Raw genomic sequence first — 131,490 nt, forward strand, 5'->3', positions numbered from 1 at the left:
CAGACACTTAACGCTTACTAGCTATGTGACCCTGGGCAAATTACTTAATCCTCTTTGCCCCACAAAAAAAAAAAAATTATCAAGCACTCTAATAATGACAACCAACAGATTAACTGCTTATTGATCTATTATTTGATTAATTAACTAAAGATTTCTATATGGGAGCCCTTCCTAATGAAGCTGCTGTGTACTTGAAAAGAATACTCAATTCAATCAACATTTATTTATTACATACTTTGTGCTGGCACTAGGTAAGGAGCTGGAGATATAAAGATGATTCACTCATTCCTTTTGATAATACCTATCCTCAAGGGGCTTACAATCTAATGGGTTGTGTGTGTGTGGATGTGCCAGTGCATCCACACTTGTAGGTTATGGCAAGTACATAAATATGACAAGATAAAATGTGACTGGAACAAAGGAGAGATCAAGACAGGAATATCTAAGAATATCTTTGGAGGTCAGAGATCACTTTCATGGTAGAATTAGGAACAGCTCCAAAGAGAAGCAATTCTTAAAATGACTGTTTTTTATGCTTGCACCTGATTCTGACAGCCTCACCTTTATTGGTATGATTCAGTGACATTTACTATGTAGTACTGATAAGTTTCACCCTCTGTGCTTTTACTTGCTACGTATCAATTCCCATCTATCCTTGTCTCACTCTCTACCTTTGGTTTTCCTTTCCATTCCAATTTATATTCCTCATGTTTCTCCTCTCCTGAAAGTTTTCCTTTTTACTCTTCTGACCCACTTAAATAACATAATAATGTGTAAGATGTTCATTAACTCTCATATTTTTCCATCTCTGTTCTCATTTTATTTTCCACTGAAGTTTGAGGCCTCCTCACAGGATGTAGCTGACCCAACATTCTCGAAGATGACATGGATGAAGCCTCAGCTGTTGTGGGGTCAAACAAATGGAAAGGCTTTGAGAATAGTCCTCATGATAAACTGCATGTCTTTAGTTTGAGGACAAGCCAAACTAATTTAGAAAGGCTCATTTTTACCAAGTTGCTAAAGGGTGAGGGGCAAAGGGCAGGGGAGCTACAGTAATTCTCAAAATCATCTCAATTGTAGAGCAGTAGTGATTGGTTCTGGTGAAGGATATACACTGAAAAAAAAAATCACAGATCCTTTAGGTATAAAGGATCCCTTAAAAACAAACAAACAAACCTCTCAAAACAAAACCCTGTAAGGTTAATGAAACAAGTATTATTATCCACAACTTATGGATTTGCAAACTGAGGCCAAACAAGCCCAAATTGCTTGCCACAAATTGGTAATAGATTTGGGACTTGAATACAGGTATCCTGAAGCCAAGTCTTTAGGAACCACTGGCTACTATTTCCACAAGACCATACTGCTGATAGTGCCCTTTCCCCTCTCATTTCCCTCCAAATTGTAAGTTACCAAGTCCTATGGGAGATATTGGACAGATATTGGACAGATATGATATTTCTGATGGAGAATAAAGGATAAACTCTAAGTTAAAACTTTCATACAATCATCCCATTTATCAAACGAAACAAAAACTATTTATTAAGAGTCTCTGTGTTTCTATAAATGAGCAAGATGCTTTAGACAGACAGGTTCTGTCTTCGAGTGATTTAGAATTTTTATGAGGTTGTAATAACATGTGAATTTACTGGTGAATTTACCAAACTATAAGTCTGACTAAAGCTTTCTATCTCATTCATTACATTCACAGGATTATTTTCTAGTATGAATTCTCTGATGTTGAAGAAGTCCTGATCGCTGGTTAAAGGCTTTCCCACATGCATTACACACATAAGGTTTTTCTCCAGTATGAATTCTCTGATGCTCAATAAGGGATGAGCTCCGGCTGAAGGCTTTGCCACATTCATTACATTTATAGGGTTTCTCTCCAGTGTGAATTCTCTGGTGTTGAATTAATGTTGAGCTATGACTAAAAACTTTTCCACAATCATGACATTCATGTGGCTTCTCTCCAGTGTGAATTCTCTGATGATCTATAAGGTTTGAGCTCCGGCTGAAGGTTTTGCCACATTCTATACATTCATAAGGTTTTTCTTTGGTGTGAGTTTTATGATGTTCAATAAGGTTTGAACTCCGACTAAAGGCTTTTCCACATTCATTACACTCATAAGGTTTCTCTCCAGTGTGAATTCTCTGATGCTGAATCAGGGTAGAGCTATGACTGAAAGCTTTCCCACACTGACTACACTCATAAGGCTTCTCTCCTGTATGAATGCTGTGATGTTCCAGGAGAGTTGCGCTCCGGCTAAAAGTTTTCCCACATTCTATACATTCATAAGGTTTCCATACAGCATTAGCTTTCTGATATTCAAGAACTGAGCTCTTTTTGAGTGACTTTCCACATTCATTACTTTTTAAAAGTTTCTTCGATGCATGGATTTTCTGATGTTTAATTAAATCTGAATTCTGTTTAAAGCTTTGGCCACATGTATCACCCTGATGAGACTTTTCTCCTATTGGAATTCTTGGATGTGGAACAAGGTTGGAGTCAGGACTGAAGCTTTTCCCAAATTCATTATATTCTTGGGCTTTGCCTCCTAAAGTAGATGGATTGTGGATAACTGTTACTTGTCTACAATTGTTCTCTTGGGAAAAGGTCTTACTTGGTTTCTCCAGTAATTCAGTATTTCTCGACTGTTTCTCTAGCCTGCCTTCAAATTCACTGCCTTCTTCAAACTCAGGTCCCTGAGGGACATCTCCTGTGAGTTTTTCGAATTTCATTTCCTTTAATTGCATGTCTTTAAAAATGTCCTGTTTTGGAGTCAACACCTTGTTCTCAGTTCTTGGCTCACAATCTGAAACAATTGACACAAAATGTAAATGTCAGTTTCTTATACTTGGAGGAAGTGCCAGGGCAAGAACAGGATACTCCCAAAGAAGCAGACTGCTCTCATGAGCAGATGGTGCTGACAGATCTCAAAATTATCCTCATAGTCTGGGGGAGAGGATGAAAGAGAAGAACAAGGGAAAACAGCCAAGGGAGGGGTAGTTGGCACACAGGGTAGGGGAGTCCAGAGACTGATAAGAATTCACGAAAATGGGGTAGAGGGTACCAGGGGACCAAGGTAGATTATAGAGAAAGTAATGTTGGGCACAGATAACAAAGGGAATCCATAGAGGAGGATGAGAAGGGGAAGGAGAAGGAAGAGGAAAGAAAGGAGGAGACCAAAGGGAAGTCAAGACTGGTGGGCACAGAGGGCAGGCAAGAATGCAAAAAATGGAGAAAGCCTAATAAGGAGGGTGGGATGACTGAGGAGAAGAAAGCATGGAGCTGAATCCAAAGAGGAATATTAGGAATGAGCAGACAAGAAGAGGAGTCAGCTGGGAATGGAAAGATGAGCTCTCAGTGGGGAATGGTTTTTAGGAGATATTGTGGGGAGAGGAGGAAGGGGAAGAAATGATATGATGACAGAAGTTGAGAGTCTGCAAACATGACTCTCAGCACCAAGTGAGCCTGGGGATGAAAATGAGAATTCCCCATCTGAAAAGATACTACCCTATTAACAATAGCACTGAGAGGAAGTATATGAACAAATAAGATACATTACCTGCCTCCATGACATAATTTACATAGTACTTTACAAAGCACCTTTTTGATGGAATTTACAGCCCAGTAGAGGTGACCTCTTTTACACATACAACCACCAGGATGCTATCCTATCCCCTCTTTAAGCTCAGTCCATCATGTGAAACTGAGGCATCTCTTAGGAGCTTCTCTCCACCCCATCTCCCAGCTCCCTGCATTTTCAAGACCTGAAGACAGGAAGAACACTGCACATAGATTAACCAGCAAACATTTACTAAGTGCTTACCCTGTGCCAGATACTATTCTAAGTCCTGGGGCTACAAAGACAAAAACAAAACAGCGTCTGCTCTGGAGGAACTTCTACTGTATCAGGGAGTGCTACAGTATGTAAGTGCTATGGACAGAAGTGTGGTGGATAGAAGGCAGTGGATTTGTACCTTCTTCCAATCTTATCTCAGATACTTACTAGATATGGGACTTTGGGTACTAGATATGGGACTTAACCTCTCTGTGCCTCAGTTATTTAATCTAAAAAATGGGGGGGGGAGGGGAAGCCCACGGAGGCAGACTCATTGGTCTCTAAGGTCTTTTCCAGTTCTAAATCTATCTTAAATATATACAAAAGAAATACAATGTAATTTTGAGGATAGGGTACTAGCAGCTGGGAGGATCGAGAAAGGTTTCATGAGGAAAGTAGCCCCTGAGCTGAGTTCTGAAAGAAACAAAGCATTTGAAGAGATGGTAATAAGGAAGGAAGGAGTGCACTCTGTGTGTGGGAGAGCCCGTGCACAGGCACAAACCAGCAGCTGGAGTGTCCTGTGTGATAAACAGTTATAAAGACAGCCTGACAGGACCAAAGAATGTGGGAGAAGCCTTATGTAACAAAGCTGGACGGGAATGCTGGGGCCAGGTTAGGAAGAGCTTTCTAGGTCCAACAGAGGATTCTGTTTTTGATCCTAAAGGTGTGGAGTTTACTGAGTGGTGGAGAGACGTGGTCAAACCTGCACTTTAGTAGCTGTATGGAGGACAGAATGGAGTAGGAAGAAGCATGATGAGGGAAATCAATTAGAAGGCTACTGCAATATCCCATGAGAGAGGTGATAAGAACCTGAACTAGGGTGGTGGCTGTATGATGTATGTATGAAATGTGGAGAAGTTAGAAACAACAAAATCTTGCAACCAACAGGATAAGTGGGGTGAGTGACACTGAGGGGTCAAGGATAACACTGAGGTTGTGAGGAGAACCTGGGTGAATGGGAGAATGTAGGTGCCCTGGATAGAAATGGGAAAGAAAAGAATAGGTAGGTTTTCAGGGAAAGACAATGAGTTCTGCTTTGGAAAAGTCTTAGAGATAAACATATACTTATGCGAGAAAACCCAGGAACCAGAGAGGAAAAGCATGTTAGAGAGCATCTGAGAGAAGATCAATGGAAGCAGAAACAGAAGTAATATATGATAGACTTCTTGGACAGAAGAAAAAAATAGACAAGATGTTCAGGAAATAGATCACAAACCTGGCACAGATGGGGAATTTCCATTATATGGACTGCTGGAGTTCTCTCTCTCCCAAAAGCTGATCAGTTAATAATTTCTCAACTTGTCTTAATGACAAATTTATTCTTCAAAAAGTAGAGGAACCAGCAAAGGGCATTTCTATTCTAGACTTGATTTTCACCAAGGAGGAACCAGTCCCTGGAGTGTGACTGAGGGAAAAAAAAATGGTAAAAATGGTGTGACACAGAATGTTTTTGGAGTTTATTGAGTTGGGGGTGGGGGGAGAAACATGATCAGACCTTGTTTTAGGAAAATCACTTTAATAGCTGAATGGAGGGTGTATTAGAGTGGGCAGAGACTGCTTGAGGCAGATAGATCCACCTATTCTAATAATCCAAGTATGAGGTGAAGAGGGCCTTCCCTAGAGGAGTGGCAGTGTCAGAGGAGAGAAGGGGGTATATCTGAGAGATGTTACAAAAGTGAAATTGGCAGCAACAGCTTGGATATGGGGAGTGACAGTGAAAATTCCAGGATGATTCCTGGTTTGTGAGCCTGAGGGACTGGGAAGGTGTTGCCTTTTAAGGAAGGGATTGGGGGGGGGGGTTAGGGGAAAGATAATGAGTTTCATTTTGGACATACTGAGTTTAAAAAGTCTACTAGACAGCCAATCTGAGATGTATGAAAGGCAGTTGGAGATCTCAGATTGGAGATCAATAGAGAGGATGGGACAGGACATAAAAGGTAGATTAAAGAATTATCAACTGTGTAATTTAAATTTCTAAATGTAGGTTCTAATCTGTCCCCTCAAGTTTGGGGGGAAACTGACTAAAATCACTGATAAACAAGTCTAGGTTTTTAAGGATTTATTGAAAGATAGTAAAAGAAAGAGAAAGATTGAGAACAGAATTCCTATAATCTGGCAATCCTAACTTTCCTTTATCACTTTAAATTTATGGGAGTTGATGAGATCACCAAGTGAAAGTAGTAAAGAGGGAGAAGAGAAGAGGACCTAGGACAGAACCCTATGGTTCACCTAAGATTAGAGGGCGGAATCTGGAGGAAGATCCAGCAAAGACTGAGGAGCTGACAGGAGGAAAACTAGGAGAGAGTGGTATTCCAAAAATCTAGAGAAAAGAGTATATCAAGGAGAAGAGGTTGATCAATAGTATTAAGGGCTCCAGAGAGGTGAAGAAGACTGAGGACTGAGAAAAGACTACTGGGAATTTGGCAACTGAGATATCATTAGTAATTTTGGAAAGAGTAGATTTAGTAGAATGATGAGGTCAGAAACTGCATTTTAAGGAGTTAAGAAGAAAGTGAGAGAATAGAAAGTGGAGGCACCTATGGTAGATGGTATTTTAGCCACAAAGGGCAGAAGAGATAAAGGATAATAGTTAGTAGGGGTGGAAGGATCAATTTAGGGTTTTTGAAGGATGGGGGAAGACATGGACATGTTTGTGGGCAGTAGGAAGAGCCAATAAGACAGGAAAAGACTGAAAATAAGTGACAGAGTGTGGTTGACACAGGCGACAATCTGCTGAAGGAGACAGAAAGGGATGGGATAGCTTGAGAAGGTAGAAGGGTTAGCCTTGGTAAGGAGTAAGGCCACTTCCTCATGTAATACAGGGGTGAAGGATGAGAGAGTGGCAGAAATCATCTGAGTGATAGGAGATGAGAATGAAGGGAAAAGAGGAAACTTATGGTGAATTTTTTTCTATAAAATAAGGCAAGGTTCTTATATTATGGGGTGTTGGGGGAGGTGTTGAGTAAGGATGAAAAGATTTTGAAGAGCTGCTGCTGCAGAAAGTGAGATAACAAGTTGATAAGGGAGGTATAGCAGGATAGACTAGTAGCAGTGAGGGCCTGGTTAAGGTTATATAACATAAAATTGTAGTGGAGCCAGTCAAAATGGTTTTCTCCACCTTCATCCAGCAGTACCTGTTTAAAAGCAAAGGTGGTGGGGGCAGCTAGGTAGCGCAGTAGATAAAGCACTGGCTCTGGATTCAGAAGGACCTGAGTTCAAATCTGGCCTCAGACACTTGACACCTACTAGCTGTGACCCTGGGCAAGTCACTTAACTCTCATTGCCCCACAATAATTAAATTAAGTTAAAAATAAATAAAAGCAAAGGTGGCAAAAGATGACTTGCCCAGAGTTACATGACTAGGAAGTGTCTGAGGTAGGATTTGAATTCAGGTCTTCCTGAGCACAAGTCCAGCACTTTATCCACTTTGCCACCTAGCTACCAATGATCTTTGAACTTTTGATGGAATAAAAACAGCTAGGGAGACACAAGAGAATGTTTCAAATTAATGGGCCCAGATGACAATCCATGATACTGAAAGAAATGCCAGATATAACTGCTAAGATATTATCAGTGAAAGATCTCAGAGAATGTGATAGATTGAAGAAGGGAAAATAATGGACTGATTTTCAAAAAAAGGAAAAAAAAGGAATGGAGTATAGCCTGCAAACTCTAGGCCTCTGAGCTGGACTTTGATTTCTGGCAAAACTCTAGAAGGTATTATTGAAAGGAAGATTAACATTTAGAAAAGGAAGCACTGATCACAAAAGTACAATGTAACCACCAAAAAGCAGGTCATACTTTTTGACTGAGCACAGTTCCTTTTGTGAGAGCATTACCAGACTGGTAGATAAGGGGAATGCTATAAAGTTAATCTAAGTTTCAGCCAAGTACTTGACAAAGTTTTTCATGCCCCAGAGGGAGCAGTGGTTGAGAATGAGAGAGAGAGAGAGAGAGAGAGAAAAGAAAATTACAAAGAGGCAGATTTAATTTGGTGAACAGAAAAATTTGTGACATGCCCAAGGATACACAGGTAGTGGGTGTCCAGGATAGGATTTGGATGGTGCATATCTTATATCTGTTCAGTTCTTCCCTGATTTCTGTCAAACTCATTTTGTCTTTGTAAAGTTGTCTTGTGAGTCACTGAGTCCATGTCCAAACATGTGATCCACTGTCATTACTATGAAGGGCATTTCTCTAAGGGTTTCCTTTGGTTCTTGGTGGAGGTATATGGAAATGCAGAGTTTGCCAGGTGAGGACACAACAGGGAGGGATTTTATATCCAAAGTCATTCTTACCTCTGTTAATTTTTTTTGATTGGCTGTTTAGAGTTTTCAAGGCACACTATCTATAAGCAAATATACCATAACTTCTTCACTGCTGATGTTTATACATTCACTTTCTTTTTCATCACTTATTGTTCTTGATAATATTTCTAAATCTATGTTAAATAGAAATAGGGAGAGTGGACATCTCTGTTTAACATCAGTTTTATAATGGGGATGCTGCTAGTCTTTCTCCATTGCATATAATATGAGCTTATAGATTCAGAGACATATTTTTGTCATATGCTGGACTCTTCTATTCATAAATTTGTAAATGTTTCTAACATAAATGAATTATGTTTTATAAAAAGTCTTTGTAATAATATGATTGAATTTTTTTCTTTTGTTGATAAGATTTATTGCCCTGATTTGTTTTCCCAGTATCAAATTACCTCTTCATTCCATGTGTAAAATCCTCTTCAATCACCAAAAAAAAAAGGCAAAGAAAAACTTCCAAACGATTAGAGCTATCCAAAGTACAATGGGATGCAATAGGATGCTCAGAAGGTAGCAGGCTCTGAGCATTTGTATGTGTGCTTCAGACTGCTCTGGACTTCTACCCCTTTGTATCTCCCATGCTGAAAATGCACATACCCAATGCTTATGAAACCAGAGCCTAGGCACAGAAGAAGAGTACCTCCACACTCACTAAAATTAATCCCTCTTCCTGGGCCCTTCATTCCTTTCCCTCTCTCATCCTCTAGCAGCCACCTCCTCCAACTAATCTAGCTTCAGTCTCATCTTCTTTCCTAGATCTTTCTCATCTACCTACAAACATGCATAGATCTCCCCAGTCCTAAGAAGTAAAAAGCTTGCTTTTGACCCTTTTAGATCTTCCAGGTACTGTTTCATTTTTCTCCTTCCTTCACTGCTGAGTTCTTTTCAAATCGATCTACAGTCCAGTTGTCAAATCCACTAGCCTCTTTTCAGGGCTTATCTATCCTCTTTGTCCTCTACAACTTCTGGCACTGCTGAATATTCCTTCCTACTGGATCCTTTCTCTTCCCTTGGCTTCACAGAAACCATACTTTTCTTGTTTCCTCTACCCTACTTCTCTAAAAGCTCTCTATCTGACCCTAGCTCCTCCCTGTCTGATAATGTGGTTGTGCCTCAAGGATCTGTCCTTGGCTCTTTTCTCTCTTCTTTAGTAATTACACTGGCTCTCAAAGTTTAACTCCCAAATCTATACCTTTAACCTTGATTTCCAAATGTCTATAGAGCATCTCCACGTGGATGGCCCACTGGCACCTCAAACTCCACACGCCCCCCTATTCTGATCCCACTGTTTGTATCACAATTCACCTTTGTCTTGCACATTCAAAACCTCTGTCATCTCTTCCTTAACTCTTACATCCTCTAGGTTGCCAGGACCCTATCAATTCTATAGCCACAACACCTCTGTCATCCATCACTTCCACTCTAGTTCTACCAGCACCCCCTTACTTACAGGTCCTCATTACCACCTGCCTAGACTATTGCAATAGTATTCTAAAAGGTCTCTATTTTCACTCTACCTCTCCATTTTCAATCCTCGCATCACACATCCATCTTGTAATGTTGCTCCTTTGCTCAAAAAATGTTAGTGCCTCCCAAGTAAAGTTCAAATTCTTCTGTCTGGAGTTCAAGGACCTTCAATATCTGGTGCCATTTTACCTTTCCAGCCTTATTTCATATTACTCCCTTTTATGCTTCCTGGGGTCCAGCTAAATTGGATAACTGTCTCCAGAACAAATACTAGACTTTCACATTTTGTTTTGGCTCATCTTCTTTCTTATACGTACTCTTATAGGATAATTCCTATAAAGTTATCCCTTCCACAACTTGAGAGTTAGGGATATGGCACCCCCTTAAGCTGGAAAATCTATGTAAAATGTTCTGGCTCTCCCTCAGTACCAGAGAAGAAGCCTGTTGATATTATATAATACTATTTATATATTTTACACATTTCTAAGTTTCTAAACCTTTTCTGTGTCATCTGCTGGCCTCCGTGTGTCATCTTTAACTTCTGCAAAACTCCCCCAAAATTCCCATTTACTTTCTTTCTTTCTTTCTGTTTTTGGTGGGCAATGGGGGTTAAGTGACTTGCCCAGGGTCACACAGCTAGTAAGTGTCAAGTGTCAGAGGCTGGATTTGAACTCAGGTACTCACTCCTGAATCCAGGGCCGGTGCTTTATCCACTGCACCACCTAGCTGCCCCCCATTTACTTTCTTATGCCAACTCACAAGATATTGAAGCCATGATGGGGAAAGTCAAGACATAGAAGGTATAGCTGTACATACTTTTTGCTCCACACCAATCTCAATTCAAATGCCACCTCATCTCTGATGCTTTCCTTCATTCCCCCCACACATCCATTCCCTATTCCTTGTCATTAATGACTTCCTCCCTCTGACATCACCTAACACTTTTCTGTACTTTTCTAGTATACTTATAAAATGCTGTGGAATCCAGTTATTTGATTACATCATGAACACAGGGGTCATGTTATCTCAACTTTGTTACTTTCCCAATGTTACTGGTATATAACACAGTACACCAGAGTCCTTAATAATTGCCTTTTGGATGAATGCATGACTATTCCTGGGCTTTATGAACTTAGGGGCAGTCTGGAACCAGAAGGCGTAAGTGATTACGATGGTGAAGAATACCATGTTGGGGATCATGGAAAGGGAGCAGGACCTTGTGATGACCATGTTGAGGCTGTGTTCCAAGGGAGGAGGTGCTGATATGGGGCAGAGCTGGTAGAGACTCCGATGCTAGTCCAAGGGTTGTCATCGCCATCTGCTGTTGCTGTGCACAGTCTGGGACCTGAGGACCATTAGGTACATGAAGAAGCAAGGGGGAAAGGAGGCAAGTTTGGAACAAAGAACACAGGATTTCTATTCCCCAAAGGCTTCAGGGAGGAGGCAGTGCTCCTGGCACCAGCTACAGCTCCATCCAGGACAAGCCCCCTCCCTGCTTCTGCTCTCAGGAAATAGGTCTCACAGGAAAGATTGTTCTCATAGACAACAGACCACAGCTCCAGGAGAGAAAGCTGCCAAGCCCTGTGGAGATGAACAATACTCAAAGTATAAAGCCAGAAGGTATCAAAAAGGAGCCAAAAGAAAGTTCATCAGGGGAAGATCCAGGCTACCTGTGGCTGCTTCTTTCAAACGATCCTCACAGGGTACTTAGAGTAGAAAAACCATCCTAACAAGGAGGGCCATGCAGAAGCAGAATGGGCTATTGATTTAGTAGCTTGTGGGTTTCTTCCACTAGATGCTTTCAAGCACAGGCTGGATATCTGCTTGTCAGATATGCTGTAGAGGGGATTTCTGTTGAGGTAAAAGTTGGACAAGACGGTCTCTGAGATCCCTCTGAACTAGCTGTGAAATACTGCCTGCTTCCTCAATGGGTGAGGGAGAGGCTGAAGGAAAGGAGAACAATTGGAATTCAAAATTGTAAAAAATGAATGTTAAAAAAACAAACCTATGATCCAAAAAAAGAAGAGTGCTATGACATATGTACATACATAGCTATAGAATGAAACACAATGTAATAAGGCACAGGAAAGGTCCAGGCAAAAATGCAAGGATAGTTTGAGGAAGAAAGGATCACTTTCAGGAGAGGAACCTGAGGGACCACTTGAGAAGATTCAGGTGGCTAACACAATTCTGGACAGTTGCTAAGTGAAGATTGGGGTGGCCATAATGTAATTATTGTTGACTGAGAACAAAAAAAGGGGGTATAGTCCTAGGGCTCACACAGAAAGGACCTTACTTCCTCAGGGACCAGGACTACTGAGAGAAACAGCTCTGGCAGTGGTGGGAAGGGGTGGAGTTTGTACAAGTGTGAACTTGAAAGTGGAAGTGGTACAAAGTCGCAACCAGAGATGTTCATACAGTACAGTAAATCCTTGCCACTAGCTGATTTCATATACTGTGGTGCAGAGGATGCCATGAGGAAGGGGAAATAACTCCCTCTCCCCCCAAAAAAGGAAGGGTAAAGGCCCTTTTCCAGGAGTGCAGGCTCTGAAAGATGAGCCAGGATCCCCTAAGTGGTATTAATAAAAAGTTACCTAGGGAGTACAAAGAGCTGGAGAAACTTCAGCTTGGGGATGACTCCAAGCAAATCTATCCCAATGTCCAGGAGTTAATTTAGTCACTATATTAATATGTATGAATGTTGGCTGAATACTTTCAGGTTATATGGCAATGAAGGTTTCCTTTCGACATTTTTTCCTTCCCAAAAAAACACAGAATTTCAGATTTAGAAGAGAGTTCAGAGCTCATCAATTAACCCCTAACAAAATCAGGAATCATCCTCTACACTGCTAAGTGGTCATCTAGGATCCATGCAAATACTTCCAGTGACAGGGAACTTACTACCATATGAAGCAGTCAATTCTACTTTGGGGTAACAATAATTATTAGGAAATTTGTCCTTACACTGAACTAAGACCTGCTTCTCTTTAACTCTTCCCTCCCCACCTTCCCTCCAGTCATGCTCACTGCCCCTGGTTATGCTTTCTGTGGTTATGCAGAACAAGTGTAATCCTTCTCTACGACAGTCCAGTACATACCATAAGAAAGGTCTTATTTCCCAAATCTTCTCTCTACTTTGGGCTAAACATCCTATTCCTCCAAAAAATCCTCACATCATCCTGGTCATCTCACTATGAACTCACTTGTTAACACCCTTTCTAAAATGTGATGCTCCTAACTGGACTCAGTACTGTATATAAGGTCTGACTGGGGCTGAGTACAGCAGACCTGCCCTTTCTCTTGCTCTGTGCATGGTACTTCTATTAATGTAGTCTAAGACCATGTTCATTTTGCAGGCATGTTGAGCTTGTAGTCCATGAGAAGGCCCAGGAGTGTTTCATATGAAGTGCTTTCTAGCAAGAATACAAGTTAAGTGCATCTTAAACTTATGCAGTGGGGCAGCTATGTGGCACAGTGGATAGAGCACCGGCCCTGGAGTCAAGAGTACCTGAGATCAAATCCAGCCTCAGACACTTGACACTTACTAGCTGTGTGACCCTGGGCAAGTCACTTGACCCTCATTGCCCCACCAAAAAAAAGAATCCATCCAAACTTATGCAGGAGATATTTTTAATTAAAGTTCACATATACACATGAACGTATATACACATACACTCAGATACATTTTGTCCCTCCAGACCTGTGATTTTGTTGATATAGGGAGCGGGAACTCCAAGTTTCTCTCAAAACACAGATCAATAAATCACCGGGAGGTGCCTATTACACTAAAAGGATAAGAGACCTGTTCAGGGTCAGTCACATAGTATGTATTAGAGGCAAGATTTGAATCTAGGTCTTTTTGACTAAGGCCAGCTCTCTATGATGTCACATAGCCTCTCACTTTTATTTATCCTTACTTCATTTTGTCAGCTTCAGCACACTATTCTAGCTTGTGAGCATCTTTCAGAACCTTAATTTAAAAACAATAATGTATTAGCAATTTGTCTTAGTTTGGGGCCAATTTCAAATTCAACAGACTTGTCACCCAAGACTACATCCCTAGTGACTGTTGACAATGTGGAACTGAACAGAACCAAGGAGAAATCCCTGGAGCACTGTGCTAGAAACCTCACTCTAGGTGGATAATGTCATTGGGTCTAGTCAGTTACTCAGTTTCAAAACCACCTAACTTTCCTATCATCTACCCCATCTCTCTCTATCTTATTCATAAGGACTGTGAAAGATTATCTAATGCCTTATTAAAATAAAGGTATGCTATTTACAGTTATCCATCAGTATGACTGAATTTGCATTTGAATTCACCAAAATGGTTGAAATGTCATCAACTGCAATTTTCAAAACCAAGTGACTGCATTCCTTAGACATCTGATTTTTATTCCTTATGCCTCTCCCCTACTCCAGTCCTTCCCCAAAACAGCTGCCAAAGTGACTGGCCTAAAGTACAGGTCTAACTAGACACCTCCCTACCTAATAAACTCTTGTAGCTCCCTATTATCCCCTAGGAGCAAGTATATCTGGTCCCTTCCTACCTTTCCAGTCTTCTTACACTTAACTCCCCTCCACTTATTCTATGACCTAGTGACAAAGGACTCCTTCCCGTTCTCACATACACAACACTCTGCTTCCTGAATCTATGTTTGACTGTTGCCAATGACTAAAAAGAATGATCTCCTAATTCCTTCACTGACCCCCACCCCCCAGTGTTTTCCCCTCTAAGATTAACTCCCATTTACACTGTGTATATTTTATATCAATGAACATTTATTAAGCACCTACTATGTGCCAAGCACTGTACAAAGCACTGGGCATACAAAAAAAAGTAAAAGACAGCTCTTCTCAAGGAGCTTATAATCTAATGGGGGAGACAATTTACAAACAAATATGTCATTTTAGTGGCTGAATGGAGGAGGGATTGAGGTAGGGACAGACTTGAGGCAGGTAAACTCACCAGCAGACTATTACAATAATCCAGGAGTAAAGTGATAGGGGGCCTGTTTTGCATGTTGTCTCCTCTATCAGAATATGAGCTCCTTGAAGGTAGGGACCACAAGGGGTTTGTTTTGTTTTTGGCCTTTCTTTGCACAGCACATAGTAAGAGTTTAATAAATGCTTGTTAACTGACTGATACCTGAGCTAGAGGATTGCTAGGCCCTTGAGAATCCCTTAAAATATTGTAAGAAACTAGAAGACCTGAAGAAAAACTGAATCTTGGATTCACTGAATTTTAGCTTGGGGAACAAGTTGAAAAATTAGTTGCATACCATGACAAAGTATGGGATTTTGATTGAAATCTCAGGCTAAAGTGGGAGTATGACAGTGAACTGAAAACTGAAATTTGGGTTCAAAGTCTCCCCTCTGACACACACCAGCCCTATGACGATAATGCTGAACCAAAGAGAAGATGCCAACCTGCATTGGTAGACAGAGATGCCTCACCTGGAATTTCCCTATACCAATGAAATCATAGATCCCGACCCTATTCCTATCCTATGATCAGACTATTTTGAGCAAGAAATTTTATAAAAATTAAGCATCTGTTCTTAAAATGAGATATTCTTTAAAAAATAAGTAACTGGCAAAGAAATGGAAACTGAGGGGATGTCCATCAATTGGGGAACAGCTGATGAAGCCGTGATATATGAATGTAATGGAATACAGTTGTGCTGTAAGAAATGATGAGCAGGCAGATTTCAGGAAAACCTGGAAAGACTTACATGAACTGATGATAAGTGAAATGAGCAGAACCAAAAGACCACTGTACACAGTAACAGCTACATTATGTGATGATCAGTTGTGATAGACTTAGCTCTTCTCAGCAATCCAATAATCCAAGACAATTCCAAAAGACTCATGATAGAAAGTGCTCTCCCCATCCAGATACTCTTTTCACTTTTTTTTCCTTTTTCTTCTTTCTTGTGGGTTTTCCCTTTTGTTCTGATTCTTCTCTCACAACATGACTAATGTGGAAATATGTTTTACATGATTGTACTGTATAACCTATATCAGATTGCTTGCTGACTTGGGGAGGGGGAAGGAAGGAGAAAAATTTGGAACTCAAAATCTTACAAAAATGAATGTTGAAAACTATCTTTATATGTAATTGGAAAAAATAAAACACTATTTAAAAAGTTACAAAGGAAATTTTAAATTACTTTGTGTACATGGTATTGTTAAAGAAAAGGTTTATAAGAAACTGCAGTTTCTGGGTGAGTAGAGGCTCTACATGGCTACAATACATCTAAATCTAAAGATTTTTTAAAAATGTAATAAACATTTTTATTTATAGTTTTGAGTTCCAATTTTTATCCCTCCTTCCTTCCCTCCCCTCCTCCCTCACTGAGGTGGCAAGCAATCAGATATGGGTTATACATGTATAATTATGTAAAACATTACCATATTTGTCATTTTGTACAAGAAAACTTGATTAAAAGAAAAAAATAAAAGAAAGTGAAAAAATAGCATGCTTCAGCCTGTTCCATCAATATCAGTTCTTTCTTTGGAGGTGGATAATATGTTTCATCAATAGTCTTTTGGGATTGTCTTGGATCATTGTGATGTTGAGAATAGTCAAGTCATTCACAGTTCTTCATCAAACAATATTACTGTCTCTGTGTACAATGTTCTCTTGGTTTTGCTCACTTCACTATACACCATTTCATATATGTCTTTCCAGGTTTTTCTGAAAATTATTTTCTGTATAGACTGTATCTATTTTTGTGTGAAGGTGCTGTATTCTTCTCAGTAGAATGAAAATTCCTTGAAGGACTATCTGGCTTTTGTCTTTGCATTCCCAGAGTCTATGCATGTCACCCCCTTGTGCAGTGCAGTGCAGTGTCTGGTGCACACGGAAAAGATACTTAGAATGTTTGCAGAGCAACTGAGTAGGCAGTGTGACCTGGGGCAAATCACTCCACCTCTTTTGGTGCCAATTTTCTCAACAGCAAAATGAGGGGTTGGGACAAATTATCTCCAAAGCCTCTTTTAGCTCTAAAGCTGAGATCCTACAAATAATTAAACAAGATATCATTGCAAAAAACTTTATGGGGAAAGTCTACAGCAGATAGTCAACTTCTGGAACTTATCCTCTAGATAGCACAGGCCAAAATAAGGAAATAGCCTCAAAAAGGGTCTAGAAAATTCAGCAAACTTTTTATTAAATACTTATTCTGAGCAGAACATTGGGCTGGGTGCTAAGATGTCCCTGTCTCTATGGAGTTTACAGTACATAGTGAAGAAAGGCATGGGGGGATGGCACATTCATCGTTATCATACAAAACTGTACAAGGGAAGTACCCAAGAATGGCAGCAAGCAAACTGTTTTGTGAGATTTGGGGAAAAAAACTTGGAGGAAGCAACATTTGAGCTTAGCTTTAAAGTATGGGTTGGAATTCAACAGGCAGAGGACGGAGCATTTCAGGCAAAAAAATACCTTTTAAGCAATGGCATGTTTGAGAGACAGAGCAAAGTCCAGTTTGACTGCACCATGGAATGCATGGGGGAGAATACTATTCAATAAGGTTAGAGAGGCAGGTACTCAATTATAGAGGGTTTTCAATGTTAGAATAATGAATTTGAAATTTCAGTAGGTAATAGGGAGTCATTCATAGTTTTGAACAGCAGTTGTCACAGGATTAGATCTATGCTTAAGAAATATTAACAAGCTACTAATAAGGGAAGATGTTTGGAGATGCTCTTAAAATTTGAAGTTATCAAGCTGTATATCCATAGTCCCCCTTGGTATCTCTGACTATAGAAAAGGGTTCAGAGTAAGCTGAGAAAAGATGGCAAGAGACCCTAAAGAGGAAAAGGGTCCCTCTCCTTGACTTTTTTTTCAGTCAATGGTACCACTACCTTTGCAATGTCTCTTGAAATTACCCCCCATGGTACCCCATTAGCACCCGTATAGTATCCTATTACCTCATTGGGACTTTTGTACCGTAAGTCTCTGACCTGGTTTCGGACTCTAGGTTCTTCCTGTCCAAACCATCGCAGCTCCATCAATCTCTCTAAAAATGTCTTCTGATTCTGTCTCGTTTCTTAAGATCCCGTAACCACTGCCCTCTGCCTGCAGGTAAAGTCAGATAAACCTGTCTGGCATGCCAAGTGAAGTCAACATACATTTATTAAGTGCCAATCTCATATAGGGTTTATACTGTTCTCAGGATTAGGGCTATGAATAGAAAAGATCCTTTCCCTTAAGTACATAACCCATAGGAAAATAAATATAAGGAAAATTGAGTAAAAGCCCCACTAAAGACGGAGGGAGAAGGGAAGCCCTCACAGAAGAGGAGACACTTGATATTCTATGACATGAGGCTTGGCTCTCAGTCAGTTAATAAACATTTATTAAGCACTATGTGCCAGGTACTATAGCTAGAAAAAAGACACAAAGAAGTTCATACCCTTAAGGAGCTCATAATCTAATGGAGGAGAGAGCAGGCAAACAATTAAGTACACACAACTCAAATACACAATAAACAGAAAATAATCGATCAGAATTAAGAGAGACTGGAAAGGCTTTCTGTAAAAGATGCGATTTTAGCTGGGCCTTGGAGAAAGCCAGGGATGCCAGTCGGTGTAGATGAGGAGGGAGAGCATTTCAGGGATGGGGGTGGGGGCAGCCAGAGAAAATGCCCAAAGCCAAGAGGAGTGTCTTTTTCAAAGAACAAAAAAGGAATTCAGCATTACTGTGTTGAAGAGTGTATGTGGAGCAAGAAAGGGGTGGGAAGAGTATGAGGATTTTGTATTGGATTTTAGGAGTTGATAGGAAGTCACTGGAATTTAATTAAGTGGGAAGGTGACATGATGGACCTGTGCTTTAGAAAACTCATTTTGGCAGCTTACTGGAGAATGGGTTGGAGTAGGGAGAGGCTTAAGGCAGGTAGATCCATCAGGCGGCCATTGCAATCATCAAGGCATAAGGTGATGAGAGTCTGCACCTGAATGGTGGAAGTGTTGGAGGAGAGAAGGGGGGGCATATTCCTAAGGTGCTGCAAAGGTGAAACTGACAGGCCTTGGCAACAGCTTGGATCTGAGGGGTGAGAAACAGTGAGGAGTCAAGAGTGACTCCTCAGTTGTTAGCCCAAGGGACTGAGAAGATGGTTTGCCTTCTACAGCAGTAATCCTGAGGTGTGTCTTCAGAGAGGGTTAGGGTTTCTATATAAGGGGGAAGCAGTGAAAGGAGTACAAAATTCTCCACAAAGTGGCCCCAACCTACCTGTTACCAGTCTTATTTCCTGATACCCATTAGTAAAAGGAATATGAACTTGCTTTTGTTTGTGTGGGGTTTTTTGCAGGACAATGAGGGTTAAGTGACTTGCCCAGAGTCACACAGCCAGTAGGTCAAGTGTCTGAGGCCAGATTTGAACTCAGGTCCTCCTGAATCCAGGGCCAGTGCTTTATCCACTGCACCACCTAGCTGCCCCAGGAACATAAACTTGCAGTCAGGAGACTGAATATTATCAGACATTTACTGAGTGACCAAGGGCAAGTCCCTTCACCTCTGCTCCTGTAAAAAGGAGATAACAGTACTTATACTATCTATCGGAGCATGTAAATAGTTGTGAATTAACCAATTAACTAGCATTTTTTTTTTGTATCTACTATGTGCCTAGCAGTATGCTTGGTGCTGAGAAGAAAATTTTTTAAAAATTAAATAAGACCTCCCCCTCAAGAAGCCTATATTCTATGAAGGGAGAAAACATGTCTATGTACATAGATATCTATATACAGGATAAACACAAGGTAGTTGGGAGGGAAGGGCCTAGTAATTGGGGGAAGAGAAATTGACAAGCTTCATGGGGAAGGCAGTGCTTGGGTTAAGTCTTGAAGAGGAGAGGAATTCTATGAGACAGATATAAGGGTGGGTATTTCAGGCATGGGGTACAGTAAATGAAAAGGCAGAGAGACTGGATGACTAATGATACTTTTTTTTTTTAGTGAGGCAATTGGGATTAAGTGACTTGCCCAGAGTCACACAGCTAGTAAGTGTTAAGTGTCTGAGGCCGGGTTTGAAGTCAGGTACTCCTGACTCCAGGGCCGGTGCTCTATCCACTGCGCCATCTAGCTGCCCCGACTAATGATACTTTTATAGAAATAGGGAAGTTTGGAATAGGTATACGTCTGGGGAGGAAAAAAATGAGTTTTGTTTTGTACATGTTAAGTTTGAGGTATCTGTAAAAAATGAGATAATATTTGTAAAGCACTTTGCAAACTCTAAAGCATTAGATAAATGCTAGCTATAATTATGATGTCTCCAGGACTTCCAGTTTGAAATGTCCTACCAGATGCTGGCACTTGGTGCTGAACTGAATTTCAGGAAAGATGTAGGAGTTGATCTTGTTCAGAGCATTGGGAGACACATGCAGTTAGTAATCAAGATATTCGTGATGGGCTAGCTAAAGAGACAGAAACATTTCTTATCAAGTTAAGTGAATAGAAGCAAAACAGCTAAATTTTCACACATACTCCAAAAAAGATAAAACAAAAGAGAGCCAATTCAAATAATAATTAAGGAAGAGATACTTTTATGAAGCTATCATAGGCAAAAGGGGCATCCAGAAACCTACATGTAGGCTAAAGAAGGGGCCCAGTGAACCTGGTGAGGAGGGTTTAGGGAGCTTTAACCAAGAAAAGCAGGGGAAGTCCAGCATATCCCAGAAGTGAAGGAGAAGGGTGCTTCAGCAAGGATGCTCCAGAGCAAAGTGGCAAAGCTCAGAGAAGACAGTGATTAGTTCACATACATGAATGTCTCTAAAAGATTGCAGCACTGACAAAAACAGCACCCACCCCCACCCCCCACAGAGCCTTGAAGAGATTAGAGCTCTATACTTAGAGAATACTGGTGAGCTTGGGACCTTCCAGCACTTCCCAGAGGAAAGGAACAATTGGAAAGGAATGTAAAATGAAGAAGTGTTTATATTCTAACAGGAGACCTGAGTGAAATCCTAATGTCTTCAAAGGGCACAGGGAAGAGAGTTAGTCAAAAAGAAGGCCCAGGATGGCTTTATTCTGGCTTGATGATATTAACTGGAAAAAAATAAAAAATAAAGGATAGAAAGGAGAAGGAAAGGATTAGAGAGGCAACAGAATGCTGTGTGTAGAACAGAGAACAAGCCAGTTTGACTGGACAGTACTGAATGTAAGAAGGAGAATAATTTTTAACGAAGGTTTAAAGCTAGCTTGGGGACACTTGGTGAAAAGCTTTTAAAGTTAGAAAGGAATTTATCTATACACTTGAAACATAAAGACACCTACAAGGTTGAAATAAGGGACGGGGGCAGAATTTAGGGTAACAATCATGATCTCAAAGTGACAGTAAAAATAGATATGATTAAAAGAGATAAACAGGGAAAATACATTATGCTTAAAGGCATTATAGAAAATGAATCAATACTTAATCTATATGCACTGGACAACATATATCAAGGAACTTAAAGGAAAAGTTAATCCATTTACATGGAGAAAGAGACAGTAAAATTATAATTGGGGATGTCAATGTACCTCTTTTAGACTTAGGAAAGTATGACAAAAAGATAAACAAGAAAGGAGTCAAGGACTTAAGTAGAATTACAGACAAATTAGACAGGAAGGCTCTCTGCCAATTGCTATATGTGAATAGAAAGGAGTATACATATTTCTTAGATGGCAATGGCTGTTTTTCAAAAATCAAGCTTGTATTAGGGTAGAAAATCCTCACAATAAAATGCAAAAAGGCAGAAATACCAAATATATCCTTTAATGACCACAATGCAATAAAAACAAAGGGCCTATGAAATAAAGATTAGAAATTGGAGATATTAACTTAATCCTAAAAATTTGTGGCTTGAAGAATGAATCATAGACCCAATAGATATTTTTACTAAAGAAATGATGATTTACTTATTCAGTGTCATACTAATCAAACTACCCCAAAATTATTTTATAGAGGCAGAAAAAATAACAAAAATTCTTCTGGAAAAAAGGTCAAGAATATCAAGGGAATCAATGAAAAAATGTGAAGGAAGTGGCCTATCTGTATCAGATCTCAAATTATATTATAAAACAGTAATCACTGAAACAATCTGATATTAAGAAACAGAGTGGTCAGTGGCATAGATACACTGGACTAAGTTACCAAAGTAATCTAGTGTTTGGTAAACACAAAGGATCCAAATTTTTGGGACAAGAATTCACTATGTGACAAAAACTTCTGGGAAAACTGAAAAGCAGTTTGGCCAAAACTAGGTATAGACCAATATCTCACATTTACCAAGATAAAGTAAAAATGAGTATATGATTTAAACATAATGGATGATACCATAAGTAAATTAGGGGAAAGCATAAAATAATCTTGTCAGATGTTTGGATAAGGGAAGAATTTATGACAAGAGATAGAGAGCATTATGGGATATAAAATGGATAATTTTGAGTACATTAAATTTAAAAGTTTTTTGTGAAAAGAAACCTAATGCAGCCATCATTAGAAGAAAAGCAGAAAACTGGGGGGAAAGTTTTACAGCAAGTTTCTCTGATAAAGGCCTCATTACTCAAACATATAGAGAACTAAGTGACATTTATAAGAATACAAGTCATTCCCCAATTGATAAATGCTCAAAGGATATGAACAGGTAGTTTTCAGAAGAAATCAAAGCTATCTATGGTCAAGAAAAGTCTGGGGACTGATTTGGAACTATGTCTGTATATATCCTTTTACCCAGCAATAGCACTACTAAGTCTATATCTCAGAGATTTAAGGGGGGAAATGGGGAAAGGATAATTACAGCAGCTTTTTGTGGTGGCAAAGAATTAGAAATTGTGGGGATGCCCATCAATTAGAGAATGACTAAACAAGTTGTGGTACATGATTGTAATGGAATACTATTGTGCTGTAAGAAATGAAGAGCAGGATGCTTTCAGAAAAACCTAGAATTACACAAAAACTGATACAAAGTGAAGTGAGTAGAACCAGAACATTGTACACAGTTATAACAATACTGTATGATGACCACCTGTAAATGACTTAGCTATTTTCAACAATATAATGATCTAAGACAATTCTGAAGGACTTATGATAAAATACTCTATTTACCTCCAAAGAAAGAACTGATGAAATCTGAATGCAAATCAAAACATACTTTAAACAATTTTTCTTTTTCTTGTTTTGCTTTTTTTTTTTTGAGGGGGGAGAGGGGGAATTTATATTTTCTTTCACAACATGACTAATATGGAAATATGCTTTATATCACTATACATGTATAATCTATATTAAATCACGTGCCTTCTCAATGGGGGGAGGGGGAGAAAGGAAAAATTTGGAACTCACTTTTTAAAAAAAATCAATCTTAAGAGGGCAGCTAGGTGGCCCAGTGGGTAAAGCACCAGCCCTAGATTCAGGAGCACCTGAGTTCAAATCTGACCTCAGTCACTTGATACTTACTAACTGTGTGACCCTGGGCAAGTCACTTAACCCTCACTGCCCCCCACAAAAAACAAAAACAAAAACAAAAGAATCTTAATCTTATAATTTACATGTAATTGGGAAAAAGAAAAAGAAAATTATGAGACAACATATAAAAACTTTAGGGATGCAGCCAAAGTAGTCCTGAGGGGAAAATTAAAGTCACTAAATACTTTCACTAATAAAGAAGTGAAAAGAGATTGAGAATGTAACTGAAATAACTAGAAAAGAATAAATTTTTAGACCCAATAAACACCAAAACATAAATGTTGAAAATCAAAGGCATTAACAAGATCAAAAGCAAAAGTACAAATGAACTGTCCAAAAAGAGGCAGAAAACCTAAAATAGCTAAGCAGTTAGCTAAATTGATTTAAAAGAGGAAAACCAAATTACTAATATCAAAAACAAAAAGGAGAACTCACAACAAATGGAAGAGAAATAAAGGATATTGTAAGAAATTATTTATTTTGCTGAATTATATGCCAACAAAGATGAAATAGACGAGGATTTAAAAAATATAAAATGCCCAGATTAACAGATAAAGAAATATAGAATTTAAAGAACTCAATTTCATAAAAAGAAACTGAACAAACCATAAATAAAACCCAAAGAAGAAAGCCCCAAGTCCAGCCAGGTTTACAAGTAAATTATATCAAATATTTAAAGAACAATTAATTACAATATTACATAAACTGTTTCTAAAATAGGAAAAAAGGGTCCTACCTAACTCCTTCAATGATACAAACATGATTTTGATACCTAACCCAATGAGAGACAAAGCAAAGCAAATGCTGTTGTTTAACAGTTTCAGTCATGTCCCCCATTTAGGGTTTTCTTGGCAAAGATACTGGAGTAGTTTGCCATTTCCTTTTTCAGCTCATTTGACATATGAGGAACTGCGGCAAATGGGGTTAAGTGACTTGCCCAGTGTCGCATAGATGGTATGTCTGAGATCAGTTTTGAACTCAGGAAGATGAGTCTTCCTGACTCCAGGCCAGGAACTCTATCTGCTGTATCAACTAACTACCACTGGTAAATACTGCCACAGAAATGTGAAATAAAATATAAGCAAATAGGTTACAACATATTAAAAAATCTTAAACAATGAGGTTGGTTTTATACCAGGAATGCAGGCTACTTTAATATTAAGAAAATTATAAACATAACTAATCATGTTAGTAAGTATAACAAAAATTACTTATCAGTACTTGCTACAAAACATTTTTTGGACAAAATGCAACATTCCAGTTCTGTTAAAAACATTGAAGAGTTTAGGAAGAAACTGACCTTTCCTTAATATGGTAAACAGTGTCTATCTAAAACCAATATTCCAAATAATTAATAAAGATGCAAAAATTAAAACATCTCTGAGGTTCCCACACCTATCAGATTGGCAAAAATTGCAAATGTAGTTTATTGGAAAGGCTGTGGGAAGATAGATACAATGATGCACTGCTGGTGAAGTTGTGAATTTGTCCAAGTCTTTCTGAAAAGTAATTTGGAACTAGATCCCAAAAGTCAATTAACTGAATACTTTTAAACTCGGCAAAACCATAAGTAGGCCAACCCCAAAGCTATTAAAAAGGGAAAAGATCTATTATGCATAAAATAATCACAGAAGCTCTATTTATTATAGCAAAGTACCATAAACTATGTCATTGTTCAGTTGTATCCGATTCTTTGTGACCCCATTTGGAATTTTCTTGCCATTTCCTTCTCTAGCTCATTTTACAGACCAGAAAACAGACAAAGTAAAGTGACTTGCTCAGGATCTCATAGCTAGTGTCTCAGGTCTTCCTAACATCAGGCCCAGTGCTCCATCAACTTCACCACCTAGCTGCTCAAATATAAATAAAGGGGTTGTCTATAACTGGGGAATGGTTGAACAAATATATGAATGTGGGGAGCAGCTAGGTGGCATAGTGGATAAAGCACTGGCCCTGGATTCTGGAGGATCTGAGTTCAAATTTGGCCTCAGATACTTGACACTTACTAGCTGTGTGACACTGGGCAAGTCACTTAACCCTCACTGCCCTGCCAAAAAAAAAAAAGAAGAAGAAACAAATATATGAATGTGGTGGAATCGTACTACCAGTAAAAATGATGAGAGAGATGGTTTCAGGGAAAACTGGGCAGACTTGTATGAAATGATGCAGTAAAGGGAGAAGAACTAGCAGAACTACTTATATAATGATAACATAGTAAAGAAAAACATTTAAAGATTTAAGAAATTTGATCAATGAAATGACCAACCCCCAGCCCTTCCAGAAAACTGTTGATAGTATACTATCCATCTCCTGACCGAGTGGTGATAGTCTCAGGGTGCAGAATTAGTATATTTTAAAACAAGGCCATTCTATTTGTTTTCCTTGTATAAGTGTATACACACATATATATAAACACATATTTATTACAAGGATTTTGGTTTTCCTTTGTTTTCAATTAGGGAGTTGCAGGAAGAGGGAGACTAGCAATTAAAGGGAAAAAAAGGAGGGTCACTGAATCTTTTAAAATGAACAGAAGGAAACAAAAGTTCAGGAGGAAAGGAGCACTACAGCTTCTGAAAATAAAGTGAATTTATTATATACTTAAAAGGAAAAGCAGTCTGTCTGTGTCCTAGATTTGTGGTGTCATATAGAATCCTCATTATCTGTTCTACTTTCTATGTGGAAATGCTCAGTCTATTTGGTGTTTAAATTCAGAATTTTAAAAACAAAATTAAAAACAAATACTGAGTAGTCAATTAAGAGGAGAACCAAGAAAGAGTATTGTCACAAAAATCCAGAGAAGAAAACAATCAGGTGAAAGTAGTCAGTCAATCAATATACAATTATTAAGCACTTACTATATGATTAGAGAAATGCAAATTAAAACTGAAATACTATCTTCATACTTATCAGAGTGGCTAAAATGAAAGAAGGGGAAAATGACAAATGTTGGAGGGGAGATGGAAAAACTGGGACATTAGTACATTGTTAGTAGAACGGTGAACTAATACAACCATTTTGGAGAGCAATCTGGAATTATGCCAAAGAATTATAAAACCGTGTATACCCTTTCACTCAGCAATACTTCTATTAGGCCTGTTTTCCAAGATGATCAAGGAAAAAGCAAAAATACACATATCTTCTAAAATATTTATAGCAACTCCCTTTATGGTGGCAAAGAAATGAAAATTGAGGGGATGCCCTTCATTTGGGGAATGGCTAAACAAGTTGTGGCATATAATTGGGATGAAATACTATGCTGTAAGAAATGATGAGCTAGTTGATTTCAGAAAAACATGAAACATGCATGAAATAATGAAGAATGAAATGAGCAGAACCAAGAGAATATTGTATATAGTAACAATATTGTTTGAAGAATAACTGTGAATGATAAAACTATTCTGAGTACTATACTCAAATCAACTACAAAGGACCCTATGAAAGAAGATGCTATCTACCTGCAGAGAAGGAACTAATAAATATAAGTATGCATAGTATGGTTTTACATCTATATCAAACTTCTCTAGTGTAGGGTGGGGAGGGAAGGAGGGAGACCGTTTAGAACATAAAATGTTTAAAAAAAAAAAAAAGAGCAGGCGGAGCCAAGATGGCAGAGGAAAGGCAGTGAGCTCCCGAACTCATGACATGATCGCTCCAAAAAACATCCAAATAAGGTCATAGGAAAATGCCCGGAGCAGCAAAACTCACAGAAGAATGTGCTGAAATCATCTTCTAACCAAGAACAGCTTGGAAGGTCAGAAGGAGGGAGCTGCTGTGCTGATACAGGAGTTGGGCCCAACCCCACAGTCACCCTGACACAGATCCAGTCTTAGGAAGTCCTCACCAGAGAAGGAGACCCCCAGAGCCTCTGAATCAGTTGAAGCACCAGTGTCATCTGGAACTAAGCTCACAGTCTGATGAGTGGGCTGAACCCTGGGCAGGGGAGAGACTACAGGGGTCTATGCTGGTGCTAAGGCAGAACTTGGATTTTACACCCCTACTGAGAACCAGGTGGTAGGCTCGAGTAGAAGTGGCCCAGGTTGGGGAGGGGCACAGGCTCCTCGGAGCTAACAACCACAACACACAAAGCTGATTGATTGGCAAATTGGTCTGGGGTCATCTAGGACGAGGAAACAGGCTGGGCGAGGGAAGAACCTGATTCTCCTTAAATCATACCACCTGGGACTTCTTAAGCTTGGGATACTGCAGCCTGGAAACAGTGCCCCACTTTAAGGAGCTAAAAGTCTAGTAAAAGAAAGGCAAGGGGCAGCTAGGTGGCGCAGTGGATAGAGCACCGGCCCTGGAGTCAGGAGTACCTGAGTTCAAATCTGGCCTCAGACACTTAACACTTACTAGCTGTGTGACCCTGGGCAAGTCACTTAACCCCAATTGCCTCACTTAAAAAAACAACAACACACACACACACACACAAAAAGAAAGGCAAGATGAGCCAACAGAGAAAGGTGAGGACCATAGAAAGTTTCTTCAGTAACAAGGAAGACCAAGGGGCACCCTCAGAGGAAGATGTCAACATCAGGGCCCCTATATCTAAAGCTTCCAAGAAAAATATGAATTGGTCTCAGGCCATAGAGGTGCTCAAAAAGGACTTTGAAGATAAAGTTAGAGAGGTAGAAGAAAAAATGGAAAGAGAAATGAGGGTGATGCAGGAAAGACATGAGAAAAAAGTCAACAGCTTGAAAAGTCAAATTGGCCAAATGGAAAAGGAGGTACAAAAGCTCTCTGATGAAAATAATTGCCTAAGAATTAGGATTGAACAAATGGAAGCCAGTGACTTTATGAGAAACCAAGACACAATAAAGCAAATCCAAATGAATAAAAAAATAGAGGGCAATGTGAAATATCTTCTGGGAAAAACTGCCGACCTGGAAAATAGGTCCAGGAGAGATAATCTGAAAATTATTGGTCTACCTGAAAACCATGATCAAGGAAAGAGTTTAGACACCATCTTCCAAGATATTCTCAGGGAAAATTGCCCTGAAATTCTAGAAGAAGAAACTAAAATAGAAATTGAAAGAATCCACCCTCACCTCCAGAAAGAGATCCCCAAAAGAAAACTCCTAGGACTATTATAGCCAAATTCCAGAGCTCTCAGGTCAAGGAGAAAATATTGCAAGCTGCCAAAAAGAAAGAATTCAAGTACTGTGGAGCCCCAGTCAGGATAGCACAAGATCTAGCAACTTCTACATTAAAGGACCGGAGGGCATGGAATATGATATTCCAAAGGGTAAAGGAAATGGGATTACAACCAAGAATCATCTACCCAGCAAAACTCAGCCTTATCTTTCAGTGGAAAAAATGGGACTTTAATGAAAAAGAAGACTTTCAGATATTTGTGATGAAAAGACCTGAACTGAATAACAAATTTGACTTTCAAATACAAGACCCTAGAGAACCATAAAAAAAAAAAGTTGAAGTTGGAGGACATACCTGGAGTCATATAGGGGGCGACTGTCTTGTGTCTGAGGCCAGGTTTGGGCTGGGATCCCCCTGGGTCCAGGGGTGATGATTTGTCCACTGTGTCACTTAGCTAGATGATAACATCTTTAGGGCCAAATTGAGGAGTGAAGGGAATTCATTGGGGGGAGGGAGAAGGGCAGAAGCGAAATCCTACATGAAAGTAACAGGAGAAGGCTTATGGAATTGGGGAAGAGATGGGAGAGGAGCAGGGCAGTAAATTAATTTTTACACTCATCAGAAAAGGCTCAAAGATCTTAAACTCATCAGAGCTGCCTCAAGGAGGGACTAATAGACACACCCAACTGGGTGGAGTAATGTATTTAATCTGGGCAGTAAATGAGCCTAATACTCATCAAAATTGGCTCCAAGACCTCAATCTCATTAGAATTGGCTCAAGGAGGGAATAATGTACACACTCAACTGGGTGGAGTAATCTCTATAACCCTGCAGGGAAATAGGAGGGGAAAGGGATAAAGAGGGGCAAAAGAAGGAAGGGCAGAGTGGGGGAGGGGACAGACAGAAGCAAATAGCTTTTGAAGAGTGATAGGATGAAAGAAGATGAATAATAGAATAAATATCATGGGGAAGGGAAACAATTAACAATAGTAATCATGAAAAAGAGAAAAGGGGGAAAAATTGTACAAAAATATTTATAGCAACTCTTGGTGGAGGCTAAGAATTGAGAATCAAGGGAATGTCCATCAATTGAGGAATAATGGAAAAAGCTGTGTTACATGATTGTAGTGGAATGGACTTGTGCTACAGGAAATGACAAACAGGATGATCCCCGAAAAACCTTGACAGGCTAATGAACATTGATGTATAGTGAAGTGAGCAGAACTGAGAGGACCTTGTGAATAGTGACTGCAGTATTGTTCAATGAGTAATTGTGAATGACTTAACTACTCTCAGCAGTGCAATGATCCAAGCCAATCCCAAGGAATGAATGAGGAAGCATACTATGCACACCTATAGAAAGAACTGATAAAAAGAACACTTGTGGATTGTACATATATAACCTGATTTCGAACTTGTGGAGGGGGGAGGAAAGGGAGGGAGAAAAATTTGGAACTCTAAATCTTATGAAAATGAATGTTGAAAACTACCCTTACATGTAAATGGAAAATAAAATGTTTGTTGAGAAAACAAAAGAAAAAGAAAAAAAGGTGTTCCCTAAGCTAGTCGGGAAGGAAAAGCATTTTGTTTCTCCAAAACCTTCCTCCCGGCCAGTTTCTCTTGTACCCCAATAAACCTATTATTTTATTCCTAACTAAAAAAAAAAAAGAGCACGAATAGGAAATTATGTCCTAGGGTTTCTATATAGAGGAGAGGAGGGAACTAATGGAAAATAGCCTACATTTTCTTAGGGAATTAAGAGGTGAGTTACTCAGCTCAGGTGGGGGGCTTGAAGAGAGAAGACTCAAATCAAGAAATACTTAGTAAGCACCTACTATATGCAAATCTTCATTTGATCCTCACAACCCTAGGAGGTAGGTGCTATTATTATCATCCCCATTTTAGTTTAAGAAACTGAGGCAGGCAGAGAGGTTAAATGACTTGCCCAGGGTTACAAAGCTACTAAGTATCTAAAGGCTAGATGTGTGAGCACATAGCCTTGCTATCTCTATGTACAAACAAGATATATATACAAGGAAAACTGGAGATAATCTCATAAGAGAAGGCACTAGTATTAATGGGGTTTGGATAGGCTTCTTGCAGAAGGTGAGACTTTAGCTGATACCAGGAGGAAGCCTGGACAGAGATAAAGAGGATGAGAGTTCCAGAGACTCGGCTCAGCCACTGAAAAGGCAATGAATTGAGAGATACAGTATTATGTATAAGTAACAGCAAGGTCACAGTGACTAGATGGAGATGTGGAGGAAAGGAAGCCATAGAAGGGGAGTAATGTGTGAGAAAAGTAGAAAGGTAGGGGACCTGCATATAGAGGGCTTTAAAAGTGGGAGTATTTTCTATTTGAACTTGGAAGCAATAGGGAGAAGCAGAATTGACTGAATAGGGTGGTGGTGTGGTCAGACTTATTCTTTAGGAAGATCTGGAGTAGCTTTTGTAGGAAATGAAATGGAAAAGAATAAGAGGAATGTCTTTCTATGATGAGGGCCCAACAGAGGTCAAAGAAACTATTTTGTAAACCTTAAAGTACTATGTGGGTGGCAGATAGGTGGCACAGTGAATAAAGCACTGGCCCTGGATTGAGGAGGACCCGAGTTCAAATATGGCCTCAGACACTTGATACTTACTAGCCATGTGACCCTGGGCAAGTCACTTAACCCTTATTGCCACCCCCCCAAGTGTTATGTGAATGTGAGCTATTTATTATCCTGTGTGAATTCCTTATTTAGCCCAGTCTCCTAAGTATCCTTCTTCTTCCCCAGACATATTACTCCCACTTTCACTCAACCCTTGCTGCTTTCTCCCCTGGAATGCCCTACTTTTTCCTATCCATATTGTGCCTATTCTTAAATTTAAATCTAGGCAAAGTCTCAGCCAGCTCATCAATAATAACAATAATTCACTTTTACGGTTTTAAAGTTTTATGAAGTATTTTCATTATACTTTAGTCTCTCCTTCCTCAGTTTTCTTTTTTCCTCACTTTATTTGTGTCCTTGAGGAAGGGATTGTTTTTTCTCTTTAAAGCCCCAATTCTCAGTGAGGTGACATGCACATTAGGCATTTAGTGTTTGTTGAATCTGAATTTCAGATAGACTTAGACTTTATTCTGCAATATCTAAGGTGTATGGTGCAGTAAAAAGACCAGTGAATTTTGTCACAAGGCCTAAATTCAAACCCTATCTCTACCTCTAACAACCTGTGTAGACAAATACCTTAAGTTCTCTGGGTGATCATTTCCTTATGTGGAAAGTTAGGTGGTTGGCCTAGAACTCTTAAGATCTCTCCTTGCTCTAAATGAAAGAGAATAGCAGTAAGGTCTAGGCCAGGGTTCTTAAATTTGTATGGGGAAAATAACATCTTTATTTCAACATAATTGTTTTCCTTTATAATCTTATGTATTTATTTTAACATTACTCTGAGATGCCAGTCCACAGGTTTTAAGAGATTACCTAAGGGATCCATCAAACACCCCCCCCCCCCCCCACGGAATTCCTGAGTTGCAGAGTAGCTGTAGATCTCCACTGGGAGTTCCCTAAAGCAGGGAGATTACAAGTGTGATCTAAGAAAAAGTGCAGAACAGAATCTAGTAGCGAAGCTCAAAAGGCTTAATATACTTTTCAAATTTTCAAAACCACTATATGCCACCAACCTAGACTTAAATCTAAGTCAGACTTGAAAAAAGTTCCTGAACAGATCCTTTTGTTATTCCCACTTTACAACTGAGTATATGTTAAATTCTACTCACACTACAAAATTGGCTAAAGTCAAAGATGGGATTAATACCCAGGTTTCTCTAGACTCCAAATACAGTAGTGCAGGGGTTTTTAATCTGAGGTCCTTGGACTCTGACCGGAATCCTTGGGCAGATTTCTATGAGTCTGTGAACTTGGACAGAAGATAAATATTTCCATTTTCACTTATCTTTAACTGAAACTTAGCATTTCATTCAATTATTCAAAAACATTAACCTGAGAAGGAGTTCATAGGCTTCAACAAGTGGTGTAGGGCACTCAAAAAGGCGAAGCCCTCCTGCCCCACACCATACTGCCCCGGGCCAGTCATCTCGGATTCGCCTTCCTCCTCGGGGCTCCTGCTACACGCCCCACAATTCAGCAAGTGTACTTGGTGGGGAAGGGGGCATCTCAACCACTTCCATCCAACAAACATTAACGGCCCATAGAGTGTGCAGTCACGAGCTGGAATCCAGCCCCAGGTTCACCGTCGGGTCTAAGACCCAAAGAAGGCCCACAACGATGCTCAGTAACGCAGGACGTCGGGGGCCAGCTGAGCGCACCGTAGAGGTGCGAAGCCGAGCGGTATCATGGGGATAATGACCTCGTATCCAGGAGGGCCGAGGGAGGAATCTGGGGAGTGGGAACCATGGGATGCTCATACAACCTCCACCCCTCCTCACCCACCTCCCTCGGGCCCGGACTCACCCACCGCAGGGAAAGGAAAAGAGACACCCCCACACGGAGACCGCGGAGCTCCGCAACCGCCCACCCGGAAGAGGCGCGTCCCGACACCCCTCGGCCCCCCCCCCCCCGACCCCGACCCGGCCCCCGACAGGCCATCCGAGACCTCGACGGGGCCGCTCTAGGACGGCTGGAGGTCCTCGCAACTCGGTGGATGGCGGGTTCGAACTTTGGTGGGCAGGAAGGGGTCGGTTGGGTAGCACTCCCTCTCCCACTCCAGGATGTTGTGGAGCAATAACATCGGCTACGGACAGGAGGGAAAAGGTTCAGGAAGTCCATGGACCCCTGGCTCATCTCTGGGCTGGGTCAGGAAATAACGAGGGCCATCACAGCGACTCTTCCCTCGTCCCGCAACGGTTCCCTTTACAAAGATGGCTGCGAGTCCTTTCTTTCCCCTCATTTGCCCCCAACAAACATGGCCTCCCCGCGTCTGCGCCCCCCCCCCCCCCCCACACACACACACTCCTGCCCCTGACAAACATGGCTGCTGCGCTTCCGCCTTTTTACTCGTCAGACACAAGCTTTCGCGCCTCCAGCTTTCTCTCTTCCACCCGGCTGCCGCATCCGACTTCTTTTCTCTGGCCAACATACATAGCCATCACATCCCTGCCTTCTCTGCTGTCCCACAATGATACGGCCCACATGCTCCAGCTTTCCTCTCTCGCCCACAGACGCGGCCTTCATGTTCCTTGCCTTCATCTCTTCCGCCCCCTACAGACATGGCTACCTACAGCGTAACTAACGCACGGCGCCCGTTTATAGCCTATCATTTTCCTGTTGGCCACGCCCCCTCTCCGAGCGCGGGTGCCCGAAGGGCCGCGTAGCCGCTGATTAGGGCTCGGCAGAAGAGCTGAGACTGGAGTTCGTGCCATAAGGGCGCCTCTCACCAGTGTTTCTCAGTGGATAGGATCTTTAACATAGAACTGGGCAACTCGAGGTGAGGGGGCGCCGGGGCCTGGGCAGCAGGTGCCTGGGGCCAACGCCCCCTCCGGCCCCAGGCTTTGTCCTAAAAATATCGGGGGCCGCTATTTGAGGGAGGACATGGAGGGAAGGGGCCTCTTTGGACGGGTGAGACTGGAAAGCGAACTGTGCGCTTTAGGGCGGCCGTTATGGCATGGCTCTGCTGAGACCCTGGTGCCCCCTGGGGAAGGCGTCTGGCGACATACTTGCGGCTGCCCGGAAAGCATCCCTGGCCTATTGCAGGGATTAACTAGGGAAAGCTAGGCGCGAACCTCATCTATCCGGCCAGACTCCAGCGCCCTTCCTGCCCTTTAGCGCTGGCTGACCAATGTGTAAGATGTACTCATTCCGGTCGCGTCCCCTGGTGGTTCCCACCCTTTATCTAGTAAGAAAGGGGTACCTTCTATTTTGCGTGTACATATATCATACGTAATTATAAATCATATATTACTTTTCATACCATTAGTATGCTCTACTTTTCCCTATGTATCTAAAGGCTAATTAAAAGCGTGACAGTGAGTGGAAAGATGGATCACTTTTAACACCACCACCCCCTTTCCCTTTCAGCTATCTATTTTCACCTCTTGGCCACCCCCAGGCTTAGTGGCAAGTGGGGAAACAAACCCTCCTAGCTTGTGGTTTTCACTTTCTCGGGCTCCTTTTTTGGGAGTATCTGCTGTCCCAGCCATTGTGCTGAGGCTTTACAAATTAAATCAAATTTGTAATTTACAAATCAGTAAATTTGATCACAATAGTTTGAGGAAACCCATTCAGAGGTAGTGACTTGCTCAGGGTCATTAAGGTTAGTTTTTGAGACCAAATTTGAACCCAGGGCCTTCCTGACTCCAGGCCCAGCACTGTCCATGGGCCACACCTAGCTGCTCCTTTGCTGCCATTCTTGGTAGATATTGGTTTACCATTTTCTTCTACAGCTCATTTTATAGATGAGGAAAGAGGCAAACAGAATTAAATTACATGCATAATTACAGACAGTATCTGAGGCTTGTCAGGATCCCCATGCCAAGACCCCCTCTTTTTACTATCAGTAGACAACCCGTTCTCCAGAGCTAAGGTCCAGCAAGCCAAGTTTGGCATAATTCTTTGGGCTCACCCTCTGGACGAACTCTGCTGCAGCAAAATCCCAGAACTGTACCAAACCCACTTCAGGTGGTCCCTGAGCTCCTGCAAGCATCTATAGGACTCATGTTTTGGTCTTGAAACTCTAAGAATCAAACTTGTCCAATTGTTACTGTTACCCCTCACTGTGAAGGCCACAGCATACGGCACAAGCATTGCTATACTTAAGAGATTTGGGGACACTAAGGTGAGTCTCCTAGAGGCCCCCCATTTGTCTAGTTTTCTCCCTCCAAAAATAAAGCTCTTTGCTTAGGCCCTATTTTCTTATTTTTAACTGTGATTGTGATGACCTGCATGAGCTCTGATCATTTTCAGTTAACCATGGTTGTGTTAACCTTTGACTTTTTGGGTCTATGTTTTTAGACTTGACAGGCTGCATTTGAATTTAGGAAGAATGGACTCCAGGTGTGGCACTGAATTCACCACCATTGCCTTATACTTTGGAGTTGCTAAATGGGATTATTTGCTTGAATCCTCACATCCTACTGGAGCCATTGTACCAAAAACGACTCCAAAGCAGAGCAAGAAGCTAACCTGACCCAGTCTCCCAGAGCAGTTAAGGCAAAATGGGCTGATATCCCACCCTAACCCCCTTCTTTGGGACAAGCAGCCTAGAGGAATGTCATTATTTCCCCCCAAACCAACATCCTAAGTATTCCTAGACTTCCAAGTTTTCTTTAACTTCTCTTAATGGAAAGTATTTTCTTTGAACATTTATAGCCTAACTGAAGCAATCAAGTATTGTCCATTCTTTCTTCTGGCTCCTCATTATTCTCAGTGGTTTCTCTGGCTTTCAGGCATGCATTACCACTCACCAGATTTACTTTGGTAGCTTCCTAATTGGTATCTTTCTTCTTGCCTTACACTGTTGCCCTGCCACCTATGGAGTAAGACTAGTTCAACATTTCACATTTAGCTAATCCTTCAAATGTCTATTTTAAGGGGCATCTAGGTGGTGCAGTGGATAAAGCACCAGCCCTGGATTCAGGAGGACCTGAGTTCAAATCTGACCTCAGACACTTGACACTAGCTGTGTGACCCTGGGCAAGTAAGTCACTTAACCCCCATTGCCTCACCCCCCCCAAAGTATTTTAATACATATATGGGGAGGGGAAAGAAGGGAATATGTGCTCAATTTTTTGCTGATGGGGTATAAGAACTTAGTAGTCTCAAAGTCAAGAGGCATTCACAACAGCATTATTGTGAAGTTCCAAATTCCAAAGGCAAGCACCAGTGAGTTATAAATATAATTCTATTTATACAATTTCCAAAATAATTTTTATTGTCAGGATTTTGTACTTTAGTTTTCCTTCTCCTGTACAGTCTTTGTGCCACGGAGGCGACCAGTACGACGGGCAGCGATGAGACCGACCTTTCGTCCAGCTGGGGCATCTCTTCGAATGGTGGATGGTTTTCCAATATGCTGGTGATTACCTCCTCCGAAGGGATGTTCCACAGGCTATAGGAAAAGAGACAGGTCTCACACATCACCAGGCATGCAAGTGAACATGAATTCCTTCCCTTTAACCCTTGCTGACTCAACTCAGGGAAAGGGATAGACAGATACCTCACTCTACCTGAATTCTCAATGTAAATGGTAAACCGTTGCTAGACACACACAGCTCTGAAAAAGAATGCTTTTGTATTGCTAGATTCTAACATATTAGTTACTTTTACTGAATGGCTCCTTGTTATTCCTTGCTATAAAGGGATGGTTTTGTGAATAGGGTAAGGGATGCATCTGAAAATGATATGAAATCAGAAATACCAAAAAATTTTAAAAGAATTAACATATACTTGGTTCTGTAGTTAAATTCCACCCTCCCAACAATCCCATCCTCACTTTGCTCCTGAAGATCTGAGGAGTAATTTCAGAGACATATAAATGTCCAACTAACTGACCCATGTTTCAAAGGGTAGCAATCTCAATCCAGAGCAGACTCAAATTTCACTTCTCCCCATAGATGGCCAACATCAGAAAAGACTGGTAAAAGTACCATCAAGACAGGCCCACAAATTCCCATCTAATATAAATAATACATGAAACAGACTCAGAATCCCACCCCATAAACCCAGGAGATACTCACGTTCATGGCCACACCCCTGACACGAGGCCAGCAGTTTCTCTTGGCCTTGTATTTGTGGTAGGCACGACCTGCCTTAAGGATAGGTTTATCAATACGACCTCCTCCAGCAACAACACCTATGAAACAAATGTTTAGGATCCAGTGAGGTGATGTATAAAGAAAAGCTGTTCTGCATTGCCTGGATACCCACAGATCCTAATTTTCAGATTCCATCGGACTGCACTTTACAACAGTCCTCTCTAAGTGACTTTCCAATGAACTGACTGCTTAAGTTTAGTTTGGTTCTCTTCCTCCTCAAGCTCTGTCCCCCTCCCCCCACTGGCCTAAAACAATATCCCTAGAGCCTTGGACCATTTCCCCATTCCAGAGACCCTGTAAACCACCCTGACATCCCTGAGACTAAAAGTAGCCCCTATTTCTCCTGAGACTTCTCTTGACTAATAAATAATAAAATAAACCCCAATACTGATCCCTTGGGACTCTGTCACTTGGTTCAATAGCCTAATTTCAGGACCTCTGCAAAACTCTACACTCCAAAGCCATGTGTGTTTTGAATGTTATAAGGTCTTTATCAGAAGAGGTGAATTCTAGTCTTTGCTCAACCAACCATTTTACCAGCCTGTATTAACTGGGGAGTTTTTTCTTTCATATCTTAACCTCAACTCTCAAAGATGTACATCAGGGTTACAATGAACAACCTCATTCCTACTGACAAACCACTACCATCTTTGTGCATACACAGTATTAAGCTTTGAGACCTGTGTAGCAACGGGTCAAATATATTCTGAAGCATCCTTAAGGATGATTCCTTTTACCCCAAAACTCATTCTTAAGAAAAAAAATTCTGTAACAGCAAGAGCTTGCTCACCTTTATGTAAGCACCAGTTACCAAGTTTCATCCATATCCCATTTAATGAACTAAAAAAAAAAGGCTAAAATATCCCCTAAGGCACTTGCTCGATACATTGCCTACCAATGAATTTTAAGTGTCCTGTAGACTTATATAAAGTTGTTCAAGACAGGTAATGAGATTAAAAAAAAAAGATGGAGTTATTAGCACTTTGCAAACCTTAAGATACTATATAAATGTGACTCTTGCCTAGAGTTCTTTGATGTTATAGAACCTCTCTTGGCCCAGTTCCTCTCTGTAAAATGAAAATAACAGTACCTGCACCTCCAAAGAGTTTCAAAGACTAAATGAGATAACATATATAATGTCCTTTGCTAAAAGTTAGGTTTAAGGTCCAAGTTCATTTAGGGAAATCAAGTAGAAACTAAAGAAATGCACGTTGAGGAGTTTTATGTGGACAGTGATTCTACAATTCTTAAAGACCCTTTGGGTTTCTTTACATCTGGCTCCATGGCAATCAATTAGGTACCTCTGCCCAACATACTTTGACTGAAGTCACTTACCAACAACAGCTCTGTTTGCAGAAGAGATGACTTTTTTAGAGCCTGAAGGTAGCTTCACCCGTGTTTTCTTGGTTTCTGGATTGTGGGAAATCACGGTGGCATAGTTTCCAGATGCTCTAGCAAGTTTACCCCGATCCCCAGGCTTTTCTTCAAGACAGCACACAATGGTCCCTTCAGGCATAGTGCCAACTGGGAGGACATTGCCGATGTTGAGCTGAGCTAAAGACAAAGAAATCAACATTCAACTCAATAAAGCACCCATGTAGCAAGGCATTGTACTGTTGATTGGGAAAAAACCCACAAAAGACTTATTCAAGGACCTTAGGAGTCTAATGGGGGAAAGCCTTACACAAATCCCTATGATAAATCATTTTCACCTGAGAGTCAAGAAATACTTCCTGGAGCCTCCCTCAGCAAAAAGACTATATTCAATTCTCCTAATTCAGAGTCCCAATGGTCTAACCTGAGACCAACAGTTTGAGAGTAGGGCCTTCTCAAGGAAGGCTTGCTAAGGGCAGTACACAATAAAAGCATACCTTGAAACACCCTGTTAAGGAATTCTACATTAGCTTATGAAATGCGTACAACTAGATACTCATAGATAGCTCAGCTTCCTTTCAGTTATAAAGTATTAAGGGCCTCTGCTGTGTCAGCAGGTGGTGAGCACCTCATCACTGGCGTGTTTAAGATTCTCCAAATATCCTCAAAACTCATCTTTTATGATAAATCAAAAGGAAAACTCTCTGCCAGCAATACATACTTGTAAAACAAGTAGAGAGGCAAAGATAGGAAAACCTGGGTTAAAACCCTACATTAGACAAGTGTTATGTGACCACCTCAAATGCTTTGTTTAAATGGACATATGAACCCTGTGAATCATATCCTAATGGGATGGCTGCAAGGCTAAAATGAACATAAAGCAAAATATGAATCTGCAACTTACCTTTCTTACCACAGTACACAAACTGGCCGGTATGGATGCCTTCAGCAGCAATGAACAACTCTGTCCTCTTTTTAAATCTGTAAGGATCTCGGAAAGCTACTTTTGCAAGAGGAGCCCCTCGGCCTGGATCATGGATTATGTCCTGAAGGAACATAAGAATTCACTAAACCCTGCCAATCAAAGTTACCTATTAGCGATTAAGATTTACTTTTACAGTCCTAACACTTCTTTCCTCTTAATATGTGATCCACGAGCTGTTAGTAGAATACAACACTCAATTCTCCCCACTCCATGGTTTTCCTTTTTACTGTCTGTCCCTTTCCTTAAATGTTCTTCCTCACGACCCAGCCTTCTTAAAAGAAAGATTCAAATCAAATTTACACCTTCTGCAAAAAGCTTTTCACAGCGCCCCGGCCAACTGCTAGTGTGCTTTACTTTAAATTACCTTCCAATTAATGTATAATAATTGTTTTCACACTGATTTCCCCATAAGAATTTTGGCTTTCTCGAGAGCAGAGACTTTTTGTTTTTCTTTATGTTTCCAACACTTATCACGTAACACACGCTTAATAAAAACTTGTTAAAAGAACAACCGCTTTTTCTTTATAAAGTAACATCCCCATCTCCCTGACGTTGGGAAGAAATTGGACATGGGAATGGAGAGCTGGACTGTTGCTCTTTCCGGGGGCTCTTTGGACTGGGATCTGAGGACTTCCCAAGTGGTATCCCTGCCCCAGCCTCACCTTTACGATACCCTTAATGTAGCCATGCCTCTCTGCGAAGTCAACAGCCCGGAGCTTGGCAGCTCCTTTCCTGTGTTTCACGTGAGCGCGGAAGACGGAGCCCGCGCCCTTTCTCTGACCACGGATCACCCGGCCCATCTTGAGCGGTCTAGGAAGCGAGGAAGAAAGGGCAGTGAGGAAGTGGAGCCCACGTGTCGTCTCCCCCAGGGGCCCCAGAACCAGGCGCACGGGGCCAAACGCCGTCCTCGGCTATTCGGCGGAGACGCCGCCATGTCATCCTGCAAAGGGAGGGGAGGGGGCGCCTACTCCGGCTATGCGCCGTCACCTCCCTAAGCCCGGAGAAGAGTCACCCCAAGGAAGGATCGAAACAGGGAGTCCCCCCAATTGTAATGCTACTCTTACAGAGAGCGGATGGCGCTCAGAAGGCTCCGATTGAATACGGATGGCTGAAGGCTACAGAGAGAAACAGAAATAGGTCTTACCTTGCTCTGGACTTGCTAGAAAGAGGAAGTCGGCCTCCCAACAGCGCTATATCTTCCGGGGCGAGGTAACTCACCGGAAAAAGGCGCAGGGGCTGACTCACAGGATGTAGTTTTAGGAGTGGTGCATCATGGGACATGTAGTCCTTCGGCACAGTGCACGATTCCCTTCACGATGCATCTTGGAAAATGTAGTCCACACGCCCCCGGCTCTCCTCTCTGCGCCTGGGAGCGTTCCTGAGCTCCGGTCCAGCTGTCTCATTCAAGGAATTGGGCACCCTCTCTTCCCCACGGCTCCCAATCCTCAACCACTGCGCGTGCGCTCACTCAGCTGCCTGTAGTGGGGCAACTGTCCCAGCTCTAGGCGGTTGCTAGCACCTTTGCTGCCCCTCCTGGCAGGTCTGTCGCGGTCGCGGGCTTTTGTCCCTAAGGGGCCTGTTACTGCCCGGGGGCGGTGTCGGGAGGGAAGCGTGTCTGAGGCCGGGTTCGGTCCAGCTACCTCAGAGGTGGCTAGAGTCCCAGCGTGGCCATTTGTTTCAGTCCTAAAGCAGTCGTCCCCTTGGGGTACCCGGACCACCGAGATGCCCGCCCGGTCCTCTGCTCCGCCTCGACCAGCCCTGTGCTCCGATTGGGCAGTTCCCCGGGGGCGGGAGGATGGGGCGGTGCTTTGGGTCTGGGTGCCGTAGCTCCTCTGGAGCAGGGGTGAGGCAAGTGTTTATGCAGGGGCCGGGCCGGTACTTGTGCAGTGACTGGCGCTGGGTCCTATCCCTTCTCTCTCCCCCCCTCCCCCCCACCGCCCTCCGCGCGTCCCCTGAGCGGAGGGTGAGTTCAGAGGAGCCGGCGGGCCGGGGTGTCGGTGCCCATCTCCTCCCTCTTCCAGCCGCGCCTCCTGGGCTCTAGGAGGGGGCGTGGGAGCAGGCTGCCGAGTGGTGTAGGGGGCTGCATCTCTGCGGGACTTTGCGTTCTGGGGGAAACTGTGATTGTTTAGAGTCTGTGATCCAAAAAAGCGAATCCAGGGGCATGCTATACAAGGATCAGGTGAAAATACTTCGACAGTTAATTTGAGGAAAAGGGATGTTAGAGTTTGTCTAAACGTCATGTAGTATCTACTCGTCCTCCATGCCCCGAGGTTGTCTGTCCTTCCTTCCTTCCTTCCTTCCTTCCTTCCTTCCTTCCTTCCTTCCTTCCTTCCTTCCTTCCTTCCTTCCTTCCTTCCTTCCTTCCTTCCTTCCTTCCTTCCTTCCTTCCTTCCTTCCTTCCTTCCTTCCTTCCTTCCTTCCTTCCTTCCTTCCTTCCTTCCTTCCTTCCTTCCTTCCTTCCTTCCTTCCTTCCTTCCTTCCTTCCTTCCTTCCTTCCTTCCTTCCTTCCTTCCTTCCTTCCTTCCTTCCTTCCTTCCTTCCTTCCTTCCTTCCTTCCTTCCTTCCTTCCTTCCTTCCTTCCTTCCTTCCTTCCTTCCTTCCTTCCTTCCTTCCTTCCTTCCTTCCTTCCTTCCTTCATTTGCCCAGGGTCACACAGGTCTTTCTTAAAATGTAGTGACTAAAACTGAACACATTACTCCAGATGTGGCCTGATCAGGGCAGAGTATGGTGAAATTGCAGATTCTGGCCCCCTGAATTGAGCCGTAGGGTAGCCTAAACTTTTGGGGCTTCAGTGGCATACAGACTCATTGTGATTGCAGTCTATTGAAAATGCTAGACTTTTTCATAGGAACTCTTGGATGAATCACTTCTTGATGCCCTAATTCTAAATTTGAGACGTTCATTAAAAAAAAAAAAAAAACAACAAAAAACCTTAAATGTAAAATGTTGCATTTGACTCTGTGATATGTTATCTTGTCAGCCCATTTTTCTGGCCTGCTGTGTGGCCCTGGGCAAGTCACTTAACCCTCATATCCCCCCATCCCCCCCCTGCCAAAAAAAAAACCATGTGCTTTATCCACTGCACCACCTACCTGCAGAGAGATAGTATTAACAAAGCATTTGACAATGTCTTCATCGCCCTTACTGGTCTAGTTACCTTGTTGGAAGAAGAAATGAGATTTATCTGGGATAAACTGTTAATGAAGCCATATTGGCTTTTAGTGATTATGGCTTCTCTTACTAAATGTTCACAATCTCTTTAATATTGAGTTCTAAATTTTTCCAGGATAGAATCTGGTTCACTGGTCTATAGTTTGTAGGAGTTATCATTTTCTCTTTTTTTTTTGAAAATTGGGAAAGCATTTACCTTTCTTCAGTTCTGTAGCACATTTTCTATCCTACATGATCTTTCAGAGCACAACCATCTTCTAATTCTTTTAGTACTTTAGGATATAGTTCATCTTGGCTTGGTGTCTGGAATTAATTGAAAACAGCTTTTTAATATTTGACTGTCTCCTCATTTATATTAGATTTCAACTCCTGCTAACCATTTTTTTCTATCTAGACCAGATATTCCTAACCATTTTTGTGTCATGAAGCCCTTTGGCAGTCTGATGAAACCTATAGACTCAGAATAATGATTCATAATTTAAGGAAATGCTAAATTTTAGTTAGAGGTAAATAAAAATAAATATGTAATTTTCCTCCATCCAAATTCACAAGCCCTTCCCCTCCCACTCCCCCCAAGAAATATACAGATTCATGGACCCTAAGTTAAGAACTGTGATCTAAACCAAAGATTATTTTCCTTGGCAGAGAAGTCTGAAGCAAAATGATAATTGACAGCTCATTCTTCTCACCATTATTCATTATATTCATTTCATCTATCTCATACAGTGGCCCTGACCCTTTTTTGATCCTGGTTTTCCTTTTCCACAAAAAACCCCAAAATCCATATTCAGTTTAATCTCACAGACATTTATTGTGCTCCTACTATATATGCTGGGTGCTGAGGATACAGAAGCACAAATGAAATAGTCCTAAACTCAAAAGAATTTATATTCCACTGGAGGGATACAATGGACATATTTGAAAGCTTTATCTAGAAAGAGTTATTCCAGAATAAGCTTCTTTCCTTCTTTGACAGAATAGCCCAAAGGTAACTAGGTAATATAATGCATAGAGCACTGTATGGAGTCAGGAAAACTTGAGTTAAATCCTACTTTAGCTCCTTATTAATTGTATAACCTTGGGCAAATCCCTTAACCTTGCTCAGGATTAGTATCCTCATCTTAATTTATAAATATAGTTTATCTAGATTTTTAGCAAAACATTTCATTAAGGGGGCAGCTAGGTGGCGCAGTGGTTAAAGCACTGGCCCTGGATTCAGGAGGACCTGAGTTCAAATCCGGCCTGGGACACTTGACAATTGCTAGCTGCGTGACCCTGGGCAAGTCACTTGACCCTCATTGCCCCACAAAAACAAAAACACACCATTTCATTAAGACCTTTTAGCTATACTTGTGGTAAAGATGAAAGGATTTAGGCTAGATGATAATCCAAGTAGATGGGTTTAGAACTGGTTGGTTTAATATGAGTCCCCATGGAACAGTTATGAATGTCAGTTTGGAAGGAGATCTCCAGTGGAGCCTCAGGACTGCTTGGATCTTTGCTGTTTAACATATTTGTCAGGAACTTGGATAAAGGCACAAATAGCATGCTTATAGAATTTACAGATGACAAAGCAAGGAGGGATAGAAAATACATTGAATCTGATTAGGAGAATTGTTTCTTAATGTACATGTGGACAGAAAACTGAAAGCAAAAATTAAAAAGTGATAGTGGGAAAAATAGGATTGAAAGATCATGTGCCACTCACACCATCCTCCAGATGAATTGATATTTGGGTTTGTTTGTTTATTTTTTAAACTAAATTACAGGGGGCAGCTAGGTGGCACAGTGGATAAAGTACCGGCCCTGGATTCAGGAGGACCTGAGTTCAAATCTGGCCTCAGACACTTGACACTTACTAGCTGTGTGACCCTGGGCAAGTCACTTAACCCTCATTGCCTCGCAAAACCAAATAAATAAATAAATGAATGAATAAACAACTAAATTACAGAATGTGAGGAGGCATAAAAAGGAAGGAAAGAAACTCATAGAGGGGTTATGTGATGTATCTTAATCAAGTCAAAGGCTAACAAGAAAAGGAAATTTAATCCTGTAGTCTCCTGGAATAAGAGAACCCACAGGAGAATGGATAAAGAAAAAAAGGGAAGAATATTAAATGGGAGAAAGAACGGGAAAATATTGTTTCAATGTTTAAAGAAGTACCACTAATTAAAATACCTATAGAATAAGGGGGGAGGGGAGGGAAGAAAACATATTGAATCTAGAGTCAGAATCCCAAAAGACAGTGACAAACTTGAACATTAGGCCAAATCTAACATGAAATTTAATAGGGATATAAATAAAGCCTCACACTTGGATTTTTTTTTAATCCCATAAAAGATGGTCGAATTATGATTGCAGAGCAGTTTGCCTGAAAAAGATCTGGGGGTCTTGTGCACTGTAAGTTCAGTGTGAGTGATAGAATACAATAAAAAAGATGATGTGATATTGGGCAACATTAAAGAAAACACAGTGTCTAGGAATAGGAGGCAATAGCTTCACTATATTCTGCCCTGGTTGGACTGTATCTGAAGTATAATATTCAGATTTTCTTGCCACATTTTAGGAAAGAGGTTGAAAGTGTTGAAAGGTGGACGGCATGGCGAAAGGCTTCGAATTTATATCATATGAAGATTAGTTGAAGGCAATGGCAATGTGATGGTTGTCCTCAATCATGTGAAAGGTTATTGTATGAAGGAAAAATTACATTTATTCTATTTGGCTCCAGAGGGCAGAGCCAGAAGGAATAAGCAGAAGTTGCAAAGAGACTAAATTAGGCTTGATATCAGAAAAAAAAACTGTACCAATTAGAGGGATCTTAGGGGAGAATGGGCTACCTCTGGAGGTGGCGAACTCTACTACATTCCACTTTTCAAGCAAAGGCTGGATGGCCACTTGGGTATTTTGTAGAAAGGCTCCTTTGTCAAGTGCTGGGCTAGCTCAGAGATGGGCCACGTGCTACCCACCACATTTGTGAGTACAGCCCAAACCAGATTGTATTGGGCAACAAGGGTGGGAAATGGAGTATTGAGGCCAGGGAATCACCAGTATTCCAATTTGGATGGATTCTACACTCCCTTTTGTGTTTTATTTTTGTATGCCCAGAACCTAGCAGAGCATCTTGCATACACTAAATGCTTAATTGATGCCTATTGAATAGAATGTAGATTCTGTTAAGAGGAAGAGCATAAATTAGCTCTGGAAAGGGAGGTGGGAGCTGGATTGTGGAGGTCCTTACACTCCAAGCCAAGAAGCTTGTATTTTACCTACTAGGTAATACACAGATGTGGGAACTTTTTGAGCATAGGATTTTTGTAGTGGGATCTGTGCCTCCATAAAATTATTTTGGCAGCTTTGTTGAGGGTGGATTGGAGAAAAGTGCTGAGTTTGAGTCAATTAGGCCTGGGTGTAAATTCTACCATTAATCAGACTTTATGAGGCAGATGGGTAATGCTGTGGGTAATATGCTGGATGAGGAGTCAGAAAGACCAAAGTTCAAATTCTGCCTCAGACAACTATCTATGTGACCATGAACAAATTACTTAGCATCCCCCAGCCACAGTTTCATCATCTGTAAAGTATGGATAATAATAGCACCTACCTCGCAAAGGTGTTGTGAGGATAAAATGAGATCATATCTGTAAAGCTTTGCAAACCCTATAGTGGATTTTTGGGAGGATGTGGATGAAAGTTATACATGGATGGGTTGTAATCTCCATCATTGGAGACAAGTACCAAATCAATGAGAAACAGATCCACTGAGTATTTTGCATACGGTATGTATGTGTGTATGTTGTTTCTTTCAATAGAAGGTAAGCTCTTCAGGATTCTCCGAGGTGGTGCCACAGCTGTTGTCACCTGAGCACCATTCCGAAAAATGGGATACAAGGGCTCTCTTGGCCATTCCTTTGGACCTACACCTGTCTGCATGCTGACCACAGCTGAGAAGTGAGATGATGAGCTCCACTGGGTACTTCCTGAAGCTGTCACCCACTCCCCATCCCAACATGAAGTCCACTTCCTATCACCTGATGATGTCACTGAGCCAGCCTTGACCCTAGGTCAGGCACCAAAGAGTTGTGAAAGGAAGCTCCAACTTCAGTTCCTATCTTGATTGTAAAAATACCACACGTGCAAGTGATTGTTTAGAACACTTTGCCAGTTAATCATCCAGCTAAACCTTCTCCCCTGAATTCTCCTCCACCACAGCTGTCATCCCAGTTATCCCTTTAGGTGTGCCAAACACTACTCCAAGTCCCAGTGTTTCTATGTAAAAATCTCCTTTGGATGCAGCTAGTTTCACTGAAAACATTGTTCATGATGTAGGTGTACAAGCTGTATGTTCTTTCTCTAGAAATTCTGCAAGTTCAAAGAATGAAATGACTATATTCTGTAAGACATGACATTAGAACATGGACTAATAGCTCATTCGTTTATGTAGTTTATTGAAACCAAAATATTATCTTTTGAGTTGTCCCTCTTGGAAGATTGTTTCAGATTCTTTAAATTTCCAGAGGATACACATAAGATATTTTGGAGCATCTTTCTCGAAAAAGCAGTTCAATCACTTTTACTCGACAGGAATAAATTACAATATTCTACATGAATCCTTATGGTGGATAGCATTTATTTTACATGGCTAGCTCTTGTGGGGGATTTTCCTCTTACCATGACATGCAAAATGTAGTTGGGTTTTTAAAAAATGTGTTTTGTTTTTTGGCAATCATTAGACTCACTGTCCTAAGTTGACAGTTTCATAACCGTGTTGGCATTTTAAATTTAGTCATTTTGAAGTCCAAAAGCTGCATTATTCTCATTCTCACTCTAGGTATAATTTCATGGACTAAATTGTGAGAAGAATGTGCCAAATGGCCAGATGGTGGATTTTTTTATCATTGGTTCTGTGGAATATTTTAGCTAATTTGCTTAATTTGGGGACTAATCTATCTGGAAGACTAATCTGGGACTTTTGACTAACTGGCTATCTGACTGCTATTAATTTAATGTAGGCTGTTTATAAAGTTCCACCACACTGCTCCACCCCCAAAATTGATAAGCAAAAGATTAAGAAGCCTCTTAACTAAATAATCAAAGCAGAGTTTATTTATGAGATACAATTTAAAATTAGGAATACAGGGAAATAAAATGTACAACCTGACTGCCTTCAGGGTGTCTCTTTCCACTTGCAGCCCTGGAACTTTTTTAATACAATAAGGGACTTAGCTGCTTCTTGCCTTAGGGTATGTTCCACTTTCCCGGCTCAGCTACTTTCTTCTAACTTTGAGCCCCTTTCACTTTGTCTATCCCCCCTGCTTCTAACTTTCCTCTCCTTACTGCCACCGCTGAACCCCTGTGTTTCTCTCTCACTGACCTCTCCTTCGGTTCTCCTAGTGCTCCAGTGTCCTTCTGTTCTCTTAATCTTCTGGCCTCTCCCAAGCTCCATACATCTGCCTCTTGCTCTAGTCCTTTAGCCTTCTCCTGCGTCCTTTTCCTCTCCCTTAATCTTGTCCTTTGGCCTTCCCTTCCTGTCTAACTCCCAGGTCTATATATATATCTTACTTCTCTTCATTCAAATCTCGGGGCTTTTTGCACCCCCATACACACCAAGCTAATCTGCCAGCCAGGGCTGTGGCTGGTGGGGGGAGTGTGCTCAAGTGTCTCCTGCGTACCATACCCAGGGCTCCAAGGGCCCGTGCCCCCTGCTGAGCGCCTGGGACACCAAAGCCTGGCCTGGATGAGCCCAGGATCTCTGGGATAGATCTGCTCAGGGCGGAGGGAGCTGAGGCCCCTTCCAGCTGTCTGACCTGGTGTCTCATACCGCCCACGGGGCTTTTTGGCTCAGCTGAAGCAGAGGGGGAGGGGCACCAGCACCTCCCACACAGAAGAGACCCTGAGGGCCTAAGGCTTTCTAATCTCAGCCTAAAGGTAGGGTCCCCAAATCAAAATAAATTTCCACAGTCCAAAAGCAGAGTAAAATTCTAGGAAAATAATGCTCTTGTATATCCCTAAAGTGGAATTTAGTGTTTGACAAACTTGTATTTTTTTTCTTCATTATAAATGAATGGGAGGGGCAGCTAGGTGGCACAGTGGTTAGAGCACTGGCCCTGGAGTCAGGAGTACCTGAGTTCAAATCCGGCCTCAGACACTTAACACTTACTAGCTGTGTGACCCTGGGCAAGTCACTTAACCCCAATTGCCTCACTTAAAAAAAAAAAAAAAATAAAATAAATGAATGGGGAGGGGGCAGCTAGGTGGCGCAGTAGATAAGGCACCGGCCTTGGATTCAGGAGTACCTGAGTTCAAATCTGGCTTCAGACACTTGACACTTACTAGCTGTGTGACCCTGGGCAAGTCACTTAGCCCCCATTGCCCTGCCAAAAAAAAATAATTAAATAAATGGGGGGCAGTTAGGTGGCACAGTGGATAGAGCACTGGCCCTGGAGTCAGGAGGACCTGAGTTCAAATCCAGCCTCAGACACTTAACACTCCCTAGCTGTGTGACCCTAGGCAAGTCACTTAAACCCAATTGCCTCTCACACACACACACACACACACACAAGAAATGAATAGGAAAAAAAAAGAAATGAATGGCATGTCAAACAGGAAGTTACAGTCTAGATTTAATAGCAAGGGTACAAACCATAAATATGTAGCAGATTATTGTCTTTTAAAAGCACTTTAAGGGGGCAGCTAGGTGGCACAGTAGAGAGAGCACCGACCCTGGATTCAGGAGGACCTGAGTTCAAATCCGGCCTCAGACACTTGACACTAGCTGTGTGACTCTGGGCAAGTCACTTAACCCCCATTGCCCGCACACACACAAAAAAAAGATTATTCATTGTTTTCCAAATCTTAAAGTACTGCCTTTTTTTGGGGGGGGGGCCAGGGCAATGAAAGTTAAGTGACTTGCCTAGGGTCACACAGTAAGTGTCAAGTGTCTGAGGCCGGATTTGAACTCAGGTTCTCCTGAATCCAGGGCTGGTGCTTTATCTATTACGCCACCTAGCTGACCCTTTAAAATTTTTTTTTTTTGGTGGGGCAATGAGAGTTAAGTGACTTGCCCAGGGTCACATGGCTAGTGTCAAGTGTCTGAGGCTGGATTTGAACTCAGGTACTCCTGAATCCAAGGCCAGTGCTTTATCCACTGTGCCACCTAGCTGCCATGAATAGTCTTAATGACAAGATAGACCATAATTTCAAATGTGTGTGCAATTTAGCATTTCTTATTAAGGAAGGTAACCTGGGCTTATCATTTCTGAATCAGCTCAATTTAGCAGAATTGAGTTACTCAAATTTAGTAGAAACTCAGCAACATAATATTTTATAATCAAAATGCCTCGTCTACTTAAATTTTTTTTTTTCTGGGGCAATGGGGGTTAAGTGACTTGCCCAAGGTCACACAGCTAGTAAGTGTCAAGTGTCTGAGGCCGGATTTGAACTCAGGAACTCCTGAATCCAGGGCTGGTGCTTTATCCACTGCGCCACCTAGCCACCCCCTCGTCTACTTAATTTTGAAGCTAAAGAATTCTATAAAGAATGTTGAAATATCCATAAGTTACATTCTTCAAAATTCGAATGTATATTTATTAAAACACTTTCTTGGGGCGGCTAGGTGGCGCAGTGGATAAAGCACCGGCCCTGGAGTCAGGAGTACCTGAGTTCAAATCCAGTCTCAGACACTTGACACCTACTAGCTGTGTGACCCTGGGCAAGTCACTTAACCCCAATTGCCTCACTAAAAAACAAAAGAAACAAAAAAAACTTAAGATTTTATTTTTAAAGGCACATGATAATTTTAGGGGAAATATTAGGCATATTTTACTTTGCATTTATTTTCTAAAAGTTTAACACACACACACACACACACACACACACACACACACACCTGCCCCCCATTCCCTGCCTCAGTCATTTGTCTGTTCCTAGGGCATGGCTAGGGCTGGGTCCTGTGTTTCCCCCATTCGAAACAGCCTGTGTTGGATTGAGGGCAGCAATGGGGAGGTGGTGGTGGGGTGTTATACTTTTAGTTATGGGTATTCCTAAGTAGTTTGTTACATAATTTGATTGGTAGTTTATTTCAAAATTATTGATAAAGTTGTTTATGCTTTTTTAAAATTGGAGATATGTTTTATCCTAGAGTCCACAAGTTAATTAGTTGTTTAAGAATACACATATGCTGGGGCAAATAGGTGGCACAGTGGATAGAGTACTCAGGAGGACCTGAGTTCAAATCCTACCTCAGACACTTAAAACTTACTAGCTGTGTGACACTGGGCAAGTCACTTAACCCCAATTGCCTCATCAAAAAAAAGAATACACATATGCTGTTACAACATCATACCACACAGGTGCTTATCTTATTGTTGAAAAACAACTTGCTTAGAACAACTTCATCACAAAATAGAAACTTAAAACAAAATGGAGTAAGTTATGCTAAGTGGGCACACTTATTCCTGTTATCTTATTCTTATCACTCATTTCAGATGACAGTTTTCATGTTGGGCAGATTCCTCTAGGTATTAGAATTGTTTTATAATAATTGCCCTTAAGGTTTTTAAAATTCCTCTTCCTATAATAATAGCATATATGCTTTGATTACATCATTTATCAAATACTAATTTTTCTTTTCTCAGAACAAATTTATGCTTTTTATAATAAAAGATGTTCTCAGAATTTTTTCTGAATTAAAGCGGATTTAGCCAAGAGTCTTAAAATAGTTTTGTTTGTTTTTTCTAGTTCCTTCTTATGCTTTTCTTTTGGTACTTGGAGTCTGGTTTCCAGCATTTGGTCCTTGAGATTTGTAGCAGCAGATGGCATTACATTGGTTTATTGGGGAGAGGTGTATGAGTTGAACAACCAAAATTGCTCCTTTTAATTGAATTATATTAAAGGTTTATAAAAATTAATGGGGGGGAGGAAGAATGTTAGCTCTTTGAGAACAAGGACTATTTCATTTTTGTCTATCACATTGCTTGACACACAGTAGGCACTTAATAAATATTTTTTGATTTATTGACCATAGATACATCATTATCATCTTTCTACCAAACCTATCCCTCTTTCAAATCTCCCTGTTTCTATTGAGGATCCCACCATGTTCTCAGTCACCCAGATTCAAAACCTTGACTTTTTCACTTTTTCTTCTTCCAAATATAGGCGGTCAGTTGCCAAGTCCTATCTATTCCACTTTCCTGGCATCTCTTGCGGTTTTCCCTCACAGCCACCACCTTAGTTAAGGCTCTTATTATCTCTCACTGGGATTATTGTAATAGCCCATAGTTGGTTTCCTCCTCCCTTCTCCCTTCTTTTATACAGGTGTTAAAATATCTTTCTAGGGCACACCTCTGACCATGCCACTTCCTCCCCCAAAAGCCTTCAGAAATTTACTATTACTTCTAGGATAAAACAAAAATTACTCAGGCTGGTAGAATCTAGTTCTAACCTACTTTTCCAGTCATGTTTCACGTTATTTACCTTCATGCACACTGAATAGTAGCTATTCCCTGAATTCATGCACTTGCACAAGCCATTTTCCATGCTGGGCAGGCACTCTTTCCTCACCTCAGCTGTTAAGAATGTTTGTCATTCTTCAAGGATAAGCTCAGACTTCATCTCCTCTGTGGAGCATTTCTTGGTTCTTCCCCAGCTGTTCATTCTTTTTTTCTCTTCAAATCCTCTTATATTTCTCTCTCTCTCTCTCTCTCTCTCTCTCTTCATGTATACATATATACGTATACATATGTATATACATATAAATCATACTTCCTAGAACCAGTGGTATGTTGAAAATAACTAATTTTCAGTGTGAGCATTTACACCTTGGAAATTAGCAAATGCTAAAAATCAGGGCTAAATTTCTCGTTTTATGGATTATCCAGACTTAAGAAAGTGATGGAGAAAATGTTAATGATTCATGTTAAACCTTAAAGTCCTCTGTCCCTTTTTTTCCCCAGAGTTGCTTGTTAAGCATTTAAGCAACATACCCCTGTCTGGAATTGCTCTGATTTTTATCTAGAGGCAGTATGGTTATAGAGTGAATAGAATGTTAGATTTGTAGTCAAGAAGAACTGGGTTCAAATCTTGCTTCTATTCCTTATGACCTATGGGACTGTGAGCAGATCATTTTCCCTCTCTGTGCCCAGTTTCCTCATTTCTAAAATGGGGCTAATATTAGCTATGGTACTCACTCCATGGGGTTGTTGCGAGGCATAAAAAAAAATATTTCACATAAAGTACTTTGCAGCTCAATCAATCAACAAGCATTTTGAAGTCCTTACTTTGTGCTATACACAGCTATATGCTAAGAATACAAAGAAAGGCAAAAATGTACCCTGTCTTTAAGGGGCATAGGCATAACTAAATAAAATGGGGGAGGCTTCTTGTAAGTAAACATTTACAAGATATATATGAAGTAGAAAGAAGGTTACCTTAGAGGGTGAAAGCTCAAGCAGCTGAAAACAGGATTGTTTCCTGCAGAAAGTGGCATTTGAGTTAAATCATGAAAGAATCCAGGAGGCAGAAGCAGAAGTGAAGAGGGAGAACATGTTAGGCAATATTGCCAGTGCCAGAACAGAAATGGAAGATGAAGCACTGCCTAAATGTCACCTATTAACCTCCTTTGTTTCATCAATACTTAAAGCATCCTCTTGCGCAGTTGGTCCTTACTATGTTTGTTGTGCTAGGACTGTAATTTGGGTTAGTAGAGCGGAGCTTCCTAGAGGTGGTCATGGTGCCTTGTACAGTTGGCAGCACATATCTGTGTCCTCATGGACATACCTTAACAGCAGTGGGATTCCAGGAGAAAGCTAGGGAATGCCAAACTAGCAAGGGAGCCAGAAAGCAACACTCATTTCCCTCCCATTTCTTTTCCCCCAGCTCTACCTTCCTTCTGGGTTTCTACCTAACCCCCATAAGGATAGCCTGGGAGACCAAGGGATGGCCACCACGCTCTTGCCAAGTGGGCCTCAGGTGAGCTGCCTGCAATTTCTGAGACCTCCATTGCTGTAGTTTTTCATGACCCTTGTCCTTTCCCTTTGCTTAGGCCTCTCTGCCCAGGTAATCCCCTTTCTCCCAAAGAGGCCCTAATCCCACTTCCCTTCCCTGAGGGCAAAGGCTTCCACATACATGCATTTCCAATATTGAGAAGGAGATTTACTCTTCTCCATAATCTCTCCCCACTTTTCACAATGATTATATGATTTGCAGACCCCTCCTCTTCTGCCACCCCCACCCCAAGATGAGATTGCAATAGGACTGTTGTTTTCAGGCATTGGTGACTTTCGAGGATGTGGCCGTGTACCTCACCCAAGAGGAGTGGGGCCATCTGGGCCCTGCACAGAGGGGCCTCTACAGGGATGTGATGCTGGAGAATTATGGCAATGTGGTCTCACTGGGTAAGACCTCTCCCCAGAACTCAGATCTGAGACTCCTGGCTTTATCTGCTGTGAATAACCGGGGTTTGAAGGGTTCTAATGAATTTCTTTTAGAGTCAGGGCTTAGTTTTCTCATTTGTAAGAAATGATGACAATAGCAGCTCCTTCATAGAGAAGCTGAGATCAATGGAAAAGAATCAAATTCAATTCATAATGGATTCTGCTTCAGTAAGTCTTTACCTGTTGTATGCACAGCTCCATGCTTGGCTCTGGAGGACATATAGTTTAGATAAGACATAATCTCTGTCACAGGGAAAATGGTGTGTGTGTGTGTGTGTGTGTGTGTGTGTGTGTGTGAGGGGTCCTTAGGTATTCCTCTGTAAAGAATTATACTCTTGCACACAATCCAATTAGAATTAAAATGGGTGATAGAGAAAGTGACCGAGAGGGAAGTTGAAGACTTAGGATCAAGGGGAGGAGATGGCTTAGAGACATCTTCCTCTGATAACAGAAGGAAGGACAAAGCTTTTATAGAGGATAGATGGGGTGACCACCTGACAATGGAAAGTTCCTTTTGGCAGGGAGGGAGATTCCTGAGAGTCAGGGGGATTTTTCTTTTGGAATGATGGTCTTGACCTCTGGAGTTCTCTCTCTCCTAGCTCAGGTAGTAGCCATACCTAATTGACTTTCCTGCTATAGAATTTTATCTTCCCTTACTTCTTAGGTGTGTTGTCCTAATATCTAGTTGGCCAGTTTAAACTTTAATGGTCCCTTGACTCCTTGATGTTTGTCCTGTCCTAAGCCCCAGGTCAATTTCTGTCCTCCTGGAGCTCAGAGTCTAGTAAAGGGCTGTTATCCACACAAATAAACATAATGCTCAACAAACTTATTGTTATATAAATCAACTGTTCTTTTAGGTGGAGTATCCTCAGTGAATAATACTGAAGCTGGCCTCCTTCTAGATTGTCAGGTATTTGGGGGGGTAATAGAGGAACAGAGGGTAGAATATAAACTTGAGTTCAGGGATAATTTCTCTTTTTTTTTTTGGCTTTATGACACCAGCCTCTAGTATAGTACTTCTACATAATAGATGCTTAATAAATGCATGTGGAATTGAATTACAATGAGATTATATAAGTACTTTGTAAATGCAAACTTAAAGCCTATGTAAATGTCCTAGCTGGGCTTGGTGATAGGACATTTCTGCCTTTTAATTCCTAGGAAATAAGTGTGTCTAATGCAGAAGTGAAAATAGGCAGCTTTATTAGAGTTCTCACTGAATCTACATTTTAATTTTCCTATGAGCAGTATATACAGCAGTGGTCCAGTTTGGGTAACCCAGGATCTAGATTTTTCTCTTTTTCTTACTGGTAGGTTTCCAGACCTTTCAAGGAGAGTCAACAATATTTCTATGCCCACATCACCAACCCTTTTGAATCCCTACATCTCCTCTAAGGAATATAAAACTCTTTTAGAAAATGCATAGTTCTTCCTATCATGGCTTCCATGGCTACTGTTCACCTGTCTGTCCATGCCCTACAGATTCAGCGGTTTGTACAGAGCTGAGGGCAGTTCTTTGTCCACAGAATTAATCTAATTTTCTTCTTCATGAATAGGATTTCCAATATCCAAACCTGATGTGATCTTACAGCTAGAACAAAGAGGAGAACCATGGTTCCTGGACATAAAGGGAGCTGAAGGTAGAGAGATCTTAAGAGGTGAGGAAGAATCCTTGTTTCACTGTCATTAAACATACATTAAACATAGGGTTATTTTCTAGGTACTTCATTAAAAGGTGCCCTAGAATTGTCTTCTGAGCAATTCAGTGAACTTAGTAATGCCTACTATCTGCCAGGTCCTGTGCTTACTGCTGAGGATATGAAAGGAAGCAAAAGACAGTCCCTGCCCTCAAGGAGCTTACAATCTAATGGGAGTGGGGAACACAACATACATGCAAACAAATATATCTATCTATATATAGGAAATAGAAATGTATGGAGCAAACTGCCTCAGTTTACCCAAATAACTCGAGGAGACCACCAAGTCAAGCAGAGACAGATTTATTACATCCTCATGAGGACGAGCAAAACCCAATTACACATTGAAGTCTTGCAAAGATATGCCCAATCCTCTAGGTTTTTATAGTAATCTTGAAAAGGACTGTCTCCACGTATACCTAGGGTGGATGAGCTCACAATCTAACATCCAATCCTGTCTCACCCAGGGTGCGTGTTCAGCTCGTGATCAATGTATGGAGACATGCATATGTGTTCCAGGAACAAGGGGGAAAAGGGGAGGGGGAACAAGGTCAAACCAAAGGAAGAGGAAACAGGAGTGACAGTCAGATGTTTCAGATCTCACAGTTCCCACTGACTCCCCTCTCCAGGCCCCTGTCTCTAAAGATATTCAACCTGAATAACAGGAAGAGTCACTCAGGTGTTTCAACATTGTTAAGGATGACAGGGTTAAAATTTATCTTCGTTTATGTTGGGAAGTCAAAGAAATAGAATAAAGAATAAAAGAATAACACATTGTTGGGACCCTAGGGTCAAGGGGATTCTGCTCTGAGAAAAAGAGACATGTCACTTAACATCTGGTCTCAACTCAGTTGCTGCATCCTGTGCCGAGCCCCGTCCTTTCTTCTTGAGTCCCGAGTATTGAATTGGTGGGCTAACTCCCTGACCCACTGACTGGGGTTCTGACACATGATGGATTGCAGACAAAATTAATATGTAGCTGACAAGTGGGGAGACTGAGCAGAAGTAAAAATACTGTTAATTGGCAATAAAATTTAAAGGAGACAGTGAGAATTTGACAAGCAATAAACTTCTAAACGAACTATACTGGGGCAGAGCTGGGTACCTTCCAGACCCCATCCTCAGAGTTTAATCTGACTCAAATCCATAATCATATCATACAGGGAATAACAATGGGAAGGCACTGGAATTAGGAGGGATTGGGGAAGGCTTCCTGTAGGAGGTGGTATTTTATTAAAACTTAAAGGAAGCCAAGAGGTCAGTAGTTAGAGTGGAGGAGAGAGTATTCTAGGCACGGGACTCAGCCAGAGAAAATTCCCAGAGCCAAGAGGTGGAATGTCTTGTTTATGGAACAACTAGGAGACCAAGGTCACTGGATCAAAGAGTAAGTGTCAGGGAGTAAGATGAAAGAAAACTGGAAAGATAGGAGAGGATTATTGTAAGGGAAAACAATCCTCTTCTCAATAATTCTTAGGAACTCAGCAGTGATGTCTCATGAGAAGGAGGTACCGTAGTGTGCAGCTAGTGGGTGCCAAGAAAGGGGGCTTGCAGGTCCTGTTTTAAACCCTAGTCCCTAACACAAATGGACCCTCCCCTTTTTCATCATTGGTCTGATTACTCAAGGATTACAATTGTAGAAATATTTTAATTTAGCTTGCTGGCCTAATTTGACTGGAGGACTAATCTGGGCACTGTTGACTCACTGGCTATCTGACTGCTATTAATTTAATATGGGCCATTTATAAAGTTCCATCACACTGCTCCACTCCCAAAATTGATAAGCAAAAGATTAAGAAGCCTCTTCCATTTTAACAGAAGAGGGTTTATTTATGAGATACTATTTAAAATTAAGAATACAGGGAAATAAAATGTACAACCTGACTGTGTCTGGGTCCCTTTCCACCTGCTGGGCCTGGAACTTTTTTAATACAATAAGGGCCTTAGCCACCTCTTACCTTAGGCTATGCTTCACCTTTCTCTAACTTTCACTCTTTTTATCCTTCACTCCAGCTTCCCTGCTTCACTTTCACTTCTAACTCCAAGCCCCTTTTACTTTGTCTATCCCCCTGCTTCTAACTTTTCTCTCCTTACTGCCACTGGTGAACCCCTGTGTTTCTCTTTCACCACCTCTCCTTCCGCTCTCCTAGTGCTCCAGTGTCCTTCTGTTCTCTTAATCTTCGCTTTCTCCAACCTGTACCCTGTGCTGACCTCTTCTGTGCTCTCTGCTGCCTCCTGTTCTGTCTGTCTGTCTGTTTGCTCCATCAGTCTGCCCTCTGCCACCTTTGCCACTCCTCTCCTCCGTTCTTCTAATCTTGTCAACCTCCTTTAATCTTGTCCACTGGCCTGAGTCTAATTCCCAGGTCTATATATATTTTCCTTTTCTTCACTCAAATCTCGGGGCTTTTTTGCGCCCCCACAGACCCCAAGCTAATCCACCAGCCAGGTCTACAGCTGGGGGGACGCTTGAGCATCACATGCCTCAGCGCAGGTTCCCTGGGATAGATCCCCTCAGGGCAGAGGGAGCTGGGGGGGCTTTTTGGCTCAGCTGAAGCAGAGGGGGAGGGGCACCAGCACCTCCCACACAGAAGAGACCCTGAGGGCCTAAGGTTTTCTAATCTCAGCCCAAAGGTAGGGTCCCCAAATCAAAATAAATTTCCACACAATCTACGCCCCAAAACCAGATAATCTGAACGCAGTATTCCTATCACTCTTCCTTATATGGGCATAACTCAGGAGTGGACCTTATTCTTTCTTATATGGACACAACTCAGGAGTAGACCTTATTGAGACCATGGCTCCTTGAACCCTGTGATTTTATTAGCCAGAGGGGGAAGAGGGGATCTGAGACCTTTGTCCTAAAAATAGGTCAAGAGGAGTATGATTGACTGTTATATCCTCATTGAGAGGAGACAACTACTCATTTTCTCAAAAATAGAACATTTTGTATTTGCTTCTGGTTACAATTGAAAGCCACTGGAATATATTGACTGGGGTAGCAGGTTTGAGGAGAGTGACATGATCAAGGAATTTTTATCTGACAAACTTCTTCCATTTAAAGTTTGTATGCAGTAGGAAAATAATCTTTACCTTCTTCTTTCTCTGTAAAATTATCCCCTAATAAGCTTTCATTTGGTTCTCCTCCCTCTAGGTCACAGTGGTTTTTGTAGCACTCCTGTATTATTTCTGGTAATACAAACACTTTTGTCTCTGTTTTAAATTTTTTTTCAACTTTTCACTTGCCAGAATGTGAATTTAATTTTTTATGATAACTTTGGGCTAACCCAAGTGTTCTTTTGGTTTCTTTGGGGGGGGGGGGAAGGGTAGCAATGAGAATTAAGTGACTTGCCCAGGGTCACACAGCTAGTAAGTGTCAAGTGTCTGAAGCTGAATTTGAACTCAGGTCCTCCTGAACCTAGGGCCAGTACTCTATCCACTGCGCCACCTAGCTGCCCCTAACCCAAGTGTTCTTAATCCATTAGGATGGTTTTTAAAAACAAAGACTTTTGTGGAACCCTTTCCCCTATAATACTAATTATTAGTTTCATTGATTGAGAAGGTATGTAACTGGCAATGGATCCCTGGTAATAACTTCAGTTCCCCCGAGTTTCTTAGTCTGTATGTTGTGCACCATTCATTGTCCTAGCTGTCCAACCCTAAATTCTTCTTGCATTAGCTTTTTTCTGGTCTTCATGTCTGGTTCTTTCTTTCTTTCTTTTTTGCTATTGTTGTTTCAGTCATGGTTTTCAGAGAGTCCAATGATTTAAAAAAATTTTTTGGGCAGAGCAATGAGGATTAAGTGACTTGCCCAGGGTCACACAGCTAGTAAGACCAGATTTGAACTCAAGTCCTCTTGAATCCAGGGCCAGTGCTTTATCCACTGTGCCACCTAGCTGCCCCCATGTCTGGTTTAATTTGTGGTTTCAAGATTTTACTTGTCCCCCACCTCCCCCCCACCCCAAATAAAAGTAATGACAATAGTAATAGCTTGAATTTATGTAATTATTTAAGGTTTATAAAGTGCTGTCTTCATAACAACACTGTTGGGTTTAGTAGTGTATTAACCCTATTTCACAGATGAGGAAGCTCAGATAGGTGAAGTGATTTGTCCAGGGTTATGTTGCTAGCAAATGTTAGAGCCAGGATATGAACTCAGGTCCTGACATTCAGTCCAGCACTTTCCAGTGCATCTGGTAGCCTCTTCAAACTAATGCTTTTGTTATCCATAAACCATACATGATTACCCCAGTCTGATGATATGCTTTGCCAAATTGTAGGTAATCTCACAGGTCCAGTTTTTCCATGTATCTAATTTGGCTTAATATTTACTGTTCATTCTCATTTATTGACTATATGCCCTTTAACTGCTTTTTTCCCCTTGTTATTTAGTAATGAATTTCTACTCACACTTAACATTTTTACTTTATTATTGAATACTGTCAGCAAGGAATGTGAAATATTAGGAAAAAAAACATTGGAAAGATTGGGCAAAGATAAAAACCTTTGGGATTATTTTAGGACTCTTTTGTCTTAAACTCCTACTTCACGTGCTTCATCTCCTTGGCAATTTTGAGAAAAGTGGAAAAAGTTTTCCTCTTCCATATTTTTCTGGTCTTTCATGTCTTGAGTTTTTATTAGCTAATGGGTATCCAATTCAGGCATATATATATACATATAAGTTTCTAGCTGCATAGATGTATTTTTATATGCATTCCTTATTTTCTCCTATAGTCCACTTAATTTCCTCCATATTACTCAGAAAGGGGAGGGGGTTGTATCAATACAGTTCTAATGCTATTCAATATTCATCCTTCCCCATTATGTATAGCCTTTTTGTATTTCATTTAAAAAAAATTTTTTTTAATGGTGAGGCAACTGGGGTTAAGTGACTTGCCCAAGGTCACACAGCCAGTACTCAAGTGTCTGAGGTCGGATTTGAACCCAGGTCCTCCTGACTCCAGGGCCAGTGCTCTATCCACTGTGCCACCTAGCTGCCCCTTGTATTTCATTTTTAAAGTATTTTATTGAGTATCAATAGTTAGTATATGCATAATATTTAACATCTTATCTAGGATATTCAGAAAGGACTGAAACAGTAAGAATGATTTTCCTTATAGACTTTCTTCACTTTTTTTTTTTGCAGGGCAATGAGAGTTAAGTGACTTACCCAGGGTCACACAGTTAGTGTCAGGTGTCTGAGGCCAGATTTGAACTCAACTTCTCCTGACTCCAGAGCCGGTGCTCTATCCACTGTATCCCCTAGCTGCCCCCTCTTCACATTATTTTTAACCTACTCATACTGAGAGCTCATTTTCCCTATCTCTAGCCAACCTCTTTTTTTCTCTCTATTCGATTATAATATTCCCTTTCATCCCTTCCTCTTCAATTGTTTTACTATTCTCCAATTACTTTCTCTCCCCAACTCCCTGGGATCTCCTCTCATTTTCTCAGTGTGGCTCTCCATCAGTACCTATCACCCCCTTCTGCTTTTTTCTTCCTGCTCCTATCCTTTTTCTCCCAAATGAAATGCTGATATTGAGATCTGAAAATGTCATGTTTTTAAAGGGGATAATTCTTTTGAGTTATTTTGTTTCTGCCCCAGCATTTTTCCATTTCCCTAAATAAAAAGCTACATTTGCTTTTTTTCTTCATTATTTCAGATTGTGAGACCAGAACTAAGATCAAGAAGTTGTTACCAGGGCAGAAGATTCCAGAGAGAATAGAATTCCAGCATATGATATTGAAAAGATTCACCGGGAATAGTTTCCGGAAACCTAAACTGAGAAAACCTTGGGAATTTGGGGGAAAACTAAAGACACATTGGGGAAGACATGCAGAGGGGGAATTGAAAAAACATCTTTACCATGAAAGTGATTTTAGTCCAGTGAAAATGATACATAAGAAAATCCTCACAGGACAGAGCATCAAGGAATGTAATAATAATCTTGGAAGAAGTTTCAGTCTGAATTCAAATCCTGTCACACATCAGAGAATTCATGTAAGAGAGAACCCCTGCAAATCTAATGTATATGACAAAGCAAAGTTTAAACAGAACTCATTCCTTATTGAAAAACAGAAAATTTGTTCAGGAGAGAAACCCTACAAGTGCAATGAATGTGGGAAAAACTTCAGTACACATTCATCTTTTAGTCAACATTATAAAATCCATACTGGGGAGAAACCCTATGAATGTAATGAATGTGGGAAAAGCTTCATTCAGAGCTCTCACATTATTGATCACCAGAGAATTCACACTGGAGAGAAACCCTATGAATGTAACGAATGTGGGAAAACATTCAGTCAGAGCTCTAACCTTATTCATCATCAAATAATTCACACTGGAGAAAAACCTTTCACTTGTAATGAATGTGGGAAAGCTTTCAGTTACCACTCAGTGCTTATTCAACACAATAAAATTCATACTGGAGAGAAACCCTATGTATGCAATGACTGTGGAAAAGCTTTTATCCAACGCTCGAATCTGATTCAACATCAGAGAAGCCACACTGGAGAAAGACCTTATGAATGTAATCAATGTGGAAAAGCCTTCAGTGTGCGCTCATCTTTTATTCAACATTGGAAAATTCACACTGGAGAAAAACCCTATGAGTGTAATGAATGTGGGAAAGCCTTCAGTGCACGCTCATCTTTTATTCAACATAGAAAAATTCACACTGGAGAAAAACCCTATGAGTGTAATGAATGTGGGAAGGCCTTTGGTGCGCGTTCATCCTTTATTCAACATTGTAAAGTTCACACTGGTGAGAAACCTTATGTATGTAGTGAATGTGGGAAAGCCTTTGGTGCACGTTCATCCTTTATTCAACATTGTAAAATTCACACTGGTGAGAAACCTTATGTATGTAGTGAATGTGGGAAAATGTTTAGTGCTCGCTCATCCTTCAATCGACATAAGAGAACACATATTGAAGAAAAGTCCTATGAACAAAATGAATGTGAGAAACCCTACAAGTGTAGTGAATGTGGGAAAACCTTTAGGTCACGATCATCTTTTATTCAGCATTGTAAAATCCATACTGGAGAGAAACCCTTTGAGTGCAATGAATGTGGGAAAACTTTCAGTCAGAGTTCCAACCTTATTGATCACCAGAGAATTCACACTGGAGAGAAACCCTATGAATGTAATGAATGTGGCAAAGCCTTCAGTCAGCGATCCAGCCTTATTCGACATCATAAAATACACACTGGAGAGAAACATTACGAGTGCAGTGAATGTGGGAAAGCCTTCATTCAGAGTTCCAATCTTATTAAACACCAGAGAATTCATACTGGGGAAAAACCCTATGAGTGTAATGACTGTGGGAAAGCTTTTAGTGACCGTTCATCTTTTATTCAGCACCGAAAAATTCACACAGGAGAAAAACCCTTTGAATGTAATGTATGTAGTAAATCCTTTATCCTGAGCTCTAATCTTATTAAACATCAGAGAATTCACACAGGAGAGAAACCTTATGAGTGTGATGAATGTGGGAAAACCTTCCGTGCACGTTCAACTCTTATTCAGCATCAGAGAATTCACACTGGAGAGAAACCATATGGGTGTAATGACTGTGGGAAGGCCTTCAGTCAACACTCTAACCTTATTCAGCATCAGCGGAGTCATGCCGGAGATAAGCCATGTGACAAAGCTGTCTCTTAATGACTTTTGTTCTGAAAATTCAGTTCTTAGAGAGGGTTTATACACTTACAAAAACTTTCTTACAAATTTGGTATACTGCCATTCTGTGACAGTAGTGGGGCTCTATCTGTGGTCTGAATTCCAAAGTGTGTCTGCCTTTCCTGATATTCAAAGGTGGCTTTCTGTTAGAGCTCTCACAGATTTGACCATTGATTTTCTCTTTTATCTAAAAAGTATGAAATCCATGAAAGTAATATTAAAATTGTTAAACTTAAGCAAACACTAATGAAATTATTTTAAAGCAAACTTTAAGAATACAAGTATCTATTTTCTAAGTGTTAGTCCTAGTTCTTTTTCTCTTTTATCCCTGTGTAACCAAACAAGTGTTCAAAGTCTTTATTGCTTTTTGGTTAGGAATATTCACCTCCCTATATTCTGGGCTCATTCTATATTCTCTTAGTGTCTTGCAGCTATATTTCTTCACATATAGCCTTGGACATGCATTCTATACCCCATACTATCTATTACACCTTGTAGTCCAACACATAGATACAAGCACATGATCAGGCACTTTCTTTTCCTCTGATTTGAGAGAGAAGAGGATTTGGTTTGTTGGCAACAGTTTATGTAAGTTAGATTTTCAAACATGCCTTATAGAAGCTTGAAATCAGGTACTACCTTTCTTTATGATGTTTAATCTCCCTTCAGGTTGATCTAAATTTCATTAATCACCATATGGCTTCTGGACAAGGAGTGTTCACCATGATATCTTCCTTTTGAAACTATACTGATGTTATCCTAATTAGAGTTTTTGCCCCAGCAGATAATTTTTTCCCCCTACTCTTGGTCTCAAGTGCCTGCACATCTACTTCTGGTTTCAGGTTACAACTACACTACTACCTGAGTCATGTCCATCACGGTGAATTGGAGTTTCCCTGCCTTTGGCCTCTAAGAAATCTGGTCTTCCCCTCTGTCTCCTTTCCCTCTAACCTAGAACATAAGCCATGTTATTTGTTGTTCAGTTGTTTCAGTCATATCTGACTCTTCATGACTCCATTTGAGGTTTTCTTGGCAAAGATACTGGAGTGTTTTGGCATTTCCTTCTCAAGCTCTTTTTTTTTTGTGAGGCAATTGGGGTTTGCCCAGGGTCACACAGCTAGTAAGTGTCAAGTATCTGAGGCCAGATTTGAACTCAGGTCCTTCTGAATCCAAGGCCAGTGTTTCATCCACTGTGCCACCTAGCTGCCCCAGCTCATTTTATAGATGATAAAACTAAAGCAAACAGGGTTAAGTGACCCTCCCAGGGCCATACAGCTAGTAAGTGTCTGAGGCCAGATTTGAACTCAGGAAGATGAGTCTTCCTGACTCTAGGATCACCACTCTATCCATTGTGCCACTTAGCTGCCCCAAAGGAAAATTAGTTGAAATAATTTGCCTATTGTCACACAGCTAGTAAGTGCTAGATGCAGGATTCAAACTCAGGTGCAGAAGCAATGAGGAAGGGTTGAAGATGCTCCATTTGTTTTCACTACTGCCATCAGCAGTGAGGGAAAAGAGGTGTTGCTTTCCCAAGACATTCTTCAGTTCTTTATCTAACAACTTTTATTTAACCTGGATGGGATGCTCATGGGTTGGAGGTCCAAGTGGTGTGGTAGACAGACCTAGAAAAAAAGAACTCCTGAGTAATGGTTAATAAGGGGCCCCTACCTCTACAAATAAAATCAGACTTGAGAAACTTCCAGAAGTTGCTGGGTTTAAAGGAGTTAGCTTCATTTCTATGGATACTTTCTTTGATTTTCTCTGTTTTGCTCTTGGGTATTGCTTGAGTGGTAACACCAGTACACAGACAGGATTGATCTAACTGCAGTCAAAGGGGATTGAATTTAGGAAATCTTTAAAATTGACATGTATTTACTAATGGCAAAGGCCCAGCTACCATAGAAAAGCTATGGGCAGTTGCTCTGTATACCATGAAATTCCTATATCAAATGCACTTATTGAATTTTAAAATGCTTTGCTTAAAACTAGTATGCTGGGGGCAGCTAGGTGGCACAGTGGATAAAGCACTGGCCCTGGATTCAGGAGGACCTGAGTTCAAATCTGGCCTCAGACATTTGACACTTACTAGCTGTGTGACCTTGGGCAAGTCACTTGACCCTCATTGCCCAGCCTATTAAAAAAATTGAAACTAGTATGCTGAATAATTTTAAATGTTTTAGATTTCAAATTTTTTTCTCTTCCATTTTTTTTAAGTAAGGCAATTGGGGTTAAGTGACTTGTCCAGGGTCACACAGCTAGTAAGTGTTAAGTGTCTGAGGCCAGATTTGAATTCAAGTCCTCCTGACTCCAGGGCCGGTGCTCTACCCACTGTGCCACCTACCTGCCCCCATTTTTTTTTTTATGGTCATCATCTCTTGCTTCATTATGGGCATAGATGAGATTTACATCAGTCACAGGACCAAGATAATAGCATTAACAGTTAAGAAAATAAAGAAACCAATATCATGCCAGCTTTGAAGGGAGGGATTCCATATAATCAACAGTCAATTCCTACTGACCACACATCCAAAAGAGGAGAGCCTTGAGCTTGGCCTGCATGGATCCGCTCAGCCTTTCTTCTGGCTATTAGTACAGTGTGACTTGCTAGAACAACTTGATAGGGGCCTTTCCCGCCAATGAGCAATAGTGACTTTTGACTCTGGATCAGATCTTGGGAGAGGGTAGTGTTTTAGGCTTCATCCAGGCATCCTGGGCTTTTCTTGGACATTCCACAACCTCAAGAAAGCCAGGCATAGGGCTTCAGGCCATTTCAGAATCATTACAGCATTTTCACAATTAATGTCCAGGTTCTTTCTGTCTACATGTCCAGGGGACTGGGGATGCTATGGGGTGTGAATTTGCATCTGTCCTTCCATTTTCCTTTAATCTGGGCACCCAGGTCGGCCAGACACGGCCAGGGCTGCAGTCTACATGGCCATAAAAAAGTCACCAGCCACTCCCGCCATAGAAAGCTTTCTCTTCCATTTTTAAAAGCCCAGTGTTTCATTCTAAATTTCTTCATTTTCCTTGGTTTCCTTAATTATTATTCCTCTAGAAAAGCAAAAGAGGATCATCCATTATCCAAGACCAGGGTAAGCATGCTATCATGAAATTGATGTACAATACTGATGAACTTTTCTGGGCAACCAAATTTTGACATAATTTTCCACAAGCCCTCATAAATGATAGGATCAAAGGCTTGGTCAGATTGATGAGCATTGTGGACCAACCTCTGTTCTGCTCCTGGCTGTTCATCTGGAGCTGTCAGGCAGCAAACATCATATTGACCATTTCTTGGCCCTTTGTGGAGCAGCACTGGCTCTCAGGTAGATGATCATCTTCCAGGTGATGATCAGCTGATTAAGGTGAACTCTGGCAAGAATCCTACCAACAATAACAAAGAGAGAACCCCCACACACACACACACACACAAACACTGTGATTGTTACAGAACAATCTATTTACTTTACCTTTATAGAGATGAACACTGGAGGCATCTTTGAACTCCTGGGGGATAATATTCTCTTGCCGTATAACTCAGAAAATTTCTGTCAGCTTTTATATGAGCAGTGGACCTCCTGCCTTGTAAATCTCAGCTGGAATAGAATCAGCACCAGGTACTTTGCCACATGAGAGGAGCCCAATGTCATTCAAAACCTCTTCAGTTAGAAATTTGACTACAGAAGAATTGACTTCAACTTGAGATAAATGGTCAGTAGCTTCAGCATTGATTGATGATGGTCTGTTTAGATTATTATGGAAGTATTCAGCCCATCTCTCCAGGATCATGTCCTTATTATTAATCAAAGTGGCTTCATCGGTACTGAATGGGTGAGATGCACCATAGGTCTTTGGCCCAAACATAGACTTCAGGGCATCATAAAAGTACTTTGGATTATTACTATCAGTGTAAAACTGAATTTAATCTGCCTTCTTAATAAGCCAAAGAGTCCTGTTTCTCTAAGCTTCGATTGTACTTTACTTTTGATGGAGTTAAAATGCTGCCTTCTTAGAGATGGATGAACTATCCTGCTCATAAACGCTGTAGAGTTCTTGGTTTTTGTTTAGTAGCTTCTGAATTTCCCCATTATTTCTGTCAAACCAATCTTGATGTTTGCAAGTGTTCTGGCCCAGATGTATAAATACAGTGCTATACACCAGATCTCTGAAAGCTTCTCTGCTCCACTGTTGCAAATTGTGTGTTGGCTCAGCTTTCCCTCCAAGTTAGCAATTAACTGTTTACATTCCCACTCAGAGAAGTGGTGTAATCAGTTGACATTAAGTCTTCTGGCAGTTGTATTGCCTTGGAGCTGCTGCTTTTGTTGAATTAAGAAATTTAGCTTGGAGAGGATAAGTATATGATCCGTCTAGTACTCTGCACCACAAATCACCTTCACTACTCTCATATCCTGTCTCTCTCTTCTCCTTACAATAACATAGTCTATTAAATGCTAATGTTTGTGATGAGGGTGCATCTTTGAAGTTTTGTTGCATTTAGGTAAAGAGAAGACAGTGTTGATGATAAGAAGGTCATGAGATGCACAAGTCTTCACTAGTAAATGACCATTGCTATTGCTATTTCCAACTCCATTCCTCCCAAGGATTCCCTGCCATGTCTGGTAGTCTGAGCTCACTCTAGCATTAAAGTCACCCAGAATTATAAGCTTGTCATCTTTTGTCACATTGATAATAAGGGTTTCTAGGTCTTCATAAAATTTTTCTTTGATCTCATCAGTGGTGGAAGCATATTCACTAATGATGGTGGCCTGGCACTTTCCTGCAAGTAGCAGTTGAATTGACATGAGTCTGTCATTCACTCCTTTTGGTAGGCATACAAGCTTGTTGACTAGATTAATTTTGATCGATAAACATGCCTTGGCATTCCCTTTCACTGCAGGCACTTCAGAAAAATGTGTATCTATATCTAACTTTGTTAAACTGGCCTTCATTTGCTAGTCTTGTGTCACTCAGGGCTGATATTTGGATGTGAAATATGCTGAGTTCTCTCACGAAAAAAAATGTTCATATTTCAGATGTACTAGATTTTTGTGTTGTCCATAAGTGTGTGCAATTACCAATGGTGAGTGAAATCATCTTTGCAAAAGTTTTTGTACATTTTTTTGTGTGTGTTTTGACTATGGGGTGGGATCCTCACCTGCCTCAGGAAGCAGGCTAGGGTTGGATGAAGCAGACAATTTTTAGGACACCTTTTCTAGCCACTTTCTCACACCAGGAGGTGAACAGCATGATCCTTAAAAAAGGATGCTCAGGGGCAGCTAGGTGGCACAGTGGATAGAGCACCGGCCCTGGATTCAGGAGGACCTGAGTTCAAATCCGGCCTCAGACACAACACTTACTAGCTGTGTGACCCTGGGCTAATTAATTAAGTGATTTCACTTAACCCCAATTGCCTCACCAAAGAAAAAAAAAAGATGCTCAGACACCCAGGGGGCTGCTGAATCTCCCTGCTGCTTTAGTCCAGTGAGAAGACAACCTTATGGCCTGGGCTGTCTATAGGGCTGTGATTACAGCTTCCAATGTATCCTCATTTACTACTTCATACTTGCCTGTTGCCACAGGATTTTCAGATAGGTAAAAATGGTAAAATGGTATGGGTAATATCTTTTGATTCACACATAAATTGCACAAATGAGGAACAGTTGTGCAAAGTCATCGACTTTACTCTTTCTTCCAGAGTCATTGGAGTCTAGTGGCAAGAGAAAGTTAAGATGACTGGTAATGACTCAGAATATGGTGGATGACCTTGGTTTCTTTGATGACAGTACCTGCTTCAGCTGCTTTCATGGCTGTTGAAACAAATTGTTCTCATCCACCCATTCTGCCAGGGGAAGTCTTCACATGCATGAGGTAAACACTCCCCTAACTCACCAAAAGTTTGAGGCCCCTCAGTTACCCACAATATGGTTTAGCCTGCCTGCCAAAATGGTTTACCAGGGTGTAGCTACTGTGAATTCTTCAGCTTCTTAGAGCCACAGGTGGACAACGAAGGTGGAAAGCAACCTTGAAAAGGGCTCAGCAGGGCAGCTAGGTGGTGCAGTGGATAGAGCACCGGCCCTGGATTCAGGAGCACCTGAGTTCAAATCCAGCCTCAGACACTTAACAATTACTAGCTGTGTGACCCTAGGCAAGTCACTTAACCCCAATTTCCTCACCAAAAAAAAAAGAAAAAAAGAAAAGGGCTCAGCAGCCCTCATATCAGAGATACTAATCTTCTTTGAACACACCCTGTACCCCGGTCTGCTTGGTAGGGGGAATGGAAAGAGGCAGGGAATCCCCTCAATTTAGGAGTGGGAACAGAGAATATCTTGAAGTTTCAGAAGAGAGGACAGGGACTTGTTTGGGCTATTAAAAGGGAGTCTCAGGGGCAGCTAGGTGGCACAGTGGATAGAGCACCGGCCCTGGATTCAGGAGGACCTCAGTTCAAGTCCAGCCTTAGACACTTGACACTTACTGGCTGTGTGACCCTGGGCAAATCACTTGACCCCAATTGCCTCAGCCAAAAAAAAAAAAAAAGGGAGTCTCAGCCCTGAACTCTGAAGTAGGAAGAGGACCATAGGTTACTTGCATTCTTCAGAGTGAGGCTGGCTAAGGTGGAATGGGGCTAAGCAGTTGGAAAACCTGTCTACTTTTGGCCTGGGTTAATTATGGGTGGAAATAACTGAAGGGTGAGATATGTAGGCAAGATGGATGAAGATATGCTTCTTCCAGAAGGTTGAACTAGGAAAAATTAATGGAAGTTACAAAGAAACAAATTTTGGCTTGATGTAAGGAAAATTGTTTTAATGACTAGAGCTATGTCAAATTGGTGTAGAGCTTTGGCTTATTCTTGTAGACACAGGACTTCTAATTCACTCCATTTTAGTTCTGAGTATCCTGATAGGTTTGGGTTTTTTTTTTCTTCTCTATTGTTTGTTATTGGCTTGAATCCCCATTAGCCACATTTCCTCATTACCCCAGTGTTAGTTATCTATGACTAGCACCCCAGTTTCATTTAACCACTTAAAATCTAGTAGCTTTCACAAAAGGATTTTAACTTTAAACAGCCTCTCCAAGGTACTTTCTTTTTACTTCACCATTCTCCTGGAAGTAGACTCATATCCACATTGACAAAGTTTCAAGCTAATAGGATATGTGCATGCACCCCTGTCTTACATGAAAAAGTGGCCTTACTCCCTACTAAGGCAAATGCCTCTACCCACATAAGGGATTGGATTCTATCCTGTCTCATCTAACAGATTGCTTGCTCTGTCCTACTTATCTTCAAGAAGAGCCCTGTCTGTTGATTCCTTGCCTACTGCCTACAAACATACCCATGCCTGTAAAGTTGCTATCTAGCTATACTGTCTAAAAATCTAATGAGTGGTCACCAATAAATTAGAAGCTTTAGCAAGAGTTTAGACTTTTAAGCGTTTATTAAGGAGCATAAGAATTTGGTGAAGAGAGAGAAAGAGGCCTAGATGACTACAGCTATCTATCTCAGGGAGCCAGCAATTCTAGCTCTCCTCCCCATGAGGTCCTGACGAGTGAGAGAGAGCCTCCTCCCTTCTTCATCCCACAAGGCTCCTGTTTAAACTGGAAACATCAAACATCACTTCCTGACACCAAGGAACTGACCTTCCAAGCCACATGGCTTGCCCTCAGACACCTTCTCTCATGACGGAGCTTTCCTACAGTAACTCTCCAGCAGGTGGCATCACTCCAATTGTCACATGTCCCTCTCATTCACAAAAGGCTCTCACTTGATCCTTCCAACCCTATTATCATTTATCTCTTCTTCCCTTTGTGGCCAAACTCCTTGAGAAGGCCATCTACAATAAGTACTTTCACTTTCTCTCCTCTCTTTTTAACCCCTTACAATCCATCTTTCAACCTCATCATTCTACTGAAAATGCTCTCTCCAAAGTTACCAATTATCTCCTAATTGCCACATCCAATTGCATTTTCTCTGTCCTCATTCTTCACTTCACAACAGCTTTGGACACCATTGATCACCTTCTTCTCTATGAAACAGGCTCTTCTCTAGGTGTTTTGGGACACCACTCTTTCCTGGTTCTTCTATCAGAGTGCTTCTCAGTATTCTTTGCTAGATTGTCATCCAAGTCACACCATCTTACCACAGATGTCCTAGAGGGCTCTGTCCTGGGTCCTCTTTTCCCTCTACACTTCTTCACTTGGTGATTTCATCAGTTCCCACTAATTTCATTATTGTCTCTATGCTGATGATTCTCAAGTCTACCTATGCTGTAACTTCTCTGCTGCCCTCCAGTCTTGCAATTCCTACTGCCCTTCTAACATCTCAAACTGGATGTTCAGTAGACATCTTAAATGCAACATATCTAAAGATGACCATTATCCCTAAACTCTCTTTACCTCTTGCCTTCCCTGTTATTGTTAAGAGCAACACTATCTTCCCAGACCCCCAGGTTCACAACCTAGGTGTCATCCTTGACTCCTCACTGTTTCTCACCTCTCATTCAATTTGTTGTCAGGACCCATTGATTTCACCTTTGCAATATCTCTCTAATAATGCCCTCTTGTCTCCTCTGATACTTTCACCACCTTATTTCAGGCCCTTATCACCTCATGCTTGGACTATTCCAATAGCCTGCTGGTGAGTCTGACTGCTTCAGGTCTCCCTTCTCCAATCTATCTTAATTCAGCCACCAAAATGATTTCCCTAAAATGAAGGTCTGATCATGACACACACACACACACCCCTACTCATTAACTCCCGTTAGTTCCCTATCAGTAGGCCTCCACCAGTTGAGGATGACCATGGATCAGCTCCTTGAAGAGCCACAGGCCACAGTGTGGCTGTGCAGTCCAATACGGAAGCCTAAGCTCCTGAGTGACTTATAACCAGTAACTGCCGCATCCCTTGTTGTATCTACCCCATGAGGAGTAGCTGGAGTGTCCTCTCCAGGGCGCTGGCTATCACCTTAAGGATAAAGGATAAAATTCTCTTTGGCACTAAAAGTCCTTCATAACCTAGCCCCCTCCTCCCTTTCCAGTCTTCTTCCACCTTATTCCCTGCCATGTACTCTTTGATCCAGTGACACTGACCTCTTGGCTCTTCTTCAAACAAGACATACTATCAACTCTGGGCATTTTCTCTGGCTATACCTCACACCTGGAATGCTCTCTTTTCTCATCTCTTCCTTCTGGCTACCCTGACTTCCTTCAAGTAAAAACTAAAATCTCATCCTCAATAGGAAACATTTCCCAACTCCTCTTTTTATTTTGGGGGGGGGAAGGGCAATGAGGGTTATGTGACTTTCCCAGAGTCATACAGCTAGTAAGTGTCAAGTGTCTGAGGTCGGACTTGAACTCAGGTACTCCTGAGTCTAGGGCCTGTGCTTTATCCACTGAGTCACCTAGCTCCCAACCCCTCTTAATTCTAGTTCCTTTCTTCTGAAGCTTATTTCCTATTTACCCAATATATATTTGTATATATTCATTTTGTGGTTGTCTCCTCCATTAGATTGTGAATTCCTTGAGGGTAGGGATTGTTTTTTGCTTTTTTTTTTTTTTTTTTTTGGTATCCCCATCAATTATCAAAGTGCCTGTCCCAGAGTAGGTACTAAATAAATGTTTATTGACTGAATGACTAACAGTTACATTGAAATGGACTGCCTCTGGAAGGAGTAGGCTTCCCCTGACTGACGGCCTTCAAGAAAAACCTGGATGACTATCTGGCATGTTATAGTGGAGATTCTTTTTTTAAGTATAGGTTGGGCTACTGAGGTCCCTCCCAACTCTGAAATTCTGAGATTCCAGGATACCTTCCAGCTCTACTGTTCTGTGATTAAGTGATTTTGTGAGACATACCTAAATTTTTAATCCCTTCCCCAGCTACTTTACCTCCTTACATGACCTGAAATCTGGTTTTCCCCTCAGGACAATTCATGCCTCAACCCTATCTTCAATAGATGTTCTATTCCACTCTCCTATGTTCTCCGTTAACACAGAGACCATAGATTACTTTGCCATTCTATAGATACTATAGATAATTCTACACCATTACCTGTTTCTATTATAGATCATTCAATAGGAAAAGACAGTCATCACTGCACTTTATCTGTGTGTCTTAACATACTTATGATCCTCCATTTCAGGAATGATATATACAGAAGAATTCAACTACTAAGGAGAAAGAAATATGAGAATTAGTCAAAGGAACAGGGTACATTTAGACTAGAAAAGAGAAGACTTAGTAGAGGTATAATTATTCCCCCCACCCACCCAATATCTGAAGGGCTATCACAGGGAAAAGGAAAGAAATTTATTCTCCTTGACATTAGGTCAAAACACTGAGTAGTGAATAGAAATTACAGATAGGTTCAATAGCACAAACTTACTAACAAGTAGAAATCTTCAAAGCAAAATGGTGTCAACATCCTAGTCAGATTGATGGGGACCCCAAGAACTCTATATTTCACAAGGGGACACCATCAAGTCCTTTGCAGATGAACTGGATTGTGCGTGGGCACCAGGTGGTGATGCACAATGGGGACCAATAGACTTTCCTGACTAGTTAGGTTTGCCACTACTGTGGAACTTTAAAGTTTAGGCTACCTTTGAAAGGCAACTCAGATCCAGGTAAGCTTCTGGCACCTAGAAAGAGCAAAGCTGTGTTGTATAGACAGTTGGAAGGCTTCACTACCCTAGTGAACTGTATTCATTTCTCTCTCTCAGGCATTTTGTTTGTCACCTTCCAATCAGGTGCAAGGTTGGTCTTCTGCTATTAAGTGAATATATGATGAAAAGGCCTTTCTTCCTAAGAGAGACCAGGGTTCCATTTCTGATATGACAGCCTTTGAGATTCAGTTCTACCAGCCTCACAGAAAGTTGGGAAACCCTGGATATAACATATGGGCTCCCTCAGTAGATAATGAGTTACCTATCACTGAATTTTTCCAAACAGAAACTGAATTACCATTCCTCAGGGACATTATAGAAGGGATTTCTGTTCAAATACTGGTTGGACTAGATAACTTCTGGATTTCTTCCCAGCTCAGATTCTATGAATGACAACTGTGAATCAAACAACTTCAAAGGAAAGAAAGGTTCACTTCTAGCCACTATAAAGTAAACTTGATTCATATTTAATGGTAAAACATGGTAATTAGACACCAAAGACAAATAGTTAATGTCAATTACTTTAATTAATAATATACAAACCAAGCTTTTAGGTTTGCAATCTCTCATTTTTCAACACCTATAACAGTGCTGATATACTTTTCCTATAACAATGAACACATTTGATCCTATGACTTGCCCTATAAGACAAATACCCTAGGATCTGCTCCCTGTGCAGCTGATCCACATTCCCTTTCCATGTAACCAGGAATGATGACACTCCCTAAGCTTCTTGCATAGGGGTAGACAGGTGAGAAAGCACAGTGTAGATGGACTTCAGATCATGGATTTAGCATTGGAATGGTCCTTAGGATTATCTTTTACAATCCCCTCAATTTACAGAGAAGGAAACTAAGGCCCAAACAAATTTTGACAAGGTGAAAATCACACAGGTAGTAAGTTGCAGGGCTGGTATTCAAACTGAGGTCCTTTGACTCCAAATCAAGCATTTTTTTCTATTGTTCTGCACTGCCTTTGTCAACAAAATTATTTTTTGATTGAGGATAATTTAAATGAAATTCTGAAAAATGAATTAATAAAATGAACATGCGTTTCATCTACAGATATCAAATTAGCAGGATCTGAAATGCAAGGCAACACAGGCTGACTCAGACAACCTTAGCCTCGTACACAAATTACACAGCAACCAGCAAATAAGCAGGCAAGAGTGGAAGAGTGATTTAAACATCTTGGGAAAGAAAATCCCCAAACCCAACTAGTTATTGAATACCTTATTGTGGAAGGTTGTGTCTATATTCTCAGTGTCAGGAAGTAGCTGCACTTCTTTCTCTTCTTTTTTCTGCCTTATGGAGAGAACTGAGAGTTGTTAGAGTAGGGGGCTACTGAGACAGTCACAGGGACACTGTGCTTTATTTCCTTGCCATTCTTTAAGTAGCTAGGAGGAAGGGGCTGGCTGTGGCAATTGAGGACAAAGCTGTTGGAGCTCTGATACCAACTAAAGGAACCGGAGAAGATGAGAACTTTTGATATAAGGTTAATGATGACTTTTCCTGTCACTTTAGTTTCATCATTTGAGTCTCCTGTAATCTAGGTATTCTGTCACCAGGTAGTGGCACCATACTATTGCATGAACAGTATAGGATGAATGGTATGCACAACTGTCTGAGATAGAGACAACCATATATTTTCTTTTTTATGAAATATAGAACTTTAAGAAACAGCTACACTTAAATAACTTTAAGTAGTGAAGCAGATAGTTTTTACATTTTAAAAAGAGGGTAAAAACCTGTGATACTGGGTTTTAGCTTGCTCCCTTATCTATATATTTTCTTCTCAGCTGAATACAGCTCTAATTTTATGCACAGACTATTCTCTTATAACTCACCCTAAATCATTTTACAAAGTGTCAAAATACTCCTGGGGTGGGGTAAGGTACCTTATGAACAGCTCTGGAACTTCAGGTCAACTCAACTTCAAAATTCCTCTTATTCTGTCAGGACTTGGATATTTGTTCAATTTAAAGAATCATTTCTTTTATGTCATTCTGTCTGAAACGACTTTTCACTTACTCCTATCTCCTCCAATTCTTCCTATTATAATTCTATATATCAGTCCCTTGGTAGATGGATTTAATAGATTCATCTATTTCATGAAACTGTGAGAAAATAATGGGGTTTTGGGACTCCCAGAGGCCCTGCTAGAGAGCCTAACCCAGAGAGCCTGGCCTGACCTTTCTTAAAGCCAGCCCAGAGTCAGGAAGTTACCTCACTCAAAACCACACCCACCTGAAAGCCTTGTTCCTGCCAGAGGATCTGTTCTCTGGGCTCTGACATCAGCACACGCTGCACCAAACCACCCTCAAATCCAGTGAGCCAATAGATTTGAATGATGCTAGCCAATTAGCTTTAAGCTGTGTGTAAGGACCACCTCTCATCCTTCCTTCAGGGAAGGCGTGGGAACTTAGTACGAGCAGATGCAGACCACTATGGTTCCCATTTATCTCTCCTTAACTTTTTGGGTCATGCGCTCTCTTTATTAATATTTAATATGCTTTAATAAATGCTTAATGCCCCAGTTTAAGTAACAAATATATGATAAACCCTAGCTAATTTTCCCTAAACTTGGGACAGTAATAGGGTGATCCCATATAATTTTATTTGTGACAAAACCATTCATGACCTTTCCATCTAGATGTGACTTTTCCTTCTTTTGAAGGCCTATAGAACTTGTACATCTTTAACCTCACACTTTCACATTTATATTGCATTAGTTATCTTTATATGTATATTTTAGCTTCCATACTGGATTGTAAATTGAGAGCAGGTTCTCTGAATTATGTTTTTGTATCCTCCATACTAGCAAGAACATATCAGCACTCAATACATAAAAATATTTTTTGAATTTTGTTTGTAATAACATTTTGTTCTAAAGCAGGGCTTCTTAAATTTTTTCCACTCATGACTCCTTTTTGCCTAATAAATTATGTGACCCTGGACATATAGGTATATAAAATAGGTGTAGATGACCTTTTACTGTTGCCAAATTTTTGTGACCCCCACATTCAGTTAAGAGACCCCATATGGGTCTGCAACCCACAGTTTAAGAAGTTTTACTCTAAAGTACCTTCTTTAAATAGTGGATTTTTAGGCCATATGATAGAGGGACCCTTCTACCAACCAGTGATAGAATTCCAAAATTAAAGGAATAAAATTTTGAGATAAATAAACCTCTCAGAGCTGAATTTCAAAGCAGAAATCTTATAGTGACATAGCTATCACAGAGTCTCTTCAGTGTGAATTCTTTGATGATTAATAAGGTGAGAGCTCTGACGGAAGGCTTTACCACATTCATTACATTCATAGGGTTTTTCTCCAGTGTGAATTCTCGTATGTTGAATAAGGGATAAACGTGCAGTGAAAGATTTCCCACATTCATTACACTCATAAGGTTTCTCTCCAGTGTGCATTCTCTGATGCTGAATAAGCTGTGATCGCTGACTAAAGGCTCTCCCACATTCATTACACTCATAAGGCTTCTCTCCAGTATGAACTCTCTGATGCTGAATAAGGTTAGAACTCAGAATAAAGGCTTTTCCACATTCGCTACACTGATAGGATTTGTCTCCATTGTGAATTTTCTGATGTTGAATAAGATTAGAGTGTTGACTAAAGGCTTTCCCACATTCACTGCATTCATAAGGCTTCTCTCCAGTATGAACTCTCTGGTGTTGAATAAGGTTGGAGCTTAAAATAAAAGCTTTCCCGCATTCACTACATTCATAGGGTTTTTCTCCAGTGTGAATTTTCTGATGATGAATAAGTTGTGAGCTCTGACGGAAGGCTTTACCACATTCATTGCACTCAAAAGGTTTCTCTCCAGTATGAATTTTATGATGTTGAATAAAAGATGAACGGTCACTGAAGGCTTTGCCACAGTCATTACATTCATAGGGTTTCTCTCCAGTATGAATTCTCCGATGTTTAATAAGATTAAAGCTCTGACTGAAGGATTTCCCGCATTCATTACACTCATAATGTTTCTCTCCAGTGTGTATCTTATGATGTCGAATAAGGCCAGATCGCTGACTGAAGGCTTTGCCACAGTCATTACATTCAAAGGGCTTTTCTCCAGTGTGAATTCTCTGGTGATCAATAAGGTTACAGCTCTGGCTGAAGGTTTTTCCACATTCACTACACTGATGGGGTTTGTCTCCACTATGAATTTTACAATGCTGAAAAAAAGATGCATGCATACTGAAAGCTTTTCCACATTCATGACATTCATACATCTTCTCCCCAGTATGAATTTTGCTATGCTGAATAAAGTAAGAATGGGCACTGAAAGCTTTCCCACATTCATTACATTTGTAAGGTTTCTCTCCAGTATGTGTTTTATGATGCCGAATAAGGCTAGAGCTCCGGCTAAAAGTTTTTCCACAGTCACTGCACTCATAGGGTTTCTCTCCAGTATGAATTCTCTGGTGCTGAATAAGGGTTCTGTTTTTGCTGAAAGCTTTCCCACATTTGTTACATTCATAAGGTTTGTCTCCATTGTGAATTTTATGATGATGAACAAAGGATGAGCGGTCACTGAAAGCTTTACCACATTCGTCACATTTATATGGTTTTTCTCCAGTGTGAATTCTCTGGTGTTTGATAAGGTTAGAACTCTGGCTAAAAGATTTTCCACATTCATTACACTCATAGGGTTTCTCTCCAGTGTGAATTTTACGGTGTTGAATAAAAGATGAAAGTGCAATAAAGGCTTTACCACACTCATTACATTCATAAGCTTTTTCTCCAGTGTGGATTTTATGATGCTGAATATAAGATGAGAGAGCACTGAAGGTTTTCCCACATTCATTACATTCATAGGGTTTCTCTCCTGTATGAATTCTCTGGTGTTGAATAAAGGATGTTCGTATGTTGAATATTTTTCCACATTCATTACATTCATAGGATTTCTGCCTAGTGTGAATTTTCTGATGTTTAATACCATTAAAACTCTGCCTGTGGGTTTTTGTAGATTTATTACTTTTATATGACTTCTGGCCAATGTGAATGCTTTGAGGTTCATTAAGCATTGGACTTTGCCTAAATACTTTCCCATACACGTTAGCTTTATAGGGTTTCTTTCCTTTATGAACTTTCTGATGGTTAATTAGGTCTGTATTTTCTTCGAAGTTTTGGCCACATGTATCACATTGAAGTCCTTCCCTCGTTGGGACCCTTGGCTGTCTAACAGAGCTTGAGTTCATACTGACATTTTCCCCAAAGTCATTACATTTCTGGCTTCCCTCCTTTGTGGATATTTTCTTGTGTATCATTTTCCCTGGCCTAAAATTTTTCTCCTGGGAAGACACTTTCCTTAATCTTTCTCCCAAAGGTTTTCTCTGACACTTCAATCTTCCATCATGTTCACCTTTTTCAAACTTAGGTCCTTGAAGACTATTTACTTTGAGTTTTCTTGACAAAGTCCCCTGTGATTCCATTTCTTCAGACATTTCTTGTTTTGGAGCAAATATCTTGTTCTTAATCTCACTCTCATAGTCTGAAACAATAACAAAATACAAATGCTAATTGTTCTTTATTTAGAGAAAAAGAAAATTGATAACATAGAAAAAATACATTCTAAATGAAATAAACATCTTCCAAGAGGATGTGACATTTACAAATCTCAATATTGTCCTTATGGTCTTGGCAGAGGACTGTGGTACTGGGAGGAAAACAGGAGACAAACACAGTGGGAGGTGCAGTGGCCACAGAAGGCAGAGTGAGGCCAGAGAATGAAGACTGAACACTAAGAGGCTGGGATGGCAGTTTAGTGATGGGAGGCAAAATAAGTAGGGAGTGAAGGAGCTGAGCTGAGGATAGTGGATAAGGGAGATGAGCCATCAGGAAATTTGTAAAAGGTGATTATGCTTATACTAGATGGTGAGAGGAATACATTAAAAACAGCAACCACCTTCTCTACATTCTTCCCTACATAGCTGTAGGAAAGAGATGTTTGAGATAATTTGCTTGAAAATGCTAAATGAGTGTTCCTATATGCTTATTACATATACAAATAGTGGGATGATGTCAGAACTGTTGTGTATGCATCAAAGCCTTGTTCTCTGAATAATCTTAAGGCTAGGGTCACAAATGCAGTCCTTTCAGTCACTGAGCAACAGTTGATGGAAATTTTTACAAGTTCAAAAATTGACTAGAATAATGGAAAGTATAAGGCAGTGGTGATGTTAAATTTTAATAAGAAATACCAATATTTTAAAATTTTAAAATAAATGATTTTTCAAGTGTATTTGTAAGTTAGCAGTATTTATGCTTCTAAAATATTAAAATTGTACTAAGATTTTTGGGACATCCTGTGCCAAAGATAATGGGGGGTTGGTTGGAGGAGATAACCTCTGAGACCCCTAATAGCTCTAAATCTATGGTCCAATAAATCATTCCTGGTCCCTTGCTAAGCACATAGAAGATGTTCAATAAGTGAATACTCAAGGACTGAATGAGAGGTTTTTGCTTACTTACCTGAACAGTCAGCTCTCAGGGCCTCTCTCCCCTTAGCTTCCTGAATGTCCAGGACCCATGGCTCTTCTCCTTGCTCTAGTTGGGAGATCATGTCAGGTTTGGGCACTAGAAATCCTACTCATGGAAAAAGAAAAGAGGACTTGTCAGTGCTCAGACCCAGAACTGTTCTGAGCTCATGCTCAAGCCTTGGGTCTTCTGGGAAGAAGTGGAAGGAGATGAGAAAAGATTAGTAAAGATGAGACTAGAAGATCCATGGCAGGTCTGAGTAGCCTGAGAATTGTGTCCTTGGGTAAAGGAGGTAGATGTGAAGGTCTTCAAGGGGTTGGTGATCTGAGCATAGAGAAAAATTACCTCATGTTTCCTACCTTCAACTGGAATAGAAAATTCCATGATGGTGGGGGAGACATCTAGAGCTAGAGTAATAAAAACAAGAGCTTGGAGGAAAAGGAAGGTGAAGATTTAGGAAATATTAAGGAAGCTTCCTGTACCCAATTCTACAAGGACTAGTTCTGGGGCCTAGGTACTAAAAGCTGACACAGTTTATGTTTGAATTTAGAGGCAATTAGGAATCTCTACTTCTTGAACTTTGGGGTAAAACCCAAATGGTAGCTTCAGACCCCATTTTGGATAACAAAAAAGAAAGCCAAGAAGTCCAGATGAATCCCAGGGATGAGGCTTACCTAGAGAGACTATGTTTCCATAATTTTCCATCATCACATTCCTGTACAGATCTCTCTGAGCAGAGTCCAGAAGGCCCCACTCCTCCTGAGTGAGGTAAACAGCTATGTCTTCAAACATCATGGAGTCCTGGAAAAAAATATTACTGTTGAAAATTCCAGCAATAGCAACAGCCCCAGTGTTGTTCCTGGGGATAAAAAAGAAGCTGGTTGTTTGGGTTAAACAAAGGTGCTTCAGAAGCAGTAGATCTAGAGGTTAAGTCTTTGGGTACAGATGTTTTCAAATCTATATATGAGCATGTGTATAAATAATCACGTGCATGTATTATTGTATATCCATATGAAAAGGTAGAGGTGTGTGTCCACCCTCTTCTTGGCTAAGATATGGGATAGAAATGGACACATTTTGGGGAAATGAAAAGAAGCTATGATGAAAAGAGCACTGGACTTGCAGTAAGAAGACCTGAGTTCAGGTCCAGTCAGTCTACTAACAAACCTTGTGATCTTGTACATATCAATCATTTATTTAAGTTTCTGCTTCTTTTTCTTTAAAAGGAAGAGGTTGGGGTTGGTCTAAGATTCTCCTCCCAAAACTCCATAGAGTGACTTCAAGGAGATTACAGAGCAACCCCCTCCCATTATTGCCAAAACATTGTTAACCTCTCTCTGAACTGCAATCTGATCAACTTTGGGTAGCAGGTGGCTTTTGCCTAGCTGGATATAAGTACAACTTATATCTACAGATGTGATCAACTGGGAAGGGCTTAACTTCTCTGATGACAATTTTCTGGCCTCCTGTCCTGTCTTACCAACGAGGGGGATCAGGGATGGCTTCCCGTAGGAGTTTGCACTTAAATTGGCCTTGAAAATGGCATCTAAAGAGCATGATACATGTTGGTGGGACGGGGTGGGGTGGGGGGTGAAGACGAAATGTTTTTGAGAGGAAAACTGATATAACCTGAAAAACTACTCTGTCAGTGAAATGTAACAGGTTTGTTTCTATGATGTCTTCTTTGACTTGTTCATTGTTTAGGATACTGTTACTTAGTTTCTATTTAAGTCTGTATCTTTTGTTCATATTTCTTCCGAGGCACCACCATCCAGACTCCTATTTGTAATCCTGGAGTTGTCTTTGATCCTTCATTTTCCTTCATCTCCCAGTTATCAGATTCTGTTGATTATATCTTTGCAAAATCTCTCACATCCATCTCTTTCTCTTTATTCCCATTGCAACCACCCTAGAATAGGAACCCTCACTCAGAAGAAGGCATAAGTGGAGAAAGATGAGCTCAATTTTGGACACATTGTGTTAGGGGTGCCAGTGGAATATGCAGGTAAAGATGCCCTGTAGGCCATTGGAGATACTGGTCTGGACTATGTGCATGTGTGAATGAGAGAGAACACATGCATATGCAGTATTTCATTTCCAAGCTCCTGGGTAAGGGATTAAGATCTCTGGTCTTTGAGCAGGCAGTACAGTTCCAAATTGAGGAAAGAAGCTGAGGCCACTAGGACCATAATAGCAAGTGATTCTTAGGAAGGATAACTCACCTGTTGCCCAAATGGTAGGGGTTGAGCTGCCATCATCTGATCTCTCAGAGATCGGCAAGAACCTGAGGAGCAGGTAGAACTAAAGAAAAAGGAAGGAGCCATGAGTGAGAGTAGATTACCCAAGAGGACTGCCCCACTATCTCCTCTTTGGCTTTCCCAGTCTTCCTCTGGAAGTATCCAGGGATCTTGTGATAGACTCTGCTTCCTACCCTATACCACCAACAGAGTGCTAAGCTTAGCAACTGTGCAAATGATAGACTGGGAGAGCTATGATATAACCAGTTCATATGCCACACAAAGTGTGTAAATACTCATGGATTGCTCTGTCCCAAGAGGTGTCACAGAATACCAAGCAGGGATTAAGATGAAAGAACATATAGTGTGCAATGATTACTGAGTGGGAATGTGAAGTTACTAACCAAAATTTTAGGAAACCCAATTGTTACTCAGAAACATGTATCTAATGGAAAAGGAGCATATTGTATCTTTGAGTTCCCAGAGGAATCTGGGGAAAAGGACAGTAGGTAGTAGCTAAAAGGACATGAAAGGAAATTTCACAAGAAACACAAACAATAAATAACCAAATGTGAAAAAGGTTCAAGTTCTTTAAATAACTAGATATGAAAACTGAGATACCATAAATAATTCAATGACTTTGTGATCTTGTTGACATGTATGTTCCTGCCAATGATATATATATATATATGTGTGTGTGTGTGTGTGTGTATATATATATAAAACAACCAGAATCATTTAAGTACTCAAAAACATGAGATAATGTTTAAAAGGGTCTGCCAACAGAGATCCGACAATAACCAAATTTAATCTTGGAGAACAGACGATGAAACACATTCCCCTCTCACAGTTGAGATGAAGGATTATGGGAGCTGAATGTTGCATTTGCTGACTGACATGGTTGTTATAGTCTGTGGATATTCAATTATTTTTCTTTATTACCAGGGAGAGTTTGATGGTGGAGAGGGGAAAGCATATTCAGAAATGACAGTGATAGAAAAAGCAAAAGGAATCAATAAAACACTAAACAAAATAAATAGATCTGCCATATGCTACTCTAACTCAGGATGAAATCTATTGAATTTCTCTTCATTTCAGGAGAAATATAAGTGTAATGATTGGAATGATGCCACCTACTGGAGACTTACTATAGGAAAGCTCCACCATGAGGAGAATGCCTCAGAAGGCAAGGCCATGTGGCTTTTCCTTGGCGTCAGGAAGTGACGTTTGCTCATGGGTGCTGTCTATCAAGGCTACCAGCCAATCAACTTGAGGAGCCTCCTATTTTCTGGGAGGAGACAGGAAGGAGGAAAGAGGGCCTGTGTGGAGAGCTCTGTCTCTTTTGGGTTCCTGACTTGATGGTGGTGGTGGCGGCAGAGGAAATTTGAGGAAAGATAGGAATGCCAGGCTGTTGGAATTCTGTTCTCAATCTTTCTCTTTCTATTTTTCAATAAACCCTTAAAAACCTAAACTCGTTTTATCAGTGATTTTAGTCAGTTTCCCCCAAAACTGGGGGAACAGATTAGAATCCACATTTAGAATCTTAAATTACACATAATCAAGGATGAAGGTGCCATGGGTATCCTCTGTTCAAGATGCCCAAACACCAGTGGTTTGGAGCAGATAAGGTAGAATCTAGGAGGTATCATTCCATCTAGCTACAACTTCTTTTTGTCATTTCATTTAGTCTGAGAAAATAAAAATTGATGTGATTTTGTTCCTTTAATAGTTTGTTTACTCATTGGTTAATGGACAAGGATCTCACATTTATCAAGCTAGTAGCTTTCTGGCACTCTATAGCATCTCTGCAGAAATAGACAAAGACTACTCAGAACTGACAGCCACTTTGTATTTTCCTTTGTTTCATGAATTTCCTGGGCCAATGAGTTCATCATTAGGTATCTGGCTTACTTGCAATGAGCATCTCACTAGTGAGGCCATTCCTCAAAAAGCAATTTGTTGCCTCAATCTATTTGAAGCCTCTCTAGCATGGCTGACCCTTTAAAAATGGCAGAGCCTTTAAAAATCTATAGCCACTTCCCTCCAGGATGAGGCCCTGGAGAAGGGCTTAGTGGAGAGTGTAAGAAGGATGGAGAAAATGTACATGACTTTACACAAAGATGTGCAGTAGGGACCTCATAGAACCAGAGAACCTCAGAATTCAAAAATACCATAGAGGTCATCTGTTCTAACCCCAATCCCCAAAATAATACCCTCAAGAACATCTCTGGTAGGTGATTATCTATCAATCTTTATATTATGACTTCTAATGAGGAAGTACCCACTATCTGCTGAGCAGCTCATTCTGAATAGCTCTAGTTAGTTCAAATGAAAATCTGCATATCAGCAACTTCCACTTATTGCTATCAGTTCTGCCCTCTGGGACTAAGCTTGAACACAACTATGATATCCTAAGTATTTTCTTCTTCAGGCTAAACACATCCAATTTTTCCAATCAATTTTCATACAGCAGAACTACAAGACTCTTTTACTATCTTCCCCTGGACATGCCCACATTTGTCAATATCCTTCTCAAACTGAACTAAAAACAACACTCCAGGGGTAGCCTGACTGGGATAGAATACAGCAAGATTCTATCACTTCCCATGTTTTAGACCAGGGCTTCTTAAACTTTTTCCACTCTCGACCCCTTTTCACCCAATAAATTTTTACACAACCTTGGGTATATAGGTATATAAAATAGGTATACATAACCTTTTACTGTTGCCAAATTTTTTGAGATCCCCATATTCAGTTACACAACCCCATATGGGTCTGCAATCCACAGTTTAAGAAGCTTTGTTCTAGACACTATCTCTTCTCAATGCATCCTAGTATTACCACTAGCCTTTTTTTGGTTACATTACATTATTCATATTGAGCTTTCCATCTGATCTTTTTCAAACAATTTGTGTGAATAACATCAAAGTCAGAACACCTAGCATTTATCTAGAGCTTTAAGTTTTTCAAAGCATCACAAAATATTGTATTAGCAATACAAACATCTTATTTTGTCCTTACAATACTGGAAGGTAAGTGCTATTATTATACCAATTTAATAAGTGAGGAAACAGAGGTTAAGTGATTTGTCTGAGTCATACAGCTAGTAAAAATATGAGGCCAGATTTGAACTTGGGTCTTACTGACTCCAGGTTTAGCCCTTCAGTGCCTTACCATGGAAACATATCTTTGACAAATGGCTTAAAGGCCTCAATTACTAAGAATTAGTGCCAGTCACAAGAACATTGCTGTCCTCTACAGCTGCAGATGTGATTAGTACAATGAAGCTGGGTGCTAGGGAACAGTACCAGGCCTTGAAGCCCACTGAGAGAAAATATAGAGCTCTAAAGAAAGCAGGGGCTGGAGAAGGTGAACAGTAATTGCCCAGCAGGTTCAGAGGCAACCTAGGCAAACAACAAATGGTGTTCTTCACCAATAATATAGGTTATAAACACATTATTTCAATATTTCAGTGACCTGTCAGTTCATTTGTATGGGTGCTCCTTTCACCAAAGCAAATTAAAACCATCCCTATAGGGGGCAGCTAGGTAGCTCAGTGGATAAAGCACTGGCCCTGGATTCAAGAGTACCTGAGTTCAAATCTGGCCTCAGACACTTGACACTTACTAGCTGTGTGACCCTGAGCAAGTCACTTAACCCTCATTGCCCTGCAAAAAACAAAACAAAACAAAACAACCAGGGCTGGTGCTTTATCCACTGCACCACCTAGCCGTCCTGGTTATGAGAATTTTAAAAGTGTCTCCTCTTGGATTCAGGAGGATCTGAGTTCAAATCCGACCTCAGACACTTGACACTTACTAGCTGTGTGACCCTGGGCAAGTAACTTAACCCTCACTGCCCCGGAAAAAAAAAAAAAAAGCTCCTCTAAGAAAAACTTCACTTTGGCCATACTGTCACCTTAAGCTACCATCTCTATCACTTTTACTGTACATAAGTGTATAGAAGTTGACTACATGCAATGCCTATACTTCCTTACTACCCATGTTTCTCAGCCAACCTGCATTCTGTATTCTATGCCTATCATTTTAGTTGAAACTATTCTCTTAAAGGTCAATCATTCCTTACATGCTAAGTCTAATCATATTTTTCAGTTCTCAACCTTCACTCCTCTTCAGTTTTTGACTACTGTTATCTATTCTCTTCTGGATACTTTTTTTTTTTATTCTCTTCTTAATGATAAAATACACTCTCCTGATTCTTTAATCACTCTTCTGCCTCCTTCACTTGCTCATCATCTTCTTAATTCCTTAATCTAGGTATTAAGAAACTATCTGATGTGGTGGCAAGGAATTGGAAGTTGAGGGGATGCCCATCAATTGGTGAATGGCTGAACAAGTTGTGGTATATGAATACAATGGAATACTATTGTAATGTAAGAAACGATGAGCAGGAGGAGTTCAGAGAAACCTGGAGGGTCTTGCGTGGGCTGATGATGAGTGAGATGAGCAGAACCAGAAGAACATTGTACACAGTATCATCAACATTGAGTGTTGATCTACTGAGATGGACTAGATTCTTCTCACCAATGCAATGGTACAGAAGAGTTCCAGGGAACTCATGATAGAAGAGGATCTCCAAATCCAGGAAAAAAAAAACAACAAAAACTGTGGAGTATAGATGCTGAATGAACCATACTATTTCTTTTGTTTTTGGTGCTGTTGTTTTTCTATTTTGAGGTTTTTCGTCATTGCTCTGATTTTTCTCTTATAACATGACTAATACAGAAATATGTTTAATGTTATTATGTGTGTGTATTATATATATATAAAACCTATATCAGATTACCTGCTGTCTAGGGCAGGGGGGAGGGAGGGAGAAAAATCTGAAATTGGAAAGCTTGTATAAACAAAAGTTGAGAACTATCTTTATATGTAACGGGAAAAAAAAACCTATTAATTTAAAAAAAAAGAAACTATCTGTGGCCTCTCTTCGCTCTGTAGACTATTTTCCTTGGTAAGCTTGCTCACTCCTGCTCTTTAAGAAAAAAAAAAATTAGGGCAGCTAGGTGGCGCAGTGGATAGAGCACCGATCCTGGAATCAGGAGGACCTGAGTTCAAATCTGGCCTCAGACACTTAACACTTACTAGCTGTGTGACCCTGAGCAAGTCACTTAACCCCAATTGCCTCACCAAAAAAGAAAAAAAAATTATCAAGAAAGAGTAGACACCTCTAAGTAGACATCTTTAAGAAGAGAATATCCAGAGGGAGATGGGGGTAGGGGTGGGGTGGTCAATAATTGTGCTACAGACTGAAATAGTAATGTCAGTTTTAAGGAGAAAAATGTTTGATTTGGGACATGTTTTTCAAGTTTGATTTGTCTGTTAATATCTGGGTAGAGATACCATGTGGATAGTCAGAGATGTGGGTTGGGAGGTCAGAAGCAAGGTCAGGCCTAGAAAAAGAAATCTGGTAAGTCATCTGCACAGAGATGACTCTAGAGTCCCTCCTGTCATGCTCATAAGTTTAGGGTTATCTCTGAATTTTCCCTTTCCCTTGCAAAAACACCCAAATGTGCTTTCTCCTTTCTACTCCCACTGGTATTTACTTCAGTTTAGGTCTTCATTACCACTCACCTAGATTGTTATAATAGCATCTATAAAGGTCTCCATGACACTAATTTTGTGATGGTGACTTAAAAAGGATTGAAGGATATAAAGGGGCAATTTTCAAAAGAAGAAACAAATTATCAATAAAGACATGAGAAAGTATTCAAATTCTTTATTAAATGAATCCAAATTAGAACTATGAAATAACTATCTTACATTGAGTAAATTGTTAAAATGCAATGTTGGCAGATCTGTGAAAAAACAGGCATCATACTACACTTTTTGTTTTTGTTTTTTTAGTGAGGCAATTGGGGTTAAATGACTTGCCCAGGGTCACACAGCTAGTAAGTGTTAAGTGTCTGAGGCCAGATTTGAACTCAGGTACTCCTGACTCCAGGGCCGGTGCTCTATCCACTGCGCCATACTATACTACACTTTTGATGGAGTTTTGAATTGGTACAATTGGAAAGCAATATGAAGTTATTACATAATAAAAGTTTTAAAAAAAGATTCATGCTCTTTGATCCAGTGATCCTACTTTTAGGACTATATCCTAAGGATATGTAGTTTTCTATCAGGCTACCACAATTTGCACTTGTAGGTTGGATCTCCTAGGGGACAAATTCTCCAGGTTCAAAGTTTTCAATGGGTCCACACTCCTAAAATTGTAACTCACAATCCCACTCCCCCCACACCCACTGAAATGTTTACCTTGCCTGTACTCATTCAGATGACACAATTAGTTCAAATAATAAATATTTATTGAATTGTCAAAACATCAGCAGTAACAAAGCATAACCCTCATAAATAAGTTACACATGCCTACAAATACACAGTGTAAGTGGGACATACATAGAATTCACACACAGAGAACACATTTAGTCAAGACAATGTACAACCCTGGCATGACCTCCTTTGATTTCCTTAAACTTTGTCTACTAGGTAACCTGTTCCACTGAACTTCCTAAGTCTGCTCCTGGGCTAGGTGCTAGGCTCTGAGACTCGACCAGTCTCCACTCGATCCAGCTTTGAGTTCAGCTGACACCCTGGCACAAGATTCTGCTATGCTCTCTCAAAAATCATTGGAGTTGGGGGCAGCTAGGTGGCGCAGTGGATAAAGCACAGGCCCTGGATTCAGGAGGACCTGAGTTCAAATCCGACCTCATACACTTGACACTTACTAGCTGTGTGATCCTGGGCAAGTCACTTAACCCCAATGGGGGTGGGGGTGGGGGAAGCATTGGAGTCCATAACCCTATCATCAACAGGAGTCTAGGCTGAGGTCTGGCATCTTCTGAGACTTCTGATCCTCATTTCAGGGACTGGATTCTCAGTTCCTTGCTACCACAACTCAAACCTCCAGCTGGACCCTGGACCTGCTCTCTGCTGGACCCAATGTCTCCTACAGTCATATACTCCTGCTGTAATCCTTATCACCTGATCCAAGCTGCACTATGGAAAAGACTAAGAGCATTTTCAAGGACTGAGTTATTCCTCCATTGCTTTTTTCTTGACTCCTTTTCCTAAAAGCTGACTGTCACATCTACCTTAAAGGATACTAGGAGTATGGCTGATTCTCAGCCAGTCCACTGCTGTGCCCCTCAGCTGCCTTCAGCCAGTGGCTAACATTCTATAATTCCACCAAGCTGACTTTACACTTTAAGTAAAATTTCTTATTTTGATAAAAAACTAATACACTCTTTTTACAGATTGGGGGGGGGTAGGGTCCTATTTGTATAAAAAAATTTAGCAGCATTTTTTTATATCAAACACCTAAAACCAAACCAGCCAATGATGGGGAAATGGTTCAAGCTGATACACAAAGCTAATGGAATGTTACTGTGCCATAAAAAAATGAAAAATATAAAGAATACAATGAAATAATGAAAGACATTAGGAAGTGATGCAGAATGACAGAATAGAATCAAAATATTTATCTAAATAGTGCTTTAAGATTTACAAAGAACTTTATATAAAGAGGCAACTTGTGGTAGAAAGAATTCTGGGTTTGAATTGGAAGAGATCTGGCTTCAAATTCTGTCTCAGACAGTTCCTAGCTGGATGACTATGGACAAGACCCTTAACCTCTCTCAATCATCTTTTCTTGTCTATGAAATGGGATACTTGTATCATTTGGACTCTAAAAAATAACAATTCACAATTCTAACCTTGAATCTCTTGCTCCATTGTCCTACAACTGTCCTTTCCCTGTTACCTTGGTTTTCCCTGCTGACTTTGTTTGCCTCAGTGGGGAAAGTCACACAACTTGTAAACTGGGCGCACAATGCATTTATGTTATCTAGTCTTAGTCAAGCCCCCCCAGGTGCACAGTAATCCTTTTATTCTTCCCCATCATCACACTCCTCACAGATACTGTTCTAAACCTTCTTTCTTATCTGACACCACTTTTGTCTCCCTCTTTCTCACCAGAGGTTCTTGTTTCTAACTTTACTAAGATAACAGAAATTCCAACATAAGTACCCGTTTCTCCTAATTCAGCATCTCAAATCCTTCAACATTATTTCCTGCTCTCTCCTTTGCTGGCTGTCCTTTTGTTTGCCAAAATTGTGCCCAGATACCATTGTCTCCAGCTTGTTCTTTTGATTATTACCTCCCTCCCCATAACTTTCAATCTGTCCTTATTTACTACTGGCATTTTTCTTGCTGCTGATAAATATGCCCAGGTTTCCCCTATTTTTTAAAAACAATTTATTAAAAGCAATTAAAATATATTTTGATGTCTTTTATCTTTACATCATAGTCATTTCAATCCTCCCCCCCTCCAGATTGATAAGACAAAATAATTAAACAAAAACATCCATTACAGCAAGTGTACTCGACAACATATTATAATATTCTAACCTAGTAGTCCCTTTCCTCTCTACCAAAGGGCAGGGGCATATATTTCATTACCCATTCTCTAATATATTCATTCCTTTTTCAATTTTTGAGTTTTACTTTCTTCCCTCCATTTACATTTAGTTCCTTTCTATTTTTTTTTCTTCTTCTTCATTCTGCTTAGTTTGTTCTGGATCAGTTCATACAAACGTTTCCATGTTTTTCTGAATTCTTTGTTTCCCCCATTCTTTAAAAAAAACATCACTTGATACAATGGTTATGTCAGTCATTTTCCCTAAATGCTTTTCTTTCTTATAAGGAAAGGCTGTAAGGAAGGAATATCAGGAAAAATCTACAATTTTTAAAAAGTTTTTACATAGTTTATTTATGCTGATGAAAAATCATTTTCATGGATAAACATCCTCCATAGTGCCTTTTATTCCTTCTTTTTGCCAGCACCGACATTTGCCTTTGCAGTACCCCTGACTTTCTTAATTCTGTTCTTGCATTCCTTTCGCTGCTTTCTTGACATCTTTTCTTTCTCATAGAAGCCATGCCTTGCAAGTCTGTGCTTTGGTTCATTTTTCTTTGCATAATAAGGGAATCATAAATCATGCCAAAGCCTGTTGTTTTGCCACCACCAAAATGGGTTCTGAATCCAAAGACAAAAATGACATCTGGAGTTGTCTTGTACATCTTGGCCAGTTTTTCTCAAATTTCAGTCTTGGGCACTATGGCCTTTCCGGGATGAAGGACATATATAACCATCTGTTTATACTGAAGAAGTCTGTCCTGAACTTCCTGGTTCTGATGGTTACAGTGTCATTCATGGTGGTGGCCAGCTCCTCAAGCAGGAGAGGGAAAGGGCTGAGAGAGGCAAGAGCCAATCGTATCAGACCTCCCTACAATATTTTTTAAGGGATTTTTTTTTTTTTTTTTGCAGGGCAATGAGGATTAAGTGACTTGCTCAGGGTCACAGAGCTAGTAAATGTCAAATGTTTTGAGGCCAGATTTGAACTCAGGTCCTCCTGAATCCAGGGCCAGTATGTTATCCACTGCTCCACCTAGCTGCCCCTAAGGGATATTTTTTTAAAAAGTCATTTGAAGCAATGGTACAGAGGAGTTCCAGGGAACTCATGATAGAAGAGGATCTCCAAATCCAAGGAAAAAAAAAAAAAAGAACTGTGGAGTATAGATGCTGAATGAACCATACTATTTCTTTTGTTTTTGGTGCTGTTGCTTTTTCTATTTTGAGGTTTTTCATCATTGCTCTGAGTTTTCTCTTATAACATGACTAATGCAGAAATAGGATTAATGTTATTCTGTGTGTATATATATACATATATATATAGCCTATATCAGATTGCCTGCTGTCTAGGGGAGGGGGGGGGAGGGAGGGAAGGGAGGGAAAGGAGGGAGAAAAATCTGAAATTGTAAAGCCTGTATAAATAAAAGTTGAGAACTATCTTTACATGCAACAGGAAAAAAATTAAATACTTTATTAATTTTTTTAAAAAAAGAGAAAAGGGGGAAAAATTGTACAAAAAATATTTATAGCAACTCTTGGTGGAGGCTAAGAATCGAGAATCAAGGGAATGTCCATCAATTGAGAAATGATGGAAAAAGCTGTGTTATATGATTGTAGTGGAATGGTCTTATGCTACAGGAAATGACAAATAGGATGATCCCCGAAAAACCTTAAAAGACTAATGAACATCGATGTATAGTGAGTGAAGTGAGCAGAGCTGAGAAGACATTGTGCGTAGTGACAGCAGTATTGTTCAATGAGCAATTGTGAATGACCTAACTACTCTCAGCAGTGCAATGATCTAAGACAATCCCAAGGAACTAATGAGGAAGCTTACTATACACCCCTATAGAAAGAACTGATAAAAAGAACACTTGTGGATTATACATATATAACCTGATTGCGATCTTGTGGAGAGGGCAGGAAAGGGAGGGAGAAAAATTTGGAACTCTAAATCTTATAAAAATGAATGTCGAAAACTACCCTTACATGTAAATGGAAAAGAAAATAAATGTTTGTGGATATAACAGTAAAAAAAAAAAAGTCATTTGAAGCTGCAAACTCTTCAAACTATCATCTTTCTCCCTTTTAGAGTGTACAAAAAACTACATTCATTGCCTCCATTTCCTCATCTCTCACTTCTCAATCCCTTCCAATCTGGCTTTCAACCCCACCCAGAGATAATTTTTTCTGAAATTATCAATGCTCTTTTAAAAATTGTATTTATGTCTATTGTTTTTATATCAGTTTTGTTTCCCAATATATCCCTATCCACATCTCTGTCTGGAGAGCCATTCCAAATAATAAAAGAAAAAAAGATAATTAAACAAAACTGACACATCAACCCACTCCAACATCATATGTGGTGTTTCACATCCATAGTCCCATGTTTCTGCAAAGAAAGAAGGTACATTCTTACATGCTTTTTGATGGTCCAAGGTTGGTCCTTTTATTAATTTCACATCAATCAGTTTCAATTCCTTTGTTCTTGTTTTTCCCATTTACAGTGTTGAAGTCATTGCATATATTGTTTTCCTGTCTCTTCTTCACTTTGCATCACCTTATGTCTTCCCATGTTTTTCTGCATTCTTTATTTTTTTTTATTCTGCACAGTAATATTCCATTCCATTTACATAATACAATTTGTTAGCCACTCTCTGATAGGAATCTACTTTTAGTTTTTGGTCACCACAAAAAGTGTTCCTGTAAATATTTTGGTGCATATGGAACCTTTTTATCACTGCCCTATTTGGGTTCTGTTTAGAAGTGGGCTCTCTGGATCCAAAGATATGGACATTTTAGTCACTTTCTTAGCATAATTCCAAATTGCTTCCCAAAATGGTTGGACCAATTTACAGCTCCAACAGCAGTTTACTAGTTTTCCAGCTTTTCAACAACCCTCTACATCAATCAATCACCTCTTAATTACAAAATCTGGATGGCCTTTTCTCAGCCTTCATTCCTCCTTGACCTACATGCAGCCTTTCATATTGTTTACCACATTCTCTTCTTTTATACTCCCTCAATTTTTATAACACTGTTTTCTCCTGGTTCTCCTCCTACCTCTGTGATAGGGCACACAAAGAAGGCATTTGTGGCTTTATGCATGACTATAAAAATACAAACTACTCACTGTGGCACTAAAATCTGGCTCTAGCCTACCTTTCCTAACCTATTTCACAAAATTCCCCTTAACATACTCTATGTTCAGTCAAATTGGCTTACTTGCTGTTTTCCCATATGTAACATTTTATCTCCTGCCTCCCTAGTTCAATCTATTCACAGCTACCAAAGGGATTTTCCTTAAGTGCAGATCTGACCATGTTACTCCCCAACTCTAAACTCCTGTGGCTTCTTATAGTCTAGGGTATAAAAAATAAATTTCTCTTTTTTTGGCATTTAAAACCCTAAAAAAAACCTGGCCCCAAACTATCTCTCCAAACTTACTATACACTACTCTTCTTAACTCACACTATTTAAGTCTGTTCTTCACATGTGGCTTTCCATTTCCTGATTCTATGCTTGTGAACTGTTCCCTATGACTGAAGTGTATTCCTTTTTCACTTCTACATCCTTTCCGCCCCACTTTTGTCTCCTATCCCCAGTACCCACCGCAGTGCCTGGAACATATTAAGTACTTAACTGATTGCCGATTGACTGATTCCATGCCAACTCTTTCCCCAGCTCCACTTCTTGGCATTCCCAGCTTCCTTCAAAACACAAGTGCTACCTCGAAAGGTAAGCCTTTCCCAGCCCCCCAGTTGTTGATGCTCTCTGCCTCCACAAATGACCGTTTATTTACTTATCTGTGACATGTTCTAGGATGTAAACTCCTTGAGAAAGGGACTCTTTTTTATTTTTGTCACAATATCCCTGATACTTAATAACTCACGAATAACGGACTCATATTTGTTGAATTTAAGTCTTAGAACGTTTATCTCACAACAGCCCTGTAGGATATTTATTTTCCCTATTTCTTTTCTTTTTTTTTCCGATCTGTAACTTGCTGTGTGGGAAGCTTCCAGTGTGAAAACTTCCTCCACTGATGTAAACAGACAACAGTTTGGGAAGAAGGTTATCCAAAACCTGAAACAGATATATTAAGATTATACCCAAACCCACGAAAACAAGGCCAAAAGCCGTCTCTGCCTTCAAGGAGCTTACATTCTACCGGAGGAATTAGAGCCCAGATCTTCCTGACTTCAAGTTCAGGGCTCTAGTCACTTTGCCATGCTGCCTCGCATCCCCATTTTAGCGAAATGGAGACGGGGGCTCAGAGGAGCTCAATGACCTGCCCTTGCTGCCACAAGTTCTAAATGTCTGAGGCGGAATTCGAACACAGAACTTCTGGTTAGGCGTTCTGAGTTCCATCCGCATGGTCAAGCAGCACTATGCCCGCTTCCTTCCGTCTTCCCTCAACCCCAGGCCCTGTCAGAGCCCTCCTCTTTCTTCTTCCCTCCCTAGGGGCCCACACTCACCCTCGGGTCGGGGGATACCGAACCCAGACGACGTCCTCTACTGGCTCCAAACTACCCCGGCAAGTCGGAAGTACCGCCCTCAGGCTTCCGCTCCTCCGGAAGACTAGTCCAATCCTAGTCGGGGCGTCGTGGTGGGGCGGTTCCAAGGAGCGGCGAGAATGCTTCGGGTTGGTGACGGGTTGGTGACGGGTTGGCTTGGGCGGTGGTTCGTTGGAGCGTTGGAGATCCAGACTGGAGGGGGAGGGAGTGGGAGCACGCAGGGTAACTGGTTTGGTCTGGAGAAAAGCCGGGCGAGACGCGGGCTGGGGCGGGGCTTGAAGAGAGTAAACCACTGAGGTGGCCAGGCCTCCGAACAGCCTAGAGTGGTCCTCCCTTAGCGCTCCCGAGGCCTGCCTGGATCAGGCAGATGCCGGAAGGGGTGACTCTTCCTATTCGCTTCTTTGGTTTGTGGGGGCTGCTCGGGAGCTGAGGGTGAGTCGGGCTCGGCCCGCGGGGGGCTGGGGGGAAGTAGAGAAGGAGCGGTTTCTTCCGTGCCTACAGCCCCAGGATCCCGCTAAAGATTCACTGGTACCAGAGCAGATCACTTCCCCACCCAAACCTCGTGGAGTACTTGGGGTGGCTCGGGCTTGGTTCGGTTCTAAGTGCAGCCGCAGTTTAGCGCCGCCGGTACCCCCACCTCCATCTTTATTCTGACTTGGCTTCCTCCAGGGACCCTTTCTTTAAACGAGCGGACACTGGGGTCCTGGCAGATGTTGGGGTGCGATTCCACCAACATTTTTGTGTAGTGCCTCTTACCTTTGCTTTCTTGACGCCAGAAACTCTCAAATTATATTCACGAATAGAGGAGGAGAGTATGTTGAAAGAGCCTTGGTAGAGCTGTATGACCTGAACAAGCCCCCTGAGCCTTGGTGGGGCCTCTGGTAGAACCAATGGGTGGAAGGTGTCAAGAGGCCACTTGGGTCTTCATGTCATAAAAAACTTATTAACAATTAAAACTGTTCAAGCTTTGAAAGTTACATGCAGAATTTATAATTTTATGTAAATATATTACATTTGTTGATTGTGTTTTATTATAATTATATATCATGTTATAAGATAGGGCAGGTTGGGAGGGAGGATTTCCAGCATAATTGCTGTCCCCAGCACAGGAAATGGTGGGGAATGGAGTGGTTATGTAAATGTAATAAACATATATTTATATTGTATTACAAGGTGTTCCAAAAGTCTTTGTAAAGTTTTAAGCTTTAGGACAACCTGTATACTACATATTTTAATTGTTTTGTTCTTTAAAATAAAAGCAGGCTGTATGTAGAGATATATTTTTTATGGAGATTCTATATAGAATCTATTATATAATAGAGTTCCAGTTTCAGGTACAATCCCCTCCTTTTGTCCTGCAATATATAAATTGCTCATATTTTATTTAATTATTTTTAAAAAGAGAAGGGAGAAAAAAAAGAGAAAAACAATTAGAGCAGCCCAAAAGTGGAATGGACTGCCTCCTGAGGGTTGGGTTCCCACTCCTTGGAGGTCTTCAAGCAGAGACTGGATGACCACTTGTCAGAAATGTTAATAGTGGGGATTCTTTTCTTATGTGGGTTGAACTAGATGGCCACTGAAGTCTCTTCTGACTTTCAAGTTCTATGATTTTTTTTTTTATTCCATAGAAAATGATCAATAAATGCTCACTGACTGTTGTGGTGTGTAAAACTATATGTGGTTGCCCTATTTCAGTCCCAAGTGTAGGAAAAATTAGCTGGGGTTTCTAATGTAGTTGTTACTTACAAATTAGAAGCTTTAGCACCAGTTTTGGGTATTAAGCATTTATTAAAGTATATTAAATATTAGTAAAGAGAGTGCACATGTTTCTGAAAGTTCAGAAGGTTTATCTAGTCTAGAGGAAAGAATAGAGCTCAGCCTGGCCTGCTTCCTCCAAGTCCTCTGCCACTAAGAATGCCTCAGAGAGAGTAACTAAGTGTGGAAGCTTCCTCTGGGTCTGGAGGAGAGGCAGTCCTTACACAATGCTTCAAGATAATTGGTTAGCATCACCCAAATCCATTGGTTCACTGGACTTGAGGGCAGTTCATGAGCAGAACATACTGAGGTCAGAGTTCAGAGAACACACCCCACTGAGGGCCAGGCTCTCAGGTAGGTGTGGTTTCAGTCAAGTCAACTTCAAGTGAGTCAATCAGCAAAGTCAATCCAATCAATCTTAATATAATCCCCTCGAACAGGGGGAGCTATTCCAAAACCCATTATTTTTTCACACTGTAAATATGAATTATTAAAGATTTCCTTGTTCTCATATGTTTAGTCATTTTGTATTGTCTTTAGAATAAAGTAAAAATTCCTCAATTTGCCATAAAGATTACAAAACCACCTATAATCTTCCTCCAGTATATCTTACCCTCTTTGTTTCATATTATTCTACAGACCAGCTAAACTAGTTCTCTTTCATCGCCGTATTCAATTAGACTGTGAACTCCTTGAGAGCAGGGACTGGTTTTTTGCTTTAGATTGTAGGTTCCTTGAGGGTAGGGACCATCTTTTTAAAAAACAAACTTGTAGGGGGCAGTTAGGTGGCACAGTGGATAAAGCACCAGCCCTAGATTCAGGAGGACCTGAGTTCAAATCTGGCCTCAGACACTTGATACTTCCCAGCTGTTTGACCCTGGGCAAGTCACTTAACCCTCATTGCCCTGCAAAAAACCAACCAACCAACCAAAAAAACTTGTATTTGTATCCCGGGTACTTAACATAATGCATGGTACATAGGTACTTGTTGACTTGCATTTCATCTCCTGTTCTTATGAGCACAGGTTATCCCCTTTCCCTGTAATGCATTTTACCTTCCCAGCCCCAAATCTTTATCTTCCATGTTCCACTTTCTTCCACACACTCCAGTTTTTGTGCTTTCTTCTTTTAAAAACTACCCTCTATTTGTCTATCTTTGTAGTTGTTTTGTGCCCCTGTAAAATATTAGCACCTTGAGGTCAGGAATGGATTTCTTTTTGTCTTTGTATCTTGAACACCTAGTCTACACGTATGTATTCCTCCCATTTCCTATTGTATATGACTTCTCAAACTGAATGTCTCATATACATCTTTTTTTTTTTTTTAAAAGTGAGGCAATTGGGGTTAAGTAACTTGCCCAGGGTCACATAGCTAGTAAGTGTTAAGTGTCTGAGGTCGGATTTGAACTCAGGTACTCCTGACTCCAGGGCCAGTGCTCTATCCACTGCGCCACCTAGCTGCCCCTCATATACATCTTAAACTCAACATGTCCAAAACTGAACTCATATTTCCTTCTAAATCCTCCCTTCTTCCAAACTTCCCTATTACATTTGAGGATACCACCATCCTCTCAGTCACCCAAGCTCACAACTTAGGTCTCATCCTTACTTCCTTACTTTCTCTCACATATGTTATCCAATCTGTTTCTACGGTCTGTTGATTTTATCTTTGTAACATCTTTTAAAAAATATTTATTTATTTATTTATTTTTTGCGGGGCAATGGGGGTTAAGTGACTTGCCCAGGGTCACACGGCTAGTAAGTGTCTGAAGCCAGATTTGAACTCAGGTACTCCTGAATCTAGGGCCGGTGCTTTATCTACTGTGCCACCTAGCTGCCCCCTGTAACATCTTTTGAAAAACGCCCTTCTCTACTTTGACAGTGCCACCACTCTGGTATAGGTCCTCATCACCTTGGATTTGGACCATTGCAGTAGCCTGGTTGGTCTGCCTGCCACAAGTCTCTCTCCACCTCAGTCCAGCCTCCACTAGGCTTTCAAAGTGATCTTCCTAAACCAGAAGTCTGGCTATGTCATGCCATCTATTCAAACTTTAGTGGCTCCCTATCACCTTCCAGGATCAAATGTAAAATCCTTTGTTTGGTGTTCTACACCTTCTGTAACCTAATCCCCTTCTACCTTCCAATCTTCTTACACCTTACTCCTGACCAGGTACTGCAAGTGATACCAGCCTCATTGCTGTTTGAAGAAAACATTTTATATCTTGGCTCCAGGTCCCATGCCTGGAATGTTCTCCTTCCTCATCTCTGACTCCTGGCTTCTTTTAAGTCCCAGCTAAAATCTCACAGTTTTTCCCAAGTCTTCTTAATTTTAATCCCTTCTCTCTATTAATGATGTCCTGTTTATTCTGTATATAGCTTGTTTGTACATAGTTGTTTGCTTGTTGTCTCCTTCATTAGACTGTGAGCTCAAGAGCAGGGACTGTATTTTGCCTCTTTTTGTAGACCCTGCACTTAGCACTGTGCCTGTCACATTTTAAGGGGCTTTAAAAAATGTTTATTGACTGAGATTCTGTATTGTGAGAACTTCTCCCAACAATGTCATTTAATCAGTAAGCATTAAGTGTCTACTTTGTGCCCTCGGCAGATACAAAGGTAAAAGTGAAAATCTGGGGCAGCTAGGTGGTGCAGTGGATAGAGCACCAGCCCTGGATTCAGGAGGACCTGAGTTCAAAATCTGGCCTCAGACACTTAACACTTACTAGCTATGTGGCCCTGGGCAAGTCACTTAACCCCAATTGCCTCACCCAAAAAAAAAAAAAAAAAGTGAAAAGCCTCCTGCCCTCAAGGAGTTTAAAGTGAATACAAAGCAATTTGTCTTGGGTAGCTGAGTGGGGAAGATACCAATTGCTGAGGAGACTGGGAAAGGCCACTTATAGGTAATGGCTCTTGAGTCAAACTCTGAAGAAGTGAAAGTGAGAAGGAAAAGCATTCCAGACTGGGGAAGGCACAGAGAGTAGAAATGGAATGTCTTTAAAGAACAATGGAAGTCCAGTATGTCTGGAATCAAAGGGATTTGGAGTGAAAGGCTTTATAAAACCTCAATCAGTAACAACCTTTCCCCTCAGACCTTATTCGACACTTTATTTTGGTTGGTTGTTGTCATTAATTCTAGAAGAGAACCAAAAGATGTCATCATCGCTATGTTGGAGTCAAGGTACAGTGTGTTCCATGTGGTTGATCGGATCAGTACAAGTTCAGAAAGCTGTACCACAGGTTGGGCACAAGTAGTCCATGCGCACATTTGGAGTGGAGGTGTCTCTAAATGGGCACATTTCATGTTTCTTTTGAGCTACAGCAATTCAGTTTCACTCATAGAGCACAGTGCCTTCTTTGACGTGGGTATGCCATGTTGGGCAGTCCTTTTCCAGCATCATCTATGTCACACAATCAATTCTAGAGTTCTTTAGAGAGACCTTGACAGTGTCTTTGTAACACTTCTGTGAACTCTTCATGTGAACACTTCCTTTGTGTGAGTTCTCCATAAAATAGTCTTTTAGACAAGTGTATATTTGGCATTCGACCAACATGGCCAGCCCCGTGGAGTGTTGCTCTCTACAGTAATATTTGAATGCTTGGCAGTTCAGCTCAAGAAAGGATTTCAATGTCTGTTACCTTATCTTGCCAGTTTATCTTCAGAATCTTCCAAAGATAATTCAAATGGAAGTGATTGAATTTCCTGGCATGGTGCTTAGTAGACTCTACAGGTTTCACAGTTGACATGAAGTCAGCACAATGGCTCTGTAAAACCTCCCACAGTATTCTAGTTATAACTTTATTACAAATTAGGATATGATACATGCATTGGAAAGGTACAGGCTAAGTGCTATGAAGTAGACATTATTTCTCTTTGGAATAATGGGAAGTAGGAAGGTTGGGTGGAGAGAAGGGAAGGCTTCATGAGGAAATTAGCATCTGAACTGGTTCTTAAAAGATCATGAGGGGCAACTAGGTGGCGCAGTGGATAAAGCACTGGCCCTGGAGTCAGGAGGACCTGAGTTCAAATGTGACCTCAGACATTTGACACTTACTAGCCCAAGTGACCCTGGGCAAGTCACTTATTCCCAACTGCCTCACAGAAAAAAGAAAAAAGAGAAAGAAAGAAAGAAAGAAAAGATCATGAGATATGGATTTAGATCCAGAAGTGCCTCTAAGGGTTATTTTTACAGAGGAAAAAAGAGAAAAAGAATTTCAGTGGGTTGAAAGCATGGAGTGTAATGTATTCAACCCACTGGTTTTACATCTCTTCTCCCAGTGGTATTTGTTCCCCAAGTTCCTAACAGTCTCTCATATCACATCTTCATTCTCTTCCTCCAGAGCTTTCTTCTCCCTAGGTTCCTAACCATCCTCTTGAAGAGAACCCAGGAGAACTGGTGATGACAGCTAAACTCTTGCTATCAAGGCTCCAGGTGAGCTGTCCTTCCTGAGATTCCATCACTTTGTCCTGATGTGGCCTTGTGAGTTCCTTTTGACCAATACAGAGCATCTCCTGTTTATTCAGTGTGTTACTAGGCAGGAATCATAGTCTTACTGAGCTGTTGAGCTGAAAAATACCTTAGAGGTCAACTAGTCCAGGGCACTGAGGCTCAGAGAAGAGATATGATTTGCCTAGGATCTACTTAGTTTCTAGCCTTGAACTTATGTCCAAAATCCAAATCCAAATCCAGGATTCTTTCTACTCACACACACCACAGCTACCTTCAGGCTAGGATCAGGATTAATAGAATCAGTAATTCTTTATTGACTAGGGGCCTAAACCCCAATTCTGGGCTCTTCCCCACTCCAAACCCCTGACAATAACTGGGGCTGAACTAGGATAAGGGTTTCTATATTGCTTGAAACCTGTTGGTGGCTCCACTCTATGTCTTCCACCTCTAACTTCTCAAGACAAATAGGATTTTAAGAGACAAGCCCGGGGGCAGCTAGGTGGCACAGTGGATAGAGCACTGGCCCTGGAGTGAGGAGTACCTGAGTTCAAATCCAGCCTCAGACACTTGACACTTACTAGCTGTGTGACCCTGGGCAAGTCACTTAACCCCAATTGCCTCACTTTAAAAAAAAAAGAGAGACAAGCCCAGTCTGGGTCTTTGAGAGATTTTTAGAAAATTACTTTTCCCTACATGGGGGCTCCTAGTTATGTGTTGTTAGCCCTAATCTGCAGTTAGAGGAGTTAGTCTTAAACTCTTCATTCCTCTAAAATGATATTGTAATTTCCTGAGAAGATCATGTATAACCATTGCTATACTTATCACATATGCACATGCTCCTTCCCCAACCCCTGTGCACATGCCCACACATACTTCGATTCAAACCTATATATATATTCATTGAAATGCTTATACTCAGAAGCACCCACAATGGCAAACATACACAGGTATAGAGCCTTTAAATCTTCACATCTTGTTGCCTCACATTACTAGTGGGGCTATTCTTGGAACTACATTAGGAACTTGTTGTTTCAGGTAGACATGATATTTGAGGATGTGGCTGTGTACCTTACTCAGGAGGAGTGGAGCTATCTGGGCCCTGCTCAAAGGGGTCTCTACAGGGATGTGATGCTGGAGAATTATGGGAACATAGTATCACTAGGTAAGACCCTTCCCTCAGTACCCATACCTGAGCTTCTTGGCTTTGTGAATAGTAATGGGGAGGTCTAAAGGATATAATCTGATTCAGGGATCAGATTCCCAATCATGTCTGGGCTCAGAAAAGGCACATTTCCTGTTTGTTCCTAAGTACCAGGCCTGGTATAGAACTGGAAATGGTGAGTATCCCTGAGGCTATATTTTTTCCATGTTCAGAATTGCTTGTTAGATCCCTGAATTTACTGCCCTAGGCATAGAATCACAAAATCTCAAACTTGGAAGTGAGTTCAGAGCCCATCTGTGCTTATGCCTAAATAGGAACCCTTTCAAAACTACTCCCTACAAGAATTCATCCAGTCTTCTCTTGCAGAATTCTAGTGATGGGGAACTCACTACCTTATGAAGCCAAGCCAGCTAAGTGACCATTTTTAACTGTTAAGCCTTTCCCTTTTATGGAGGGAAATATGTGCTTCTTAACATCCTCTACACATTGGTGCTAGTTCTAGTCCTAAGGTTTAATAGGAACATCCCTAGAGATTGAGTTCCCCACAATTCTAATGGGAAATAAACTAATTGTTCCCTCTGCTTAGGTTGCCAATTTCTGACCCTTCACTGTCATTTAGGGTAATAGTCCCAAGACACCCCCCCACCCCCCAAATGGCTCTCAGACTTTCCCAGAGCCTTCCTATCATGGCTTCTCTGGATATTGCATTTTTTTTTCACCAACCCTCACAGACTGAGGGACTAGAACTGAGCTTAGTAAAGTTCTTTGTTCCCAGGATATTTACTAGGTCTCATTGCTTTCCTTATAAGCAGGATTTCCAGTGCCCAAACCTGATGTGATCTCCTTGCTGGAACGAGGGGAAGAGCCCTGGGTCTTGGATAGGCAAGGAACTAAGGGAAGAGAGATTTTTAGAGACAATTGCTTAGGTAAGTGAGTGAAATGTTTTCCTTCATTCAATATGTGTGTGTGTGTATACATATATATGTATACACACACATATGTATGTATATGTATATATATATATATATATATATATATATATATTTTTTTTAGTGAGGCAATTGGGGTTAAGTGACTTGCCCAGGGTCACACAGCTATTAAGTGGTAAGCGTCTGAGGTCGGATTTGAACTCAGGTACTCCTGACTCCAGGGCCGGTGCTCTATCCACTACGCCATCTAGCTGCCCCATATGTATGTATATTACTGTTTGCTCACTGAGTTGTTAAGCTGATAAAGAGTTCACCTAGTCCGGGGTGTTGAGGCTCAGAGAGAAAATATGATTTGCCGAGGATCTAATTAGTTTCTAGCCTTGAACTTAAGTCTCTTGGCTCCAAATGCAGAATTCTTTCTACTTAGACCACAGCTACTTCCAGGTGTCATAAACCAATCCAGGCTAGGAATGACATTGTTTTCAATAAGTGGTCTGTTGAGAATCTACAAAAACCTAGAAAATATGTCAGACTAAATTCTGATTGGGAAAGTCAAGAAGTCAGAATGAGTCATTTTTCCAGCTCAGGGAAGCCTGGGAGGGCAGACAGAGAAGTCTGCAGACACCGGGTAGCACTTAGACTGGGAGAATCCTACTGGCCAAGGACAGAAAGGGAACCAAGATAGAGAACCAGGGCAGAGGTTCCAGGGGACCCCTGAACCAGTGCTGGGAACAGGAATGGGTAACATCTAGTTGCTCTGTCAACCGTTACCCAGTTCAGGGTCATAGATCCAATGCAAACAAGAGTTACCATGTGGATAGTGGTTGTAGAAAAAAATCAAGAAGTTTGCCAGTAACCCTAAGCTTCAGCTGCTAGAGCCTCTTCCAGATTCCAATTGATCATCTTCCATTACCTCCTCCCCTCTCCCACTGCCCTTGTGTAATAGCCATTTTTAAATCCACTGAAATCAGGTATGGAAGGTGATATGCAGGCCTCTAACTGATGTCTTTAATTTTCTGCCCTTCCATGAGGCAGCAGTGGATCAAGCACTGGGCCTGGAGTCAGGAAGACCTGAGTTCAAATCCAGTCTCAGACACTCAATAGCTGTGTGATCCTGGGGAAGTCACTTACCCTCCATTTGCCTCACTCCTTATTTGTAAAATGAGGATAATAATAGTGCTTACCTCCCAAGGCTGTTATGAATATCAAATGAGATAATAATTACATAGTGCTTAGCACAGTGCCTGGCCCATAGTAAATGCTATGTAAATGTTAACCATAATTATTGCTATTTTTATTAATGTTAATAAATAATACTTTGTGCTGTTTTAGAGTGGTCATAAGATCATAGACTTAGAGCTTCAAGGGAACTCAGGCCATCTAGATCCTCAGTACTGTTAAGGGCTAAAATTCTAGCTAAACTGTCTAAAATATCTAATGAGTGGTCGCCAATAAATTATAAGCTTTAGCAAGAGTTAGACTTTTAAGCATTTATTAAGGAGAATAAGAATTTGGTAAAGAAAGAGAAAGGCCTAGATTCCTATCTATTAAAGGGAGAGCACATTTCTAGCTCCACTCTCCACCAGAGTCCAGAGGAAAGAGCGTCAGAGAGCGCCAGTCTCTTCCTTCCTCCTCCCACTAGCCTGCGTCACTTCCTGACGCCAAAGAAAAGACTCCTGGTCTTGCCCTCAAAGACCTTCACTTCATGGGTGGAACTCTTCTACAGTAAGTCTCCAGCAGGTGGCGTCATTCCAATCGTTACAGTACCCTTATTTTACAAATGCCCAATGGAGGCCCAGAGAGGCCTTTATGGTTCTCAGAGTACTTTCACATATATCATCTCATTTGATCTTGACAACAGCCCTGTGAGATCATTGGTCCCTATATTATTATGCCCATTTGACTGGAAAAACTCTTGGAATACACAAAGGCAAAGATAGCTTACTATCATGGTTATGACTTTGAATTGGCTATCAGGAGACTTAGATTCTAGTCACTGATCTGCCATTTGCTAGCTGTGCGGACCTTCGGCAAATTTCTTAATCTTTCTGGACACAGTTTTCCCTCTATAAATGAGAGGGTTGGATTAGATTTTTATGTTTTAAACAATCAACAAGCATTTATCACATACTTGCTGTGTGTGAGACATTATATTAGGCTTTGGAAACACAATGGCAAAGCACTTCCTGTCTTTGAGGACTTCACATTCAAATGGAGAAGACCACATATAAATTGTAAGGGTGAAGGTTGATCGTTGATTGATAAGGTCGATAAATCTCCCCACCCCACTAATACCTTTATTGGGTGAAAATACATTTTAACTGAATCAATCTGAAATGTGAATAATGTCAGGACATTTCTCTTGGTTTGATAGTAAGTCTGTTAGATTGGTTGAGGAACTTGGCCATACTCAGGGGGTATGTATAATACTACTGAACTAATTTGGCATCCACATATGGTAGTAGAGAAAAAGAATTGAGGACCTCAGGAGTTTAAGTGGCAGCATAGGAGCAACAGGTGAAAGGAGAAATACAGTGGGACATAGACACAGGAAAGAAGTGAAAGATTGAGGATGGTCATCAGCTCTACAAGCATCTCTGAGCAAAGGACTTAAGCTAAGGCAGTTAGGTGGCTCAGTGGATAGAGAGCTGGGCCTGAAGTCAGGAAGAACTGAGTTCAAATCCTGTCTCAGACACTTACTAGCTATGTGACCCTGGGGAAATCACTTAACACCCCCCCCCCAAATAAAAATAAAAATAAAAGACTTAGGCTAAAGACACCCAAGGTCTGCTTTTTACCTAACTTTCTCTTCAGGTACCTGTCTATTAATAGATACTGGAATATACTGTAATAGCTTTTTCACATAAATATTTTTAGAAACCTAAATTCTGCTTACACTACAAAGCGGTCAAGGGTTAGCTAGAGATAAATGGAAATTTAAGGCAGAGTATCAACTTTCTGCCTAAATGTTAGTCCTGTGCCAGTGAATTTAAAATTTTATTTTAAAATGTAAAAACCATTCTTACTTCAGGTTTGGTTAGCACACTTTAGTTTGCTGCCCATTATCCTAAAACATCAGAAGAGGAAACCACATGGACCTGAGGAACCATTATATTGTCACTAGACTTAAAATAAGCTAATTATTATATCAGGGTGAGGATGATTACATCTGTAGGGACAAAGAGGGTAAGGAAGAAAGAGTGATACTCTCATTCACTGGTATTATATAAATAGATATATAAGATAAACAGTAGATGGAAGACAGCCCTAGAAGGGGAGGTGGTGATGGTGGGGAGGGGCCTGGAAAAGACCTCCTGCAGAAGGTAGTATCTAAGCTGAATCTTGAAGGAAGCCAGAGTTTCACGAGGCAGAGGTGAGGAGGGAGAGCATTCTACGAATAATGGACAGCCAGAGAAAGGCAAAGACTGGAAGGGTAGGAATGGGCAAGGTTCTGAAGAACATTAAATACCAAACAACTTCATATTTGATCTTGGAGGTAAATAGGAAACCACTGGGATTTTATTGAGTAGACAGTGGAACTATGATTGAGGAAAATCACTTTGACAGCTATATCAAAGATGGATTGGAATGGGGAGAGACTTGACTAATTAGATGATTTTTGCAATAGTCCAGGTGGTGACGAGGGGCTGAAGTAGGGTAGTGGCAGTGTGAGTAGAGAGAAGAGGAAATAAACAAGAGGTGTAAAGGTAGAAATGATAAGATTTGACAACAGATGTTTTGTATAGGGTGATTGAGAATGAGGAGTCAAGGATCACACCAAGGTAGTAAACCTGGGTGATTGGGGAAATGATGAAGCACTCCACAGTAATAGGGAATTTCAGAAAAGGAGAGGGTTAGAGAGAAAGATAGTTCTGTTTTGGACCTATTGAGTTTAATGTCTATAGGATTTCTGGTTCAAGATGTCGAAGTATATAAAATTTATTTTTTGCATTTGAAATTCTTGAATATTTAGGATGCCTCAAAAGTCTGAGTGCAGTTTAAAATTATTTAATAAGCCATTAAAACTTAAGACTGCATTCAGATTTTTAGGATACCGCATATCAAGAAGAGTAGGGAAGAGCCTAAAAATTGGAGTCAGGAGAAATTTGAGTTTGGATAGACTTTCACACTTAATAATTATATGACCATAGGAAAGTCAACCTCTGCAAACATCAGTTTCCTCATCTATAAAATGGGAATAATAATAGCAGTACCTACCTCACAAGATTTTTCCTTAAATGAGGTATTCTATGTAAAAATGCTTTATAAACCTTATTACATTTTGTTAGAAACCCTCTGGGTGTCAGAAAGACCCTGTGTTTCCAGTTTCATTCCTAATAAATTTAAAGCAGGGCAGCTAGATGGCGCAGTGGATAGAGCACCTGTCCTGGAGTCAGGAGTACCTGAGTTCAAATCCGGCCTCAGACACTTAACACTTACTAGCTGTGTAACCCTGGGCAAGTCACTTAACCTCAATTGCCTCACTAAAAAAATCAAAATAAATAAATAAATAAATAAATTTAAAGCAACATTTCCTGATAGAAAAATATATTTTATGGCTAAAAGACTAATTTCTTTCAAATAAACTCAGATTTGGGGCTCTTATATCACTGTGTTGACTTCAAAGCCTTTTCTTCATTTGACTTTTGTTAAGGGCTAAAATTCTAGCTAAACTGTCTAAAATATCTAATGAGTGGTCGCCAATAAATTATAAGCGTTAGCAAGAGTTAGACTTTTAAGCATTTATTAAGGAGAATAAGAATTTGGTAAAGAGAGAGAAAAAGGCCTAGATTTCTATCTATTAAAGGGAGAGCACATTTCTAGCTCCCTTCTCCACCAGAGTCCAGAGGAAAAGAGAGCGAGACTGAGCGCCAGTCTCTTCCTTCCTCCTCCCACTAGCCCGCGTCACTTCCTGACTCCTGGTCTTGCCCTCAAAGACCTTCCCTTCATGGGCAGAACTCCTCTACAGTAAGTATCCAGCAGGTGGCGTTATTCCAATCGTTACAGTCCCCCCTGTTGTTCCTCAAGAAACAAAATGTTTCCTTGACGGAACAGTAAAAAGAATATAATAACTATTGCTAACTAATAATATGTGAACGACAATATAGAAAAGGAAGAGAGGAAAGTTTTGTCCAGAGGGGCGATTTTTTTTTTTTGTCCTCATGAACCGACGCTTTTACATTAGTCTTGCAAAGGGAGGGCCTCTGCAGAGAGTACATGTTACAGATGGTGTATATTATAACAGAAAGAGAAAAAAAACCAACAAAAACAACAAATCAAAACTGTTCATTTAAAGTCTCTGAAAGTCTTTTTTCAGATGTCCTCTAGGTGTAGTCGTGGAATGGAAGTCTTTACAGGGGTTGATGTGTGGATGCTGGTAATCAGCCAGGAAAATTTCCTACAAAATTGAGCTTAACACAACTTTAAAATAGCTTTGTCAATAATCAAATCAAACAATGAAAGTTCTCAAAAACATGTCTAAGGGAATTCAGAATCTTAGTTGTTACACATGAAACATATAATAAAACAAAAATTGAAACATTCTTTAAAATTATAATATTACTATAGTCCCCCCTTATGGAGGGTAATTGAGAAGACAATTGCTGTGATATTAATTTTTTAAAATAATTTTTATCTTTGTTTCATCATTTTTTGCATCATCTGCCTAATTATCCTCATGCCATTATGAGAAATTTAAAAATCTAATATAATTGGTAACAGGTGTCAAGGCCAAATTCAACACTGTATTTATCATGACACCTGAGATAATTATGGGGGTTACCATAAAAGAACAGAGAAATGATGGGATATGAGCATTCCCACACTTGAGCAATATATACTGCCCATGCAGTATACCAGGCTTAAAATAGGTGGATGGAATATATGTCCATGCCACCGAACATATTGGAGGAAACTGAGTCAGACTTAATCAGATGCATGGGATTTGAGATGTCCATGGCATCAGGCATATAGGAGGGAGCATAGAAGCCAGGTGTAGAAGTGAGATGGGTGGGATGAATACTTCCAGCCATCTGTACAATATTGTGGGGAAAAATAAAATAAAATATTAAACCAAGAGAATCCAACCTCAACATTAGTCAAAAGCCGTTCCCTCGGCCATACCTTGACTTCATGCATGTCTCCCCTCATGTGACAGTTCAGTGTCTGCTCTTGCATGTATTCCTCTTGTGATTGGATGGCATCTTGGCCAACTGGCATCTGATAACTCAGAATAAAGGCAATTAGTGTCTTAAATGATAAGTTCCCATAATCCAAGTCTCATATGGATTTAAAAATTGAGGATAATAAATGATTGCAAAAAATGTGAATACATCTTGACTCAGAATATAATATATAATTATGCAACAATTTCAAATAATACCCCTTTTTTTTACTTAGTATACAATCACTTTTGTGAAAAATCAGAACATATTTAAATATAAGTTAAAGCACAACACAATCTCAAAGAAAACTTTTACAAATGTTCCCCTCTTTTTTTTTTTTTTTTGGAATATGCTTATCAAAAATAATACTTCTAGAATCAATTTACACTTGCCATGGCAAACAATTTGCCAGGGAAATGCTTTAAAGAGTTTGATCAAATAATCAGTTGAGAAAAAATAACAAAAACAAACAACTCAGAATATGGGAGCACAATACTCCTAGAATTAACATTGTATTATGAAATCAAAACCATGTTTCAAAATTAGATAGATGAATGAATAGAAGAAAATACACATGGAACAATAAAAGACAGTGAAATTCAAACTAAGGAAATCTAAATGAGCATGAACTTAATATTAATAAGAGTACTATAAAATATAAACTTGATCACATGACTATAAAAAGCTTTTACAAATATTCTCCTTGTTTTAAAAACTAAGTATGACACAATCTCAAAAGCATGAAAATCTCTATGAAAATAAACCCATACCATTAATTTCAAAATGTATATGTAATAGCATAGAAATCCTATGTAACCTCTGAACTGATACTATTACTCTGAGTGAATTCAGAACACTTTTGATTCCGGTATCTAAAATCCCCAATACTCATATCAATACCTTGCTGCTTACTTCTACATTTCTGTAAAATATATACCCTTCCATGGCAAAAGAATCGGAGTCTTGAACTATGTTGATGATTGTCATTCTTATTCGGCTTAAGTTTTTCTTCTTTAACCCCTCTATATTGTCTGTCAGTCTTTTCACCATACAAATGCTTTATAAGATTACTAATTAAAGACAAAAGCAGGTTAGCAAAATTATGAACAAAACGAGCATATCTGGAATTTAAAGGGCTTTTTAAGGTTGTCTCAGAAGCACAGCCAGGCTGGGGAAGGGCTGAGCCTGAAGCTGCAAATATAGTTAGAGAAAGTTGAGCATGTGCATCAGTTCTCTGGACTTCCCAGGCAGGGGAAGCAATGGGCTTGGCCATGGGAGGAATAGAGGGTGGGGTCTGGAGAGGAGGGGAGGGACCAGAGCAATTTGAATCAGACTTGATTTTGAACTCAGGCCTGGATTCCTCTTCCCCCACTTTGCCTCCAGATGCTAGGGGATTAAAAGCTTCTAGAGGGTGGGTCATTGCCTCCAGGCATGCAAAATTAGAGCAACAATTAGTGTTAGAACTGGGAAAAGCTGCGGGAATCTCTTCAGGTTTCTCTGAAAAAGCATGGTTGGGAGAGGGAGAGATATTTCCTTGTGTGAGTAAGTTGCTGGTTCTTTTAACAAAAAGAAAAAGAAAAATAGAAAATCCACAAAAACAAAGCATTAACATGATCTTATCCCCCATTTGTCTGGTTAAACAGACTAAAATAAAAAATAGGGTAATTAGGGAGTTTAAAAGGTCCATTTGAAAAAATTTAAAGGGAAAACACAGCCAGTACACCAGTACTTAGCAGTTAAAGGGAGAGTGTAGGGGAAATTTCTTACCCAACCAGAAGATCAGAAGAAGACTGAGGTTTAGCTTTCCTCTTCGTGGTCAGCCATCTGTTAAGGGCTAAAATTCTAGCTAAACTGTCTAAAATATCTAATGAGTGGTCGCCAATAAATTATAAGCGTTAGCAAGAGTTAGACTTTTAAGCATTTATTAAGGAGAATAAGAATTTGGTAAAGAGAGAGAAAAAGGCCTAGATTTCTATCTATTAAAGGGAGAGCACATTTCTAGCTCCCTTCTCCACCAGAGTCCAGAGGAAAAGAGAGCGAGACTGAGCGCCAGTCTCTTCCTTCCTCCTCCCACTAGCCCGCGTCACTTCCTGACTCCTGGTCTTGCCCTCAAAGACCTTCCCTTCATGGGCAGAACTCCTCTACAGTAAGTATCCAGCAGGTGGCGTTATTCCAATCGTTACACTTTAAAGAAGTCACAACTTTCTAGGATATTTTTCATCCTCAGATACCATGATACATCAGGAATCTGCATAAAGCAATTCACATGACAGGACTTTGCTAGCAACAAAGATTTGCTCTTGTCATTATTATGAATTACTTGATTTGCCTATTATCTCCTTTATCCAGTTCACCTCCATGAATTTTCCATATAACTGAAATTTGCTTCTTTAAACTTCTATTTTTTTGTAAATAATAATACTTACATAACTTTCCCTCTTGAACTTTCTCCTAGTCTAATTACGTCTGGAATATTCTTTTCAGTTCTGGACACCACATCTTAGGAAATACTTTAACAAGGTAGAGCACAAACAGAGGGATGACCAGAAGGGTTAGAGAACCAGAGAGCATGCCATTATAGTATCAAATAAAGAACCTAGAAAAGTTTAGCCTTGAGAAGAGAAGACTTATGGGGAACACAGCAGCTTGGCTTCACTTATTTGAAGGGCCGTTATGTGAAAGAGATAGTAGACTTGTGATGCTTGGTTTCAGAGGACAGAACTAGGAGCAGTGGCTGGATGGTTGCAAAGAGACAGATTTTGACTTAATTTAAGAAATTTCCTATTGATTAAAGCTGTCCTAAGGTAGAATAGGCTGCTTCTGAAGGTAATGAATCTCTGTCATTGGAGGTTTTTAAACAGAGTCTGAATAATTGCTAGTTAGGAAGGAATTCCTATTTAGGTGAAAGTTGGATTAGATGACTTCTGAGGTCTCTTCCAGCTCTGATATTGTATGATTCTAAACAAAGTATACTGAATCTGATTTAACCTTTTCTTGATGACTGATGGTGGTCATCATCAATATTAGTTATTGGAAGATCACTGATTTTGCCATCAAGAAACTTAGACTGTAATCATAGCCATATCATTAACTCACTTAAGTGAGTCATAAACTTTATGGGTCTCATTTTCCTCATCTGTGTTGTGAGATGTTAGACTAGAAGAAGAGTTCTTAACCTTTTTTGGTGTCATTTTGTAACCCTTTTGGCAGTCTTGTGAAACCTGTGGACCCTTTTTCAAGAGTAATGTTTTTAAATGCATAAAATAAAAAACTTAGGATTACAAAAGAAACAATTATATTTTAAGTACAGTCATTAAAATATTTTTTAAAAACAAGTTTAAAGTCCCCAGGTTAACCCCTGGACTAAAGAATTTCCTTGCTTATTAATTGACTTGACTGACAGCACTGACATTCTATAATTTTACGATTCTTTGTCTTCCCAAAAGACATTTGTTTCATTAATTTTGTCTTGTTCTTTCTCCAGTGGTTTACCTTGATACACAAAAAAAGCAACCTGTAACATCTGAATTTTATATTTATTTCAGTTAATGAAACTAGCACTGAGAAGTTACCTCAAAATCTGGAACCTTCTACAGAAAGGAAATTGCATGGAGTAATATCTGAGAGAATTGTGGGGGATGTTTTCCAGGGATTTGACTTTGAAGAAGCCTGGGACTATGAAAGAGAGTTAAAGAAACATCAAGAAAATCTTTCAGTTGGGATACTGAAGAAATCCTTTTGCCAAGAGAGGGCTTTCAGACCAAACAAGAGTTGCAAAAAACCTTATATATGTCAGAGAAACCAAAAGTATAATGAATTTCAGGGAAGCTTCAGTCTGAGTTCAAACCCTGTTAGACATCAGAATATTCCTATAGGAGAGAGACTCCATCAGGATATTACATGTGACTTAACTTTGAAACAGAATTCAAACCTGATTAAATATCAGAGAATCAGTATGAGTGAGGAATCATGTAAATCTAAAATATGTGGGAAAACATTCAGAGAAACTTCAGCCTTTATTGAACGCCAGAAAATTCACGGTGGAGAAAAACCTTATGAGTGTGATAAATGTGGTAAAACTTTCAGTCAGAGCTCTAACCTTATTGATCATCAGAGAATTCACACAGGAGAAAAACCCTATGTCTGTAAAGAATGTGGGAAAGCCTTCAGGCAGAGCTCTAACCTCATTAAACACCAGAGAATTCATACAGGAGAAAAACCCTATAAATGTAATGAATGTGGGAAAGCCTTTAATCAAAGCTCTAATCTCATTAAACACCAGAGGATTCACACAGTAGAAAAACCTTATGAATGTAATGAGTGTGGGAAAACCTTCAGTCAGAGCTCACATCTAATTAGCCATCAGAGGATCCATACTGGAGAGAAACCATACGAATGTAGTGAATGTGTTAGAGCATTTAGTACCCGATCATCTTTTATACAACACTGTACAATTCATACTGGAGAGAAACCCTATAAGTGTAATGAATGTGGAAAAACTTTCAACCAGAATTCTAACCTTACTAAGCATCAGAGAATCCACACTGGAGAGAAACCTTACAAATGTAATAAATGTGGAAAAACCTTTAACCAGAACTCTAACCTTACTAAACATCAAAGAATTCATACTGGGGAGAAACCCTACAAATGTGATAAATGTGGAAAAGCTTTCAGTGCTCGTTCATCTTTTATACAACATCATAAAATTCATATTGGTGAGAAACCCTACAATGAATGTTGAAAAACCTTCAGCCAGCACTTTTAAACCTTAATAAACATTAAAGAGGGGGCAGCTAGGTGGCACAGTGGATAAAGCACTGGCCCTGGATTCAGGAGGACCTGAGTTCAAATGTGACCTCAGATACTTGACACTTACTAGCTGTGTGACCCTGGGCAAGTCACTTAACCCTCATTGCCCTGAAAAAAAAAAAAAAGATAAAAATAAACATTAAAGAATCCATAAATGGAAAGAAACCTTACTAATGTGATGAATGGGAGAAAATCTTCAGGATAGGCTCATTCTTTATTTCACAGTTTAGAAAACATAGTGAAAATAACGCCCAATGAAAGTAACAGATATAAGAAGGCCTTTAAGTGTAATGATTATGGGAAAGCTTTTAGCCAGAATGGAAACTATTTGGCATCAGAAGTGTTATATTGGTGACAAACCCTGTGTATGTGATGATTTTTTTAAACACTCAGAACTCACAATTCATAATGAAAAGAAAACCTATGTCTGTAATGAATAGTGTAAAAGATAACAGGAAGAGCTCTGATCTTAGTAAATATCAAAAAGTTTACACTGGGGAAAAATTGACTCCAGGAAAAAACTTTAGTAACCCCTTGGGTTTCATTTAAAATTATAAAAGTCATGCTGGAGAAAAAACCAGATTCTTCAAATGTAGGAAAATCTTCAGTAAGAGTTCTAGAGGATTCATTGAGAGAAATCTGATAATGAAGATATTTGGATACATAGGAAGGACCTGTGATTTCATCCAAGTGAAATCCATCTATATATGACTTAGTAGGTAATTTCTATGAGATAGCATTGGAACCTACATTTTCCTAACTCCAAGCCTGGTACTCTGTCCACTATACCACACTGCCTCTAACTTGAAATGAAGATCATAATTTGTGTTTGTAAATATCTCAGTTGGACCTCATAGTAACCTTGTGATGTACTATGAGTATTGCTGTTCTCATTTTACAAATGAAGAAATAAGCTCAGAAATAAACAACTTGCCTATGGTCACACAGCTGTAAGAGTTAGGATATAAACTGATTTCTACTGGACATCAAGTCCAACACCTTATCCCTTTCCTAATAAACATGAACTATACACACACCATATGGCAGAATATCTAAAGGCTTTAAAGGAAAAGCATAATCAAAAGCCAGAATGCCCAATAGTAAGAAAATAATTACAAGTTCTTGACATTCCCCAGAAAGAACATTGTAGACTAACAATGCTGACAAAACTAGATTTGATAAATCTATACTCATTATAGAATTGGAGCATTAAGGGATTTACCTTTTTCTTTTTAAAAATTATTTTATTTCTAATTACATGTAAAAATAATTTTCAACATTTAAAAAAAAGTTGGGGCAGCTAGGTGGCGCAGTGGATAAAGCACCGGCCTTGGATTCAGGCGTACCTGAGTTCAAATCTGGCCTCAGACACTTGACACTTACTAGCTGTGTGACCCTGGGCAAGTCACTTAAGCCCCATTGCCCCACAAAAAAAAAAAAAAACATTTAAAAAAAGTTGAGTCCTAAATTCTCTCCCTTTTTTCCCCTTTCCCCTCTCTTTGAGAAGGCAATTTGACATAGATTATACATGTGCACTCATGCAAAACATTTCCATGTTAACCAAATTGCTAAAGAAAAGAGTCCAAAAAAACCCCAAGAAAAATAAAGTTATACTTTGATCTGCATTCAGACCCCATCCATTCTTTCTGTAGAAATGGATAGCATTTTTCATCATTAAGTCATTTGGAATTGTTTCTGATTGCTGTATTGCTGAGAATACCTATGTTATTCATAGTTGATCGTGGTACAATATTGCCATTATGTACATTTTTCTTCTGGTTCTCCTCATCTCACTTTGCAACAGTTCACATAATTATTCCCAGGCTTTTTTTGGGGGTGTGTGTGTAAAGTTTTGGGTTTTTTTGGCGGGGTTAATGGGGGTTAAGTGACTTGCCCAGAGTCACATAGGGGTGTAAAGTTAAAAATTTTTTTTTTTGGTGAGGCAATTGGGGTTAAGTGACTTGCCCAGGGTCACACAGCCAGTAAGTGTTAAGTGTCTGAGGCCGGATTTGAACTCAGGTCCCCCTGATTCCAGGGCTGGTGCTCTATCCACTGTGCCACCTAGCTGCCCCAAGTTTTTAAATTTTTAATAGTATTTTATTTTATTTTTTTCCACTTACATGTAAAGATAGTTTTCAGTATTAATTTTTGTAAGAATTTGAGTTCCGATTTATTTCTTCCAGTCTCCCTTCTCTCCCTCCTCCAAAAGCCAGAAAGCAATGTGATACAGGTTATACATTTACAGTCATGTTAAACATTTCCACATTATTCATGTTATAAGAGAAGAATCGAAACAAAAGGAAAATAAAGCACAAGAAAGAAGAAACAAACCAAAAAAAAAAAAAAAAAGCAAAAATAATATGCTTCAATCTTCATTCAGACTCCAAAGTTCTTTTTCTGGATGTGGAGAGCATTTTCCATCACAAGTTTTGGCATTATCTTGGATCATTGTATTGCTGAGAAGAGCTAAGTCTATCACAGTTATCACACAGTGTTGATACTGTGTACAATGTTCTTGTTCTGCTTACTTCACTCAGCATCAAGTCATGTCTTTCCAGTTTTTTTCTGAAATCTGCTCATCATTTCTTACAGCACAATATTCCATTACATTCATATACCAGAACTTGTTTAGCCATTCCCCAACTGATGGACATTCCCTCAATTTCCAATTCTTTGCCACCACAAAAAGAAGTTATAAATATTTTTGTATATTTGGGTCCTTTTCCCTTTTTTATGATATCTTTGGGATATAGACCTAGTAGTGGTATTGCTGGGTCAAAGGGTATGCAGTTTTTTTTGTCTGTTTGGTTTTTTTGGTGAGGCAATTGGGGTTAAGTGACTTGCCCAGGGTCACACAGCTAGTAAGTGTTAAGTGTCTGAGGCTGGATCTGAACTCAGGTCCTCCTGACTCCAGGGCTGCTGCTCTATCCACTGCGCCACCTAGCTGCCTGGTATGCACAGTTTTATAGCCTTTTGGGCATAGTTCCAAATTGCTCTCCAGAATGGTTGGATCAATATACAACTCTATCAACAATGCATTAGTGTCCCACCAAACTCTTTTTCAATTGTAATAAGAAGTGATCTCTTGATTGTCAAATCTAATGACCTTTTCTCAGTCCTTATCCTTCTTGACCTCTCTGTAACCTTTGACATTTGATCCCTCTCTTCTCCTAGATGGTCTCTTTTCTCTAGGTTTTCATAACATTGCTATTTCCTGGAGTTCTTCCAACCTGAAGTTACCTTTGCTGTATCTTAATGTAGATCACTCCTGTTAACATTAGCGTCCCTCAGAACTCTGTCCTGGGCTCTCTTCTTTTTTCCCTCTATACTATCTTTTTTCCTTCCTTCCTTCCTTCCTTCCTTCCTTCCTTCCTTCCTTCCTTCCTTCCTTCCTTCCTTCCTTCCTTCCTTCCTTCCTTCCTTCCTTCCTTCCTTCCTTCCTTCCTTCCCTTCCTTCCTTCCTTCCTTCCTTCCTTCCTTCCTTCCTTCCTTCCTTCCTTCCTTCCTTCCTTCCTTCCTTCCTTCCTTCCTTCCTTCCTTCCTTCCTTCCTTCCTTCCTTCCTTCCTTCCTTCCTTCCTTTTCTTTTCTATACTATCTTAACTGGTGATCTCAAACTGGATATACCATAGAAATCTTCAGCTCTACATGTCCAAAACAGAATTTGTTATATATTCCACCTCTTCACCCTCAACCTCCCCAGTTCCCAACTTCCTGTATTAGGATAAGGGCATTATCACTTTACTAGTCACCCAAGCTCCCACCCTAGGTGTCATTCTCAACTCAGTCACTCATCCTACACATCCAGTTTGTTGCCAAGTACTGTCTATTTTACCTTTGTAACATTTCTTGAATATACCGTCTTCTAGGTGGCGCAGTGGATAAAGCATTGGCCCTGGATTCAGGAGGACCTGAGTTCAAATCTACTAGCTGTGTGACCCTGGGCAAGTCACTTAACCCTCATTGCCCTGCAAAAAAAGAAAAAAAGAATATACCTCTGACATACAATTGCTATTCTGGTTCTGGCCCTTATTACCTTGTTACAGGAACTACTGCAACAGCCTTCTAGTTGATTTCCCTGCCTGAAGTCTCTCCCTACTCCTGTTTCTCCTCTACTCAGCTTCCAAAGTGACTTTCCTAAAGCACAGGTCTGATCATATCACTCCCTACTTAGTAACTCTAATGGATCCCTATTAGCTCTAGGATCAAATATAACATTCTTCACTTCTTAAAGCCCTTCATTACCTGGCCTCTTATACTTTACTTATCTACATGTACTCTGATTTGGTAACTCTGGACTTCTTGTTGTTCCTCAAACACACCATTCTATCTCCTGCTTATGTGCCTTTTCCCTGGCTGTCCTCTGTGCCTGGAATGCTTTTCCTCTTTAATTCAACCTTCTGGCTTCTCTCAAGATTCAGTTCAAATTCTACAATGGCTTTTTGCAAGAGGCCATTCCTGATATTTCATCCTGTCCATTTGATCCTCCCCTTTGAATTATTTTCAATTTAGCATATATATCTTATATACACATAGTTGTTTTCATGTTGATTCACCAATAGAATGTAAACTCACAGGCAGGGAATGCTTTTGCCTTTCTTTGTATCCCCAGCAATCAGCACAGTGCCTGGTACACATAAAAAGTGCTTAATAGGGACAGCTAGGTGGCACAGTGGATAAAGCACCGGCCCTGGATTCAGGAGGACCTGAGTTCAAATCCGGCCTCAGACACTTGACACTTACTAGCTGTGTGACCCTGGACAAGTCACTTAACCCCAATTGCCTTACCAAAAAAAAAGTGGTTAATAAATGCTTGTTGACTTGAAATTCTCTAAGAATTTCATAGCCAGTTCTTTACTCACTTCTTTAAGATTACAGATTTAGGGAAGAGAGCTCAGAGGCCATCAAGTCCAACCAACTCCCACATTTAATAGATGAAAAGACTGGAGCTAAGAGGTTAGATAACTTGCCTAGGATCACACAGCTGAGTCTGAACCCCAGATTTCTTCACCACCAGTCCACTGCTTCATCTACTACACTGCAGTGCTGAAATCTGTGTGCCTGGTAAGTAAGCAGTAGTGCCTTGGTTGGGGAGAGAAGCCAATTATTTCAATTTTCCAGAGGGGGTGGATGCTATTCCTTCTGATTGTGACACACGCAAATTAGTTTCCTGCATCATACCCTTAAAGGTTATAATCCCCTAGCTAATAAATGACCACATGTGGAGGGGTGTTTTTTCCACTCGGACCCAATGGAACAATTCTAGCCAGTGATAAATAAATGTACACTTCTCACCAAATATTTGTGCAGAATATCTGGGGGAGCAAGTTATCAGAGAAATTCAACCAGATGTAGACCCTGTCTAATACCTTGATCTTCATATCCAGGCTCTGTCTAGCTTCAGAACACATCCTTCAAAAACAACAGAGTGAAAACAGCTACCAAAAAAGCCTCAAAGAAAAATGCTAACTGGACGCAAGCCCAACAAGTGTTCCTGGAAGAAGTTAAACATTTAAGAGTGGTAGAGGGAAAATTGAGAAAAGAAATGAGAATGATGCAAGAAAATTATAAAAAGAGAACTAATAGTTATGTAAAAGGGGCATTGAAAAACACTGGAGAAAACAATACCCTTTTGTTGTTGTTGTTGTTGTTGGGCAATGAGGGTTAAGTGACTTGCCCAGGGTCACAAAGCTAGTAAATGTCAAGTGTCTGAGGCCAGATTGAACTCAGGTCCTCCTGAATCCAGGGCCAGTGCTTTATCCACTGTGCCACCTAGCTGCCCCTGAAAACAATACCCTAAAAAATATAATTGACCTAATGGTAAAAGAGGCATAAAAATTCACTGAAGAAAAACTCCTTAAAAAGCAAAATGGTCAACTGGTCAACTGGGAAAGGAAGTACAAAAATTCACTAAAGAAAACTATTCCTTGATGAGGAGAATTGTCCAAATGAAAAAAGGGGTATAAAGCTTACCAAGGAATATAATTCCCTAAAAATTAGAATTTGGCAAATAGAAGGAAGCTAATGATGCCATAAAACATCAAGAAACAAAACAAAGGCAAACAATGGTGGGGGGGAGAAGAAAATGTGAAATATCAGAAAAACAACTGACCTGGAAAATAGATCAAGGAAAGATAATTTAAGAATTATTGGACTACCTGAAATATATGATTTTTAAAAGCCTGGACATCAGGTTTCAAGAAATTACAAAAGAAAAATGCCCCTATATCTTAGGTCATAAGGGTAAACTAGAAATAAAAAAATCCACTCATCACCCCCTGAAAAAGATCCCACAATGAAAACTCTCAGGAATATTATAGTCAAATTCCAGAGATTCCATGTGAAGGAGAAAATATTGCAAGCAGCTAGAGTCAGTTATCATGGACCCAGTCAGGATCATATGTGATTTAGCAGCTTCCATGTTAAAGCATCAGAGGGCTTGTAATATCTAGAAGGCAAAAAAATAAATAAATAAAAAATCTAGGATTACAAGCAAGAATAACCTAGCCAACAAAACTGAGTATAATCTTTTAGGGGGAAAATGGATATTTAGTGAAATAGAGAACTTTTAAGTATTCCTGATGAAAAGACCAGAGCTAAACAGAAAACTTGAGAACCAAACACAAGACTCAAGAGAAGAGTAATCATGAGACTCAATAAAGTTAAACTGTTTTCTATATAGGAAGATGATACATGTAATTCTTAAGAACTTTACCTTTATTGTTGCTGTTTGTCCTTTGTTCTCAAAGAGGACCATGACATCAGGAGGTGATGTCATGATGTTGAGTGAATTGGATTTAAGTGTGGGAGGGCTGTGCAAGGTCACTAGCCTCACTCTTTCCTCCAGAGCCATCTGAGTCCAGTGGCAAGATACATACCAGGACGACTGGAGATGGCTCCAGATGTTTAAGGCAATTGGGGTTAAGTGACTTGCCCAGGGTCACATAGCTAGTGCCTGAGGTCACAGTTGAACTCAAGTCCTCTCAACTTCAGGGTCAGTGCTCTATCCATTGTCCCATCTAGCTACCCCACTTTTTTTTTTTTTTGTGGGGTAATGGGGGTTAAGTGACTTGCCCAGGGTCACACAGCTAGTAAGTGTCAAGTGTCTGAGGCCAGATTTGAACTCAGGTACTCCTGAATCCAGGGCTGGTGCCCCATCCACTGCACCACCTAGCTGCCCCCCCCCTCCACTTACTTTTCTTAGGGCAGTTAGAAAGAGTCTACATAGATAGAGGATGAGTATGAGTTAATTATGTTGGAATGATCGAAAAAAAATGTTGAGATAAGAAAGAGGGTTGTGGGGCAGCTAGGTGGTGCAGTGAGTGAATAAAGCATCAGCCCTGGATTTAAGAGCACTTGAGTTAAAAAATGTGGCCTCAGACACTGGACACTTACTAGCCGTGTGACCCTGGGCAAGTCCCTTATCCCTCATTGCCCCACAAAAAAAGAGGGTTGTATTGAGAGAAGGGAGAATTAGAATGGGGAAAATTTTCTCACATAAAAGGTATGCAAGGAAAAACTTTTATAGTAGATAGGGAAATGGGGCAATACTTGAACTTCACTCTCATCAGAATTGGTTCAAAGAGGAAAGAATACACACACACACACACACACACACACACACACACACACACACTCAGTTGGGTATACACATTTGTCTTACCCAATAGGGAAATAGGACAGGAAGGGGAAAGGGTTTGCTAAAGTGAAGTAAAAACTGATTATAGGGGGGCAGAGCCATGATGGCAGAGGAAAGACATTAAACACACAGAGCTCCTGATACAATCACCCCCAAAACAGCAATAAAAGAACCCCAGGAGGAGAAAAACACACAAAAATATGGACTGAGATTATTCTCCAGCTATTGATAGATTTCAGGGGGCCATGCTGGACCACAAGTAAAGTCTAACCCTGCGATTACACCGACAGACACACCAGTCACACCGCCTGAGGAATTTACCCCAGAGCCTCTGAATCAGCTACAACACCAGCGTCTTCTAGAATGGAGCCTGTTGTTGGGTGAGAGCGCTGATCAGCTGGACTGGGAGGGGGGGGAATACAGGGGTACCAGCAGGAACGGAGAAGAATTTGGCTCTCCCACCCCAGTGGGGAACCAGGAAGAAATCCTGAGTAGCGGGAGGCTCAGGTGGGGGAGAGGTATAGGCTCCTTGAAGCTAAGAACCACACCACAGAAAGTTTTCCTGGTTGGTTGTTTATAAAGTAGGCTTGAGGTTATCTTCAGACCAGAGAACAAGCCAGGTGAGAGCAAAACCTGCCCTCCCTCAAACCAAAACACTTGGGACCCTCTGAAGCTGGGAACAGGAATAGAGCAGAGAAGCAGACCTCCCCCACTGTGGAGAGATTAAAATCAAGTAAAAGATGAGCAAGCAAAGAAACTTCAGAATTATAGAAAGCTTTTTCAGTGAAAAGGAAGATCAAGGGGCACCATCAGATGAGGAAATCAACCACAGGACCCCTACATCAAAGCTTCCAAGAAAAATATGAACTGGTCTTGGGCCATGGAAGCTCTCAAAAGGGACTTTGAAGAGAAAGTAGGAGAGATAGAAAGGAGATGTAGAGAGAAGGAGGAAAGAATGGAAAGAGAAATGAGAGAAATGCAGTAGTCATGAAAAAAAAGTCAACAGTTTGAAAAGTCAAATGGAAAAGGGGATTAAAAAACTGACTGATAAAAATAATTGCCTAAGAATTAGGATTGAACAAATGGAAGCCAGTGACCTTATGAGAAACCAAGACACAGTAAAGCAAATCCAATTGAATGAAAAAATTGAGGGCAATGTGAAATATCTCCTTGGAAAAACAGCTGATCTGGAAAACAATTCTAGGAGAGATAATTTGAAAAACATTGGACTACCTGAAAACCATGACCAAAACAAGAACTTAGACACCATCCTCCAAGAGACTGTGAGGGAAAATTGCCCTGATATTCTAGAAGCAGAAGCTAAAATAGAAATTGAAAGAATCCACCAATCACCTCCTGAAAGAGATCCCAAAAGGAAAACTTCCAGGAATATTAATAGCCAAATTCCAGAACTCCCAGGTCAAGGAGAAAATATTGCAAGCAGCTAGAAAAAAGGAATTCAAATACTGTGGAGCTCCAATAAGGATAGCACAAGATCTAGCAGCTTCTACATTAAAGGACCAGAGGGCATGGAATATGATATTCCAGAGGGCAAAGGAACTGGGACTACAGCCCAAAATCACATACCCAGCAAAACTAAGCATAATCTTTCAGAGGAAAAAATGGAATTTTAATGAAAAAGGGTGACTTCCAGGCATTTGTGATGAAAAGACCTGAACTGAATAGAAAATTTGACTTTCAAATACAAGACCCTGGAGAATCATAAAAAGGACAAAGAAATCACGAGGGACATTAAAAGGTTAAACTGTTTACAGTCATACATGAGAAAATAATATTTCCAACTCATAAGAACTTTTCCAGCAAGGAATACACAGAGGACACAGGTCTGAAATGAATATGAAGGTATGGTATTTGTAAAGCATTTATTTTTTGTGTATCCTTGTTCTTTGTGGAGCAAACGAGGTGGGTTGTCTGGTGTCTGTGGCCAGATTTGGGTTCTGGGCCTCTTGGGCCCAGGGCTGGTGCTTTGTCCACTGTGCCACCTAGCTAACCCATGATGACATCTTTAAAATAGGGGTGAGGGGTAGGAGGAATAGACTGGGGGAGGGAGGAGGGGAGAGGTGGAATGGGGAGAGATAGCTCACATGAAGGAAACAAGAAAAAAGCCTATGGAGGGGAGGGGAAGAGAGGAAGTGAGTGAACTTCACTATCATCAGAATTGGCTCAAAGAGGGAATAACATACATGCTCAAGCGGGTATAATAATATATTTTTGCCCTGAGGAAAAGTGGGAGGAGAAGGAGATGGGGGGGGGAAGAGGGGAAGGAGGGAAGGGACGTTTGAGGGGGAACTGTAAAAAGCAAAACACTTTAGAGGAAGGTGAAGATGTTTGGCATAATACCACATGTATGACATATATTGAATTGCTTGATTTCATAGGGAGAGTTGAGGGAGGGAGGAAGAAAAATTTAGAAAACAGAATTAGTTCAAAGGCCATAACCTCATCAGAGTGGGCTCAACGAGGGGATAACACACATGTGGAATAGGGAAGATTAATCTATTTAACCCTACAGGAAAGTAGGAAGGGAAGAGGATAAGGAGGGAAGGGTGATTGAAGGGAGGGTAGAGTGGGGGAGGAGGCAGTCAATAGCAAAACACTCATGAGGAGGATTAGGGCAAAATAAGATAGACAATAGAATAAATATCATTGGAAGAGAATGGGATGGAGGGAAATAGTTATGATGATTGACTACAATGTCAAAATGTATGGTACCTATTCTGCTGGGCTATTGTGAAGAAAATTCTCTGTCAAGTTCAAGGTACTTTATAAAAATTATGATGAACAGGATGCTATCAGAAATACCTGGAAAGACCCACATGAACTGAAGCAGAGAGAAATGTACTGTATACAAAATAACAGCATTAGTGTAAGATGATCTGCTAGGAAGCACGTGGTTATTTTCAGCAAGGCAATGATCCAATATAACTCTGAAGAGCTTAGGAAAATTGCAGTATGTCTATAGAGAAAGAACTGATAGTATCTGTAAAGAGACTGAAACACATTTTTTTTTTTTGACAATTCCTTAATCTGAAGTTTTGTTTTTATTTGTTTTCTCTCACAACCTAGATAAGGTAGAATTGTTTGCCATGACTACTCATGTATAATTTATGTTGAATTGTTTGAGATTTTGGGGTGGGGTTGGGAGGGGATAGAGGAAGAGAAGTTGGAACACAGTTTAAAAAAAATTGATGTCAAAATTTGCTTTTACATGTAATTTGGAAAATAAATCTTTACTTATCTAGGGTCACACAACTATTATGTGTCATAGGCATAACTTGAATACTGGTCTTCCTTACTCTGGGGCCAAATTTATATCAACTACATCTTAATCTATTAAATATTAGATATATTGTTACAGTGATCAAGGAGTTAAATTGGCTGAAGAATCGACATGTTTAATGTAGGCCTGGGCAAAAATTGACTTGTCTAAGGATATAAAGACTGATAATACACTTAGTAAATCATGGGAAACTGTAAAGACTTTAATTAGTCAACAAACATTCATTAAATAACACTGGAGTACAAAAATATTGCATGTAATATGTACACAGTAAAAGCTGAGGGAATGAGGATTGTGACAAAGCTTCCTGCAGGAAATGAGATTTGAATTTAGTCTTGAAGAATGTTGGAGAAATTAAATGGAAGAAGTGAAGAATATCCCAGGGAGGACAGCTAATGCAAAGGCATGGTAATGGGACATGAACTATCTGTGTCCCAGTACTTTTTTGGTAGTGAATATAGTAACATTCTACAAAGAAGAAAAGGATGATGGAGTATAAGGAAAGTTGAGGGTTTATTTTTTAAAAAGCTGATAGGAAGGAAGTATTTGGAGCATTATTAGATAAGATTATGATAACACCTCCTGTGGGATGAATTAAAGGTGAGATGGTGTTAGGGAGATCTCAGATTCTACTGAGTACCCTGGAGTTTTTCAATGGAAAATAAAAACAAAGGAGGTAGTAAGTAAGTAGTCTGCTTAAACCTATCATATCTTTGCAAGGAAATCTGATCCTAAGATTTCTGTGAAATTACTAGATCTGGTCTGGAGCTGTGGAGGTAAAGGGAGAAAGGAAGAACATGTCTGCCACTTGGGTGTGGTGTTTAATGGCATATATATTCCTGCAATGGGGATTTTAAGTGGGGATTTAGATGGACTCTCCCTTAATGTTCATAAAACAGTTGATGACGGGTCATACAAGCCAGTTGTACTTCCAGGAAGCTATGATTCTGGATATGTTGCTTTAAGCTGAAAGGCTCTCACCTGTTTCCAATGTTCCCATAGAAATAATGTTATAATGGGAAGTGCTTTGCACTTAAAGGATACACAATATCATCCATATGGGTACTAGATTTCCTCCATGCATGTTACTGCAATGTTCTGAGAGCAACATCTTTCCAGGGTCAGGCTATATGGTATCACTGTAGTTTTCCCCAAGATAGAAACTTTTCCATGTTGCTTACACCAGTTTAGATGTGGATTTAGTGTGCATGAAAATAATGAAGAGGGGCAGCTAGGTGGTGCAGTGGATAAAGCACCGGCCCTGGATTCAGAAGGACCTGAGTTCAAATCAGGCCTCAGACACTTGACACTTACTAGCTGTGTGACCCTGGGCAAGTCACTTAACCCTCATTGCCCCTCCAAAAAAAGTAATGAAGAATTGCAATTTTTCTTCAGAAGACTCTTTATTAATGTGGCAACTTCTACCCCTGCCATCAAAATTCTACCATGAGGTGATACATTTCCTGTGTAATGACTGGTGCAGGTCTACAAAAGAAAGAATATAATTATATCTAGTCATGTAGAAAAGCATTTAGAATTGAAGGCCATATGAAGTAACAAAGTTAGATTTGTTGTTTGGGCACTCTGAGAGTGAAGCCAAGGCAGCAGAATTTACAAATTACAGAGCAATGCTTCTTCATGAAGAAACTAGAAAGACTTTTAAGGTTATTACTTACACACTGAAGAAGCATAGAACTGAGAAGACAGTATTCTAAGACTCAAAGCAGTGTCTTGAGGAAAAACTTTTATATGGCTTCCTGCTTGATTTTTTTTTTTTTTTTTTGCGGGGCAGTGGGAGTTGTGACTTGCCCAGGGTCACACAGCTAGTAAGTGTCAAGTGTCTGAGGCCGGATTTGAACTCAGGTACTCCTGAATCCAGGGCCGGTGCTTTATCCACTGCCCCACCTAGCTGCCCCCTTCCCTGCTTGAATTTTATTTTGGAATCAATTTTATAAACACATGTTTCATTTAATAAAAAAGGGAATAGACATAATGAACCACCAGTGAAAACCTGAACATTTAATTTAGATAAATCTTGTTTAAATGAAAAACATTTTGTCCCTGGTGCAAGTAAGAGAATATAGTTGAGAAAATGTTTTAATGCATTTAAAGTATCTTGCCCTTTAAATATGTGTGTGTGCCTTTTACTTTTTATTCAGCTATATGTCTGTAACTTTAGGACCAAGAGGTGTTGCAGTGGCTAGAATGCTGGGTCTGAAGTCAGGAAGACTCATCTTCATGAATTCAAATATGGTCTCAGGCACTAGCTGTATAACCCTGGGCAAGTCACTTAACCTGTTTACCTCAGTTTCATCTGTAAAATGAGCTGGAGAAGAAAATGGCAAACCACTTTTTCTTTGCCAAAAAACAAAAACAAAAACAAACCACTCCAAAAGGGGTCACAAAGAGTTGGACATGACTGAAACAACTCAATAACACCATCTTGGTACTCAAAATAAATAGTTTAAATATGATTAAGGGAATATTAAAATTTGCCTTCTAATTTAAACTTATAGTAACCCTTACTAACCCTTAGTAAGCCATAACTAACCTTAACCCTGCCCCCCAAGCCCCAAAATATTGAACTGAATCAACTAATTGCTTAATGTCCAGGTTTGTTTTAAAAGATTACAGACACCCTATTTGATTACTGTTTAATGCAATTGTACAATGTACAACATGAAACTTTATTGAATGTATACACATTTTCTAAACAATGTGACACAATAACTAATCACAAAGATTTGAGTGAATATCAGTGTGCTTATACAAAGTTCATCATTCCTACCTTACAATTTTTACAAGCTGTGGGAAGTGATGTAACTACCACAAGAGTAACCTAATTAAGAACAGCATCTTTGGAAGAACTTCGGCATACCTGGGGGGAGAGTCATTTCTCTTTGGTGGCTTTCTGCAAAACTGATCTAGGGATACTGGTTTGCTTTCTTTTTTCTAAATAGAAAGATCTCTGAAGCAATCAGATTTTGGACATAAACCTGTTAGCTTTTCTGTGGCATCCTCTGCTGGAGTTTCCATGCTAAAAAACCTGCAATCAAAGCTTTTGCAAATCTGAAGGCCTTGTTCATCCACTTTATTGCTGTGCTACCTGGAATAGGGCTTTTCTTCCCTTTATTCTTGTGATCCTGGTGGGACAGTCAAACTCTTAACAAGTCATACAGGAACTGTTTCAGTCAATGTTTATTGAAATGAATGGCAGGGTGTCTCTTGGAGCAGGCCATCTTCCTGTACCCCATTAACTATCATTTCAAACATTGAGTTTTCTTGGATTCTTAGAAAAGATTAAAATTCCAATTTATCGGGATAACAACTGAAACTCTACTTAACTTCCTTCAAGATTCTCTCTCAATGTTTTTTCACTGAATTAATATACTGAAACCATTTTAGGTTTGAATGGTCCAACTTATTGATCTAGAATACTTGTGGCCAAAGTTACTATTATTTTAAAGTAGAAAACTCTAAAAGAGAAATTCATCCTTTGGATCATAGGCTATAAGAGTTCTTCTTTCATTTATTTAACAAGCAATAAATGCCTTAGTAAAACTACTATATGACAAGTATGCTGTGATTGGAGGCAAGAAAATTACTTGGATGTTAAGGCTATATGTATAAAGTATATGCCATTTCCCCTTTTTATCAGCCAATTTAAACTAAATGTAGGACATCTTTGACGTGATTCCCTTCCCTCCTCTGCTGGTTCTGCCATAGTTTGTTAGATAACCCAGCAGCTTTAGAAGCTCCCCTAACTGCTGACAGTCACCTGGACAGTCTGTGTAAGACTGAAGTCAGTAGTTGAGGATGCTCCCCAGGAGAAAGGTGGTTATGTTGGGGAGTCAAACTCAAGACAGGGTAGAGAAAGAGAGCTTCCTGTAGAGCAATGAATATCAGCCTGTTAGGGTAACATTTGTGTATTTTGCTTTAAGAATCTTAAGTGATAACAAGCATAGAGCAGTCCAAGTGCAAACTTTTAAACTCCAGACTTTTCTGTACACAAACAGATAAACAATAATATAAAGCAATATATTTAAGGTTATAAAATGAATATTATCAACAGCCCCTACAGAAGCTCAGAGGAAAGGGATTATACTTGCCTGGGACAACTGGAGAAGGTTTTGCAGGAGAAAATTAATGGTGGGCTGTGAATGAAAGGCAAAGAAAGCAGGTGGCAAGTGGAGTGTGAAATAAGCATTTTTAAAATTCCCACTTCTGACTGAGGAACAAGCTGTTTTGCTTGGTATACTCTGCTGCTTTGTATCTTTCACAGGATCATGGAACTATAAAGGAACTTTGTGATCACAGCTCAACTCTAATTTCATAGCTAAGGAACCTGAAATCTACAAAGATTTGCCTCAGGTTACACAGCTAGCCTACCTAGTGGCAGAGGTAGGACTAGACTATCTTCTCTCTTGTAGAAGTAAACATTTTAGAGTGGGAAACTACAAATTATAGATTCAGGAAAACTACATCCTTTCTTTGACACTTTTTCCTTTGATGTTGGGGGATCTATGAACTTGTCTGGTTTCCTTTGTAATGTTACATATTATATCTTATGCATTGAAAAACATTCTAAGGGGTCCAACACACACACACACACACACACACACACACACACACACACACACACTGGTTTCCTTTGTAATGTTACATATTATATCTTATGCATTGAAAAACATTCTAAGGGGTCCAACACACACACACACACACACACACACACACACACACACACACACACACACACACAGGTTACCAAGCCTTCAGAGGGAGAGAAAAGGAGAAAGAATGATCCTTGTGGGTTGAAACAGAAGCTATCAGGACTTGAGGCAAATGAAGCTTAAAGGGCAGAGGCATGACAATTCAGACACAGTGAAGTCACTTAATAGTTGTAGCACTGGAAACTGCTACTATAATTGGGGTATACTGCCACCAGGTGGGAGCTATATATATAACAAAGTTAGACAACCTAAGAAGGCAGACACAAACCAAACACAGGGCTGACTTGATATATAGATTGTTAGGCTATTTTTTCCTTTTAATAGGAAAACATACATTTTTGCTAAAATAGTTAAATGCTATTAGCCAGTATGTGTATATATATGAATATATATGACTTTTATGATGATGTATAAGGTTTGAGCAATCAGTGAGAATTATAATCAATTTTCCCCCAATGTGAATATATATTCACATACATTATACAGATAAATACATATATACATATGAGTATATGCATTAGGTCTTTTAGTGTGACTGTGAAAAAAAAGTCCGAGTTACAGGCACATGGACTTATATATGAATTTTAAACCTTTCTTCAAAATTTAATATAATCTTAATCTTATACAAAGAACTTGGATTGGTATAAACTCCAGTGTTTCAACACAACTAAGAAAATGAATATACCACTTCAGGGTTTACAAAATCCTTTGGATTCCTTATATGTGATTAGTTAATAACAGTACCAGTAATCACAGTATTTCACATTTGTATAGTGCTTTAAGGATTAGTGATTTACTCACAGCAACTCTGCAAGGTAGCAAAATATTATTAAACCTATTTTACAAAAAAGGAAAGAGGCTCAGGGAGGTTTTTATGTTCATACAGCAAGTGAGCTGCCTGCCCTCTCTCCCAGTCAGTTGATGTAAGCACAGAAAGGGGCAGACCACAGAGGTA

General features: G+C 40.3%; 5 protein-coding genes across 6 annotated transcripts; 2 read left to right on the plus strand and 3 right to left on the minus strand.

The window, feature by feature from the left end:
* Positions 1-1,363: 1,363 nt before the first annotated feature.
* On the minus strand, positions 1,364-32,701 carry LOC122735715 (zinc finger protein 239-like). Its single transcript, XM_043977450.1, has 2 exons — positions 32,630-32,701; positions 1,364-2,816 (listed from the first exon to the last, which is right to left on the minus strand). Exon 2 carries the CDS (start codon positions 2,755-2,757, stop codon positions 1,714-1,716), a length of 1,044 nt encoding a protein of 347 aa, XP_043833385.1. The 5' UTR covers positions 2,758-2,816; positions 32,630-32,701; the 3' UTR covers positions 1,364-1,713.
* Positions 32,702-36,017: 3,316 nt separating this feature from the next.
* Positions 36,018-40,591, minus strand: LOC122736224 (60S ribosomal protein L8-like). The gene is made up of 6 exons (XM_043978337.1): positions 40,431-40,591; positions 39,949-40,096; positions 39,206-39,347; positions 38,263-38,481; positions 36,850-36,965; positions 36,018-36,221 (listed from the first exon to the last, which is right to left on the minus strand). The coding sequence occupies exons 1-6, from the start codon at positions 40,565-40,567 to the stop codon at positions 36,063-36,065; spliced, it is 921 nt and encodes a 306-aa protein (XP_043834272.1). The 5' UTR covers positions 40,568-40,591; the 3' UTR covers positions 36,018-36,062.
* Positions 40,592-40,687: 96 nt separating this feature from the next.
* Positions 40,688-64,332, plus strand: LOC122736223 (zinc finger protein 883-like). 2 transcript variants are annotated; one of them, XM_043978335.1, is made up of 5 exons: positions 40,692-40,826; positions 53,333-53,425; positions 53,724-53,850; positions 55,446-55,547; positions 61,244-64,332. In XM_043978335.1, exons 2-5 carry the CDS (start codon positions 53,393-53,395, stop codon positions 63,241-63,243), a joined length of 2,262 nt encoding a protein of 753 aa, XP_043834270.1. In that variant the 5' UTR covers positions 40,692-40,826; positions 53,333-53,392; the 3' UTR covers positions 63,244-64,332. The 2 variants fall into 2 exon arrangements, with proteins under 2 accessions (XP_043834271.1, XP_043834270.1); XM_043978336.1 differs by lacking the exons at positions 53,333-53,425; positions 53,724-53,850 and having other exon boundaries at positions 40,688-40,826.
* An 11,874-nt stretch (positions 64,333-76,206) lies between these two features.
* Positions 76,207-100,612, minus strand: LOC122745619 (zinc finger protein 420-like). Its single transcript, XM_043991008.1, has 8 exons — positions 100,588-100,612; positions 96,361-96,482; positions 95,959-96,099; positions 95,566-95,840; positions 82,640-82,718; positions 81,092-81,218; positions 80,412-80,525; positions 76,207-79,431 (listed from the first exon to the last, which is right to left on the minus strand). The coding sequence occupies exons 1-8, from the start codon at positions 100,610-100,612 to the stop codon at positions 77,156-77,158; spliced, it is 3,159 nt and encodes a 1,052-aa protein (XP_043846943.1). The 3' UTR covers positions 76,207-77,155.
* LOC122741886 (zinc finger protein OZF-like) lies at positions 95,880-116,152 on the plus strand. Its single transcript, XM_043985755.1, has 5 exons — positions 95,880-96,036; positions 101,694-101,785; positions 102,839-102,965; positions 103,775-103,891; positions 113,604-116,152. The coding sequence occupies exons 2-5, from the start codon at positions 101,753-101,755 to the stop codon at positions 114,797-114,799; spliced, it is 1,473 nt and encodes a 490-aa protein (XP_043841690.1). The 5' UTR covers positions 95,880-96,036; positions 101,694-101,752; the 3' UTR covers positions 114,800-116,152.
* Positions 116,153-131,490: the final 15,338 nt, after the last annotated feature.

The sequence above is a fragment of the Dromiciops gliroides genome, chromosome 1 (genome assembly GCF_019393635.1).
Source record: "Dromiciops gliroides isolate mDroGli1 chromosome 1, mDroGli1.pri, whole genome shotgun sequence".
NCBI lineage: Eukaryota > Metazoa > Chordata > Mammalia > Microbiotheria > Microbiotheriidae > Dromiciops > Dromiciops gliroides.

Bases quoted from the DNA above. Each gene is read 5' to 3' on its own strand.
- LOC122736224 (XM_043978337.1), bottom strand. From the start codon at position 40,567: ATGTCCCATGATGCACCACTCCTAAAACTACATCCTGTGAGTCAGCCC. The intron at 40,097-40,430 runs GTAAGACCTATT...CTCGCTTCCTAG, and splicing joins TCTAGCAAGTCCAGAGCAAG to ACCGCTCAAGATGGGCCGGG. The intron at 36,222-36,849 runs GTGAGTATCTCC...CTTTTCCTATAG, and splicing joins TCAGGGGTGTGGCCATGAAC to CCTGTGGAACATCCCTTCGG.
- LOC122735715 (XM_043977450.1), bottom strand. From the start codon at position 2,757: ATGCAATTAAAGGAAATGAAATTCGAAAAACTCACAGGAGATGTCCCT.
- LOC122745619 (XM_043991008.1), bottom strand. From the start codon at position 100,612: ATGGACTACTTGTGCCCAACCTGTG. The intron at 82,719-95,565 runs GTGAGTGTGGGC...CTTTTTCTTTAG, and splicing joins CGGTATCCCCCGACCCGAGG to TTCTACCTGCTCCTCAGGTT. The intron at 80,526-81,091 runs GTAAGCCTCATC...TTCCATGAGTAG, and splicing joins TGGAAACATAGTCTCTCTAG to GATTTCTAGTGCCCAAACCT.
- LOC122736223 (XM_043978335.1), top strand. From the start codon at position 53,393: ATGGCCACCACGCTCTTGCCAAGTGGGCCTCAG. The intron at 53,426-53,723 runs GTGAGCTGCCTG...TGTTGTTTTCAG, and splicing joins TCTTGCCAAGTGGGCCTCAG to GCATTGGTGACTTTCGAGGA. The intron at 53,851-55,445 runs GTAAGACCTCTC...CTTCATGAATAG, and splicing joins TGGCAATGTGGTCTCACTGG to GATTTCCAATATCCAAACCT.
- LOC122741886 (XM_043985755.1), top strand. From the start codon at position 101,753: ATGACAGCTAAACTCTTGCTATCAAGGCTCCAG. The intron at 102,966-103,774 runs GTAAGACCCTTC...TTTCCTTATAAG, and splicing joins TGGGAACATAGTATCACTAG to CAGGATTTCCAGTGCCCAAA. The intron at 103,892-113,603 runs GTAAGTGAGTGA...TATTTATTTCAG, and splicing joins TTTTAGAGACAATTGCTTAG to TTAATGAAACTAGCACTGAG.